We start from the raw sequence: 120,393 nt of genomic DNA on the forward strand, positions 1-120,393 counted from the left end.
AATGCAACTAATAACTATTTTGGCATAAGATCGAAAAACATAGCTGGAGCTTACACTCAGTGGGCACTTTAAGTATATCTGTACAATCTAATTACATCCAGAACAACAGCTCTACCATGAGTTCTACTTTTACAAAAGATGACAATTCTTCTTGTTTGTTATTGAGCATATGCATGTGCATTATATTCAAAGGTCTTTCTAGCTTAAAATAAAAGTAAAATTCATGACAGGGTTGTTGTTGCATTGGGTTGTGCAGGTGTACCTAACAAAGTGGCCCTTTGTTAAGTAGTTCACTTCTTTTATGGAGGCTGTAGTTTGAGAATGTTTCAATATTGTAAGATGTTTTTAAAACATAATAACCTGATATCTTCAGCTAAAAAACAATAAACATGCACCTTATGTGAGACACTCTTTGTGTGGCTTAGGAGAGGGGGATGGGTGCATAAAGGAAGTAAAGAGGGGAAAATATATACATATAAATGTGTAATTTTACTGTAGAAATAAAAATAGTAAAATATTTGCTTGCAAATGTTTTTGCATAGCCCCGTTTTGTACTGTTTGTTCTTTTTGTCAAAGCACTGACAGATTATGAGACACAGTCACTTCTCCCATTGGGGATGCAAAGGAAGACCTATCAAAATTTGCCAAGAAGCTTCCCACGCCTAAAACAACGCTAGTTTCATAAAGCATCTGCTTCACCAGTGACGAAAACCCAAACTCGTTTTCTCCTGCACTAAGTCCGTCTGACGTCACTGATTCTGTCCCAAAGTCTGCGACTGCATCCCTACAGGTCACGTGCTAAATGAGTCGTTAACAAAATATACTTTATAATTATAGTAAATAATAATAATAATAGACACATTATAGTGCTCGTTAAATAAAACAAGCAGCACACATGATGCAGAAATACATATGAATATGATATATTAAGTTAAAAGTCTAAAAAGGTCAAATGATTCTTAACAATGCCATGCTTTCATCAAATGGTGTGCTCCGTGTGGATTTTTTGTTTTATTAGACTAAAGTCTATTGGTTGCTATTGAACATACAAAAACACCTTGAAACCAGAGATGAAACTGTTCATTAAACGTGTAAAAACTATGTGACGTAAAACACCGACGTAGACAAAACATATAGGCTACATTTTGAGTGGCAGATCGCAGACAATGGTTCTCTTAAGATACTGTTAAAGACATATACTGGAGAAGTGTTGGAGATGTCATGCAAACACTAATTGTGCTTTTATTCCTTCACAGACGCTTTGCCATTGAATACGTCCTTTGTCCCTGTCCCCTGTTGAAAATGAAGTTTATTACAGACAGTGCAAAGCATCGAGCCTGGCGTCGTTTTCAGAGAAGCATTTTGTCGTAATTGTACATTGCATCAATCAAAGACATGGCTCAGACAGGATTTTAATATCCAACCAAGCCTAACCAAGCCAAAAGCCAAGCTGCAAGGCACAGCACACATCTGGTGGCGCACATTTGTTTTGCTCTTCAAAGTTGACAAAGGTAAACTTATAGCGTCGCATTGGCTTCTCAACCAATAGCAGTCGTTTCCAGCTCTGACAGGCTTGTTAGGCACCTTAATGCAGCTTATGCTCCACAGGAAGCCAGTAGTCTAACAATATATTAAACAACAGACGTGAATGATGAAATAGAGATACTATATAAAACTTAAAAAGTAAGTTGTTTTTTATTTCTTGGTCTTTACGTTATGTCCACTATTAAGGTGGATATAGGGGTTAAAGATGCCCCAGCTACAGGCGAGGTTATTTGACAGGCAGGAGAGGCGGCTCGTTGGCGGGTTTTTTGAATATTAGATTTCTGATTGAGGGGGATCCATTGTGCTGCCATATCAGGGGCACGAGAACAGCACGAGCCAGCCAAACAAAGGCACCAGATGGCTTTCCTGCTCCGATAAATTATGTTGAAGTTACAGAGACCATTAAGAGTTGTCCAGGGGGGAAATTAAAGAGTGGGAGGTTAATCACTAAAATACATTTACATTAAGATATTCTATGTTGCAGCAATGTCAAATATAAAGTTAAAATCACTCAAAGTGGTCTACGAATGATAAAGCAGATGTATTATACGTTACAAAAAGTATTACCTGTCATGGCTGTAACGGCTCATGACAATAGAATAAAATAAGATAAAATGGTTCACATTTGGCCAAATACAAAATATTGGTGGTCAAATATTCTAAACGTAGCCTATTCATTGTTGCTGTAAGATAATTATGGCATGTATCCCTATCTCCGCATTTCTTTTTTTTGGATCATTTACACAAGAAATGTATGGTTTGTTTTACAATTTAAATTCAAAATGAACCTGGTAAATAAGCAAGTGAATTGTTTTTCTTTTGGTCTAATTACCCTTTCAGTGCGACGCAGTCTTGCAAATAGGCTATAGACATAAAACGGATTATAAAAAAAGAAAACAATGAACATTTTAAATCTTGACATTTTGCATAGTCTATATTTGTGGTTGTTGCATGGTCCTGCAGTCCTTCAGGAGTGCATCTGAACCAAGCCATGGGAGGGCGTGGCCTGCACGAGGTGTCCGCCCACAGAGAAAACACGTCTCTGTCATTTGGCCCCAAACCTCGTGTTGTAAAAGGGCGCTCAATACAACTACAGTCTTCAACCAGCAACGACCTGCACGCACCGCGACATGCGCTTTAAATGACGAGCAGAGGGGCAAGGAAGTCACACCCTGGTATGTTATTTTTCCTATTTTAAAAACGGAATATTATATGTATACCTGTTGTGTTTCGGACATTTTGCTTAGGCCTATGTGTAGTATATAGGACTTAATTGAATCTCAAGACACCGTGATTTACATTTAGTCTCAGCCACTTATCTTCACCTGTCTCAATTTGCTGTTTTAATATGACACATCATTTATGGATGTAGACGTGAAATATTTTGTGTAACGCTGTCTGAACTTTAATAATGAGATTTGTCCAACAAGAAAATGACACCTATAATCTGTTTTAACTGTAACACGTGACTGTGAATGTTTGGATTAGATGTCATATTATGGAGACAGGTGAAGATAATCTGCTTTTATATCTTTATTCTTCACTTACTTGTATGGGGTATGAGCTATTCTGACTCCACTGTATGATGTACAATTAGGTTACAGTTAGTGTATGCTACAGTCAAATAACTGGAACCTTATATAAAATAAACTGAGACACAGAGAGACTATTTAAACTTCACCACATTTCCAGTCAATGATATCACACTGGTCGAAAACTTTCTTGACTTTTCACTGTAGACCCTGCATTGTTAAAACGCTGTCTTGTCAACTCACTTGTCCTGTTTCTGTGAGTCTGAAAGTCTGACTGTAGATATTCTCTCTGCAGCTCACGGATGATGGGTCCCTGTGGGAGAGACATCACACCTGCATGGTGAGTTCAAGGGGACAGAAGACATCTCATTTAAGTTGAGAAGTAACAAGATTCTTCCAATTCACCTGTAGCATGTTAATTCCTGCTTTTGTTATAATGCTGTTGGATATTTCTAGAAGTTTGCATGCACTAAATGTTCCAGGAATCATCATAAGGGAAACATACACAAAATATAAATTACGATAACTATAAGTTATACAGAAAATGTGCATATTTTGATATGGGTTTACACCAGTCTGGATGATATTTATATGTAAACGATTTATGTCCATCTAAAAACTGCCTCCAATTCAGCACATATACAATCTTTGTACATAAAAAAATGCAAACTCAGTTCAGACAGTATATAAAGAGTAGTACGCTAAATGTCAACATTTCAGAAAGTATATTTAAGTACTGACTACAGTACAGCTGGAGTGTTCATTATTATTTATAACCACCATTCATGAAGAATTTGACTTGAAATTAGCCTAGTTTCTGTCCTTAAAATGTAAAACACAAATGTATTATAAATTTAAATATCAAATGTATTAAATTTATAATTAGATTGACATATGTATAGGTATAGTATAAACTACTTTATGTAGAGAATACTTCACAAGGCATTTAGGCCTACTTTAAGATGTGTTCCTCATAAATGAATTGCAGATCCAGCTAGAGTATATTACAGTCCGAAAGAAAGAAAGAAAGAAAGAAAGAAAGAAAGAAAGAAAGAAAGAAAGAAAGAAAAAAGAAAGAAAGAAAGATAAAAAAGATGAAAAGATTCAACCTTAGTTTGGGGATGGAAGGATGGAAAAGGATAAATAAAGTAATTTACTTTCTTTGTGTGTTGGTCTTTTTTCTCTGCTGCTTAATAAAGATGATTTTGTCTGGTCTTTTTTTATAAACAGTATCTTGTTATAGATTATGAGGAACAACTGCTTGTAAATGTTATTCTTTGTGTTGTATTAAGATAATATGTAGCTGTTATATTACCATTATTAGTATTTTAGATCGTATATTAAGGTAAAGACACGCATCTCTCTGTGGTTCAACATAGACTGAAGGCATCCTCCCTGCACGCGCCCAGGTTTACTCAAGCGAAAGCAATTACTGTAGAGCACGCGCCAGCCAGCTGGGCCGTTGCAGATCGGCGCGAGGAGCTCCTCTATACTATACAACTACAGACATAAAGCCTACTATAATTTTTTCAGTTGTAAAGCTTATTTTAAAACTGTGATGTCTGACATGATAAATGGAGAAAGAAAAACAAGAGTATAGTCTTATTATTATTATTATTATTTCCTGTGACAGACATGGCACGCTTTGAACAGTTTCAGCCGTAAATTCTTCACTTTTATCGGTGAATTTTGTGTTTTTTGGGTAGTAGCAGTTACTGTGTTAATGTTTTTGGGGCAATGTTGGCTACCATTGCAAACAGGCAGCGGGTTACTGGTAAAGCAGCATGAATTTGAGGAGAAAATGTCCTAATTTGAATGTTCCCGCTCAACAGCAGATGTGACCATACAATAGATGAGGCCCACGCCTGAATAATTGAGTTCAATTTAAATAACTGTCGCATGTCTGACGCGTGCAAGAAATCTCCCAGCTTTCCCAGGCTTTGAGGGAAACCGTTGGCAGCCCTTTCCAGTTCAATAGGGATTGAGCCTCTCATTGCTTGAAGTTGTGGGAAAGTCTTTAACGAACCCTGGGAAAAACACTCCCGATCACCCACACATGATTACATCCTGTGTTAACCCTTCATTACAAAGCTGCCGCTGTTGGGCTGCAGCTGCACCAAAGCCCCTTTCTACTCTTTATGTCTGGACCTCAATTACCATCCTGGCAAACAAATAAGACAAAATAAACGGTGGATAAATAAACATACTTTCACAAAGACAGTATTGTCTAGCCGTTAAGTAATCAATACCCCATTTTAATCAAAAATAGACCTTTCAAATATCAGATTTTGTGAAGACCTATCAATTTGTGCCATTGCATTTTTTAACTGGGTCATCTTATTTTAAATAAAAGCTAAACGCAAAATCACTGATAACTCCATATCCATTTACTATATTAATGATACATGCAGTTGTATCACTGCTTTCCAGGGAGTACTGCCTGGGTAAATATATTGAAAACAAACAAACAATAAAGTATGTCTACATAAACACCAATAAATATAGCTTATTCCAACAAACAGGAAGCCTAATATTATGTTATTGTTCAAATAAGCCTTCTCCTATAGGCCTGCACATCTTTTTTATTTGCAAGTACGCCCATCATTCCTGTAATAAGATACGTATTGTAAGCTACACGGGCATTGATGTCGAGCCCCCCTGAATCGTGTTAAGGAGTTATTATTGTCCATAGCCTTTAGGGAATTGTACCATTAGTCAGACCGCTCGTGGGAATTTCCCCTCTCCTCCCCCAAATCGGCGCGTGGTGTCTATGACAGTTGGACCCGTGCAACAGATGGACCGGAGAGGCACGCGCCAAGCACGAGACTTGCCCCCCGCCCCTGCCCCTACCCCCCGCCCCCCTACTCCGCAGCCAACCCACCCACATCAAGCAGAAACCGCTTAAGCGCAAAAATCAATCAACCTAATCTGACAGTGAAGAGGCAGAAAGTGCAGAACCTGGTGTGAGGCTGCAACCTTTCATATTATGAAGTGAGCGCCCCAATCCTCCCGCGAAAATATAAGAACACGTCAAATAGATATGAATTTATAAACAGGACTGAACACGAGTAAACTATACTTGCATTTAAATAGCCCTCTTACACAGTGTATACAATGAAGCACTCAAAGCAGTTAAATTGGGCCATTGTTTTGATAAAAGTGTATGTTACTCTAATGTATTATTAGTCGTTATTCGGATATGTGTAATGTCCTAACGTGTGTGAGATACCTACAGTGATTTGGAGAAGCCAATAGAAAATGATGACATGACACCTGAACACCTCTGCAGGTGGAGCTTTACCTTTGAGAACATGAAGCTTTCCTGCCATCGTTTGGTGACTAAAAGTATTACAGTTCGTCAGGCTCATGGGCATTTACTATATCCATATACTATTTCACTATATCCATCAAGCAAGGTCAGAGTCAAAGCAAACTAAGATCATAATGTGTGTGGTTTATGTTAACAGCATGCATGTATTTACTGCAAGGGGAAGTATGCCTAAAAGCTGCGCAGGGGAACGTAGTTAACTGGGTAAACTTGAGGGCTTTGGATGAGTTTGACTGGTGAGAAAGTGTCTGGTAAAAACACATCCAGTGGTGGGAGGCATATTCTTTTACTTAAGAAAATGTATCAATACCACAGTGCACATCTACTCTGTTACAAGTAAAGTCCTGCATTCAAAATTATACACGAGCATCAGTAACTAAATGTTGTCATGTACTTAAAGTATCAAAACATAAAAACTGTCCTATTCAGTGTTATATCCTACTATATACTGTATTATATTATTGAATTACTGTAATGGATCCATTAACATGTAAAAAGCATTTTCCTGTTGGTGGTGGTGGAGCTAATTCAAACTACTTCAAATTCCGTCTATAATAAACCATCATATTTAGATCATGTGTGTTGCACATGAAATCTAAATCTGTAACTACTAACGCCAGATTAATGTAGTGGAGTAAAAGTCTTTCTTTAGAGTGGAGTGTAAAGTTAAGTAAAATGAAAAAACTAAAGTACGAGGTTGTACCTCAAAAGTAAACGTAGTTACAGTAGCCACATCAATAAATGAAATGTAGGATATGTATGCATCAATGTGTTCATTAGTGCGCACACAGCTATAGATAACAATTAGAGGTTCTTTGTGACTACAACAATATTTAATTTAGCAGATTAACAGACATTAAACCTCTACTAATAGTAAAATAAATAGTAAATACGTATTATTTTGTGATATAATGCATCAGTAGCGATAAAAAGAAAACAATATCCGTGTTTATGGGACTACTAAACAGACAAATTCCTAAACACAAGCGCAACAATTTCAGAAGCTGTTTTACAAAAGGCCACCGGGTGGACCATACTGTGTACAAACTGTGCGTGTCCAGAGATGCTGATTTCACTGCCATGTAAAATTCATACCCGTGGGCATGCAAACAAGGCTGGGCAGGTGCTCAAAGGGTCCTTTGTATGTCACTTTGTATTTAGCCTTGGGTCTATATTTGACTGACAGCCACCACCATAGTTGAATAACTTTCTCCGTTGGCCTTTATTCAGTTTTAAGTAGTATTTTCGTACTGCCCCTTTAACTTCTGAGCCGATTTCCAGAAAGCTACAACCTGTAACAGGCTCAGCGATCCTCCCCCTGATGGATTATTTAACAGGCGCTGAGTCCATGTCGCCATCTGCTATAGGGAGAAAAACACTGCGGACTACTCTCCGAGGCACATGATACACCTTAGTACACAAGGAATATAAACAATCTAAACAAAAAATAGTTTTCTGGAACATATAAACCAAACTTGTGCAACAGGTGTTCAGCATCCTGCGGGCGTCAGAGAGGGAAGGAGCGGATAACTGAGCCACATCGTCGGGCAAAATATAAAAAGCAGGTTAGTTTATAGCTCAGATAAAGAATAATGGACTAAGTTTTATTTCAACATGTAAAAAACGGATCTTGCTTTTGACAATTTGGCTCTGGGAGGATGTGGAGCGATAGCTGAGTTTCCCCACAAAACCTTCCGGGTGACTAGGATGATCTGAAGCTCTGTAAATACGATGCTGACCCCATTAGCACGGTGAACTGATCGGTCTGAACGCAGGCAACCAAAGGAACGAGTGCAATCTGCTGCAGCGATGGTGGTGGAGGGGGACCGGACGCTGCTCGCCGCGAGGCAAGGGGACGTGCAGACTCTGAAAGTGCAATTAGCGCAAAAAGCCGTCACCGGCGACGTCAAGGATGGGCTGGGGGCTTCACCGGTCCACCACGCAGCCCGGGCCGGGAAACTAACCTGCCTGCGATTCCTGGTGGAGGAGGCAGGGCTGCCGGGTAACTGCCTGGCTAACAACGGGGCAAGCCCGGCGCATGACGCAGCAGCCACCGGCAACCTGGCCTGCTTACAGTGGCTGCTGACCCAGGGTGGATGTCGGCCAGAGGTGAGTGACTTGAGCTTTCGTTATAAACAGCAGAAAGTCTCTCTTTCCTCTGACCTGGCTGTCATTGCTCAGCTGTGTAGCCTGCCTGCCTGCCTGATGATCTGTGGTAGCCTGAATTCATGCGTAAAACTTCCACATCATGTTCGATGTTCTCTAACAGACTTTGCATTTCGAAATAAAATAGTTTCTAAAACAACTTTACACCATCTCGAGACACCAAACACTTACTAATAAAATTCATAAGGTATAGCAGCCCGTCAAGGCAGGATGACATCTGCTGTTTAGAGGAAACCCAGAGATACATTACAGTCCATTACATTGGGGATTAAGTTAAGTGACTAATTAACATGTTCCAACTAAAAAGTACAGATTCTGGGTTTCAAATCGGCACTTCCACAAGGAGTCAGCTGGTCATAAGGCCAATAAGTATGGTTTAAAGGGGAACTACGCCCATTCATGACAGAAGCCATGCATGTAATTCCTATGGTCCAAGACAATCCAAAAATATAAGTAAACATGAACAACTCTTTCCCGAATCCAAAAACTAGAGTACTAAAACTCAAATGTGGGATGTCATCAAGTATAAAGTTGGGAATTGCTCTATAGACATTGAATTAGGGAAAGATTGTATAGATGACATATGATATACGAGTAGATTTATATGATTTATACAATAGAACGAAGCTCATTTGTGTATAAAAAAGAAAGAAAGGACATTCTGTGTGTCCACAATATCAGTTCATTGTCTATGGAGCAGCTGCAGACTTTATACATGATGACGTCACAAGTTTGAGACTTCTCTGTTTCTGGCTTTGAGCTCATGATCACAAATATTGATTGAACTTCCCGATGGACATTCCCCTTTAAAACTAATTATGGCACTATTAATTTACTCATATCCCCAATGTTTTTTAAAACCTGAATAAATTGTATATTGAGTGGTGATCAGTTTGTTGATGACAAAAGATTAACTTCATCCAAGATGGCAACTGCCTGCAACAATTCACCAATGACAGATTTAGCTTCAAGACTTTAAGAGACATCAGAGCAGAGTGACTTTACAGAAGTCTGGCTGAAAAACACACACTAGAGCCTGAAAGCTTGTTTGGTACTGTTGTGATGACATATCAAAAGGCAGCATATGTTACCATTCTGAGGAATAGAAAATAAAGAAGTCAAATTAAACTCACACATGTAAAATACTGCCCTGTGGTAGGTACAGGAACATTTTGTGTTGTGTCTTTGCTGTAGTTACAGCCTCATGTTCCCATGTTAATGAAGTATGCAAAACTGGATTTGCAAAAGTAATATCATTTATATAGCACATACAGTAACTCACAAAGGAAACATTTACAAATACATAATGATAGTGTAGCTTGATATGAGTGGGGAAGATATTTGGTAAAGAGTATAGTAAAACTTCATGTTCAAACCTTATGCAACCTTCCCACTCAAACAGCTCATTTCCATGTCCCTGCTGTAAGATGTACAACGTATTCATATCAGGGAAGGTATGCAGCAGGCATTTGGAAGGAGTCTTAGTTAAAGATGTAATACTGTTGTGCTTTAGTGTTCTCTGAAGTAAACACCTTTATCTTTATATATATATATATATATATATATATATATATATATATATATATATATATATATATATATATATATATTTACCAGTACCATTATAGTCTGGTGTGCCTCTAACTCTAGTATTGTATATGATGCTTGTATGCTTATATACATATTTATAATTATATGATGATTATAATGTTTTACTACAAAGACACAACTTTCTTTGTAGTAAAACATTATAATCTATTCATTTTCTACACCTGCTTATAATATGCAGGGTATGTTGCAATCTTACTTAGTAAGTGAGGTACTTTCAATTTCCTGCATCTTTATACTTCTACTCCACGATAATTCAGAGGCAAATATTGTACTTTTTAATACACTACATTTATTTGATCATGTTAGTTGCTTTGAATTTTTAGATTGAGATTAATTATACAAAAAAATAATGAAATAATGTATCATGTATTTTTATAGGCTAAGATAAACGTTATTGATCCCTTGGTGAAATTCACAAGCTGTTACGACTCGGACACAGGGAAGGAAGACTCAATTGCACGACTCCAGACACAAAGGTAGTGTAGAACAAACAAAACTGTACTTCCATAAATCAAAACAACAACTGAAAACTCTCACTTGGAGGAAATACAAAACTATCAGATAAGCACACTTCGTGGATCGCTGGTACGGGCACAGGCTCTTACAAGGATATGACCAGACAAACTGGCACACGACAAGGGGAGACAATTTATACAAGAGGTGAGTGGGAACAGGTGGAAACAATCAGGGGCGAGGCAGACGCTGACGATGGAGGGACATCACACCAGGACAGGAAGTAAAGGGATCTGGGTTGAGAAACAAGAGGTAGGTACAAAATAAAACAGGAAGTGACAAGACAACATGAACAACTCAACACATTTGACGATACATGACACAAGCTACAGGCAGTTTGTGAAGCAGGAGTGCTCGTCCTTTACTAGCTGGTGGTGAACACATTAATGCATCATTAATTATAATCCAATAATACAACATATTATTGGGTCGTTAAGCGGAATGAGTACTTTTATTTTTGGTACTTTACGTTTATTTTGTTGCTAATACTTATGTATCTTTAACTTAAGTAACATTTTTGAATGCAAGGCCAGGTACTCTGTGGTCAAGTAACACAACATTCAGAATTACCTTTCCATCCAAACCTGCACACACGTAGAAATCAAACGTCACACAGACATGATCCAGCCTGCAAGATCAGACTCATCTCCTAGACCTTCCTGGTCCGAGGCGGCACTGCTAATAACTAATCCACCAAGAGGCTCTCGACTCAACACAAACAGAAGTACCAAAAGTGAGTTAATCTGGCACTCGATCTAACCTCCAGTAATCTGTTATTCTAAATTTGAAACGCAGTAATAAGAGTTAGAATATCCAGGTACTGTCTCCATTACTTCTGCTACCGGACAGAAGAGCAACAAAGAATTCCCCACGCCACCAACTAGCTGATAAGATACTTGGCTGACATTTAGTAAAAGCTATCAATTACCACGAACAATACGATCTACTTGATGGGTTATCAATGCTAGCTTTCACGTTTCACCATTGGGTATTTTGCTGTGTGTTACTGCACTCTGATCCTGATTTTATCTGATGGTAACGATGTTCATTCGAGGCACTCCACTTCTTTCCTTGTTGATAAGACTGAAGTATTAATACACTTCTGTCCACAGAGTATGCAAATACAATTGTCTATTGTCTGTGTTAGCTGTTGTTCCATCTCTTGACACAAAGAATACAAGTGACCGGTAAACACAAGTTTTAGGAAGATGGACGCCGCAAATGTATGTTTTTTGAGTCCGGGTTGGATGAGAAGGTTAAAAAAAACTAGGATATGTGTGTCTGTAAGGTAATAAAAAAAATGTAAATAACCAAAGTCATAACAGGTATTTGGCTTTAATATCTTTCAGGTTCTCTTTTATAAGTTTAACTACAATTGTAAGTCTGTGCTGCTTAGAAATGCAGCGTTTGAAGTTCAAGTTTTTCTCATGAAGAATATTGCGTGTGTGGATTAATTTCATAAACAAGGTAAGCGTTTATACACGAGCTAAGCAAGGACTTATTTCTTTGTTAAAAAATGCCTGCTACTAAATCACAGCAGAAAAAGGATTGAACGAAATCAACAAGCAGAATCGTTCAAACCTACTATGGGTAACAAAACATTAAACACTAAAATATAGCAACAAATAGTAATATACAAATAGTTTTCATTTATTCCTAAATGAACTGTGATAAATAGACGGTCTCTCACTGGTGTCTGGATGCCAACCAGCACAAGTTTGCCTTTAATAGGTCTGAAATTGGCTGGTGGGAACTGCTTTCTCAAAAAAATGTGTGATTAAATATCTGTAATGATTTAGATTATTACCTTTTCAATAAAACATTTAATTTGGAAATGCAATCTCATACCCCCATATATGAACTCTATTCCTCTTTTGTTTGACTGACAGGACAGGGACAGTTCTGGTGCCACCGTTCTCCACCTCGCATCCCGCTTCAGTCACCACGAGATCACTGACTGGCTGCTGAAGAGTAGCGAGGTGGACCCTGGGGCGTCCACCGATACAGGCGCCGTACCTGTTCACTATGCTGCTGCCAAGGGAGACATGCCCTCTCTCCGACTGTTACTGGGGCACAGCCCAAAGTAAGAGCAACGCGGTTTTGTCTTTGCAGCGATCTGTGTTCAACATCTGATCCGTCAGTGTGATTTATAAGTTGTTTACTTGTTCTCACTATTGTCTAATAGAGATTTAATCTGGCAACTCGTAGGATTTAAGGATCCTTTGTGCAGGGAATGTAAATGTCTTTGTTTAGAACAGAATCTCCAAAAGCAGATATTATTGATATACAGTACACAAACTATACAAGATTTTATCAAAATATATATTTTTCAAACATTATGTGACATTAAGAAATAAACTAGAACAATGGTAAAGTCACTTCCCCATGGTCCCATCAATGCTGAAATGTGCTCTAAAAGTTATCTTCGATCCTCACCTTTCTATTACGCCCATCCTCTGTGCTCAGTGATTGTCCCACCTATTCAAAGACGGCAGTAAAACAGCAGTTAAGAGGACAGTCATGACATGTTTTAACAGATATGACAATGTTAGGATAAACAACCAATATAGAAGTACTTTACCAGCGTTATTTATATTAAATACACAGTAGAATATAAAGCTAAACTCTCGTGCGTAATCCGCCACTCGTCTTCTCCTTTTCTCTCTCTTTATTTGGCCTGGTGCCATTAAACACCTCCTTCCCCTGTGAACTGCGGCGCACATTTGATTTTAAAAGTTCCCTTTAGGCTTTGGCAACTCGTATTATTGTAGGCTCTAGTCAGTTTCCCCCTAATGTTTGTAGCTGAAACAGGTTGCAGTAGATCCCCGTTCAGATTCAGATTTCATAAACGGTGGGAGTTTTGTTCGTTCGATCAGCTTTGGGCTCATACTGCACGTAGTATTTACAGCACCAACTGGCACGGGTAGAAAACAACATGGACTTTGCTCTTTTGATACCCATGGAACAATCAAAATACTTAATGTTCAAATCCCAATTAGAAAAAATCCTCTTAGCGGTTAAATGTTCACAAAATGCGGCACACGTCAATAACCCTGTGTGCTTGACACAAGTCTGTATAACAGCCATGTCAACAATCAAAGTGTCTGTGATCAAATATGTGGTACCAACCTGCGCTGTCGATTGCTAAATGAGGTCCAATTGTAGCAAATTATTTTCTAGATTGATAATAATAATAAAATTGATAATAAATTATTGCTATAAAAAATCAGAAATGGATCGTCCTGGCAGCTCGACTGGTAGAGCGGGGGCCTTGTGTACTAAGACTGAGTCCTTAGCGCAGCTTCCCGGGTTTGAATCCAACCTGCAGCCCTTTGCTGCATGTCCTCCCCTCGTTCTCCCCCCTTCCTGTCTATTGTCAACTCTACTAAGGCCAATAACAACAAAAATCAGAAAAAAATGAAATCACAGTATCCTAAAGCACAAGATGACATTATTAAATGTCATGTTTTTTCCAAATCCCAAAAATATTCAAATAACTTAGACCACGAAACCAAGAAAAGCACCAAATTCCCACATTTGAGAAGCTGAACCATCATCAAAGTCATTCTCCAAGCAGAACGATTAAAGGATTATCAAAACTGAGTAGTAGTAGTTTCTAGTAAGAAGTGTTTGTGTGTGCGCGTGTGATTATCCCCTGATGAATATCATCCCTAATCAGTTCAGGGTCAGACCCACCAGTGCCTGGAGAGATAACACCCTCCTATATGGACCATTACAACTACACGGACGAGGCACGGTCACCGCACTCCTAGTTCAGTCAGCTGCGTAGGTTTCTCTACAGCAAACACCAGAGATTCATTTTTTACTATAATAAGATGTGTGATCATGATGCAGCAATTTAAGTGCATGTTTGGCAGCATCAACACCCCAGTATTCAAATTGCACGACTTTGACCAAATGTCTGAAATGAGCATAACTGTATCAAGTGTATTGAGAGAAAAAGAACATTAAAAAAGCTCCTCTGTGAGATTCAGTACACACCTCCCTGGGGATAATTGCAGTTTTGATGTATAGTGTGTTAGCAAAGTATTCTCAGGGATTTGTGTCCGACATTGCCAAGTAGGCGAGTGGGATTATTATCTGTTAATTAAAGCCACACTAACACAGTTACAGTCACTAGAGTAAACACTGTGAGGGAAGGTGTTAGCTGCTTCTCCTCTAAGAAACAGCTGATTGTCTGATTGTGTTTGTTTGATATTCTTTATATGGCTGCATTGCAGCACTACATACGAATGCATTAAACCGACACGTACAGTAAATGAGCAGGTAGGGTCCAGTGACTTGCTCAGTAGTATAGATTCTGATTGATTCCTCCTACAAAGGGTGGAAATCTATTAATGCTTTTTAAACCTCAATTAGAGTTGTTTCTATTTGAGTGATATTAAGGTGAATTCAGGACACCAGTACGTCCCTCTGGTTTATGCAATGCGGGAAAGACTGTTGGCCTTGTTTGGTTTGTTTTCAGTTTAGCATGTTTGATAGCAACAGCTGTCTGGTTATAAAATAACAAAAAAGGGAAACATGGTGATGACAGTTGAGCTGATGGATGTACATCTGCTGGAGTGCCACTAACTAAATGATCACTAACTGCTGCCATAAAGAAATAGAAACGTAATTAATTTACAGGTAAAGTTGTCTGCTGAATTGCTTTGACATGGATGACCTGAGCAGGATGAGCAGCTTGTCCAGGCACTAACCTGCATCTCCAATATTGTGTGGTTGCACCACAGACAGGTGCATATCAGCTGAAACTTTAATGAGCCCCAGGGACATGGTAGCTCCCTGATAGCTGGGCCCCATTCACTCTTCTCCACCACCACTCACACGGTTACTGTTTACCACCATCTCCACGGCGACACACAGCAGCGCCAACCGGCGATAAGATAATGAGGAAAACAAATCCGTTTGAATAGACGGGCCGCTTTCTAGTAGCTAGCCTCAGGCATTGTTCAGAATTTAAATTTGCAGAGAAGAGATAGCATTGTTGTCTCAGGGTTTATTACAAGCTGCACATTAGTATCAGCTGGTTTGAAGAGGTAACTGGACGGCTCAGAGGTTTTTCTGCTTGAAAGATCACAAGGACAACAAGACCCCCTCTGTTACATCATCACTTTAGTAACTGGCAGCCTGTTGATGGTACAACATGATGAGAGTGTTGCTGCACGGAGGTAGTAGTACACACACTTGACAGTAAACAAACTCTAACTACATTTAGCAGTATTACACTAAAACAATGGTTTTACATTTTATTTTTCATTCCTCCAAGACCATCTATTTAAAGACCTCATACATTGACCTCAGCTTCGACCAATATAGATTTTTAAAGGCTGGTGGGCTGGTTTGATGATTAAGGCTTGATAATTAATAATTATATTAGATCTTTATATAGACAGGAAATGCAAGAAGAAGAAAAAAGCATTTGGAGCAAATAGAACTTCTATAACATTTGAAACTCACAAGTAAACTACAACCACCACATCTATTCATTGGTTGTGTACATATATATACAAAAGGTTTAAGGTAAATATAGTACAAGTGAAACACAACAAATGTGTTTTCTTTTGAAGGACATGTGCACAAGTCAGAAGTCCCCTGTTAAGTATGAACAAGCACTCAGGGGAGAGGTCTTACCATAAGATGGCTGCAGTATTCAGCTGTCTGCAATGCTACTCGTTAAGCAATCACAGTCTTTTTGTGCTACAACTGGCACAGCACAGATGTGGCTTTGTTTCCCTGTGATTTTAGTGTTTGTTAGATTTCTAAGCTACATCTGAACTGGTAGCTCGTTCCCCTGTCCATCCCAGAGAACCAAAACCAACAGGCTCATGTGCTGTGCCTCTGCTGATAGCCTCAGTACACAAAAGAGTGAACGAGATAGAGACAGACAGAGAGGCTATAGACAGGTTATGCAATCAATTAGTGTAGATTAAGATCTTTAGCCAAGCCATAATTCCAAGATGCAGTTGAGAAGGGTAGACTTCTGCATTAGGATATTCTAGAAAGTTAGCTGTAGAAACTACAACGGTGTATCGAGGCCATTGCAGGTAAACATAATAATCACAGAGCCGGGGGAGGGGATTCATATTGCGAGAAACTGCATCGCTGACTTTGCAAGGTTGGATAAACCTCATCACAACAGAGACCCGCTGATTGTCGTGTATCATACCTGCAGTGGATGACCTAATCAAATTATGCTATCGGATTTAGGAAATACTCTATACTCTAGTTTGTATCCCAGACTCCCCACATTATTGTAAACATCCAGACCAATTTGATGATCGGTCGTATTGTATCCTGCTGTGACACGAATCCTATTTGAGTTGCCCATAGATGTAACCAGCAATATCCTTGCATCTGTCAATTGTGTCATAGTTCCTAACGTACAAAAAGCACCTCATCCTAATCAGTGTTAGCCCGACTGCCCAAAACGGCAATGTCTCTTCAAAGTTTGTTCTCTATAATAGAGCTTTTTTTTTTACCTACAATTGCGAATTAGGGAGAAAACATAATAACATCTTCTAATTTATATATACACTTATTTAGTCTTACACTTCTCTTGCTTACATAATATTTACTGAACAGGAGCATGTACTGTATAAAAGCATTAACTTCCTCAACCTCTAAAGAAAAGATATTGTTCCAAAATGAGGCAGTTTATTCTGTATCCAAGTATCTGATGTAGTATCAAGTCAAAGCTTCAATGCTAGATAAGGAAAGGAAACATTATTAATAAAGTTGACAAAATAAAGTGAATAAGATGTCTGTATTGGAGTATTGTCTAAGGATATGCAAAAGCTCATCTGTGTTGGTAAGGTTAGAAGCAATTGTGTACAAGTCTGATGCTTGGTGTGAAGTCCAATTAGTGCTCTTTCAAGCTTTGAGTTGTCAGTGCTCACGTCAGGTGGCGTTCAGCATCAAGTCTACACATGGAGAGTAAAGGGTAAATAGATAAGGAGAGTTAACTCAACCAGCTGAGCTGATTTTTCTTCAGCACTAAGCTCCTTAACAACGTCTTGGTACAAGTTGGACAAAAAACCCTTTCTGTTCTCTTTTATAACAAGAGGTTTAACGTGAGGAAATGCAATGTAGCGTGCCCGTTTGAGATCCTTTCAGGCAAAGGGCCCACAGTATTACAGTTGTACACTTTGTTATCAAGATAAAACATTAGACATGCAATCTTTAAAGTGAAGGATTACATGCTCCTCTACAGGTTTATAAACTCACTAGATAAACTGGCAATATGCATAGGTATTGAGCTGAACGCACGACTAGTTCTGATTATGTGTAGCATCAGTGGGAAATATACCCTAAACCTCTGACATGCTAACTCATAGGACCACATCAAATGTCCCCGTGTGTCCTACATGTTTGTTCCTCTTGTGTTGACTTCCTGCACTTTTGGGCTCCGTCAACAGTTGTAGCCTCTAAAAGAGCATAAAGATAAGAGCTGCATATTGTGTAATCAGTTAGTTTCCATGTAGGAATATGTCAAATCTTTAAAAATTGCATCCAAAATCAACTTCGATCGGATAGCTAAATAAAGTTCCTGAATTCTCACCACAACATTCTTCATTATTTAGACAGGAAAAGCAAATGAGAAGCTAACAAGCCTCAGTCAGGCAAGAAAACCATTAGCGTGACATCAATTACTCTGCTAGTAATGAAGATAACCTTGCTCTTTGTTACAGTGTACATAGGGGGGAAGGGAGGGGACAGTGAACAGACGATTACTGGGGTAAATTACTCATCGGAGCCGAACTGGAAATATATCGTATGTCCGCTACTTTAAAGTGAATTTTTTTTTTTTTTCTCCTTTGACTGACAAAGTGACCAACGAGGTAGCACCCCTTGTGCCACTTGTGAGCTCTGTCGTCACACAAGGCTAGCCTCTTTCTTAGCCCTTTGAAATCTACACCTGTTCTCCAAAAGCACTTCTTTAGTGGAGTGTTCAAGCCTCTTCCCTTCGGAGAGTTGCGACAAAGGCAGCGTGTGCTTTGTTAGAATCGTATCTGTCTTACCTCGAAAACACTCAACTTTGTCACTCTCTCAAAGTTAGTGGTTAGGAGTAACGATAAGTGTAAACTTCTGTCCTATACAGACCCCTGTGAGCATAGTCAGCCCACTTTGGTTACACTTATTAATAATTAACCCGTTTGCCCACTTCCTGATGACATAACTGTAGATTAATTCATTCTTATTTTGAAATATTTAAAGTGTGCTTGTTTTCACACAGACTGACCTGAAATACTAGCCTGTTCCTCAAACTGACTTCATTTATTTGGTATAACCTACAATTTCCATAGAAGATGGATATTCTTCTGGCTCAGAATACGACCCGTGTTAAGATTTGGACCAGGACGTGTGGTCATCCAAGTGTTATTTTAATGCTTGGTCTTTAGTCACCAGAGGTTTGGCCTTGAGCCACATCCTTTCAAGGGAAAGTTTGTCAGGGTCATGTTTGTGTCTACAAGATCCACCCGTCTTAAGCCCTGCCTCCCATTTCCTCACCTCCTCCTCACTTACTCAGTCCACTGGCAACCTTTCGTTAAGCACAAAGTCGGGCAAAGCCAGTAGAGTGATAATCCTCTTAGGAGACTCATTGCTCATTTGTCAGGGTCCAAATAAAGCACGCCCTTAAGGGACTAAGTAGGGAATCGCTCATTCAGTCCATGACCTCCCACTGTGACTGAAAGATCTGGGATGAAGTGATATACAGGGTATTGGATAGGCTTTTGCATGGAGGCGGGGCCAAGGGCTTTTGGAAAAAGGGGAGGGGGATTTGTCTCGGCATCACTGCTGTCTGCTATGAAAATAGCCGTTTGTTTACATCGACTAAGGGATGTTTCCTGTCACAGTTACCTGTTGCCTTCAGACTACATTTACACATCCAACCTTTCAGATGTGTTTCTGTCATCGGATAGGTAACATACTATAAACAATGATTTGATTGCAATGTCTGAAGAGCACACAGTTTGTGTATGGGATCATTTTAGGACATATATTTAATGAATGAATCACTAGAAAACCTCCCTACAGCGCTGTAATGTGTGTAAAGGTTTTCACTTTTAAGCGCTTTTTGCACTTTTTCGCTTCTTCCCAGGGCATTTTGAAAAAATAAATATATTTCAATTTCAATATGATTCAAGATATGGGAAGGAATGATCATATCTTATTATGATTTGTAGACCAGGTCATCTCTGCAGAACCGCAATATTCAATTCAGGAGGGTGTTTTTACACATCTTTTGCCTTTAACAAATATTGCACCTCCTGCAATTTGGATATTACACAAGCCCATATTGTTATATCATTTCGATACAATTTTCAGCCCTACCCAGCAGATCATGTGCAACGGTTATATCTTGAAAATATGAATCTCAAATAAACATATAGGTTGCAGTCTTTATTTTAAAAGTCCCTATTTTAACTTAAACTTTTCAACCACATTGAGTCGAGCAGATGTCTTTCTGAGCTGTGATTATCAGCTGCTTTGAAAACAAACTTTGTGGGGAAAAACTAAAAGTAAATTCTGCAAGAACGCTCCATGGACTACATTTTACTTTCCTAGATCTCCATTATTATTAAATCCTCATGCTTCCACTACATCCCATGAATTCTAGATAAAATTAAGAATTTAAGGAATTAAATGGGCAATTTTCACAGCAAGCACAAATAGTGAATGGGTCCGTCTCTAGGACAACAACAGAGGCGAAATGGTGTTTTCTTTTGTTTGTTTTCACAGGCTCTGTATAATGGTTTTGCATTCAATTCAAATGATGCATTGTCATTTGGAACCCAAGCTTGCTTTAGTTTATTTGGCCTGAAAAGAAGATTGCTACAAACAACCCATTCATCCATTAATTCCACATAAATATATATACTCGATGTACAAATTACATTATTGCAGGTTTTTACCTCATTTGCTTCTGTGTTATAAGCCTTTTGACATATAGTCATGAATGAAGTAAAACCTTCATCCAGTCACTCACGTTTGTAGCACGATATTATAAAGCTGAATGCATCACACAACTGAAATTCCATGAGTTGCATTTCATATCCACAATTATAAGTATTTATTTCTGCGTGTCCGTAGATTCTATGGATGCAGACTCGTATTATACTTAAGCAATAGCTCACTTCAGACCGTGATATATGCTCATTATATCACAGTTAAGGGCCGTGGTTCGGCCCGATGCAAAGTGGAGGGTCGACAACAGAGCTAGCGCGGTGTTCTGTTCGTTTCGTTTTTTTTCCATTTGGTCTACCTGCTCTACATGTCGTCTTTTAGGGGCTTTTTTCTCTGGAGATAGGCACTGATCAATCCACTCCTCCAGAGTAGAGAACATTGTACTATACTAAATGGACGGTCCCTTGTATTGGCGCATGCGCGACCGGAACCCGGGACCAGATTGAACTGTAAACACGTCTGTGTTTCAGCCTGTTTAGTACGTGTTTGATTATTGTCATTTTACGCTGATATTATTTATAATAAAAGCAACCGAACGAATGGAACTCTGTTCTTATTTACATAGTAAATCTTTGTAAGTTTGTTTCTTAACGGACGTAATTTAACAGCTGTAACGGTTGTAGCTTTTTCTCAGATGCGGAGGGATACTGACTTGTTGTGAAAAGTAACTACAATTCAACCCGTGATATACGCTCATTATATCACGGCTAAGAACCAATCAGATTGCTTGATTTAACATGTCCGTTTTATAATCGTTAGTAACTCTAGCTGTAAGTAACTCTTCTTTTGTTTCTGTATAACCATTTGATTTCAGTGATGACAGACTGCGACATACAACTTCCATCATAGATATCTGGTCTCCAAGTGTCTCTTTGTTTGATTTCCCTACAGCGTTGTCAATTCCCAAACTAAGAATGGTGCCACTCCACTCTACCTGGCCTGCCAGGAGGGTCATCTGGAGGTCGTCCAATACCTGGTCAAGGATTGCGGGGCAGATCCGAACATCAGAGCCAATGACGGGATGACACCTCTGCATGCTGCTGCCCAGATGGGCCACAACACTGTCATCGTCTGGCTAGTATGTTGGGATGTCAGTCTAAATATCAAATCTTGTGAACAAATAGAATACATTGATTTAGTCCTTGATCCTCAATCAGTGAAAATGTGAATAATGAAATCACAGATGTGATATCAGTCAAATTAATGCTGGATAAATAATTGTTTTTAACATTTTGGATTGATACTCAAGCACAAAGTTTTAATCCAAGTCCACTAAGCATTTCATATCCAAAATGACTGTTAACACCAGAAAACCTTTGTTGCAAAAAAAGTTGTTTGCTATTGGAATAGAAAGGCAAATATTTCTCTAACTTTTCCCCCAAAAGCAGCTTTAATTGATTCCTAATGTTTTAGACGATGACTTTAACTTGTATTGTTATCCTCCCTCCTTTAGATGAGTTTCACAGAGATCAGCCTGACAGACAGGGATAATGACGGGGCCACGGCCATGCACTTTGCAGCCAGTCGGGGCCATGCAAAGGTGCTCAGCTGGCTGCTGCTGCACGGCGGAGAGATTGTCACTGACAACTGGGGAGGGACCCCGCTTCACGACGCGGCAGAGAACGGCGAACTGGAGGTTTGTGTTTTTGTTTTCTTCTCACTTCTAAACGCTTTCTTAATAAAAGGGTTAGGTGCTTGACGAGTAAATGTTTTATTAGACTGTGTATTGACTTTGTGTAGAGTGTTGACTGTCCTGATCCTTTTTAATAGTAACGGCAACACAAGTGATAGCAGAAAAGATGTAGCCTAAAATACCATACCGAGTTCCACACTTAAACCATCTGTTTTGAATTGATGGCTTCTCGCTTACCACCACTCGGACCTTCTTCTTTGACGTAGAAGATCAGAGTAATGTTTTGTTGTATCCAAGTCTTCACAGAGAAAATTAAAAAAATGTGTATGATTTTTACACTGCTGTTAGAATTTCTGTCAACACTCAGTTTTACACAGTTTCCGCAGAACTGACCATCTGCCAGGTTTTTGTGTAAGTTAGATTTATTCTAACTAGTTGAAGCTGATTTTAAGCGCAGCTTTGACTTTAACTTTGACTTACACCGTCATGTTTCTCCATCTTATTCATATCTGACTTCTACCACTTTCTCCGTCTCTCGCATGTCACTCTTCAGTGCTGTCAGATCCTTGTGGTCAATGGGGTAGACCTGGGCATCAGGGACCAGGACGGCTTCACAGGAGCAGACCTGGCTGAGTACAACGGCCACTCCCAGTGTGCCAAATATCTGCGCACTGTGGAGAACATGGTAAGACTCACAGCTGTGTATCCTGACGTACTCTAACCTCCCTGAGGACACGGCCAGACCTAGAGGGGATCAAAGTGTTTTAATTTACACAAACTTTGAATCTTGTCTAAGAAATAAATAAGTAAGAAAATAATTGTGTAGTCTATTCTTTATTCAATGGATGGGTTATTATTCCTTAAATACTTTTATATCGATAATATTAGAAACAATTCAACATTTAATTATTTCTATATCATGAACAATATCTCAAACTCCTATGATTGGATTTTCCAAATATATTACAGAATTATGTGCTACTTTAGGTCAGTGGTTCCCAACCTGAGGGCTGGGACCCTAAAAGGCGGTCCAGGACAAAATTTGAGGAGCCACAAAATGTTTAAAGAGAATAGGATATTTTTTAAATTATTTTTGTGAAATCTGGATATTTTCATTTTTGTTAGACCTGTAAGAAATCTCCAAATTAAACTATCCAAGAAGGCTCTCATCAAACTTGGCGACATACGTCTTACCGATGTGTTTTTTTGCATATTCCAACACTAATTGGTCTAATGGGAACTCTACTCCAAACTAGAAACATACAGTATTTGTTCTAGACAGAGAACATTCATGAAGCACATCATGTGAACTGTTGCACAAATGTCCAACTTCCACTTCATCCCACTCTGCATGAAATTATAATGAGTTATCATGTCAGCTATAGTGACTACTTGTTACATTATCAAACTGTAGTCCAAATAATGGGTAATAAAACATTTGATCTGAAATACTTGAATAATAATAAATACTTCAAATTATTTCTTAATGATCCTCCAGTGCCAAAATGCAACCATGGAAAACACAAGACAACAAAAAAAAGCTGTCACTGAGCCAACATGTCCCTCGACTGGCATCAGACCTTCTCTGCCAACTGCCAGAGCTATTAACTCTTTATCTACAGTGGACTCCACGGCTTCAACCCACAGATATCCCCAAGTGGTCAGAGGAATAATAAATCCTCCACACTGATCTCTCTTTGGTGTGTGGGAAAAATATTTTCCCCCTCTTGTACTCTTCCCATGAGGGACATTCAGCCAATTGAGTCCTGCGCTGTGGGAAAGCGGAGGACCCCAGAGCCTTTTTGATCAGCTGTGAGATGTTTCATTAGTGTGCAGTAATTAAACTCATAAAGCTGTTCTCCTCATGCACGTCATCAGGGACTGAGAGGTAGTGCGATTTAAGAACTGATGAATGAACAAGTAGATCCTGCATGTATCTTTTTGTGTAATGACACTGTATCCTTTTACATAAAATAAAATGAACCAGACAGGTTTGAATAATGAGGAATTACTTAAGAATTTATTGATTAATGGTTTTGTTGTTTTTACTACTGTTGAAATGATATCCGCATCTTAGTTAAACAAATATAATATCATATATAACCAATATAATGACCCTTGTATTCATGAACTGCATCTTCTGACAGAGTGTGGAGCATCGCGTTTTGTCTCGGGACCCCTCAATGGACCTCGAGTACAAGCAGCCGGACTCGGGCCTCTCGTCCCCAAATACCACCATGCCCCCTGCCAGCCAGGCGGCACACTTTGACATCAGTTCACCATCCAGCTCCCTGTCCAACTACGACTCAGCCAACTCCAGCCAGTCCAGCACTGGGGAGAAAAGGAGCAGCTTAACAACGTCACGCGGCCCGCCCGCTCAGCTGAACACAGTCGCACACACAGGTCCGCAATGCTCGTAGTAGAAATATTAAACTTTTTACACTTTTAAAGTTTGTTTTCTAAGGTGAACCAACAAGGTGATTGTAAATGTTTAGATATTACACCATTCTACTTCTAAAGTGAAATATCAAATGACGATGAACTCAACAGTAAAAAAGCTTCATTAGTTGATCAGAGGAAAAAATATTTCTAACTGTTTTGATAAACGATTAATCGTTAAACTCATTTTTCATGCAGGAATGGCAAAGAAATGCTGTTTTCAATCTCAAATATATAAATCATATTAAACTGAATATCTTTGGGGTTTGGACTGACACAGCAAGACATTTAAAGACATCATCTTGGACTTGGAAGTTCCAATTGCTGTTCATTTTCCGTGCCAAACGTAGCATCTGAACAAAGGAGAGCAAAAGTAGAGCAAACAGCATTCCTTTTGGTTTATGTCACAGGTGCGTGGTATACTGCTGCTGCACCCTAGTGGTCTGAGTGCAGATGGTTTGTTTTGGATGGAGGGGTGGACCATCATTAGAGTAACTCATGTTTCACATTCATGTTTGAATGAAGCAAATAGTAAATGTTGAAATGCTTTGTTTTGTTAATTGGACCATGTCTTTGTCACAGGTGCATCAGAGTCAGCCATTTCAGACATGCAGGCATATATGGACATGCTAAACCCAGACATTGGCTCTGACATGCCCAAGAAGAATGAGATACCTGCTGATGCCACCTCCAAGCCCCCGCCACCACCAACCTATCCACCACCGCCTCCCCCACAGTCTCCCCCGTTGCCCCCTCCACCCCCAGGCTATCAAGCACCACAGCCCCCTCAGGAGCCGACGTCAGCGGAGTTCCTGAAGGTGAAAAGCAACCTGCGACACGTGGGAAGCAACAGCAGCAAGACGGAGGTAAGGACAGAAGTCAAAAGTTCAATCTGATGTAAGTCGAGCCTCAGAGCTGTGCAAACATTTTCTCATCTAGGAGGGAAATCTCAAAAGAGTTGTATTATGTTTTATTGGATCATTGTAAGTACGGTGTCACACTTTGCCTTATTCCAAGTATAAAGACAAGCAAACTGACAGTGTATCAATTCCTGGTGTTTTTTTGTTTCTAAATGGGATGTTGCAGGGCACATAGCAAAATATTATATACAATAGATTAGGTAATTGTTGCTTAAACATGCATAAATATCCCAAATTAGTGTTAGGAAAAATATTTTAAAATGTTTGCTGAGACTGTGACATGATGAGTGACATAGAACAATCCTGAAGAAGCAGAAGGACCGGGATGTTTGGGATTAATTGCCCATGAGCTGCCATTTTCCCTTGTGTCTAATCAGTTGGGCTATTGCTCTTGTGCAACAATGTGCCACGTCTCGGTGCCTACAATGATGTTATTGTGTTAGCAATGCTAACGAGGCTAACAAAGATGCTCATTACCGTGGCAGGCCTGACACACACAATGGTTGTTGTGATGGGTTTGATCTTAATTCCAGTAATTAATCTGGCGACAGATCACTCAAAAAAGAGCTGACAGGGAGCAGCAATTAAAATTGGCATCAATGTTAGTTTCAGTGCTGCTTCTGGTGGTTCAGTGCTGCTGTTTTATTCTTATCGAGTTAACAGAGAGTTAACACTGTAACTACGACAAAGATAACCAATCTGACATAACTTCCACCGCATGAAGAATGTCTCATCTGATTGTTGCCATGACTTCCAGCATGATGACAGCAAGTACAGAGTCTCTGTGCCGTCGTATGAACAAAGCAGCTGTAGTTTCAACCAAACACCACAAACATGAAATATATATATTTGCTATTTTTCAAATAATTATTATGCCTAATCAGCCTAATTTAAGGTCGTCAGTGGTGTAACGTTTCATCTAAAGGCAGTTTACAGTTTAAAGTCAGGGAGCAGCAGAATCAGCAGAAGTTTAGACAGAAAGACGGAGGCTGCGGGTAAAGAGCTGTTATGCAAGACAGTTGTTGCTATTTGTTATAAAGTCCACAGGTAGCGATAGTGTCCTGTCTCCAGGGTGAGCTCTCAGCCATATAGGGGAGGGCTTTTAATTAGTGCCACCTCCTCTCCTCCCTGTACCCAGGTGACCAGCCCGGGGCTCGCCCTCATTAACAATTTAACAAAAGCCAGTGCTCAGATCACATGCACGCATGCGTTCACACACACAGACACGATCAAGATCAGTGTCTACTATATACATTGGGAAAAACAATCTACCTTGGGCGCCATAGTAACAGGGACCAGTAACTTCATCTAGGGACGCAGCCGATCAGATAGAGCAATCTCACAACGTGTAGATGTATTGAAGCGTGGGGTGTAGAAAACTTATTTAAAAAACTAGGGATTCATGATATATTATTCCGATGATGAAATTCTTGCAGATAAATTACTGGCTAATTATACAAAGCTAAAAAGTCAAATATCGGTATCAGCCATGTTTTGAGCATGTTCAAAATTACCGGACGTAACCGACGTGTGCTTCATAAGATATGCAGACATTACACATAAGTTACATGACGTTAGACATACGTGAATACGGAACACGTACGTGAATACTTAACTACGTAAATATAGTATGTGAATACGTTAGAGGAACGTTAGATATAGGCTACGTCGGCCAACTTATTGATAACGAGTGGATAACCTATTCGTAACCTATGTTAAGCTTATCCCTGACGACGGAGTAACTTATTAAACGTGTTTCTACAGTACAGCTAGCGCTCAGCTAGCGTTTTGGGAGCTTATTGGGTTTGAATATAGTACATAGGGTCCCTGTGAGTAGCTCATCCTCACTTCTTCACAGCATGTCTTGATGAATACATCAACCAGATGGCACTTTTCCAGCTCCGTTGTCCAGACGCTCTGATACGTTTTGTATAAGTAAGTGATACGCTATCAATGTTTGACATACGTATAATAATTCGTTATGTATTCGTTATGTATACGTCAGCTACAACATTGCTGTGGAAAAGTTGGACGTATTTGGACTCTGACACATTTTGAGCTACTTTTCATATACGCCGTCATACGTTTCTGCCGTACGGAACTGTGTGACAGGGCCGTATGTCTGGCGTGTTCGGCGTATCGTCTGCGTCCTTCAAACGATCACAACTTACCCTTAATTTATATCAACGTATTGCCGATATTTCATATCCGCCGGCATACGTTTCTGCCATACGGATATGTGTGACAGGACCTTTACCTCATTTGTATGTATTTGCATTGACTGAAGTCAAATGTTTCGTGTGAAGCCGGCAAACAAATGACTGCTTTGCCTCATGTTTTTTATACTTTCTATTGTCCCTCCAGGACTTTCAGATCTCACCCGTGATTAGTATATTTTCTGCCACTAATTCAGGCTAGAATATTCTAATAATCCTGTGGGCAGCGCCTGGGTCTTTGTGTTTTGCATAAGAGCCACGGGGGCAGGGTTGGGGAGTGGTTAGGCTGCGGGCTGGAGGTGACATCATTGCCTCTGCTGTGGCCGGCCCGATAGGTTATTGATGAGGCCGGTGGGTAAAGTGAGAGGGCAGGTAGAGTGACAGACGTAGCACTGTGCAGAGAGGAGGTGACACTCTGGATTTGGTGACAGCTACTCTCTTTGCTCTGTTTGGCTTTGTGGATGATCCTCTGTCCAGACTGGAAGAGAACTGCAGGACAGGATTCTTAACGCTAAGGTAAGGTGTTAGGGAGTAAGAGGGTTTTGGCAAAGGTGAGGTCATGAAGAAGTTCGGGCTGCAGATACAGAAAATATATTACAAGTTGCTTTGTGTGTTTTGGCTAATCTTCAGGTGCTGAAGTTGTTGGAGCTGCTATATGGTTGAACAATGAATGTGTTGCATCTTGTCATGTTTTAATTGTGTACTTTCCTCTTTGTGCAACTAACGTACACATTTCAAAAGGGCACAAACAGTCACATATCTACAATACATGCAAATACATTACGCTGTAAAAACAACAAATATATAACAATGACTTTATGCTGACAGTTCCATATAATGGGGAGAAAGGCGTTCTGTCAGTGTTTGTACGTCTATGTGGGGATGGGGGGGGGGGGGGGGGGGCAGCTAAAATGCTTTGTACATTTGCTTGTTAGCCCACTTCCCTGGAGGATGACAATCAAACCATCTGTTGTACTCCCCTGCTCACATTACCCTCCCACCTGATGAGTGCTCAGGGACCATTTCTTTGACAGCAGACATGAGTCAACAACATTAAAACAGGCTTACAAGAACTCACCACATGACACCACAAAAGGAGGAGAGGTCAGAGGTCAGCTGTCAATTATTTCTGCTTACATCAACATTGGACATCTGCTTGACGTCTGAGGGTCTTGTCTGCATTTTGTGAGAGGTCATGGCTTCTGTTAGCATTAAAATGTAAATGAACGCAAGTATAATGCTGATCCTTGATTTGAAAGTCAAAAGGACATTTTGCTTTGAGGATGACTCGGGTATGATTGTAGTTGACAGCTTTCAATGTTAATTCTTGGAAATATACAGTGAAAAGGGGCTTCCTTTATCACATTTGCACACCATGTTTGTGATGCACTGTTGGAAAAAAGTAATACCTAGGAAATGATTTAATGCCTTTTTGAGCCTAACAATAAATGCAAATGCAAGGCTCTTTGCATTATGGAAAATGTATCCACTGATTGACCTGAAGGCTTCTTCATGTTAGTTATTACGGCTGCTCAAAATACAAGGTGAGCTTCTCTACTGCTAATGTCTGGTTACATACAGCCTGACACACATACTTTAATATATAATATATATAATAGCATACAGTGAAAACTCTCAGATTGACCTGAGTTTGATATCCTGCCTTTCTAGGTCCAGTTGCTTGAGATAGATGTGAGGTGGAAAGTGAGAGTGCTCAACTGAAAGGGCCAAGTTGACCTCTCACCTGCTCTGCAGGGGTCTGTCTTGTATTGGTTCAAACGTGAACTCTTATGTTGAGTGGCCCTGCAGTCTAAACATGAAATAATGCAAATGTTTAACTAGAACTGAACTAAAGCCTTGTTATGTTATACGGGCTGCTTTGGTCACACCAGAGAGCTTATCTGGCATCCAAAGCTACTTGGTATGTCTTACAGTATGTTGGCTCTCCAATGACAAAAGCACAGTTTTTACTTTTCTATTTCCTGTAATGATAAAGAAACTTACTACGTTGTAATTTGTAGCTAATTTAACAGTGGGTTGAAAATAAGGATTATTTTCATTACTGATTAATGTGCAGATTTTGTTTGTTTGTTACTTTATTTATTTATTTATTAAAAAGATGATGTTTTGTACGACCAACAGTCCAAAACCCAAATATATTCAGTTTAATATCACCTGAGAAAATAAATAAAATCCTCGAGTTTAAGACGCTGGAATCGGGGAGGGTTTGAGTTAACAACAAAGCATTCAACAATTTTAACTCAATCGACTCATCAATTGAGCTCAAATGATAATTTCACACAAACATTCAAAGGTGATGAAAACAAAAATGACAATGGGACACACGTTTCTTTCCCGTGTAACTGGCTGAAGTTTAATGTGTCATATCTGGGCTAATAACAACTCGTGTTTGTCTCTCTTAAGCAGCTGACTCCTGGAGATAAACACGACAAACTGCGACGTGTGGATTCAAACAGGAAGTCAAGGAGCTTCAGCAAGCAGCCTAGCACTGGGGACTACTACAAGACCCTGGGCAGCGACACAGCCGAGCCCCGAGAGAGCAAAGGCATGGCGCCCAATGAGGAGGTAAACCAGATCGCTGCTGTTTGACATAAATATGTTTGTTATATTAAGGGGTTCCACCACCATCTTGTGCTCGTCTAATATTTTGGCAAATGTTTAAACCTTTTTCTCTTTGACTTGCGATACTGTAAATGCTGTGTGTGGAAAGGTTACCACATCAGAGGGTCTGTATTGCTCTGTATCCACATTCATTTCCATAAACTAACAAGCATTGACCTGATAACTAAAAGGAAAATGCCACCTTTCTTTAAAACACAAGAAATCACAAGAAATGTTGGTGAAGTAAAATTGTGTTTACTGCCAGTCATCGTCAACTACTGGGAAATAATCTCTCAAAACTAGGTCACCTCACAAACTGAATTGTTAAATGTATTTTTGATGTTGTGCAGCTTTATTCAGTAGGGCAGCAGCTCATTTCAAACAAGGTTTGATAGTTAAGTGTTTTTCAATGATTACATGTTGCAATCTCTAAAGTACGACAAACTATTGCTATGTAATTTAGCATGCACTGCAAAGTTACAACACAATAGTATATTGGCTGTAACCGTCATGGATACTAGTGTAGAGTTTGTCAATGGTTGGTATACTTGTGGCCTGGTTGTACTGTTTAGGGTTGTGTGGGCTCCTTTTAAGGTCCTGTTCAGGGTGAGGTTTAGCTGAGTGGTGGTGTGTTGGCATTAGGTTACCACAATGACTGCACTATTTGCCTGTGCATTATGCTACTCAGCATGTTGCATTGTCTTGTGTCCTCCTGGGCTTTTGTTTGCCACCTGATGCAAACTTCTCCCTCATTTCCATTGCCTCTTGAGTCTCCACCCTGTTGTGTAAACTGTCTAAGAACATGCAATATAACAAACTCAGGACTTAGCAGGAAGTCACCAAATACCAAAGGTCAATACCACTGAATCTCATATTGTAACTTTAATTGTTTATATGGCCAATAATCTGTTGTATGTATTATCTTATTTTAGCTGACAGCTTGTGATAACGGTGTGCTTTGTTTGTATTCGTATTAATGAATCCTAGTTATTTTCCATTTTTAAGGAACTTAACCTACAAACAAGTCTGTGAGAACACATTAAACATAAATGTGTCAGAATGTAAAAGGTTAATTTAACCTCGACATTCATTTACATTCACATTTTCTGATCAACAAAGATACTGTGATTAACTGTTTCCTATGATTCAAATTTCAAAACATAAAATATAATGTCATTTTTATTTGGAATCATTTTGATGACGTGTGTATTACGGATTACTTTGGGTGTTTTGCTTCAAATAGTTCAAAAAGCCACACAGTCCAACAGAATGCTGCTCATAAAGCACCTGTTGCTGCCACGTACCAGCACAGGCAGCTGAATGAACAGTCTGTTAGCCTGTCATCAAAGTCCCTGGAGAGGTGTTTTTATAATCTCATGGGTATCAGTGGTGGGGGATGGTCTGGGTGATACGGAGCACAATCCACATTGAGCCAATTAAGGTCTCAGTGGGGCCCCTCCTGGTCTCAGAGGCACCCTAGCAGATGGACCGGCTAATCAACAGGAGCAGCGGCACGTGCTACCAAGATCCATCTGGACAAAGCTCTCCCCCCAACTCTCTGGGGGGATTAAAAAGTAAAGGGGGGGACAATGATGAGCACGCGTCTGAAGAACTAAGGAGGGGCGGGGTTGAATTAAATGTCACGGTCCATTAACTTACTTCCTGCTGAGTTATGGCACACTTTCAGAGCGTGTCAGACACGCGTGTGTGCTGGGGGGCGCAGGGGTTAAAGCACTATCACTTGCAGTGACAGATGGCTTCTTCCCACTGTTTTCCCTCACAGTTTCCCCTAGAGATTAGGTCTTATTGACTCTGTTATTAGCAACAGGGTATTATGTCTTTATGAGTTGATTAAAGACGGCAGGAAGCAGAGGGAGGGCACTTCTAATAGAGCAGCATACATCTGTCACTTACGACACTCTCTATGAAAGAATGTAATGCTTGCTCACAGCTCAACTTCACCGTCACTGTTTCGTGTTTAATTGATTATTTTTTATAAATTAATAAATAATATTTTTAGTTTGTTTTTCATAAAACAACAAAGTTATAATGTGAGAAAAGCATACGTGTTGTCTGTGATTTAATACAATGTTTTTTTTATTTTTGTAAGAATATAACAGCCAACAAATGGAACGCAAAAATCTCACTGATTACCGGAGACAAAGAAAAGTTTTTATATCAACGTTCAAGTGGTTTTAAATCTGAGTGGAATATGACTTCATGGGCCACCTGTCACATCCCTGTTATCTGTGGCCAAATATTGGATAAAAGAGTAATACAACTACGTGGTTGCTTGGAGAAAATTAATGGGTTTAAAATATGATGGACTAATTCTGCTGTGTCCCTCCCTCTTCTCTGATCAGGGCTCCGTGTTATTGGAGGAGCCTACAGACAGCCCTGCTCACAGCTCAGAGAATGGCACCACAGAGGAATCCGCTGCACCCCCTCCTCCTCCTCCTCCACCTCCGCCTCCTCTTCCCCCAAGCAACCCCACGCCAACACCCCCTCCACCTCCTCCACTGCCCCCGGAGACGACAACCGCCCAGCATCACTCTGCCAGTAGCACCTTCACCAACCAGCGACGCCTATCTTCCTCATCAGGAAGTGAGTTTCCCTTAACTTGGTTTTTCTCTCTCCATCCTCTTTTCTTTTGTTTCTCCTTATTTCTTACTTTCCTTCTGGCATTACACATCTGTTAGACTTCTTTTTAAGGAGAAAGGCAATACATTTATACAAAACAATGAAGTTTATGCTCATTATTGTACAAGTATTCCCAGAAAGCAGAGTCCCTGGTATTAATGTGCACAATGTAATCTCACTGGGTAAAGATGAATGGAGTCTGACCCTAGCATCCTAAATAACAGATTATAAATTAATGATGTAGGGCTACCATTACCCTGAGAACTGGTTTAGTGTTCATCCATTTCCTTAAGTGCCCCACGCTGCTCTGGATGCAGCCGTCTTGCCTGCCGTGGTCGATCCTCACTGCTGCCCTGTCAAGGCAGCGACGTGTCTATTTCTCAGGCAGAGGGAAGAGTACAAAGACTGATGAAGAGTAAGTACAGTCTGCGAACCAGTCTCTCAACTAAATCAGTTCACTCGAACACAAGTCCAATTGCGGGTTCAGAATAGACCTTCACAATTTACTCTTATCATTTAAATATCAGAAACTTGAGTTTATCATCTAAACATTTTTCATGTCACCGGCTGTGTCAGAGTTGACCAGCGAAGTTCTCTGCATCTTGTGAAAACACATTACCGGTAGAAAGTCAGAGAAAGATATCAACAACCATCTGATTCCTCAAAAAGAGTGAGTGGCCTGTTTTTCTTCGATCACAATAGAAAGACTTTACAGTGGATCACCGCTAAATGTTTATGCAATTAATTAAAATAAACAACGATTAGGCTGTTTATTCTCATCTTAACACAGTGAAGAGAAATCAATATGTTTCACATAAACTATGCTTATGAGAATATACTCTAAAATCAACAGCATTTAAGGCAATATACACTACAGTTGTTTTTATAAACCAGTAATAAAACAGCAACGTCAATTAAGCTGTAAACTATTAATTGCTCCATTTAGGCACCTTTTTACAATCTATGCATTTGATCTTCACGCTTTGTTCACCAAATATCCAATTGTCTCATCTATGTATGCTCCACCTGCTGCCTAATGGTGGGATACCAATAAAATACTTAAAGCTAAAGAGCAGTGTGTGCTTGCTAATGGCATGATTTGTGCTTCAGTGTTAATCTGGTAATAAACCAGCGGTCAGGTGGTCATAAAATTAAAAGCCATCAACACATCTGAGAGCACAAGATGACTTTACTGCTCAGATGCTTGTTGAGACGACAACAAACCAGGTGGCGGATTGAAAGTGCTGCTGCAACAATGTAGATGGTTATACGTTCCCTATTGTTTTCTACTGATCAAAAGGAAGAGGATTGTACTTTTTATATTGTACAGGACACATCTGTATCTGAAGTGCTAAGGAGCAGTGGGTGCTCCCTAATGATAGGATTTGTTCTACGGTGTTAAATCAGGTAATAAACAGGCAGTTAGTGGGTCATAAAAATTCAAAGCCTCCAACGCTTCAGAGAGCTCAAGATGAATTTACAGCTCAGGTATCTGTTGAGACGACGGCAACAAACCAGATGGATGATTGAAAGTGCTGCTGTAACATTGTAGAAGGTTAGAAGTTCCCCATTGTTTTCTATTGATTAACAATTATACTTTTTATTTTACAGGACACATCTGTATTTGAAGTGCTTTGCGACAGCGCAGCTTTTAACAGACGGACTTTACATTTCTAAACCAGAACAGAAAAGCTTTTGTGCTGCGATGTCCATCATAAAAGGCCATTTGTCAAATGTTCTCTACCTGTCACAGCTCCACCCTCCTTTACACTCACTCTGCCAGACCTGAGTCCACACCCCTGAGCCTACACACACACAACCTCTGACTCAAAAACACACAAATACTACTGGTGTATTCAAACCCATACAAGTGCACCAACTTCAGTCCAGTGTCATTGTATATCCTTTAAACACATCTGATTGTGGATGAATGAAGATTTGTCAGGGGAAATGGATCAAGGTAGGTAGGCTGCGAACTCATTAAAAAGTGAATGCTGCAGCAAGGATTGGTCTCGTAGGGTGGACTAACAAACTGGGGATTGAAGGGTGTGTGCGTGTGGGTGTGTGTGTGTGTGTGTGTGTGTGTGTGTGTGTGTGTGTGTGTGCGCATGCTTGTTAATTCCTGGCCGGCTTGCCAATGGCTCGCTGTCACTTCTAGTTACTGATGATTCCTTTAGACTTCCCCCAACTGTGATGATGGGTCTTTAATAGAGAGCTGCTTTCTCCTCCCCAAGAGAGAGAGACGGGGAGAGTGAGAGCAAGGGAGAGTGAGAAGGGTGGCAGGCTAGCAAGGCTTTGTGTCCAGCTAGACCATTGTGGTCGCCTCAACAGGGAACATTTTTACGGGAGGATTTTTTCCATTCTCCAAGTAGAAAATGAGTGATCAATGACGGACTGAGGATCATTGGAGGTTTAGATTCACTAAAACAGGTGAGGTAGCTGTTGGCTCTTGGTTTGAATGGGACAATATATGTGGAATGTAAATGTTTAAAAATAATGTGTAGCTGCGATAAAAGTTGCTTGTACATTATCACGTTTGATCAGAGCATTTTCCAGCCACATATTAAAAATGTGCTGCATAAATAAAACCTTTTTTTTGTTCCATGTTTTGGTACTTTCCCCATTAACACGGGAGTTTACTGTACAACATATATTTGCATTTACTTATACATGTGGTAATGTGTTTTGAAATGTTGATGTATTGAAAAACTTTAACTTAAAATCAGCAAGTGTACATAAATGTGGCCTTGCATGTTCGCTACTTTGTTTTGCCGATTGAAACCTGAATTTGTCTGTCCTTAAAAAGTGAACACAAAGTTCTTTTGTAATCTCATTACCAATAGAGGTTGTATTTGAAGTCTGTCAGAATTTGTCACATTGTTAACTATAAGATGATCCATGGAAGTTGGATGTATGCATTTTACCGTAAAACGTTCAGCAGTAGCCTAGCTGTGTATACATCAGGTGACACTGAAAGAGATTGTGTGCCTCCTCTCTTTGGGTTCACTGTAGTGAAATCATTTTGAATTGCTCCTCCTTATCTAATCCCGGCTCACTGCAACTGATGATTGATGCAACAGTTGCCTAATGTGCTGAATTGTTATTTGTGTATTTGCAATGTCTTTTTAATGTTTTCAACATAGTTTGGTAGCTGGGAAGCCATTTGATTAATCCAAATTCTGTTCCAGAGAGATTTGTCTTATGCGAGAAGAAAAAAAACATATTAAGCTTATCCATGAGAGACAGTGGCTCAGTACTCCATAATGACCTCCCATCACTGTGCAACATGCTCCAGGTCAGCTTTGTTACCTGCCTGATCGGATGAAATATTTAACACTGAAATGCCACCCAACACTTCTCTCTCCCCCTCTTCTTCAGTGTATCTCTCACTCTCTCCGTTTCTCTCTCCCTCTATTCTGTCTTTCTTTCTACCCGGTTTCACTTTTCTGCTCTATCCTTTTGTCTGCAGGCACAAAATCTTTCAACATGATGTCCCCCACTGGCGACAACTCAGAGCTGCTGGCAGAGATCAAAGCAGGGAAGAACCTCAAGCCAACACCTCACAGTAAAGGCTACACCACTGTCTTTACCAACAGCGGACCCACAGGCAACAATGTAGGTCCACAGCCTTCCAGCACTACTAATGATACATTTATGTCACTGACAAATACAGAAATACTTATATGCGGCTATTGGCATCGGCCAGAAAATTTAAAAATTCTCCGATATGACGCTTAAGCGTATGAGACGCAAACCGCTGATGAAGCGGGTGTGAAAAGATATATTTGTCTAAGGGACATCATCATCCAAGCCGGTTAAAGTAGGAGGAATCGTTTTGTTCGAACATGTTTTACATGTGACCTAAGTTGAAGTAGTTTTATTATTATGTCAAGTGATTATGTACATTTTGAAAAGCATTGCATTTTATGTCTGCATCTGCCAGTGGGTCATCACGATAACATAATGTTCATTCCACTACAGGAGAGGGGGGCACCCTGGTAGTGTGCTGTATGTCATCCCGTCGCCCTTTCCCCTGCCTTTCCTGTCACTATCGAAATAAAGCAGAAATTGCAAAAAAGTATAATTTAAAAAAAGATTCCACTTCTGGAGACTCGATGTCCTCTGCAGTTAGTGTTGCCAATCAAATCGATCCAAAATGTGTTGGAAAGTGTCAAATACAGACACAATCCTAATATCAGAGTATGCATCCCTAAGTCAGAGTCAACATGGCGGTACACCGTACAGTTAAACTTGACCTACTGTTAGCAAAGCCTAACAAGAAGAATATGTCAGAATCTGGACAAACGCTGCCTTCTAGCTGAATGTTTCTGAGGATGTAATTAGGAGAGTTGTTTGAAAAATCCAATGGTTATCAGCTTTGTCATGCCCCATGTTCACCTGTTCATTGATGTCTTTATTTGTATCCAGGAAAACACCACATCTCCGCCAGAGACCCGCACATCTAGCCCAGTAGCCAAGTCCCCATCCCCTCCTCCATCCAATAAGTCTGTCACCTCCCCACCAAACACCCCTAGTCCCAGCCCCAGTCCCACTGGCTCCGGATCTGCCAGGATGATGTCGTCATCTGCAAGTTACGAGCAATTGTCCTCCAACTCTGTGATCAATGGGAACAATGACGGCACGGCAGGAGCAGAGTCGGGCCGGAAGATGAGCCTTGCGGATGTGGAGGCGCTGGTGCCCACTCATGACGAACAGGGGAAAGCAATCCCTGAATGGAAGCGGCAGGTGATGGTGCGAAAGCTTCAGGTCAAGATGCAAGATGAGGAGGAGCACAAGCGCAAGGTAGGCATAATGTTGCAAGGCTGTAGAAAGACCTAGAAGTGTTATCGTGTCTAAGCTATCCCATTTGTGGTCTGGTCAATTTAAAATGTTTATGATTATATTAGTCTTCAGTTTGAAATGAATTATATGAATAATTACCAACACAAAGGGGATAGCTGTTGCTTGGGTTTGAGAGTGGACTTTTGTGATTTTGAACAATGAGGTTGTATGAATGTATTTTCAGGATTCATGCATGACATACGTTTTGCTGTCTTTTTGACTTGTCGGTCAAACAGTTAGTGCGGGTAAAACATCGAATGGGACTCAAGACTACAAGTTAATTTAGCATCTATGCTTTCTTCATAGCTGAAGGAGAGTCTGTATGTAAACAAGCTTTGTTTCTAATTGTGATTCATTGGCTTCAGAATCCATGACATCTACTAATGTAATCATAGTCACTGCTAATATTATGTGTATTTAGACAAGGTATTGATTAGTAATTCATACTGTAGCAATCTAAACACTTGTTAGTACTAAGTAAAACAAGAAGGACAATATGCAATATGTGATTTAATGTATTACATTTGACTGATTAATAGTGTATTGTTATCAAGGATTGCAATCTTATACTCTTAAATGATCTAGATAATGTGTAAATAATGTGTAAATAATGTGTCTCCAATGTCCTTTAGTGATGGTGACAAGGAGTGTTTTGTTTATTTGTTGAGATATAGTGGCATCAGTAGAATGTCTAACTGGCTGCCGAGCCTAAAAGTAATAAACTAAACTGAACATAAAAGTATTTCCCCTGTAAAAAAACACACTGAATGATAAACTTGTAGTAATTGCATGAAATGGCATTGGGCCTAACTAGCTCTAAATATAGACGTACATGTGCTGACTCATTTCTTTTTGAAGTCTTTGTTTCTTTATTCATCTCTATGCATGTTTCTTTTTTCATATTTACAGTCTTTATTATTAGCAAAAGACTCTTTGGGGTGCAGTGGCTTGAATACTTGGCTACAATTCCCATCACAACATTAACACACTTGACTAATGGATTCTCAGTGTGAGCTGGTGTTTGATGATGGAGTTTGGTGGCTCCAAGTTGTTACATGCTGATTCAGTGGTGTGATGCCAAGCCCATTCACACTACAGCTCAACCAGTAATAGTAACAAAAATACTCTATACTGTTTTTTTTGTTTTGTTTTTTCTGAAGGGAGATCATGATACATTAAAGAGTAACTCCAAGCCAAGTCCCTTAATCAGAAAAAAACATTGTTGCACTGACCTCTTTGGGTTGACAGTTTCAACTTTGCTGCACCTCTAACCACACCCAGTGCGGTTTCCTATCACTGTTGGGTGTGGACTGAAGTGTGTCTATATGTTGCACTGGTGCCAGTAACCAACAACAATGTAACATTTTACCATAGAGCAGTGTTACATCATATTTGGGATGCAGACAGCAGAACAGAATATTCAGTGTTTGTGTAGTTACTCTTTAAACTAACCAAGACCATAAAAACCTGAACATGAGAGAAACTGTTAAAGAGGGATAGATTTAAAAGATCCGCAGTGTCAAGTGCCGAAAACATACAGACATGTTAGACATGTTGTAACTATGTAAAACCTAAAAAAGGACAAAGCTGTCTCTTTTGGTTTGACTCTAAATAATATAAATAAAAGTAGAGCATGTTGTGCTTGTAATGAGGCAGTGCCATTGCACCACTAAATCCATGTAAATCCTGTGTGTCAAGATGGATTTGCACTGAAGCGTGTGTTCACACCAGGAACTTCCAGCTGAAGGAATCCCATCCTCCTTCCCTTTGTTCTTCTCTTTTGGTCTCCTTTGACCTCTGATTTAGTTTGCGGCAAGTGGACACTACCAGCCTCAGGAATGGCACTACTCCTACGTCCACAATGCCATTTTGGGCCCATTTGGAGAACTGATGACAGAGGATGACCTAAAGCGTATTGAGAAGCAAATAGAGAACCTGCAGGTCATGCACAAGGTCTCAGAAGTCGAGAAGGAGCTGGAAGAACTGGAACGGGAGCTTCACCAGCTTCTACCAGTTTCTGCTGCCCTCAATCAAGGGCACTTCTCAGTCAATCCAAAGCAGGTACATGGCCAAGCTGAAGATCTTCCGGGCTGGTGCAGCAAGATTTCGACCCTGCTCAAGAGTATGGCCATTCTTCTTGCCACCCTGGGAGGAAAAGAAATTGACATCTTGGATCTAATATGTCCGGGATATTCTCAAGAAGAGGCAAGGAATGTGAGCACTGGTCAGTCTGAACCAGAAGGATCTGTTGGCACTGGCGTTATTGGACGATCTCAGTCCTTCTCAACAAGAGAGGATGTGGAGAACGAAATAAAGCAGTGTGGAGTTTCAGTGAAGAACCTCAAGGCCAATTATGAAATTCAGAGTCAGCAGTCTGCAGATAACAATGCAAATAGGGTGTACAAACGCAAGAGGTCACTCCCTGTGGTAAGTAAATCTAGTTACCAGACTCCAGAGACAATTTGTGAAAATGATGTCCCTTGTTCCTCTGCTCAGGTCCTTCAGTCCCACACCAATGGAGATTTACCTTCATTGGAGAAATCTGTCTTACCACTTGTTGAAGAGCCAGTTATAATCGCATCTCATGCTCCTCAGACGTATGCACCCTCTGAGGTAATGGCTCCAACTAACATTGAACAGTTCAATCAGGTTCTTTCTGCAGACCCCATTTTAAATAATGATCATCTAACAAGAAGCTTAGAGGTGCAGACAGATCTAAGCTACGTCCAGGAATGCATTGAAATGAGGAAAGAAAGAATTGTCTTCCTGTTCCTTGAACACTGGCGGAAGTACACCATCTCTGAATCTTTTCGGACTAAAATTACTGGCAGGAGAGGAAATCATTTAGACGTGGGCTGGGAGGACTATGACCAATTTAGTGCACAGATTAGTGGGGAGACGCAGAGCGAAGACGACAAACTCTTCCTTTTCATGAAGTCAAAGCAGGTAGTGGGGAATCTCATTGGCCACTGGAGGACAATCATGAGTCAAGTGCCCACACGGCAGATCCGCAGGCTGAGTCGTGCCCAGATGATCTACTGGCCAGAGCACTTCTTGCCACACATTAATGGGTCTCCTGTGAGCTACGAAAGCCTAACCCTTGACCTCTTCATGCTTGGATACTTTCAGTTGCTGGAAATGAACATGTCTCGCAGTGAGCGCAAATTCCGGCACCTCTTGTGCTATGAGATGTTTGACCGTCTTGGCAGCCATAAATGGGAGGTCATAAGACAGTTTCACAAGGAGGTAATGGAGGAAATTGAGAAAGGGAAGCGAGACTGGGCAGATGGTTTTGAAGACATAAAACTCAAATATTTTGGAGACTCAAATGATGGGGGAGGTGTGATGACGGCTTCTCTACATTCCATGTCTTCTGATGTGCCCATTATGCAGGAGTCACTCCCTCCCCCACCTCCTCATCCTCCACCTCCTCCACCATCTTCTCATCCTGCACCCCTACCTCCAAATGCTGCTCCACCTGCACCACCAGGTTCACAATCAAATGTTTCTCCTGTTGCATCCCAGGATGCAATATCTGACAATGGCCAGTGTATGGAGCAGGGAACCCTGAAGAACTCATTGGAGAAAAACATTCAGGGGGATGTCAAAAACAGTGAGCAGACGTCATCAAATGAGGCAGTGGTTTCTAATGGGAAAAGTTCAGAGCAGAACGATATGCAAAGTTTGACAACTGAAACTGCACAACACATTAATGCAACAGCTGAGAAACTGCAGGAAACAACACAAAGCTCAGATCCAGTGAAAGATGTTCCTCCAGTTACTGTTAAAACCATAGAGGAACCTCATGTTGACAAACCTCCACCCAGGGGGGAACATAGTGAAGACTCAATTAAAGTGATCTATGAGCTAAAAGAGTTCAGCAATGAGGAGATCATTAGATACATTGACCGAAGCTTTGCTTTTTGGAAAGAGAAGGAAGCTGAGCTTTTTGATATCTAACAACTGTTTGGAATATGGGTCCTTTAAAAGCCCAGTTCACCTGCACAACCAGAGAGGAAAGATCAGGGAAACAAACCTGCAAAGTGGAGTATGCTGAAACTAATCTGGTGTGTTACCTTTTAGGCCATGTCACATAAGGGACTTAACTGCAGTAAAGCAAAGAGCATCCACTAAGCTGTAATGACTTTACCATATGCATATGCTGAAGTGGACGAAAAGAAAGCCTGTGATTTTAAAAGACACACAAATTTGCTACAACTATTTAATGTCAAATTGTGTTGAACCAAGAGCTTTTGTGAATCTAGTATGATTGATTGCCACGGCACACTACTTCTAGGAAAACAAGTTTTTAAAGAAAAAGCCATAAAAGTCATGTAGTGTGTTTGTTCAGGTCATCTTTGTAATAGAGGACATAACTGATACAACTCTGCACACTGCGTTTATATTCTCAGTGATTCACTATTCCAGAAAGACAAAGAGTATCTGGTTCGACAGTCACTAGGAATAAAATACTGACAGTTTGATAAGACGTACCTTTCATTCTTGATGCCCAGTGAGGGGGGGGAACATTACAATCATTTCAAAGGATGTTGTTTGTAATCGAAAGGCAAAAGAAAGAAGGTCTTCAGTGGGTTTGCAAGAGATCAAGGTTACTTTGTGGTTCACGATTGACCCTCGTCTTTAAGCCCGTGACCGCATGGTTTTTGTTTAAAGAATGTGTGCCTTTCAGTATAGATTACAAAGATTAACTAGTATGGTAAATGCACGGCCTGGAGAAAAAGATCAGAGCTTTTTCATTCGTAGCCTAATTCAGACCTCAAAATGTGCTTATTTCTGTCAGCAAATTAAAGCATTCACAAAGTTATTATCCAAATGAAACATCAAATAGAGGATTTTTAATTGTTCCATGAAGTCTTTTCCGTCTTTTTGTTACTCTATTTATAATTTGAGTGTTTGAGAGATTTGTTAAAACTTTCCATAATTAAAATTTGTGTTCCTTTATTACTTGCTTTCTACATTGCCGTTAGAAATAAAGCTTGACATTTTGGTGATTACAAAGAAATTGTGTAGTTCTTTCCTAAAACATTCAATTTTACTCAAATGACACAAATGGCCAACAGAATATTAAAATGATCTGAATTAAGATCAGGCCAAAATCATTGTAAATAATCACACTAATAAACGTAGCAATGAAAGAGTGTAACACCAAGCTCTGCTGCAACACCTGTAGCAGTGAAGAGCCACACTATTCTCATTGCGTCTCTCCTCCAGCATCAAGATTACCTTCAAATAACCCTCTTAGCACCACCCGCTGTCATGCTATCCGTGGCTTACGGTAGCCATAAGGAGGTTACAGTGAATCTTGACCAACTCGCAGCCTGAAAGGGGAGGCAGTCAGCTGGTAAACTTAACGGCATATATTTAGATTTGTATTCATGTGCAGTATTTCATTTGGTGAATGTGAAAAGTAATAAGGTCATGTTTTTTAAACATACATTGAAGTTACACAGTGTCATGTACAGAGCTATAAATTCTTTCACTTTTAATCACAAGGTCAAATATTTGTATTTGCAGCACATATGCAGTTGACTGTAAAGTCAATATTTAGTCCAGACAATAGAGAGCATTAGCAAATAGCAACAAATAACAAAGACTGTTGGGTTTGTTAAATTGATATTGTCATTCGATGCTCAATTCCACAGAACGTGTCCGGAGGTTTATGAATTACATGTCTAGGAAACCATATGGAAAGATTTTACTTGATATAAATCTGACTGTTTACAGTTGACATGAAATAGACACCCCAGTCCAGCCCGTATCAATCCAACTCGTACTGCCAATTTTACGATCCACTGCGACCCACAAGCACAGAATACAAGTAGCCAATAAGATATTGGAGTTTGCTCGATTCAGTGCTGTAGTTACCTCTCAAAGACAGTTGTGTGGACGGAGGATTGTGCTAAAGATCTTAATGTTAATGTAAGTGATGCAAGTTAAATGGGCAGCTCATAACTATAACATTGCTACGCTTAGGGGTTCAAGAAGTCGCTGATAAAACTACAAGTTTGGAGAACTCAACACTACAATACTACATAATGTAATATCTGTGTACGTTACTTACTGTTCGTACTGAATGGCGTAATCAGCTGATTTAATCTTCCAAATTCTAAAATACACAACAGGGTGTAAAACCAGGTACAATTCATCAGGAGATTACAATACTATGATATGTTGTAATCAAGTCACTTCCAAAGTACTTTGAGTTTACAATGTCAGGGAGACATTTCTACTTCCGTCACCTGAAACATTAACATTTTTGCCATGATGACCCTTTTTAAAGTACCAAACACATTAAACCTAAACCTAAATTTCACCATGGGAATGAGTTACCAATGCACATTTGCACTTCAGCCTTTCATAGCAAATCCATCAGCTAATTATTTTTTTGCTTTTTTTTTTTCACGCTCTGTTATTCCCAGGGGATTCATAAAAAATTCACTATGTAGATAATCTTACCTGGAATAATGTTTGGCAAGTGAAATGCTTGAGTCAGATGAATGTAAAAAGGGTAATTTATCTTCCCAGGAGAAGATGAGAAATCCAAGATGGCTGCCCTCTTTCTCTCCCCTGCTCCACCTCCGATTACAGCCTGAAAGAGAGAAAAGGATCCAGTTACCATTTGTGTGCGCTGTCTGCGAGAGCCTGCTGTAAAACAGTGTCCTGACTATTTAAAAGGCTTCATTTTATTTGAAAGAAATTAGAGAAGAGTAGCTATTGTGTGTGTGTGTGTGCTGTATTTGCTTTAGTAGTGACATCAGTGGTTGATAGTAGTTTTCAAACCCCTTGGCACCACCAAGTGTTACAACCACCTAGAAACTACAGTTTCAGTAAACAGGTTTTTTGAGTGAATAACTTTGCAGAGTAAGACGCTGGAAATGCCAAAAAAAACTGCTAAACAAATTGATGTAAGTATTTTAAAACTAACTTTGTTTTACACATGTGAAGTGTTTCGTGCCAGGGACAGTTTATTGCATTGAACATCAAATAAATTGTGTTTCATGTGATTTGCATACATGTTGTTCCAATAACTTCCGCTGCATCTCCCAGCCCCAACTGACACTAGAAGGGACTTGAATGTTTCCCCACAAATACGTATATATGGCCCTACTAGATGGATAGGATTGATGATGATTTAACTTGTAACTTTACAGGACACTGATCATTACTCTAACTACATGCTCATGATGGCATGCTGCAACAATACTGTGTACCGTATGTCAGTAGAGGAGAAGGGTTACAGAGACGTGATGCAGGTTAAATATTAAGTATAGTTAGATCCCTAGAACCTTCGGTCCTTTTTTCATTCCTTACCCTCACCAATTATACATTAAACAATTCTTGTTTGAAATACGACTTAAATGTTGAGGGTGATCGCTTCACCAGGGGATGAGGTCAAAGCAGGATAGGAGAACTGCTGTTCCAGTTTAAATCAATGTATTGACTGTCTGGGCCCCCATCTCTGTCTCTCCCCTGACCCCTCTGTCCCTCCACAGGATGATGAGGAGACTGCACGCCTGGCGTCGATGCCGGCCTGGAGGAGAGACATGATGAAGAAGAAAATGGACGAAGAGAAGTGAGTAACGAAGCTGTGTAGCTCTACACGTTTGTTTTTTATCCAATGTTATAATATATGCATTATATGCAGGGCCAGCAGGGGGAGATTGTGCTGACTGTGTTTGGTCGTCTCTTCACCAAGATAACCTTGGAAATAAGGACGGGAGGTTCTTGCTCAAATTGACGATACATTGTACCATCATTTGTTTTTTTCAATTTTGTGGTCTGGGGCCACTTTAGTAGGTAGACTAAGCCGAGGTACCGTAGCAGAGAGGGTTCTCTCTCGTCTGAAGTTGAGCCTGAATCTTTCAGAGAAATGTTTTAACAAAAGGCTGGAAATGATCCAGAGATTTTAGTCTGCGCTGACGCAATAGCATCACACAGTATCTGCTGAGTTGTATTAATGTTGCCTCGTTCAAGGGTTGAGATCTGAAGGCTGTACATGATGCTGAGGTTAACCTAATAGGGCTGAGACGATACATAATAAGATACAAGAACAAAAACATGATGGCACAGTATTTTGATAAAGGTATCTAAGCGGCACACAGACTGCAGCAGCAGGACAGACTGATTGCATTTAAATGGAGGGAATCTAAATCGCCTATCGAAGTTTGTATTCTCTGTTCGACACATGCAAGGAGTCAGAAGAGATACTGTCAGCGAGTCTGAGCTCGCACTGGTTGAGTTGCTTGAAAGGAGTGTGACACAGGTTAACCAATAATCTTATACACATTTGGATTTGATTATGTATTTAAGTTTCAAAGAGAGTTTAGTAGCTTTGACTGACGCATGAGGACAGAATGTTGGAGACATCTTCTTGTTTTTAATGTTTTCCTGGAAGATGAAAATGTTGTTGTTACAACCTTCAATGAAATTCATCTTAATCTATGTTTACAGTGTTGCATTAAACATTTTGTTGATCTGTTTAATAAGATATTTATTATTTATTATATATCTATATAATTGTTCAACTACAGTCAATTCCACTTAAAGGTTCAATGTGTAATTCCAAGCTACCTGGGGGGGGGGCAGTATTTCACCTCTACTACTGGGACCATACACTCTAAATTCATGAATATATATATATATATATATATATATATATATATATATATATATATATATATATATATATATATATATTATATATATATATATATATACATATATATATAATATATATATTATATATATATATACGTATATATATATATATATATATATATATTATATATACAGTTCACCTCCTGCCTTGGCGTGGTGCCCTTGAGCAAGGCACCGGACATATATATATATCAGCCATATATCAGTCAGTAGGGGCTTCAACTGTGAGCCTAGGGTTGTTGGTTCAAGTCACCGACCAGACCTAAAAAATGGAGTGTGACTGCTACTTGAGCAAGGCATCGGACATCCCCCTTCCCCCCTCACTCCCATTTCTCCCCGGGCGCTGTCCTATGAACTGCCCACTGCTCCTGGTACTAGACTCCTGGTACTAGGATGAGTTAAAAGCAGATAATATATATATATATATATATATATATATATATATATATAGCCTCATTCATTCATTCACTGCCCAACAACCTGCTCATCAATGTTCCCTCAGAGTTGCTTTTGGGTCAACACAAAACAACATTTAGTGATGGAGGGGCTGTCAAGCAGTGCATGAGTGCAGTAGCTGAAACCTTACTTGAGGGAAAACAAAAATTAAGCACTTTATTTTAAGATGTACAATTTTTCCAAAGCTATTTTACTTACTTTCTCTATTTTATTTTTAAATGCCGCCTGAGAAGAACATTATACATATCTACAGTATTATATATATCTGTATAGTTCAATGTTAAGTGACAATAAATATTGTCTAAATGTTTTTGAATTGTACTTTCTTGATTAGATTTGACAGTCAGCTGTTGATGACGTGCAGACTTTGATACAGCTACTCGGCTACTTCAATATATATATAGTTAGCGCGCTAATTTCAGTAGATCTCTCTGCAACACAACACATAGTCGTCTTTGACGTAACGTCAACACTGTTACCTCTTCACATTCTGGTGATAATGTTAGTTCATTGTTTTAATGTTTTAGTTTGAATTCTGGCATCTTACACAGTTAATCTTTAATGTTGATTATACAACATCCTCTTTCATCTTTGACAAGCATTAATCATGCATTACTTGCTTTGAATTATTGAATAACTGTGTTGTTGCCGTTTAAGATATTTACCCATTTTCTTTGTGCTTATGTCCTCCTGATGTGACAGGGAACAAAAAAGGTAAGAAAACATTATTTATTCCACATAATAATGTTAAGAATAACATTGAACTTCTTGTAAAATGTGTTAAATGATTAGACAAAATGTTCATAATTATACTTGAGACTATGAATTTGAGATTAAGGCTTCCATCTAGTGGCCAACAATGGTCAAATGATGGTGATAAAGCTTTACAGTTAACACACAGGGTTATGAAGATGAAACAATGCTGACACAGGGGGAAACAACAGAAACAACTCTTGGTCATATGTTTTATAATTATTGCCTTATCTATAGTAACAGCTTCTCGTAACACTAGAAATTATCCAAAGCTGTGTTAAAACTGAAAGGGAAACATAAAAGAGCACAGAGTGTTTTAGTCATAACGCGCACAGACATCAGCTATTGCACGCCGTGTGCTAACGCCATAAATGAGCTATAATGACTAAAATGACTGTATTCCATATGAATGTGTTGGCATTGTGCATGCTGCCTCACTGGTATGGCCTACTGACCTCAGCTCCACCACCACTACTGGCCTGGCTTTATCATTCAACAGCAGTGCCTCACCATCATGCTGTTGTGGTTGAATGGGAGCAAATCCTTGCAGCATATTAGCATCATGATGTTGGTGTCCACACACACACTTTTCGCCATGTAGTGTAAAAATAGAGAAAAAGACTCATGACAGTGTGACACATTCAAGAATCTAACTAAGTATTAACTGTATCTATATCATAACTAACCTTTTGTGTATATTGTTTTATATTATATCAACTGGTTTAATGTGACATTGTTTTATTAGAAGGCTTATTAACAAATTCCCTTTGAAGAACAATTTATTAAAGCTTCCTGTACAATTAATTCTAATTGCTCATTTGTTTCTGGCCCTTTGTCCACCTTTCCTCATGGATGCATCTAGAAAAGTGGAGCAGCAGGCCAAACAGGTCAAGGAGATGGAGGAGAAGACGGAGCAGGAGCGACTACGGAACCTGGGCTACGACGAGACCAAGCTGGCCCCCTGGCAGCGACAAATCATTCTGAAGAAAGGGGATATAGCCAAACAGTGAACTGGACCGTCTCCTCTTCCTCTGCCCCGCAGCACTCCCTCCTCCTTCACACACCAACCCCAAGGCCTTCACTGAACACCTCCCCATCCCAGATCCTCCGTCCTGCACTGTACACTGGACAGTGGGGAGGAGCTTGTCTCCTCTGAACCCTGTCCCACTCTTCGACCTGCAGAAACAAGTCCATGTCGTGGTTGCTGCTGTCCACGCCTGCTTTGAGACTCAGCTTGGGGGGCATTACCTGCCACCTCCCATTGAAAGTCTCATGGACACAAACTTTTGGTCTTTTAGTGCTAACAATAGCTGTGACATGCACTGATTCTCCTCACTTAAGACATTTGCTATAAACGCATATGTCCTTAACTAAATTGAGATTTTGTGTAGTATTTATCTAATTGCTTTCCTGCAAATCTATAGAAACTATTTCACATAGAAGATACTCAGAGAATGAGGTTAGTGATAGAGGGAACGGGGCTACTCGTGAGCATTCATGTATATTTTACCTTTATTAAACACACTCACCGTTATGTAATAAATGGAAAAGTAACTCCAAAACAGTTGTGTCATGTGAAGATGGCATGGACATACTCAGCAAAGGCTTATTAAACCCTGAAGCAGCTAATGCGTTCTGTATGTAGACAATATCCCATCGTTGTCATATTATATACTTAGTCATAAGATTTTTGTATCAAGCTCATAGAAGCTCTTTCTAAATGGCTTCATTTTACTGCCAGAGAGGTAACCCTAACACTGCTCAAACTAATCTCTTTCTTTAGATAAGCTTGTTGTCATTTCTCTGTGCATTTGAAATATTGATATATATCATATTTTAAATAATGTAAAGATTACGTAGCTGTGCAAATTGAATTTGACTAATTATCACTGGAAAAAAGTTTCGATGTTCCAAATTAATTTTCTATATGTGACCTAAATGTTAAACTGTTGTGATCATGAATGTGAAATGTTGCGTGCATGTGTTGCATAATGTGTATCGAGCATAATGTGATGTATTATGATGCCCATTTGACCCCAGGACCCTGGAATTGTAGTGGGAAAAAAAACTAAAGACACACAATGTGAGTACAATCCTGCTACGTTTCTATTTGAACATGGCTTTTTCTTCATAAAACATGCACATGTGAATCGCAGCATCTTACACCAGACGTCTCATCTGATCACTGAATATTGCAAAAGTAGAGAAAAGACATCGGTTTGTCCTGCATCCTGTTCCGGCCTTCGTCCCACTAACCTGGAGGATAAATCTTTGATGAGCAGATCTGCTTACTGAATACAGAGTGCTCTCTGTCTGCCACAAACAGCAGTAACATCACAAATCTAATCTATAATCTGTAGACGCTAGTGTAAAGATTCTAGTTTCAATGTCTTCAGCTCAAACATCTGATTATGATTTATACAATGTACTGTATAATTCACATTCAGGCAAATACTTTTCAGAACTGACACAAATGCCAGGTTGATAATTATACCATTTATTTTATTCAGTTTCTTTTAGTTCCAGGTGTTCAAGCATTCCTAGGATTCACACATTTGTTGGACATGGGTTTATCAATTTGGGGATAAATATGGAAATGTGGGAAAACTGTGTTGAATGTTTTTGGCAGATCTGAGGAGACACATTTGAAATGTGAGCAAAGCATAAATCTGACATTTAAGAGCAACTGAATGTCACTATCATGCCGGATGTCTCTTGCTGAGCGTGACACACAAGTGTTCCCACACAATGGAAAATATTCTCTATGTTTACTACATTTATGTTGGATGTACATTTTTGCAGGTTTAGGATTTGGAGCGTACGCGTCATGAAAGACATGGTCCTGGTCGGGGAATCATTTGGAACTATTCTAATTCACTTTCATCGGATGCCATATGATGTTGAAATTGAAAAATGATGTTAACGTCATTGCCATTTGATTTTCTATATATATTTAAACTCTGTATATAGTGACCCTCTCAGATTTTTGTTGTTTCATTGTTTCCATATTGCATTATATTACATGTCTCAGCCTTGCTTGAATAGAATGTTGGCTAATGCATGTATAATTATATTTTCAGACTGTTGAAGACAATAAATCTTTAATCACCAAACAACATTCAGTGTGTGCTTGTGTTGCCTCTAACAGAAACAAATGTACAATAAAATCCAATAGACGAATGCAACCATAACATTTTTAAATGAAACTTGAATAAATGCTACGTGAAGCTTATAATGTTCAGATGTTATTGAGATTGATTCACTTGGGTAAGTTTGAACTCTAATATCAGGAACATACTGCTTGAACACAAAGGCAGGGGAGTTGCATATCAGAATAAAATTAATACAATAAATACGAACAAAATACAACCAATGACAAAATTATTGTAATAATAATAAGGTTTAAAAAACACTGGAAATATGCAATATAAACCAATAAATAAACCAACAAGAAGTGCTACAGACTTTGTTACATGTTTCAAATAATCCTTATAATAAGAACATTTAAACCAAAAATCTCTGAAATGTGGGTAAGATGTAGAATTCTTACATGTGTGTATGTGGACACCAGGTATTCTCTAAATAAGGTGTAAACTAGAGGTCATCTTGCGATAGTATCACACCAGGGGAATAAAGTTGGGGGGCAATGGCCCCTTCCCCACCTCTACCCCCTACTTCAGGCGACCTAGCTCGGACCACACCCATCTTCAAACGCTACCTTCATTTCGATTCCAACTACTTATCTGTAAAGTTTGGTGGCTGCATCTTGTACAGCTGTGACGCTTCTGCAACAATCTGTCCACAGACAGACAGAAATATAAACACGTGGCAAATTACTATAAACAGCTCTGTGCTGGTTCCCGCTTACCAGAGGTGTCTCTTTAGCAGGATGACACACTTGTTGACTCACAAGGTGAAAACAATACCAGAGTCGCTGTAGTCCAGGGGTGTCCAAACCTTTTTCACTGAGGGCCACATACAGAACAATATATGAAGAATATACTCACTCGAGGTGAGGTATATTGCCTTAAAAGAAATCTATTAAATGTAGGTAGCTTAAGCATGTTAAACAAATAAGTTAGTTAGAAAGTGTTATCAACTTTAATTGACTGAATGTATTAAAAATTGACCTTACATAAATACTGTGTACTATATGTTTTATCTCTCTATAATGGGAACAGCGTTGCACTCAGTGGGAGCAGTGATGCTGCGCTTTGGACTGAAGGATGCTGCAGGTCAGGAGTGAGTTTGGTGTTTGAGATACGAAGGACATCACAGAGATGCTGTCGCTCATTTTGGTTCACAATCTGCTTTTGTTAACAGAGAAAATGTTTGCTCACATATATGAGCCGAACAGACTCATCATTCTTTGTGCGTGGCTTTTCCAAGCTCCGGTAGAAGTCGGGGAGGGAGAGAAGCTGATGTTGATTCTTCTGGGAATTATCGTATATAATTATTATTATTATATAAGTTCTAGTTGCAGACTCTCTTAAACCTATTCTGCATTCATCAGCTCGATTTCTTTCTCAATTATACAAAATTCCTGGAAGTGCTGACTGAATTCTGTCATGAGACGTGACATGAGATGAGAGACGTGACATGAGATGAGAGACGTGACATGAGATGAGAGACGTGATCACAGACACATATTTCCCTTGTTATCAGAAAGGTTGGCCTTTGGAAAAGCACATTTGATGCAACATTGAAGTTGTGTCTCAAAGAGACGGTCACACAGAATACTTTCATGTGTGCAGTCGGCTCTTGTTCAGTGTTGAGATGACCAGTAAGATCAACTAAAAATGCCAGGTCTGCCAAACATGGAGGGTCACTCAGCTCATGAAGAGGTCACTCCTTCTCTTTCAAAAACAGATCGATTTATGATCTCAGGGAATAAAATCGCTGCAGCACGGAGTCGCGACTCAGCCAGCGCACATCAGAATTCAGCATCGACATCAGACAGGAAAGCTTTAAATTCTCTGTGGTAAAGTCCTCGTGCTCGAATTATGTTGTGCCCTTTAGACTCCTAAGACCAAGCAGCTCTTCCGTAATGCAAAAGTTATCATCAACTCCCCGCAAAAAACAATGAACAGCTGTGCGGTGTCTGTTTCATCTGTGCTCTCATCACATGCAATCAGTAAAGATCTAAAGCACAAACTTTATCTGATACTTGATGTTTTAAGTTAGCTGACAAGTCAAAACCGTGTTTCTGTGTTAGAACTAAGAAGTACAAAACATTCAAGCACAAGTTTCTATCTGGGCCATATTCCATTATACTTTTAGTGGACCACGGGCCGCAGTTGGCCCACGGGCCGTAGTTTGGACACCCCTGCTGTAGTCAGTGGTCAGTGCGGATGTAGTGGTCACCAGAGGGCGCCAACGGGCTGTTTGTTGCCAATCAGGCAGATACAATGATCAACAAACATCATAAAGAAAGAAACTTTGATGAAAGTAAAAAAAAAGAAAAAAGGGAAAGTATTACCTTAGTGAATTTGCGAAATAATTATTTATAATTTATAAATGACATCCAACTCAACTCTTCCTGACATTTGAATGCATTTGATCGAAAGTTGGCTTTTTTGTGTGGCCAAGCCGGATTGTAAAGTAGTCCAGCATCACTTAATCCAAATATTAAAGCTGCTTTTCTGTGAAAAGCCCAAGTCTGCTTAGAGCAAAATTGGCACTTTTCGATGATTGATTGACACTCACCTGTGGTGACGTAGGCAGCGCAGTTTAATGGGCCCCTGCAAACAGAGGAGGAAGTGAGTGAGTAAGAAGAAATAGTGACTGAGTGGAGCGGAGGACTACATCTGCTGCTAAAGCTGCACTTCTCCACGCACCGGACTGCAGCCCTCTGAGAACGGACTGACTTGTGATAGAATTTAACAGGAAGGCTGCTGTTGGCCAGGTCACCTCTCACAGGTAAGACCGCTGTTCACAATCTCAGTGTTTGCTGAACTGCATTTCACCTCGCTGTTATGAACCATGGGAATGTGAGGCAGACATTTTTTTCTTCCACCCTAATCCGTCTTTCAGGCAGCGAAGTTATTGGAAACAGAGTGCGACTGAACAGACGAATAAGCAAGTTGTTTATTTTGCTGTAGGTGTAAAATTATTTATTTCGAAACGGCATTTAAAGCGTATTTGTGTCTGTTGTGAATGTAATATTGACACTGTCACTATAATGACATGTTTATAAGAGCTCGGTCTGAATAATAACATGTCTGCACTTGCCAGATATTATTTGCACATAGCAGTTCAGGAGTATTTCTCAGAGAAACAGTGTGAATTAGTTTTCTTGTAGTTTCCGTGGCGCACAGATTGGCTGGAGCAGGTCTCTCTGTGGGTGTTTGTGTGGGCAAGTGCATTGTAGAAGTGAGCGCTTAGTCACGGGTTGAGTCCATGGTTGAGTCCGTTGATATGAGTCTGAGGATTGAGACTGACTGACTGACTGACTGTGAGTGGGGAATTTGATCACGGGTTCCTTTCTTCAATGGGAAGAGATCTGGGAGCCCCACTGTAGGTCACTGGTGGTATTTCAGGGTCATACAGACAAGAGATACTTAAATTACTCCTGAGGTTTTCCCATGTTTCCATCTAAGGTGCTACTTTATACATGTTCCCTGCCTGAAGTTTCAACTTCTCCTTCTGTGATTTTCCCCTCCTCTTCAGACTCCTTTAATGTTGTAGGTGCTGAAGAGCTCAGCAGACTGGGCCGAGGTGACCGCAGGAGGACGCCATGTCCCACAGCCAGTCAGACAGCTGCATGGGCGACCAGGCCCATGTAATTCTGGAGAGCCGCTTTTCCACAGAACTCCACATATCTGAGCCCGGCGATGAATGCTCTCCGTCACAAAGCACCCCCACACCCCAACCTGAAACATCCAAACCACAGGAAGATGTAGTAGACAGGCTGACGGTGCCTCAACAGCGGGTTTTGAGCACCCGGAGTCCTGCAGTGTGGAAGATTGGCACCCACCAGCTCATCCCCAAGAATTTAACAAGCCGGCCTAGAAACCGCCACCACACCACCGTGGTGACGTTCCCAGTGGGACTGGAGAACTCCAGCACTGCGACCCGGAGCCGTCACTCAACCCAGGGGCCAGATTTGTCCTGGGAGGATTATGACAGTGATGGAGATGGCTTTTCTTTGAGGAGCAACCGCAGGAACAAGTCATACAGAGCAGCTGTGACCAGCCTGGACATTGAGGCCATGGCGTCGGGACTCGGAGCTGCAGCCACGCTGAAACCTGTCAAAGAAGACAGAGCAGATAGTCCCGGTCCAGCTCGCAGCCCTGGACGCAAGGTACACAGCCAGAGAGTATTTTATCCACTTATCTGTCGGATATCATGAGTGTTTTGTAATTAAGGACTATCAGAAGCAACTGGCTCATTGAAAGTGTGAATTTGGATGGCAGTTATGGTAATCAGTTAAAGACAGAGCCCCGCTGATACCGTTTTGTTCTTCTAATAGCCTCATGGGTCCTCTGTCAAATTCTCCTTTAGTCATAGTGATGATGCCGTGTTTCCACAACTGTTTCCTATCTTCCAGACCAGTACCAGTGTGGAGGAAGTCCCCATAGGGTTTTACCAGAGTACACTTAAAAATGCTACATTTAAGGATTAAAGTGCTGAAGAGAGAATGAGATGTTGGGAGTAAAGAAGATCTGATATAAACCGAGTGTTATTGAGGCGCATGTATTCCACAGTGTTAAACTCTGCACTGCTGTCTCCTCTCTAGCGAACCCTGGGGAGAAAGAGGAACCAGAACAAACGTGGGTCCTTCAAAGACGGTATGTTCACTAATGTGTCACTCTGTCCACTTCTCTAAATATGGCTACAAGAATACAAATAACAAGTAGATTGGTGTTTGTTTGTTTTTTTATTGGACTGCAAAGCAATTTTGTGTTGAAGAATTTCTCAAGTAAAAACTGAACTTGAAATGTGGAAGCAATAGAGTCTGTGTCATAGCTTAGAAAAGATCCCTTGAGGCAACAGCAGAGGACAGAACAGGAAATATTTCACTGAATGCTCTCAGCATGCTGAGTGTCAGAAGGCTGAGACACTTCTCCTGTTTTCATTTGAGTATTTTTTCCTTTCACTTACCTAATAGGGTCTTTATCATTCTAGCAACAACAAACAACAAACTGCAGGAAGAAACCTCCATTTAAATCAGCTTTTAGCAAATAGATTTTTACCTCCCAGGCTTTCATTCTCAGAGTGTCCATGTTATTATCACTTAACAAAATACAGACAGTTCACTTTTTTGAATACATCTAACATATTTAGGGGTGAATAACATCGGAAACCTTCATGCATGAGCCCATTGTGAGAATATTTAGAAGATATACAGGTATTTTCACCTAATAAACTGTGATTTCTAGGAATTTGCAGGGTGTTTTTCCTGCTTCTATAGTCATGAAAAACACTCTCTGTGTGACTCCAAATTCCAAAATAATGCCTGCTCAGACTGAATTGAAACTAAAGTAGTGTTTGGTTATCTTGATGCAATCCTCAGCTACACCGCGCCTCTACCAGGAGATCCGTGAGCGAGGGCTGCACTCGACCAACCAGGACGAGCTGCTGGACGACTTTGTGGTGGTGGAGCCTCCCGTGGAGGACCAGGGCATCGTGGTGAAGAGCTACCGGCCGATACAGCTCACATGGAGCCAGCTGCCACAGGTAAACCTCTAACTGCACTGACAAACAAAAAAGTGAGAAGTTGACTTCTGCAAATAAAAAAACCTAATTTACAAATGCATTAGTATATAGTCCATTTCTGTCATCACTGACACTGAACTCTGAGAGCCATGTGTTTGTCTTCTGATAAAATGTCCTTATTCATCTTTACCTTCAGCTGAATTTTTCATTTCTTGTAAAAGGGCGCAATATAAAAGCTCTACGTGTCAGAACATCGACAGGCTAGAGTTGTAGACATTTAATTTTTACCATTTTCAAAACAAGCTCTTTCTCAAATGTACATCAGAATGCTTAACAATCTTCTTCTTTTTTATCTCTTACAAAGGTGAGGGACACGGGTATCCTGACAAGGATCTCACCTCAGGAGAGAAAAAGACAAGAGGTAAGTGTGCGCGTGTGCGTGAGTGACATGCATGCCAAGTATGCCTACAGAAATGTCCTAGAAGGGATTTAATGTGCCACAGGAAGCAGGACATCTCTGATGCAGCTCAATGATGGACCATGTTCCAGTACTATAACAAATGTGTAGTTTAAGAAAGCCAAGCTTTTCCACAGCAGTGTTCAGTTTCTGTTTCAATTACATTTGTTGTTTCTCTATTTCTGCCACTAAGTTAGAGAGAAAAACAGCCATAACAGGCGGTTACTGGAATAATTCAAATTAATAGTATTTACTAAAGATTTACTCCTGCGATTTAGTGTTGCACTTCCATAAAGTCGGAGACAGATTAAAAAAAGAAGACGCAGCACAGGCCAAGATATCCGGGTTTCCATGCTACAGGTCAAGCTCCAAAAACACACACCTATATTTCCCATGATGCATCTCGGAAGCATCTTTTATTATACCTCCCCTGCTTTATCAATGCCCACTTATTTCAAACCAGTTTGTAATGCAGGTTTCCTTTTCTTATTTTTAAGTGTGTCTTAAAAATGTAAACGTATACTTTACAGTCATATTGGTTTTCTTCCCACACCTGCCAACATTGTCTGGCAACAAACTCATTCTCAGATTTGTGTCAAAAGGCTTTCTAGGAAATGAAGGAACTCACTGAGCAGAAGTGGATAAAACAGGTTGAGGTAGTTTGCGTATAACAAGCAAGTTGCATTTCATTACAAACTACAAGAAATCAGTTTAACATCACCGGTACCATCTGTGACACTGAGCATGGATTTCCCCTTCACCAGCAGTCTAACAACAGATGTGTCAATATCAAGGTCCACCCTGTGTGCACTGCAGTCCTTGAATAAAGCCGCACCCTGCCAGTGTGATCACCCTCAGTCTGTCTGCTGAGCAGGTGCTCATGTTTAGTTTTATTGCTTGAGCAGTGAGCTCTAGATTTGCAGCCACCTATGGAAACTTTAACGCTACTTTTCAGGGACATGAAAGCATTTTGTTGATGTTTGGGGTTAACTGAAATATCAGGAAGATGAGAGCAGGGAAATAAGTGTCCTTACTATAGTCCAGACCGAGCAGAGTTTAACCAGGTCCACCAGACAGACTCTCATTTCCTACTCTTGTGTGACATTTTGAGCTCTTAGACTGAAACATCAATGTAGGTGTGAACTTTTAAGGAAACAGTGTTCTTGATTTAGCTCCGCTAATACCCTTTGGTCCTGTCTGAGGACACTTCGCCTTTACAGGAGGTGATGTGTAAGATGTGTCATCACCACATGATGGCTCACCTAAGATCCTGACCACAAACAGCAGATGTTAACTAAGCCCTCCATTTCAAAAGATTCATACAGTTTTACAGATAAAGACTTTGATTACTGCTACGAATCTGCCACTGCTGATACATTCTTCTGATGCTTCATGCTTTATGTGGATTATCCCGTTTCAGTGGAGACTAAAACATCACCAGTAAATATTGGATTTTGATGTAGCTCTGTATCAAATCCTAGATTCAATAAAAAGACCAGAATGCATTGCAGCCACAGCATATGTTTTATTTTGTGTCATGTGTGTTACACTTTCTTGATAAAAGTGCTTTGCTCTGTTTATCTATGAGTGAAACCCACATTTGAATGCAGAAAGTAGAGGCCATTTCTTTGGATGTTGTTCAAATGAATTCTGGGAAATGTAGGAATGTGGACTGCCAATCTAAAGTAAGTTAGACCCAATTAGACCTGGGATCTAACAATAAGAGCATCACATGGTGGTGTTTTCCTTTTTTAAAGGTGAAATTAAAGCTGCTCCTTCACACGCACACTTATTTGGGTATGTGTGCTCTTTTGACAGGCTATTTTTGAGATCATCACATCGGAGCATTCCTACCTGCACAGTCTTGGCATCCTGGTGCGTCACTTCAAGAGTAGTGAAGCGCTGAAGAAAACGATGACGGCCACAGAGCACCATCACCTCTTCTCCAACATCTCTGTCATTCAAAACGTCAGCAAGCGGTGGGCACAACATAGTCGTGTGTGTGTGTGTGTGTGTGTGTGTGTGTGTGTGTGTGTGTGTGTGTGTGTGAGGTTCGCCGCCTCGTTAAAGAAAAGAAAAAGGATCTGATGATGTTATCAGCGTGTGAAGAAGTAGACTGATTATCTGCTTACAGTTTCAGGCAGAGTATTTTCCCTTAGCGTGCCTTTAGTATCCTGTAGGCTCCATCAACATGTTAAAACACGCTGGACAAACTGGTTCTACTGCCTTGCTGCTCTTCCCGGGCTTTAAGATGTTAATGTGTTTGCTACATTATTTTGAATGAAAATAAATCCAGTTTTAGCAGCAAGGAAAGTGCCCTTTGAGCCTCTTGTTCTCTGTTTCCAAGTAAAACAGGATCTGTGAAACTAGAAGGCAGAAAGCGTCTCAGTAGCTGCTGTATGATCTGACTTCCAGTATCTGTGTGTGAATGTGTGTCCTGTGCTTGCTTCCTGGGTTGGGCTGTTTTCCAGGTGTCACTTTACTCTTTTTTGTTAAAAGGGCTCTTAGCAAGGGTTGGGCTGAAAGTCATTTATCCTGCTATAATAATGTGGATAATAGAAAGCCTTTACAATGCTTTGGCGTAAGGGGTCACCTAGATCCTGTAGTAGAAAGTTACATCTTACATAGTGGATCATTTCAAGCACTAAAATACTAAACCTGAGTTAAATAAAGAAGACGTATACAAACATTACTTCACATTACAACGAATAGGGTTGAGCAATTTATCGATATTGTGATATTAGACTAGATATCGTCTTCGATGTTGGATATTGTAATATGACATGCATGTCTTCCTGGTTTTAAAGCCTGCATTACAGTCAAGTAATGTGGTTTTCAGAACTTACCAGACTGTTCTATAATTGGCCTTTACCCAATTAGTAATTATATCCACATTACACATGATTATTCATCAGAAGTCTCACTGTTAATATTTTCTGAAAGCACCAACAGTCATCCCTACAATATCATTGCAATGTCAATATTGAGGTCATTGACCAAAAACATTGTGATATTTGATTTTCTCCATATCTCCCTGCCCTAACAACAAACATTACGTTTGCCAGGGACACCACCATGTAAATGGTCTCTAGTACAATATGTATACATAACAACAAAGTCCTATAGAGCCTCACGACCCCAAGGTGACAAGGTGATTTGTAACTTCATATTAGACTGTTATACCTGTATACCTGTGTCGTTATACTCATTACGCTGATAACCTGAAATGTAAAACCTAGATGTCGGCACATTCAGTTCCGCCCTCACACAGCCGTGTGGGTCCTGCTCAGGTAATCCTTTCACTTCTTCACTAACCTCCCCCTCTCTCCATTTTCAGGTTTTTTGAGGACCTTGAGCGTCGTCACTATGACGACGCAGTGATCCGAGACATTAGCGATATTGTTCAGAACCACGCTGCCCACCACTTTGAGCCCTACATCGTCTACTGCTCCAACGAAACCTTCCAGCAGAGGACGCTGCAGAAGCTGCTGTGAGTGGCAGGACAAACTGTAACAAATGGAGGTTCTGCAGCGACAATGAACTGAACTTCCCTCTTTCTTTCCTTCATCAGGACCAGTAACACTGCGTTCAAAGAGACCCTGAAGCAGATTGAAGGGAGCAGTGACTGCGGAGGCCTGCCGATGATTTCTTTCCTCATCCTTCCCATGCAGCGAGTCACCAGGCTGCCGCTGCTGCTAGATGTCAGTTTATACATTAGTTTTGTTATGAGTGACACATTGAAAGACACACAATAGGAGCCTGAGAGAAACTACATCTATCGTTCCTCCCTTTAAGTATTAATTCACCACAGTATCTCCGTGTTCTTCAATTGTTTGTCAGTCTTTGTCGGGTGGTACTCCCATCCAAATCAAAAGACATTTTTTGGGGTAATGTTAGAAAAATAAGTAAAAGAATCATATGTATATCCACACAGCTATAACTTTGCATATTATGTATGTACAATAGAGTTAATATTACATGATTGATGATTTAGGAACTCCAGTTTCAGCTTCATGGCATGCACAGTGGTGCAGAAGGTTGTTTTGCCTACAGAAGTAAATAACTGTACTTTGAAAGTTTCATTCCTTTGGTCTCTCCTCACAGACGATCTGCCAGAAAACTCCAGACAATACAGCAGAGCACTTCGCTGCTGTTTGGGCGCTGCACGCCATCAGCAAGGTAGAGATGTCGAGAAAGCGCTCTTTATCCCTACATCTCGCATTTGAGGGTGGACTATGAAGCCGATGTGTTTTTAAGGTCGTGTTTGTCATTATTTGGCGATTGTTATTTCAACAGTTGGTCACTAGCTGCAATGACGGAGCTCAGCGAATGGAGAGGACAGAGCAGATGTACACCATGCAGAAACTGATGGATTTTGGTAAAATAAAGGTAAGTTGTGTTTCTGCACAAACACCTTTAAGAAAAGTGAATATAGAGTTCACAGGGTTTGACGTAATGAGTCAAATGATGGCCATGGATGTAAATATAAAAAGCAAGGGACATAGTGGAACTTGGATAACGCTTTGGATTGATTGCACTCATGCAGGTATGATGCAGATTCAGTTTGCTAACCTGGACTGATAACTCGTGTCCTCCTCACAGCCATTTCCTCTGGTGTCGTCGTCGCGGTGGCTGAAGAAGCGCGGTGAACTGGCCATCTACACAGACGAGCTCAGCATCTGGAGGGCTTTCAGCAACAAGAGCTACTACCTGTTTCTCTTCAACGACGTACTGATAGTCACCAAGAAGAAGAGGTCAGTGAAAGTCTAAAATAATATTTGTGGGGAATCTTTTCTTTTTTTTCTTTTTACAAAATTGTGACACATTTTCAGATTAATTCATGTAAATGTCGTCAAATATTCCCCAGCAGGCCTGTCAGGATAACCATTTTTGTTGGACGATATATTGTCCCAGAAATAATTGCGATAAATTATATTATTGTCATTTTATGCCACCGATACAAAGTTAATATAATAGCATAATAATGCAACCCTTTCAAAAAGCAATTCACAGAATATTGAAAACATTGGAATTGGATCTTTTTTCTTATGTCCTAAATAAATAAAACATAAATAAAATTAAACCACGCAACCAAAATAATATATAAAATGGACTCTCGGCTCTGTTAACAAAAATTGTACTAAAATACATATTCAACATTTGGCAAAGGTGAATAGAGAGTCATTCCTTAACAGGCAATATACTAGACTTTTATTTACAAAAAGTGCAAAGTGACAACATATTGGCCATAAATAGATATAAGTAACAACACTGGAGGTGTGGATAATAAGTCAATAATGTAATTATCATGAGGCCTATTCTCCAGTATGTCAATAAAATCACAATAACCACGATTAAATCTAAAAGGATTACTTAAGAATTATTCAGCCTCCTGTAATAAAGCAGGAAGTTAATGTGTGTAACCTCTGGGCATGATGCATCGTCAATTTCAAAATGTAAAGCTTCTTTCACAGTCCAATTTGCTCTCATTTTAGATAATAAAAGAGCCTAGTTGTGCATCTGCTCAAATGCTAAAGAAGACAAACGTCAGAACCACAGCCAGATTTTGAAGCGTTTCATGAGCTTTGTGCGTTTTTCCTGGTGACTCCTGTGAACACTGAGTACGTCCAGCTGCTGGCAGGCAGGGAACATGAGGCGCCGAGTGAAATGAGAGGAAGGGGACAGAGAAAAGAGAGAACATAGATGTGGTGCGTGCATACTTGAGATTCTTCAATCTTGCATGTCAGCTCGACAGACTACGGCTCTCTGTTTTGAGTTAGGGAGAAACAAAACAATGTCAGCACAGAGGAAGGAGCTTCCCACAACACTGGAGTCATTTTTAGGGTTAAGTGGACACTGCGAGCCCGTCTTCAGGTGATAATATCTAGGAAATGCTATGAGCAGATAGACAAAGAATGTAGTTTGAACGTGTTAATACTACACACATACACAGTAAAACAGTGGCTGGGTTTAGCTACACTACAATGTGCAAACATGGTCATTTAAAATCACATTATTTATGTGAATGTTCTTGCACAATTTATAAGTTATCCTGTAAATGGAAATATGAGTAAAAACATTTTGTCTATCCAGTGAGGAGAGCTTTGTGGTGATGGACTACGCCACTCTGGAGAACATGGAGGTGGAGGTTGGGGAGGATGCAGAAGGACGGATGTCCCCGCCTGCCAAGAACAGCTCCAGCTACTATCTGTCTTTCAAGCTGCTGATGAGCAAGAACAGCGAGGGGAGAGCGGAGCAGATCTCCCTGGTGGCAGAGTCCAGGTACGGCCGCTCTCAGCTCCCATCAGCCACGAACTGTACATAATACGTACAGTTGATATCCCTCAAGTGGGGATTATAGTTGAAAACAAAAGGTTTCAGTATTATAAGTATATAAAGGTATTATTACAGTAATTTCATCTGGAGGGAGGGACACTAAACATCTTTCTGTCACATACTTGAAACACAAACCACAGTAAGAGCATTTCACCTGCAGCCCTTTTCAGCCCACTAGCTGTTACGCTGATGATGACTTCTTCACAATAAAAGCATCCTGCCGGGTCACCAGTGGAAAGCTTTTAATGTAAATTAATTTTGGTTTGCACCAGCAGTATCTTAACAAAGATCCAATGCGGCTTAAAGCGACCAGTAAAAAGTGATATAAGGCCGATTGCATGCTTTACATATCAGCTATCCCCTCCTGTGAAGCTGTGTAGTGGAACTGCATGCAGTCATGGCTCATGGAAAAACCCGACTGCAAACCAAATCTGAAGTTTTGTGTCTGGCTCCCTCTAATGGCAAAACGTTTAATGGCAACCTAAAATGCTCCTGTTCATTGAGTCCCACGCATAAGAAACAGAATTGTTTGTGTGGTCACGTGAACAATACCCAACACAGCACTGGCTTTGGAGTATTATTTAACAATGTTTTATTTTTTGTCTCTGTTGCCAAGGGTGGACCGGGCTCGTTGGATAATTGCTCTTACAGAACACAAGCAGGCAGGAGTCGTCACTTGTAAAGGTGGTAAGTCAGCAGGCTTTATTTACCAAAGGAGGCATTCTTTTGAAATACACTTTGAGTTCCCTCTGAGCGTGACCACCTTTCAGTGTGTAAATGTATTCTTTAAAAGCGGTAATTAATGTGTCATTTATTAATTGGTTCATAGAAGGTTCGCATTCATTTTCCATTTCTAATGAGTGTGCGACTATTTGAAATGTGATCCTTGGGCTTTCAGATTCAAAGTGTCCTTTTGGTCTATAAGCAAAATATCATCATTCTGACAAAGAAAAAAACAACTAAAAACATAACCTCTGTGTAATAGAAGTACAAGCCCTGATAACAAATGGCAAGAGTTTTAAGAGTGGAAGTATCTGTTTGATATCTGATATCGTTATCAAAGGGTGTGCCTTTCCAGGGTGAATGACGTCATCCAGGATATACTGTAAATATACAGTACCAACAGGGTTCCTAAATAAATACTTCACCGACAAAAGTAAACGAATTACTCGCCACGTTTTCTTTCTCCGCGGTGAACGAAGAATCAAAAAACAAAGTAAAGTGTTGCTGATTTGAAGTGGTGGGCGGCGTTTGAAAACCTCCGTTTACAAACTCTCTCACAACTCGTGCAGTATAATCCAAGTCTCTTTTATCATTTAACACGCATATTCGCTAAAACGTTACTACTTTAAACACTTTGGACTCGCCTATGCAAGCGGGAGACTGTTTATGCTGTTTTAAGTAGTATGGTTTTAGTGAAAATGAATGTTTTTGGGAATTGGTGAGCATATGACTGATAAATGAGATATGGATTATACCGCACGAGTTGTCTGATTTAAACGTGGCACCCATTTACCTCAATTCATCACGAATTGTCTCCATTTTTTATTCTTCCTTTAACATGGAGGCTTTCTTCAAGAGTTCAAGGTAACACAGGGCGAGTAATTTATATACAAATGGTCGTTTTGAGGGTGAACCACGTACAAAGTGCTTAAAAACAGAAACTTGAAAATATGTTGAAAATAACATAGCAGCTTTGGTTTTATGAATCACATTGCATTATGGGAATGTGTTTCAGGTCTGCCACAGTATGAGGCCAACAAAGCCTACATGCCAAAGGAGCTAGATGAGTTGGGGTTGAAACAGGCTGAGCTTGTCATCTTGCTGCAGAAAGAGGAAGGTGAGTGTGCACATACTCGCAGAGTTGTAATACAACATCAAATCTAGACCTCCATGCTCAATGAGCCGCCTTAGAATGCATATAATAGTGTGCAAGAGTGCTTAAAAGTTAACTGTCTGCTCTTCCTAGCTTGGTGCTATGGGGAGAGAATGCGAGACGGAGAGAGAGGCTGGTTTCCTGCTACCTGCGCCACAGAGATCACCAGCCCCAAGGCCATTGAAAACAATGTGCAACGCATGAAGCGCCTGCGCAAAGAGACCAATGTTTGAGGGACTCTGAGGTGGACAAAATAACAGAAACACCTTCCAGTAGATTGGTGACTAACAATGTTCAGTTTTTGTTGAAACTGCATTGCTTGTGTATCATGCTGAACACAGTGGTCAGGAAGTCAGTTAACACACTGAAAGACACTTATCAGGATATGAAAAGCTTAAACGACCATTTATGTTGTCATGGTAGCACAGTAGAGGTTCCTGGGTTGAATCCAACCAGTGTTCATGTTTCAAGTTACCCTTTACAGTCACCGTCCAAACCAATTATTTTAAAGCATGACCGTCAGGTCGATTTAACCGTTAAATCTCAACCAAAGACTTATGTACAAAGGTGTTTTTGTCCACCTTCTTTTATGTGCAGCCAATAAAGAAAGGTCATTTACAATAGCAGGACTTACTGGCCAACAGCGGACATCTTTACTTGTGCAGCACGACCCTGTTATTTCCTTGTTGGTGTGAATGAAAATGTAGAACTTACTTGCTGTATAAACAATGAGCCTCAGATGTAGTCTATGATTTTATATTCGAAATCGAAGATCTACAAAATGTAATTCTATTCTCCACATTCACTATAGTATGAGTTTGCATGCTAAACATTCAAGTGTGTTACCTAGTCATCTAACCTCAAGACGAGGAACTTGATGTAGTGCTAAATGTAGGTTGCATTTCTTTTATCACATTGTGTTGGTGTCATTTCATGATGTACAGGGTTTCTTTGTCATCCTACTGTAAATGTTTTGGCTTAACATTGACCTGTTAAATGCAGTTTATGACCTACTGCGTTAACTTGGTTGCTTAATAAAATATTTTTAAAAAACACTGCATGATAGCATATTTGTCTAAATATATTTGAAATAAACACTAACTGAAAGAAAATAAGTGTCATTGACAGCCCATATACTTGAAATATAAAAATAAAGCCAACACTCGAGACAATTGTCCTGGTTTCTGGACTTTTATTTGAGCTTGCATTTTGTTAAAATGTTTGAATACATAAAAAGTTATTTAAAAATGTCAAACTGACCAGATATCAAATTCCATTTTTTCTTTAAAAACCATTTGGTGTAAAAACTTAGGACAGATTTAGAAAAACATTTGCTGTTTCCCCAAAACTTTTTGTAGCTGTCACATAAAAATAATGGAAAAAAAAACAAGTCTGCATAGATTCTGCAGGCAATCGGTGGTAATCTGGTCAAATGCATGGTGCAAGCTTGTGACGATCGTCAAGTCAAATCTTTATTGCTCAGATCTTGTTTGATGTTTCATCTTGTTGTTGACAAAAAAACTGCAAAACAATAAAAATAGCAAATTAGTCAATTGTTCACCTGTATGCTCATTTTCAAATCATTTGAGTTAAGTCATGCTTCACCATGAATTGCCTGAAAATGTGCATCATCACCAGATAGCAGAAAAAGAATCCAAAGCCTAAAGCTGCTGCTCTTATGTAGAAGAGACAATAGCGAGGGCTCTATGGTGCCAGACAGTTTGCTTTATCAAATCCACTGCATTACATCATACTTTGGATCATCCACTACAGAGCCAGAAGTGCAAATGACAACCTAGCCAGCCTTATTTTAGCTAGCTCAGCTATTCCATTTTTATGTTTCCTAATTTACAGTCATTATCCTTTACTGCCGGCTCTGTCTGAATACAGATATTTGGGAAGCTCAAGCTAATCATGAGACTATAGACTCACCCGGACGATGGTAAAAGATGGTAGGTGCCGGTGGGCAGGTTGTTTCCTACTCAGCCCCACCCTGCTGGGCCTCGGGAGCGGACGTTTTCTCTGCAGATGGGTCACCTCCTGTCTTGGCCTCCTTGGTTTCCGGACCGGGTTTGTCACCAGCCTGTGGGCGTCTGCGGCGGTAGTTGAAGTTACGGCGGTAGCGCCGCTGGCGGGGCTGTTGGTTCTGACCACCTTCGACGGCCTGATTCTCCTTGTCCTCCTCGCCATCCCGCACCGGTCTGGGACGGGGTGGACCCCTGGAGTGAACAAGCAAAAATCAAGGGGCCATGACCAATCATGAATCATACACTAACTACTAAGAAGTGACATGAAAAGAATAAATCATTCACTGAGACGGAATGCAAGACAATTGCTAAATTTGAGGTTAGGCTTCAATAATAGGAGAGCTTTCTGGCCCAAACAGGTGGCATTTAAAATTTGGGGGTTTGTTTTAAGAGGAAAATTTAATTTGGTGGATTCTAATTCAGACAGCAAATCTGTCTGAATTAGAATTGACCAAATACATTTTTTTTTTACTTTACCCTCCCATTGTTGCAGCAATTAAGCAAACACACAAACCTTGGTCGGAAGCCTCTGTAGTAGCTCTGCCTCGCTGGTTTGTTGGCCTGATCAGGACCTCCCTGGCTCTCGTCACCCTCGCCTCCCTGAAAGCAAATAGATCAAAGAACTGACATGCAGCTTTTTTTAAAGCCAACACGTACACAAACAAACAGTATAATATTTGCCATGTAGTGTACAGGCCTTTGTAATGAAACTGGCCAGCTCTCCATTTATGTTGAGGGTGATGGAAGTTCAACATCAGGTAGCTCCAACATTGTTGAGAGGGGCCTATTTGAGTCAATTTGCAAGATATTGGCCAGACCCCCGATACACCAAGATTTGCTCACAACCACGTGAATGTTGAAATGAGAGGGTGTTGTGTATGACATCAACATATCAAGGGTCCCAAGTGGGACTGCTAGGTGCCTGCTTCAGGATGAAGCCCTGTGACGGCATACCTCAAGCATTTCTCCACGTGGTGCGTTGGTATACGGGGGCCGGTGGCCGTAGCGTCTACGTACAAAGTATGGTGGGTAGCGCCGTCTGCCAGGGTAAGCGGGTCTGCGCTGCTGTGGCTGCGAGTCTCCTTCAGGGGCGCTCTCTCCCCCATCTCGGCTGCTTTTCTCACGACCTCCGTTGCTTGGCGGCTCACCCTCTCCGTCACTCTGGTAGTTATCTGGATACTCTCCACGAGGGCCCCTTCTTCTGGGATAGCGCCTGAAGCGGCTTCTGTCAGCAGCATACTTACTTCCCTGGACTGCACTGCCCTCTGGGCCGGTGACATTTGCCGCCTCTGCCCCCTTTTTAAAAAATTAATGAATTACCCAAATTAATAATCTAGGAAACATTTCTAAAAAAAATATTTACTAGCCAACTAAAATCAGAACTTTGAAATTAGCCACAAAACAGACAGAATTACCAACCAAACCACAGCTTACCTTCTCTCCCTCAACTACATCAAACTCCACAGTTTCTCCATCTCCAACACTGCGAAGGTATTTCCTCGGGTTGTTCTTTTTGATGGCCGTCTAAAATCATGAAGAGTTCAGATGTGAGATTTTATATTCATGATCATTTAATTTTTTTAAAGAAAACATCACTACCTACAACATACCTGGTGTACAAAAACATCCTCCTTTGTATCATTCCTAAAAGAAAAGAAAAAAAACACTCAGTTACTTGTTGCTAGACACAGAATGCAACAATGTATCTGCAGACAGATTGCAACTAAACCAGGGAGTGTACGTATAAGTACTGTGCGTAACAACGGCATGAAGACCAACAGATAAATAGTCTGGTCAGCTTCGTAAGCAAATCAAAGCCATAATAGGATTGGGACTGGTCCTTCACACACGGATGATAGGGTCAGGGTCTTAAAGGAAGCAGACAAGGGGGGTTTACTTACCTATTGATAAAACCATATCCATTCCTGACGTTGAACCATTTGACTGTACCCAAGACTTTTGTTGCTGCAATAAGACACAATAAAACAAAATTAGTAATCAAGCTGAAGTCATTTATTTTACAATGTTAACAAACTGCAAGTGTGGGTGAAATGCATTCAGCCAGCTTGTTTATGATTCACAGGACTTCTGATGAGAAATAGTAAGGGAATCAAATAACGATAGATGACGAAGAATTAAAGGCAAGATAATGTGGAAGTTATATTTAACTCCCAACTGTCACCCTTTTTATAGACTATGATGCTTAGGGGTGCTCTGTGGCAGCTGCACATGGTGTCAGTTGTGAGAGCATTATGACCCCGTAATGACTGCCATTTCTCATAAGGAACTAAAAATGCTTTTACATCCTAATTTCAATGCCTCAGTTTAGAGCTGCTGTAGTATGGCATATCAAAGATGGATGCAGCAATAATACGTTTAGGTCCATGGCAAGTTCAACTACTACAGACCTACTACCCCATTTTAAACCGCAATGCTCAGTATGAGAGCGTTCACACGTGGTAGAGTCGCGCCCGGATACGTTAGCACACAGCGAGCCCAGCTGGCTTGTTAGCATAGTTGCTAATAGGGTCTCAACCATGTGCTTGGATAAAAGCCAGCAAGCGGAAACTATCGTAGCACATCATATACCATCTATGGATACAAACGTTTACGTAATTATAAAGATAAATATTGCGGAGTTCGGTTATATAATAGTTTCCATCGCACAGACAACGAAATGACGAAATAAATCCGTGGAATCATACGGCGGACATTTTGGTTTGCCTCTTCAGCCATGTAAATAGCTAATGTAGCTTCGTTAGCCAACGAGCTAACGTTGTCATCGCTGTTAAGTAGCTAACGTTAGGCCCTTAAAAGTGTAGCACAATTCGACAACCGTTGGCAGGTGTATTTCAAGTCATTTATAAAAACAGGCTTGTTATTATCGTTGCACCAAGCAGTGTTGGGCACAAGTGTGTTGCGACTATTTTTCGGAGAAAATACTACAAAAGACGGAACCAGCCCTTTCGTGTGAACAAAGGGACGGCCAGCAGCTAACGTTAGCTTGCTTTCGACGACAGTAGTCGTGGCCGGCAAAGTGAGCATCATGAAATAACTTCGTGCTCCACCACGATGTACGATATAAATTATAGCTAACGTTCTAACGTTTCGACGTCAACTGCTATGGCCTGGTTTCTTTGTTAGAGTGGCACTAACGCTAGCATAGAGACACGAGTCCTTACACAATCTCAACGATCGTGCCGTTGATGGCAAGTCGGTAACATGGTATTCTGTGGCGGCTATTTGACGTTAGAAGGCCGCTGAGAAATTAGTCGTTTGGAGAAACGGTTCATGATTTACAACTGATATCTACCAGTTTACCAATCAGTGGTTATATACAGCTAGCTTTATTAAAGAAAGACGTATAATCCAATAGACATTTAAATGTGTTCCAAGCCAACGGCAGGAGTAACGTTTCTCGTTTCTTGACGGCAAAAGGTACATTTATTTTACCTAGCGTTAGATACACAATTCATAATAGTCAACACCTAAATTTGAATTAAACACTGACGGTACTTTAACAGACATCTCACACGTTATAAATAATAGGTAGAAATGTAAGCGGTACAGATCAGCCAAATTAATCTTTATTTTGTCCGCCAATGTCCACTATTTCATGAGAGGTAACGGCAATATGAGATTTGTAGCCTAGTTATTCAACGGTTATTTGAGCCGGTGATCGTAAAGTGAATGTTTGCAACTGCAGCTTTTGCGCATTGCCTCTACGTCGTCCCACACCACGCTAGCTAACTAGCTCATATCCAGTCTTACCGATGACCTTCTTATCCGCCGCGGAAGCTGCGGCTGCCGGGCTGGATGGGCTCTCCACATCGGCAGCGGCATCAGGCGGCTGTTGTGTCTCGGCCTCGCTGCTCATGGTTACTACTGGTTGGTAATGGCTTCTGCCGGCGGCGGCTCTCTGCTATGTTTCCCGGTGCTAGATGGTAACCTGGGCCGGCGGTGGTGGGGGCTACTGCCTTCGGGCTCTCTGCTTTCCTCTTTCCGCTCCCGTTGCCGATCGAACTGGGCAGAATGAAATGGTGTGCTGGGGAATGTTCCTGGTCGGGATCCGCCCAACTAGTCTTCGAATTGGTTGGAATCGGCAACGGAAATCAAAACGCGTTCCTATTGACTGAAGCAACTGTCAATTACGGTTGAGGCGAGTGTGATTGGCTAAAGGAGAATGTACCTGTGCCTTCTCAACGCCCCTCAGTGATGTCAAAGCCAGACAAGTCAGACAGATAACCGTGACACTTTTGGAGTGTCTGCTTGCTTGCAAGTCTTTTTAACGGATTTTAACAGAATGTACAAATACGGCAAACCTTGATGACTAGAATTATTATCATCATGCCTTAATTGCCAAAAATATCGTCATAAAATAGGCATCACTGACCTAATTTAAGGGAATGATAACCTAAATATTTTATTTACTAATCATGATAGAAATATTATATTTATCATTTTACTGCATTGTCACATTTGCCGTGGTGATACCTCTCTTGGTGGTGAAGGTTTAGGAAGATAACTCACATCTTGGTGTGCTGCAAAGGACATTAAGTTCCCACCAGCCTTTACCCAGCCTGTCAATGTCGATAGGTATATACTGTAACAGAACAGAATGCACGATTCCATATCACAGGACATTTTTGCAACTAACCGTATTATTACAGTTAAAATGTTTCATTATTTTGTAAGAGATTAACAGTTTTGAATACAGGTCATTTCAGGACACGACACCCACGATGAACAATAACCATAATGTTCCTTCATAATTTAAATACCAAACATGATATTTATTTGTCTTGCAATTATTCAGGATTCACAAGGACATTTAAACGGTTGTCCATCCTACTGTAAATTCTTTCTAAGATGATTACATTTCTTAAATGTTCACAAAAGCTCAAATAGTGGCATCCTGATGTAATAACAGATTTGCTACTTTTCTCATTGCCCTGCCCAATAAACTGGTGAAATGCAGTCATTATCCCAACTTCACTTCCAGTAGGGTAGAACAGACGGACCCAGGCTGAATGTGAGACAACCCCACCGCAGCCCCCCCACCCATTGTCATGTTAATGCTCCACTGGCACTGTTTATGAGCACTGGCTGATGTGTGAAGAGCTCGCTGTTAATGGTTAAACTCCGTTCTCCCACACAAAGATGGGCTTTAGCATTGAACCAGAGCCTCTCCACGAAGACACCACCCTCCTCCAAAAAAAAAAGCCTTCTTCCTGCCTCCATAAGAACAGAGTCTCCATCTGAAAGGATTCTTTTGTGCCAAAGGAACGAGGTCCAAGGCAGAAGAGGGAGAGCGTGGATGGGGGAGGGGGTCTGGTGGCTTGGATTTGTATGGATGGCTGGGATGAAGAGGTAGCCATAAGTTCAGCAGAGGATTGCTTGGCACTGAAGTGTGTGTGCCTTGGAGGACTCTTTTATTCTTATTTAAAATAAATTGCCTGATAGACTAATAATATAATAATTTCAGTTTTTGTTACATGCAGTTGTCCTCTATGGCTACCGTTAATATTGTGATACATATATATATATTTTGTGAAGCTGGTAACAATTAAAATTCCTTGTTACTACTTGGGGTTGAGAGAACAATAAAAAAAAAAAGTATGATGCCATTTACAGATGTAAACAGCTTTTTTCAAACAAACAAGATCTCCTCCAAAGGTTTATCAAAATGTAAAAACAATTTATTGTTCAGAATTGAAACACAGCGTGACTAAAATAAGAATTTGAATGTTTCGCATCAAAAAAAGAAAATCGCATTTTCTATCCAAAACCCACCTGCCATGTGAATAATCTGATCTGGGTTTGGATGCAGAAGTTATCCTGGAATTAGCTATACAAAACAGAAATGACCATAATGACATACTGCTGAACTTTATACTGTCCTTCAATGTGCACTATGGGCGAATGTATCGACACAGGAAAAAATGTGGCGTTTTTGTTTGCTGAGGAGTATCAAGTGACTATGAGACACTACTTCATGTGTACAGAGGTTGTGTAGTTCTCGCTGGATCACATCTCTCCACACTGTGCAATGAGGATGGGGAGCTTGGGCTTGTTGTTGGGTCCTGTAGTAACATTCTGTTGGCATGAAGAAGCACAAGTAGTCATGTAAACATTACACTCTAAAATGACCCTTATGGATTTAGTCACAAAATCAAGTCTGATTACTTAGACATGATGCAGTTAGGGCTGCACAATATATCATTCTTCTTTATTGTCATCGCCATGTCAATTATGTGATAAACAGACACTTTAAAATCTAAATGTTATTTATTTGATTGGTTCCTTTTGTGTTCAGTTCAATTTGCTCAATGAAATAATATTTTAAATAATTTCCTTAAATGTTTTTGAATCAACAAGCAATTTGTTGTATTTTAGCAGCATACTAAAAGCAGCAGAAAGACTTTAATATCTGTTTATTTATCGCATCTTTTCCTCATATCCACCCGTCATGCAGTACAAGATTATTGTAATTATTGAAATATTTAGGTCTGAAGTTTTAAACATCACTGTTGAGATGAGAATGTTCAAGACAAAAGTGTTGAAGATATTCTGAAATGCGTACATAGTTCTCTTCAAGATGGATTTGATTTGAGAGATGGGGGAAGTCATGGGTCAGTACACAAAGTAGCATAGCGTGTTTTAAACATGTTGCACAATTGTAGTGACACCATTATGACTGTCTCCGTCCTCTCACAATTCTAGCCATTGACACCAATATATTAATATTATTATGTGTTTTTACCTCAATTTTTCTCATGATCAGCAAACCATCAACCACTTTTCCTGAAACGGTAAACATGACAAGTTTAACTCTGGCACAGAAACAAATCGAAATACCGCTCTAAATAATTAGTAGACCTACTCACCAAAAACAACATGCTTCCCATCTAACCAGTCACATTTAGTGCAGGTGATGAAAAACTGACATCCATTTGTCCCTGGCCCACTGTTTGCCTGAGTAAAACACACATTATTTAGAAAGAATGGCCGTTTGAAAACTTTGTCTGTGTTGCTCAGGGTTAATTCACTTTGAATGAATCAATTAAATACTATAATCTATGGGAGGTTGGGGTCTTGAATCTTAATTCACTTGTTGTTATTTTATACAGTATAATAGAGGATATACAGTATATCTCAAAAGTGAGTACACCCTTTAGATTTTTGCAAATATTCTGTTATATCCTTTCAGGGGATAACATTATCCTACTGAAACTTTGATATAACTTAAAGTAGTCAGTGTGCTGCTTGAATAACAGTATAGATTTATTGTCCTTTGAAAATTACTCAGTACACAGCTGTTAATGTCTAAACAGCTGGCAACAAAAGTGAGTACACCCCATAGTGAACATGTCTAAATTGTGCCCAAAGTGTCAATATTTTGTGTGACCACCATTGTTATCTAGCACTGCTTTAACCCTCCTGGGCATGGAATTCACCAGAGCTGCACAGGTTGCTTCTGGAATCTTCTTCCACGACGACATCACGGAGCGCACGGATGTTGGACACCTTGCACTCCTCCACCTTCCTCTTGAGGATCCCCCACATGTGCTCAATTGGGTTTAGGTCTGGAGACATACTTGGCCAGTCCATCACCTTAACCTTCAGCTTCTTCAGCAAGGCCGTTGTCATCTTGGAGGTGTGTTTAGGGTCATTATCATGTTGGAAAACTGCCCTACGGCCCAGTTTCCGAAGAGAGGGGATCATGCTCTGCTGCAGGATGTCACAGTATATATTGGAATTCATGTGTCCCTCAATGAAATGCAGCTCCCCAGTGCCGGCAGCACTCATGCAGCCCCAGACCATGATGCTGCCACCACCATGCTTGACTGTAGGCAAAACACATTTGTCTTGGTACTCCTCACCAGGGTGCCGCCACACACGCCGGACACTATCTGACCCAAACAGGTTTATTTTGGTCTCATCAGACCACAGGACATGGTTCCAGTAACTCATGTTCTTGGATTCATTGTCTTCAGCAAACTGTTTGCGGGCTTTCTTATGCATCGGTTTCAGAAGGGGCTTCTGTCTGGGGCGATGGCCATACAAACCGATTTGATGCAGTGTGCGGCGTATGGTCTGGGCACTGACAGGCTGACATCCCACTTCTGCAACCTCTGCAGCAATGCTGGAAGCACTCGCACGTCTATTTTTGGAAACCAACCTCTGGATATGACGCTGAGCACGTGGACTCAACTTCTTTGGTCGACCCTGGCGAGGCCTGTTCCGAGTGGAACCTGTCCTGGAAAACCGCTGTATGATCTTAGCCACTGTGCTGCAACTCATTTTCATGGTGTTGGCAATCTTCTTATAGCCAAGGCCATCTTTGTGAAGCGCAATAATCCTTTTTTTCAGCCGCTCAGAGAGTTCCTTGCCATGAGGTGCCATGTTGTCCAGCATTCAGAGAGAATTGTGCCCAAAACACCAAATTTAACAGCCCTGCTTATCATTTACACCTGAATCCTTGTAACACTAACGAGTCACATGACACCAGGGCGGGAAAACAACATCATTGGGCACAATTAGGACATGTTCACTATGGGGTGTACTCACTTTTGTTGCCAGCTGTTTAGACATTAACAGCTGTGTACTGAGTAATTTTCAAAGGACAATAAATCTATACTGTTATTCAAGCAGCACACTGACTACTTTAAGTTATATCAAAGTTTCAGTAGGATAATGTTATCCCCTGAAAGGATATAACAGAATATTTGCAAAAATCTAAAGGGTGTACTCACTTTTGAGATATACTGTACAACATGTTTGCAGGAAACACAACATCTTTCTATGGATGAAGTTAAAGTAAAGACACCCTTTCCTGATTCGACGGTGTTACATCTGATCATTAATCTATATGCATACCATGGACAGAAGACCAGGCGCACAGTGCTTCATTCGGAAGTTTTCATCTGAAAATGGACCTCTGTAGATGCTGCAGATGCCAGTTCCATCACCCTTCACAAAAGGACAAAAAAACGGCACGTAAGATACGGCTCACAGAGTAGAAAGAAAAAGCTATGAAAGTTTAGATGTGCGTAACACTAAATATTCTCCTGCTCAACTCAAAATTCAAAATGCAGTTTGACAAACACACTTTATTTATTTAATAAAGACAAGACAAGGTTGATAGAATTAAAAGAAAAAGGACTGTTTGTTTCCATACTTCTCCTTTAAAATGCATGCTTTTTTATCCGATCAGGTTAGGTTTAGCACTCACAGCAAGCAAAAACGTATTCACTGAAAAGATTATCCTCAATATACTGTGAATCTATTTGTGTTGTAAGAATAAGAATATTCATTGTTGCAAGATAAATGAGCATCTGAATTTACTGTAGGCTTAATCCCAGCCATAAATGCAAACAATGACTGATCCAAAACATTAAACTGTCATCGTAAAAATGGAATAAGAGCACCGACCAGAGAAGAAGAGTGCATGTACTTACATTTACAAAATCCCCTCCTTGTATCATGAAGTCTTTGATCACCCTGTCAATGAACAATGAAAACATATCAGTAGTCAGATTTGCTGAGACAAGGAGGCGCTATACGCTGCGGACACAGAGCCTGTAAAAAGTATTCACATAACATTTTTCTGCTGATGTGACTCTACTGTGTTACATGTTATAGAACAAAAAAGGTTTTATTAACACTGTAGTTCTCATAAAACATTAATACAGGAGCTTTCTTTTTTTTTTAAACATACATTTAATTTTGAATGTTCTAAATTATTAATTTGAATAAAGAAAGAGTAAATAAACGTAGAAGAAGAAGAACTATAAATATGAATAAAAACAGGGACAGGGACAGCCAGTGCTGGCAGTGGATACCCAGAAGGCTGTTTCAGGAAACGACCAGGTGAAATAATAACCACTCTGAAGGCCAGCAGACGCTGTTGCTGTTGGCTTATATAATATAAGCTATACAAATGAAGCCGCCATGTTGTGTACCTGTGGAAGGTGCAAGCCTTGAACCCAATAGGAACTCCGTCCTTCCTGTAGGACAGAAGTTTGAAAACAAAATTGAGTTAGCAGTACAGACAATCACGCTGTACAATCTACTACTTCTCACAAAGTTGTTCATGCATGTGATTTGGCTTTTCACAGTAAATGGGCAATCACATATGGGACACCATGAAAGAACAGTGTTGGTTGCATAAACAGTGTCTTAGAACAGCTGCCAGTAACCGTGCAGACCCACTAACATTGTAATAGCTGGCACCACACTTTGTGGATTAAAAGATGAAATTGGATACATGTACTGTGACCATAGTTAGTTAAACTAGTTTTTTGGATGTTTTTATCCCTAATCAAGTCGGATTTTACAAAAACTACTATTGTGTTGCACAAATCTTCTGTTAATTGATGATAATAAAGAAAGAAATACATTGAATAATAAAAACTGGCTCAATAGGTGTCGTTTGGGATGATAATTGGCACGTTTAGTGTTAGCTACATATGACACATCAGCTTGAAAGAATCTGCAGAGCATCAGGACAGTGAGGGGACCGAGGATAGCACATCGTCTTTCTTACTGCACATATGCGTTAGATACAGATAGTGTAAAACAACTAATCTTGACTAAATTTCATTATTTTGGATACAAGGAAGCCCAGCTCCGAGTAATGAGGTTTCCTTTCATGATGCTGCACTCCTGCCACAGCCCTGCTGTCCCTGTCGTGGCCTTTGGTCATGCACAAGCAACACATATGAATACCCTTCTGAGACCTTAAGCATACATGTGGACAAATAATCAGGTTACTCCTTATCCCATAATCTGATAAGGGGAAACATGCTTCTCATTGTCCCGTTTCAAAAATACGGTTGCGGCCAAAAGCTCGGACAAATCAGATTTCTTTTAAGTGGATGTTAAGACAATGTGTGCAGTATGGTGAAGTTGTGTGTGTGTACCATCAGAGCACAGCTCCTCACTGCTTTACCTGAACTCTCCAGTGCAGAACTGCCTGTAAGAGATGATGGAAAGTGTAAGTAACATCCAAGAAAAATCAGAAATATCTTAATTTGTGTTAACATATACAGTAAACCCAGGGCATTTGCAATATATATACATATAAAAAATAAATACAACTGAAATATTGCTATATTAAAAATACACAAATGATAATATCAGGATGTCAGGCCTTGTGTATTTTTTTTTTTTTATCCGTTCCTCTGGTTGTCTTTTCACTGTACATTAGTGTAACTTATTCTTTATGTGACACAATAAACAAAGTTAAAGATGAATTTGACTGATAACATTTTATTTTTTCTATAGCTATCGTAATACTATAGTATCTGGAATTGATTTGACCACAACATAAAGTGTGTAGTAAAAATATGATATTGTGACAGCCCTACATGCGATATCTCTCTTCTCTCAAACAGACCACGGGATGCAGGCTTTCTCCTTACCGGAAATTCTCCGCCGTCTTTGGAACCACGTCAGCAAACAGCTCGATCTTCATCCGTCCGACATCCTGACAAATAAATTGCGAAAACAAAACAATGGGATAAACTATAGAGACAGAAACACCCACACATGATGCAAACAGTTTACGCCTCAAACAAAACTACATAGAATGTAAATAAACTGGTTGTTCTTGTTACGTCTCATCTGGACGAACCAGTTACACCCGACAGACTCCGAAAGAGCACCTTAAACCAATCTACTAAATAACTGCTTTCTTCTACTTCTGGCATTGAATACATTGAAACATTTGCCTTTTCCTTGCTGAAAACATCAAGTAGACTCTGCTTCATCTCAACAATACAATCTATTCTCAGTTCTTCTGATTCCCAGTGGTCAAGGCAGACGTTACAGAAAGATGTAAATGAGAAGATAATCTTAATGCAACACATTAAATCCTCTATAAGCTTTGTGTGTGTGCGTGGCAGCGAGGGTGTCTATCCACCCAGGCCTTCCCACATCCCTGAGGGACACGCAAGTGGCCGACTGCTACTAACAATGTCTCTGTGTGTGTGTGTGTGTGTATCTGTATGTGAGAACAAACATTGTGCTGTTGTAAAACGAGCAGACAACTCTGCCTTCAGTCCATGCCTTCAGCGACCCACAGCAAACGACCAGCCATTGGTTCTCCCGTCTTTGACATTTACATTGGCAATATAGTAAGATTTTAGTTTCCAGGCAATGACATGAAATACAGAAGCCAAGTGTTGGTACGGAACAAACATCAACCACAGAACATTTTCTCCGGCTAGAGTCTGACACGTCTAACAGGTCTAACAGGTAAGACAGTTTATAATGTATAAAAAGAAAAAGAACAAAAATTCTTATCAGATAATAACGCAGGTTAAAGGGTCGATCGTGGTACATCGTGAATGTATATTGTTGAACTACTTTTATTGTGATTGTATAACTGATTCACAAGGCCAAGTGTTTCGCCTATAGTTGTCTTCAAGAGTACAAACTCCACAAACACTATCATCTACCACAACTGCTTTAAGGCCCATGCAGCTACTTTGTACCTGAATGTACATTCACGTAGTCACACAGAGAGCAAACAATAGCAGAGTGAACCGGTCACAGACTGAAATAAAGTATTAAATCACCCTTTTTGTATTTGACAGATAATCTTCTCCAAACTAGCTGCAAGTGCAAGTTCGACCATGACAAATCATTTAGAGTTTTGTGACTATATGTAATAAAATAAAAATTTTAGGTGACTGTTCTGAGCTATTTTTGTACAGCTATTTTATATTGTTGAAATACATAATTGAATTCTGATTAAATGTGAAAAATGAGATGCTTTTACTCATTGAGGAAGTGTTACAAATTGTACTCCTAAGCTACTTACTGCATTGAAATTGCATTTCTGCATGCGTACTTAACACTGTAGCCAGAAGAAAAGAATAGCTGTTCAAAACCACTGACTGAGCACTTCATAAAAATAAAGGTATAACATCTGTTTTGAAGCAACCTTTAGCCTCCTATATTCCACCTTTGAAACTGTTTCCTTCTACACAAACTAGTGTAATTGTAGAGGGATCAGGTACACTGAAACAAATCCAGTCACATGGTGTCGTTTCATCTAACATGTACCTTTTAGTAAAAACCTGCGTTTTCCGGGTTACAGAACATGCAACATAACAAGAGGCAGTCACCTCCTATAGTACGCTTTATTAAGGACAGCGAAGGCGTGTCTCATCAGTTGTTTGCATGCATAATAATAAGGTGGAGCGGTAAAGAGCTGCATCAAAAAGGGAGCAGTTCCACCTGGCAACAGTCATACACCTCAACAAAAAGCCTTGATGAAAGCGTGACAGGATTCTTCTAAAATTCATCGGAGAACCCTCAACACGGAGGAACCAATCACTTCAGGTCACTTTTTTTAAATTATTTTTTTACTTGTTGAGTAAATTATACGCGCTTCAAATGGCAGAACTGGCTTCTCTTGTGTGAGTGCTGCTGGAAGATGTTGCAAATCTTTACTGTATAGTTGTCAGTGTACGGACCAGTACAGTGACAGGGAAGGACACTGGAATCAGTGCTTGTCTGGTTTGTTTTTTCCTCAGAAATGTGGAAAACAGATATGATGGGGTATTTCTGATAACGGCTCTGCACTGGTGACACAGGTTGTTTATCTGCATAAAGCGTGGGGTGGGATAATAAACGGGACTATTAGGTTTCAACTACACCATATCAGGTGATAATTTAAATGTATATTTGGCAAGCATTTACCAATCCAATGCAATCTCTCACTGATCAACCTGCTTAACTTTGGCCTATACTCCAATTTCCTTACTTTAGTTTTATTTTATTAACACATTACATGCAATTTAATGTATTTAAATGTTAATTAATTTGTAACTTTAAAAAAGGAAAAATGCATATGTTTTTACTATTGTGCAAGAGCGGAGTTTAAGGAGTAAACACAGTCACATTTTATACATCGATCTTATGGTGGAGTCTTGAATGTGTCTCAGGTACTGGTACTGTCCACTGTCAGGGTCTCCCAGAGTTTATTGTTGGTGAGACACCTCACTGCTGCTGCTCATCTTTAAAAAATCAATACACTTTCAAGAAATGCAACATTAAGCCTCAGGGCAAAAGACCAGAGGCACTATTTCATGCAGCAAAAACATAATTAGTATGACTGTTATGAAGGCCGGCATCTACTTACTGAATAGATTAATCTGGGATCTGGGTGGTATTCAAACTCCTGGTAGCTACTCTACCATCTCTATTTATCTCATTTTAAATTGCAGTCCATCATTTGTACAGCCAAAAGTTCCTAACTAATATTATCTTGTCTTCCACAGCCTTTACCGGAGCATCTTGAGACTGAACTGAGGACACTTGCGATAACATAAATGCTGCACTGGTCTATGGAAACGACCGGAATCGTCCAAATGCTGGCTGTTATAAAGCAACGAGATATGGTGTCTGGCCGTCTTACAGACAACATTGACAGCTTTCTGCTACTTATGCTTTTTAAATTTGGATTGGATGTAGGGGTCCTTTTTTTATGTAGCCAGAAGCAGAAAACCTCCTTCTTTAGCCTGTGCAGCCTGTCCATCATCTTGGCTGACTTCGTCACTGTGTTTTTAATAGCAATCATGTTGTTTCTCGGGCCTGAAACGTATCTTGAGTTAATCTGCTTCCTCTTGGCTAATGCCTCTGCGATATATGGAGCACTGCCGCTGCCCATGATGTGTCTGGGTTTACTGGACTACTGTTTAGAAGATACCTACCTCGGCAAGCAGAGCTCCTTCCGCAAATTCCTAAGGAACGCCGTCTCGACATTGCTGGTGTGGATTCTAGCTGCCATTTACTCATTTAGCTATGTCGACTTTGATCTAAAGGTACAGGATTCTGAGACAGGGATAAAGGCTCTAGTGTGTGAAGTAGAAGAGTCTAAACTGACTACCTTCCTTTTGGGGATTTTCTCAGCATTAATTTTGGTATTGCTGCCCTATTGGTCAAAAATTCCCAAGTGGGTGAAACAGTCTGAGAGGTTATTTGAAGCGAGGAAAGAACCAGAGAACCAGACCAGCGACTTGTTGTTCATGTCAACAAACTGTCTGGAGAAAAAAAGCATTGAGCAGAATTATCTGGAGGAGACCACCTATCCACCGCCTCTGTGGCTCAGCCTAACACTGGGCTTTGCTATATTTTGGATGCCTTATCTCGCTCTGTCTGTGGCCTGTCAGTTCTTGGGCTTTGCAATACCTTCCTACATTAGTGTTAACCTTCTGTGGTTGGAGTGCACCAACAGTTTACTGCTGGGTGTGGTGTTCTGGGTAAAAAGCAACACGCAAGGGCCATACAGCCAACTCCCAGAAAACGTGTGCATGTGGCACATTTACTGGCATTTGAACAAAGGAACACAACAGCAGCAACTCCCAGTAGCCGTGTTGAACCCATCAGACAAGAAGATACACATTCTCCTCTGTGTGCAGTAGAAAAAGAAGTCAACAATAAACCGGTTACATTAAATACCTGACATCCAACAGCAAATGAAAACCATGATACGAGAAAGTAAATAAAGACTCAAGCTATAGCTTCTATGTAGCTTCACCTGTGTAAATGATGAGTTAGATGCTTAAACTGAAGCCTTGATGCAGACGAGCATCTTTCACCTCTTCATCATTGCATGCAGAAGAGCTTTTGAGCAAAGAATTAAACTGCAAAATGTTTGATTTGGCAAGAGACTGTGACTGGACTTCAAAATGTAATTCTTTAAAGAGTTGAGGAGTAAAGTTTTGTCATACATGATGCTGAATAACAGTATGAAAGGTACTTATTATTATATTATACCGGCCAAAGATAATTCTGGACTTGAGGGAAATACTATGTGGACTATAAATGCTTCTCAATAAATATATTTAATTGTATTTTTTCTGCCCTTTCCTTAAACACTTAATGTGTATTAATCTATTTGAGAGGTTCAAAATGTATTCTTGACCTTAATGATGATCATGAAATATGATGTTAAGCTTATGTATTCTTGTGATAAGATTTCTTTCCCAGCTGCTGTTTCCAAGGTCAAGAATGAACGTTAAACCTCCATTTTTAATCCAGCATGGATGAGAAATGTAAGAAGTGATCTCAATTTTGAACATCAACTGTTACATAACAACTGGGCAAACACCAGCTGATGAAGATCAAGTGATTGACATTTTTGGAAGATGCACTGTGTGAAATTGTAAGAAGTTATTAATATGTGTTAGCTTCTTAACTTTGAATAACTCTAGGAAAGGGGAAAGTGTAGTTAACATTAGTTCTTCTATGTGTGTTGGTGTACTGTCAGTAGTCAATAGAAACTGGCTAGCTACAGAACAGCTAACGTTTGTTCACTATGGAAAACAAGTGTAAGCAGGAATGTATGAATAGCTATTCTAACTATCACAATCTGCCAATGTTCATTGATCAGATGGATATACAGGACTGTCTCAGAAAATTAGAATATTGTGATAAAGTTCTTTATTTTCTGTAATGCAATTAAAAAAACAAAAATGTCATGCATTCTGGATTCATTACAAATCAACTGAAATATTGCAAGCCTTTTATTATTTTAATATTGCTGATTATGGCTTACAGCTTAAGAAAACTCAAAAATCCTATCTCAAAAAATTAGAATAGTTCCTCAGACCAAGTAAAAAAAAAAGATTTATAACAGCAAAACAAAATCAAACATTTGAAAATGTCCATTAATGCACTCAGTACTTGGTTGGGAATCCTTTTGCACGGATTACTGCATCAATGCGGCGTGGCATGGAGGCAATCAGCCTGTGGCATTGCTGAGGTGTTATGGATGCCCAGGATGCTTCAATAGCGGCCTTTAGCTCATTAGCATTGTTGGGTCTGGTGTCTTTCAGCTTCTTCTTCACAATACCCCACATATTCTCTATGGGGTTCAGGTCAGGGGAATTGGCAGGCCAATCGAGGACAGTAATGCCATGGTCAGTACACCAGTTACTGGTGGTTTTGGCACTGTGGGCAGGTGCCAGATCATGCTGGAAAATGAATTCCTCATCTCCATAGAGCTTTTCAGCAGACGGAAGCATGTAGTGCTCTAAAATCTCTTGGTACACAGCTGCATTTACTCTGGGCTTGATGAAACACAGTGGACCAACACCAGCAGCTGACATGGCTCCCCAAACCATCGCTGACTGTGGGAACTTCACACTGGATTTCAAGCAACTTGGATTTTGCTCCTCTCCAGCCTTTCTCCAGACTCTGGCGCCTTGACTTCCAAATGAAATACAAAACTTGCTTTCGTCTGAAAAGAGGACTTTGGACCACTCTGCAACTGTCCAGTGCTTCTTTTCCATAGCCCAAGTCAGACGCTTCTTCCGTTGTCTTGAGTTCAGAAGTGGCTTGACCATGGGAAAACGGCTATTGTAGCCCATTTCCCGGACACGTCTGTGAACAGTGGCTTTTGATACCTGGACTCCAGCTTCAGTCCACTGTCTTTGAAGCTCCCCCAAATTCTGGAAGCGACTCTTCTTCACAATGCTGTTAAGGCTGCGGTCATCTCTTTTGGTTGTGCAGCGTTTCCTGCCACATTTCCCCCTTCCAACAGACTTTTTGTGGATGTGCTTTGAAACTGCACTCTGTGAACAGCTTGCTCTTTGAGACATTTCTTTTTGTGTCTTACCCTCCTGATGGAGGGTGTCAATGATGGTCCTCTGGACAGCAGTCAGATCAGCAGTCTTCCCCATACTTGTGATTTAGTTTACTGAACCAAGCTGAGTGTTTTTCAAGGCTCAGGAAACCCTTGCAGGTGTTTCGAGTTAATTAGACGATTCAAGTGATTCGTTGAACACCCTACTAGTATACTTTTTCATGATATTCTAATATTTAGAGATAGGATATTTGAGTTTTCTTAAGCTGTATGCCATAATCAGCAATATTAAAATAATAAAAGGCTTGCAATATTTCAGTTGATTTGTAATGAATCCAGAATGTATGACATTTTTGTTTTTTTAATTGCATTACAGAAAATAAAGAACTTTATCACAATATTCTAATTTTCTGAGACAGTCCTGTAAGAAGAGTCCTAAGGAAAGGTGCAGCTCTGCCACAGGGAAGCAGCAGCAAAGAACAAGTGATTCTGGAGCCAACAGTGTGATGGTTAGTTCAGGTTGAGGAGTAAATTAGCAATTCTTGGATTAAATTCCTGTAATAGGCCACAGTACTAGCTAAATAAATCACTAATGAAAATACATAGCCCGAAGTTCCAGAGAATAATGCATTTGTTTAGCACACATGACGGTGAACACACTTACTTTAGTGTCTCGATCAGTTAATAAATCATTGTTTAAACATATTTTAAAGGGTCATGCAGAAGAAGAGGCAGATATATTTTTGATATTAGTGTTGAGAGTTGTGCCCCCTCCCCTTACCAAGACCACAAAGTTCTATTAGATCTAGCATCTTCATTTCGCTTTCAAAGTGCACCAGATGCATACAATTCACTTTAAAATGTTAAAAACAATTCTGCCCGGGGGAGCATTGCCCCCGGACCCCCCTAGAGAAAGTGAAGTCCACCCTACTGCTAAGACAGGTCAACATGACTAAGACCAGGTGACATGGACCTGGTTATCATGACTAAGATATTGACACGCAACCACCACAAAACACTATGGGTGTGTAGTGCCTTTGCTCAGTGCAGAACTCCCAGACCTACTTCTCCATCATCATACCATCCGAGTTCCTTTAATGGTAATTGTACTACCATGCAGGTGCACACAGCTCCACCTCACCTCTGGCCTGTATTAAATAGGCCCTGAACAGTATCTCAGCTCTTCTCACTAGTTTGAAATGCACAGGCCTTAGTTGAAAAACACGTGTCATCTCAAAAGTAAATTTAAAAAGGTTAAATCTGTTGATAGTTGTGGGGTTGTTTGCATTTTCGGTTTTGCAATTAAACCACACCCAAACTGTCTGATGAAGCAGATGAGCTATATGTATATAAATGTATTTACTTTAATACACTTAAGAAGCAGTACCTAAGGATCTCAAAATGTTTACTTTGTTTATTGATTTAGTCATGAATATTTCACATTATAGATAAGTACTTTAACCGTAGTAATTGCAATTACTGGTAATTAGTATTAGTTCAAAGGTAAGATTAATGTATAAGGCTATACTTCCACGCGCTGAACGACATCTTGAATATCACAATTATACCGTAGCATAATATATTAGTCACGTTTTTCTTCTTACAGTATTTAACAATGTAAACTTTGCCAGGTGAGCTATCATTTTACAGACTACAACCCTGAGTTAATTATTCTTATTTGTAATAAACTGGTATCATTTAAACCACAGACCACCATCTTGATACTTATACCGTAATTCGCTACAAGAAGCTCACAACAATATAAACCGCGCGAGAAGTGTAGAATCTGCACATTGTTGTGTGTATCAGATACATGTTTTAAAAGGCGGACATCTAAATACCACCGACGTAGTTAACTGGATCACAACTTTTAACCAAAACACGAGATTATGGTGAGTTATGGTAACGTTGAATTAACGTTAGTTAGCTGGAAAGTAAAGTCGATGTTAGCTAACAGCTAATCTCTTTCTTCTACTCACCTGCCCTCCGATGGTTATGTCGAAGAAGACAATCGGGTTGTTGGAATTTGTTATTTGGACAGACATTTTGACACTTTCCTGGCTCTTTAAGACTAAATAAAAAATGGTATTTTGCGAGATAACACGCGAAGAATTTGAATGAACAGCATATGCGCTGTTCGGATCTACGGTGGCCCAGGAGAGACATGTTACGGCTCGCAGTTGGGGACAAAATACTGCCATGGCGAGAAAGCGCGATAGTAAAAGGCTTGGATAAATCCACCAGGGTGCCGTGTGGTGGTCACCTAACTTTAATTGTTTAGATGTAGAAAAACAACAAACATTTACTGTAATAATTAGGTTATTTCGTGAGAACTTGTGATGTTATACTCAATTTATGAAGCCAGTAATTTATTTATTTTGTAGTAAAGGAGAATTAGAAGTACATTATGAATCCCTCCTAGGTAAATTCAATTAGAAGCAGAATTAAACATATAATTAAGAATAAATACATATGTCCATAAGGACCATTCAAAAACGTGTACTCCTGTTTACATGACAGTCAATCAGCAAAATTATTAAGTGGCTTTACATTATTCTATAGCAATAGCAATCTTTTATTTATTTTAATTCTTTAAACAACCTTTACAATATTCCTTTCTAATATGTAATCAATGTTTACAGAGTATATTTTGAAGAAGCTGCATTTTCTAGTGACTTGGAGTGACTTTATACGTGTGCCATTTGCAGGTCTGTCATAGTATTGAAACACCTTACTGACCAGTCTTTAAACATATAGTGTTTTGTTTTATTACTTTTATTCACTGCTGTATTTCGGATTGTATGTCAACATCTCTTTGTTCAAATAATACTAAATATTTGATCACAAAAAAGGGGCTCCATTCGATTAAATGTCAGAAAATGTATAGCACACCTACTTGTGTTAGACAGATGTAACATCAAGGTTTTTGGTAAGGGTTTTAGTTTCACAATAAAACGTAATTATACAATTTAACATAATGCAAACGTGGCTCCACAAAATGTAACAAATGGCAAAGTGACAACAAAGATTTGTCAAAGCTGTACTAAAGCACCATGATAAAAAAAAATAAAATAAAAAAAAACATTTTAATAAAGGTGTTGACAGACTCTAGTGGGTCAGCAGGGAGCTAAAACTAGCAAAATCAAAAAGCCTCAAAAGAAAGAAAGAAAGGAAGTTCTATGTAAAGTAATATGGTTTCTTGACATTGACGCCATATTCTGTGAGGGCAGGAGTCAGGTCTTCCATAGTCAGAGTGTACTTCTTATCCTATATATAGAGAAGAAGAAAAAATACAAAACCATTAACTATCAGGAACAACACGATCAGAGCACTTACAGGTAAAAGGTTGACAACTTCCTCTGTCACCATTTTCTTACAAAACATTTCTTCTCACATACAGCACATTTAAAATATTGTATGGAGGTATTACATATAAAGCAGAGGTTGAAAGTAAAACACTGACCTTTGTCTTACTCCTCGAGCTTCCTGAGGCTGTGCCCTTCATTTTACAGTACTGCAGCGCATCATTGGCAATGTCTGAGATAAACTTCTGAGAAGCAAGCGAGATCAGACGGATTCTAAAGAAATGACAAAGAAAATCAGTGTTGTGGTTTTCCAGCATCTGTTCGTCTATCTATCATGGGGGGAAAAACAACTAATAAGTCAGATCAAATAGTTCCTCTGATCTCATTTTCACTTTAAAAAAATCATTACAGCCACTATCATAAAAGGTGAAAAGGAATGGTCGACTGGGCTAAAGAGTCTGTACTTTATGCTCATACATGCCAATAAAGATAAAAGTGAGGATTGGTAGCAGTACTGGTGTATATCTGTATACAACAGCTCCTGGGCAGACATGGCAGTCAATCTTAACATCAAATCAGTTTTTCTTAGTTTGTAAGAGAAGTTAACGTTAGCATTATCACTCAGAAAAATCAAATAATCTTATCAAGTATGTTACCTGACTGAAAGCTGCTGAACAACATTCAGACAACATTGTGTTTAATATGAGCAGTAAATAAAACAATTCATCCACAAATTCCACACTTCATTATAAGCATATGGAACAGTTTGTCCCAGGTTATTGATTAAACACACAGTAACGAGTTACATCATCTTTCTTAAGAATCTATTCATGCACTGCCTGTTCGCTTACAAATTATGTTTCTGATTTATGATCAAAAACATTATCTAAGATTAAAACTTCTTAGATCTTTAAACTCCAAACAAGTAAATTAAATAAACTGAACTGCTTTCATATAGTGTTTTTGATCAAAGGGCTTTACAATGAGCCTCTTATTCATACAGTCTACATTCTTCACACTCCACCTGCAGCTGCTCAAATATAAGTTTTGTACCTGCACTGCAAGTCAAATAACAGCCCTGTTATTTCTGTCATGTTATTGGAATCCAGAAGAACCAGTCACACTGAAATTCATAGAAAGTCATTGTTGCACTTACATTCGTGGATCAGAAGCCTCAAAGCCAGCCCTGTTGAGGTAGTAACCTGTAACTGCATCAGGAATCTGAAAAACAAGAATAATAAGAAGGAAAAAAAGTGGAGTTTAGCTTGTGGTCAAGATTCACGTAGCCCACTTTGCTGCGACTGATACTTATTTGTGAAGAACATTATTACTGTATGTCTGTCATTCAGTGATGATTAGACAAATGAAGTGTAGCTAGAACAGCCTCTGGCCACTGAAGAAACGAATGCGTTTGGTTGTGCATGTGCTTTTGTGTGTGCGTGTGTATATCCATCTGCAGCTGAACACTGACATCCATTGAAAGTTTGGTCTCAATTTAAACCGGCGCATCTGCAGATTAATTGCATACCTGATATGTTATGATTATGAAAAGTAATGCACAATACAAGATAAATGAATCCCCATTTTAGGTATCTTTTCCTCCATATTGAGAGTAAAGGAGCGGGGAACGGCTTCCAAATACAACATCAGGGTGAGTTCAATACCAGGGCTGCCCCCATTGTGCCCCTGAGCAAGGTACTTAACCCCGAGTTGCTGCAGGGAGACTGTCCCTGTCGTTAGTTCACTGTAAGTCGCTCTGGATAAGAGCGTCTACTAAATTACCTGTAATGTAATGGAGGGACAATTGAGTGAGATTTAACTCTTCTTCATTTAGCAGGGTAGAGGGAGAAGTAACTGGTGGAGATCTGCACTCTTCTTAGTGCGCTTTACTTGTTATACTGACACAAATGATTATTGCTTTTTGGAAATATATGGTTTACATGATTTTTGCATCAATGTGATCGAATGTATTGACTAGATAATATATATATTATAATATAAATAATTGTTTCACCTGAATCTTAAAAAGATTGGGCGACGGTGATCAGTTAATGTAGCTGGTAGCTGACAACCCTTGTATCAAAATTAGCCAGAATCCAGCTGTCAATAACTCGAAAATATGCAGTGTTTTGAAACGCTGGCCTTTCAAACACCTTATCATTGCTCTCCGTGAATGCAGCTGACTGACAATGACAAAACTTGACTTACTGTGGGAGTATACTCTTCCAGCTGCATGAGGAAGTCTGCCAGGGGCATGGTGGGGAGAGCAGGCTTTACATCTCCGTTGGTGATGCCTCCAGGAACGTAGACGCCGTTGGAGACCGATGAGTCCGCTGACGGTGTCACCATGGCCGCTGAGGACGAAGCTGTAATAGACGTGTTTGGGATAGTTTTATTTTTGAATTAAAGGAACACAATTGTATATATACCTCGTGCATTTCACAAATACTGAGATGTTACAGTCTTTACTTCTAGGACAAGGTGTTTAGCAGTATTGCCTAAAGAAAGGTTGCGCAAAGTCCAAACTGTGAAAACAAGTGCTGCAAAAAAATCCAACTCCACACAACACGAGTCATGAAGCATGCATGACGTCTTTGCATATAAATTGTAAAAGGCAAATAAATCATCAATCTTCAGTAAAAAATAAATAAACCAGCTATCCTACCTTGAACTAACTTAAGTGTGGAGTACAACAACATGAACAATACTATTAGGCTAGTAAAAGTCACATAACGTTACCATTACTCGTGACCGAAGGGATGCTGCTGAGGTTGGTTGTTGCATTATCATTTGCAATACAATTACTTGAAGTTGAAGAAGTCGTGGATGACACTCCAGTTGTGACAGACTGATTAACGTTGTCAATATTCATGTTGCTGTTACCGTTAGCTAACGCGCTAACCTTGGCTAGCTAACGCAGATAAAATGTCCAAATATGCTCAAAAGCGCGACCCCGTGCTATATAGCTCTAAGACAAGTCTTCTAAAGAGTACTTTGTGGTGAAATAAAGCTACTTATGTAACTCAGAGAATACAAAAATCACTAAACCAGGTGCTCGCTAGCATAAGAAATGTTTGTGGCTACAGAGCAGCAGAAAGCTGAGCTCATGCTGGCTGCAGAGCTAATCGCGTCATGTGACCCGGATCTGACGAAAGTAGCCGAAGATTCCCGAAAGCTCTCTAAAATTACATTTGATATCGCTTGGTGAATATCATAGACTGTTTATGGTGAATGTTCAAAGTCTCGTTTGTTTGATTGTGGACTTCCTTGAATTATTTGTGTCAGCAGCTAACTAGGCAATATTTTTTTTAACTTGTGTTTTGTTTGAAGATATTTGTATGGCTTAAGCATGATAGGATAGGATAGGCTAAAATAAGATATAAGATATCAATATGAATATGTATGTGCAAGTGCACCACAGTTCAAAGTAAGAACAAACAATGTAGGTCAAAGATCTTTAGAAGTTTTTATGTGGGGACAAGCCTTGGTTGTGGAGTCTGATGGCTTCAGTCACAAAGGACTGACCAATGCGTTTTGTGGTGTGGGATGAGTCTGTGGTATAATACAATTATTATTATAATAACAATGATAACAATAATAATAATAATAATAATAATAATAATAATAATAATAATAATAATAATAATAATAATGCTATAAACTATATACAATAAAACAAATAAAGAAGTAAATGGGAGACCTAATACATATGACGATAAGACATTATTAAATACAAGATACAAAATACGTAACATACTCTGAAGATGTAGCTCAATGTTGCCTTCAGGTGCTGTCGGAAATATTAGTTGCAATACCCATAGGGCGAAGTGTTGAGCGGTGATCTATGACGATCCATTGGTTTAGCCTGCAGATCAGTTTTTGGACAGTGAAGACCGATTGTTTAGAGACGTGGAGCACGTAACACCGCCACGCTTTAATGGACGACTGTCATATGACGTGTCTCCACCTAAATAAAGGTGAAGCGTATTTTAAACAACAACTCCAGCTGCCTTCATTTTAATCTTTAACATCGCAACAATGTCACGATTCTCAAACAAGGAAATGACAGTTTACGAGGAGCAGTGAATGCAGCAGAAGGGGCTCAAGCACACAGTAGGGACCGTTGCCTTACTTTGTGGCTGCTTCGTGGTCGTGCTGTTTTGTCAGAAGAAGTGACACACTGCTGTTGTAGTCAAACGCTGACTGCACTCCGATGTTTTTGTAGTCGTGTATTTTGACAAAATTGGACCAACGTGGAAACAGACAGAAGGTGTTGACAGCTGTATGGGACAGAACAGGTACCGAGCCAAACAGCAATATCATAAACTGAGAAAGAAACACTGTTTTAATGAGCTAGCTACCTACTTGCATATATGTAAGTGTCAGATGTGTTTAAATTGTTACTTTCGTCAACCTTCAAGTGATGGCTGATCTATATCTATATCTATTCAGTTGTGTTAAAGTTCTCAGGGTGCCAGAATGACATCCCCTGTCCGTGTCATCGTGGTGGGAGCTGGAAGTCGAGGGGAGATTTACTCCAGTTTTGCCTCCATTCACCCTGAACGACTTAAGGTCAGGAGATGTCGCCCTGCAGCCTGATCTGGTCATTTTTGTGGCTCGTGTCCTTAATTGATTGGATTGATAAAAACATATTGTGGAACCATAAAATCTCTGTGAGCCACATAATTCAGGATGATATCATTAACTATATATTAATGAAAGAAACATGTAAAGTATAATAGAAAAATGTATGTCACGGTATAAGTAGATCCTAAAAGATATGTTTCCTGTAATTAAAGGCTCTCATATTCTTCCCTACTGTATTGCTGCTTTACTTAAAAAAGATTTGAATATTTTCTTTTCACCTCTGCCCAAGTATTACGTTGTAATGTCTAACTTGTTATATCCAGGTCATTAACTCAACTTCACCATTTCAGGTTGTTGGAGTAGCTGATCCGAGGAAATTTGCTCGCACTAAACTTCAACGGCAACACAAAATTGCAGATGAAAACATATTTGAAGGTGAGCATCAAATATATATATATATAAAATGATCTGCCTCATGCTAAATTATTGAATGCTTTTTTTTATTTCAGACTGGCACAGTATAGTGGAAAGAGAAAAGTTTGCAGATGCGGTGTTAATTTGTACTCCAGACCGCCTTCATAAGGTAAAAGTACAATATCAATTCTGTATATGTGTGTAACGCTCAACTGTGCACACATCTTGTTATTGATCTGAATTATGTGGAAACCTCATCATCTTACTAGTCTTTCTATTAAATTAGTTTGTGTTTCACAGGAACCCATGGTGGCCTTTGCAAAGAAGGGCTACCATGTTCTGCTGGAGAAACCAATGGCAGTGAGTGTTTGTAAATAAATGTAAAGCATAACTTTAACCTTGTGTGTTGGTGTAATGATCCTACGGATTGATTTTTACAGTGAGTTTTTTCATGTTAGTTTTAATCATGTATATTAATTTAAAATGGCCCTTTTAGAAAAACATGCTTCCATAATGCATACTGTATTTGTTCATAACATGTCAGAACACAATTCTTTCAAGCACGTAGCCAACTTTGGAAAATATACTATTCCTTTTCTTAGACAACTGCAGAAGACTGCACAGCGATTGTGGAGGCTTGCAGTCAGAGTGGCGTGATGCTATCGGTGGGTCACGTTCTCCGGTATGATCCCGTCATCCACAAGATAAAGGTGAACATTTCCTGTCACACTTTCGGTTTATGAAAACATTTTATAGTTTTCTCCACCGGGCATGGGTCACAGTTTTGGGTTCAAAGACGTCTATTTGGTTATCTTAAAAAGAAAACCTGTAATAGAGTTTTAATAAGATTTTTTAGTAAGGAGAGCGAAGCATGCTTTGACTTTTTCAATTACAAAACACAGAAACTTTGGTGGTGATAGAAATCACAATATCCAAATTAGGATTTTATCTTATTTGCTTTTGTTTTTAGGAGCTAATAGATGCTGGAGTCATAGGGGATGTGATGCACATTCAGCACCTTGAGCCGGTAAGAATGCAAATAGAATAGAAATAAAGACAATAATACTGCAAATCCTCAAGCTTCCTCATTAAACCCATTCATTAAACAGTAACAGTATTCCTGCTTTTAAAACATGGTTTAAAAAACTGTTACAAATGAGTCTTGTCAACCTCTTGTTCCAGGTCGGGTTTTATCACTTTGCTCACTCATTTGTCCGGGGGAACTGGAGGAATGAAGCAGAGAGCTCTTTTGCTCTTTTGGCTAAATCGTGCCATGACATTGACCTAATACATCACTGGGCAGGAGCACGCAGGTAAATCAAACAGCTATCAATGATCAACTCCAAGCTCATCTGATGTTCAGAAGTAAGGTGCAGTAACACTTTTGTTGAACCACAGTCTCTGTGTTTTCAGAGGGACGAGGTTGTTTTCTTTGAGTTCAACGTGAATCATTAACCTTGCTGTTTGTACCTTGCAGTTGTGTGAAAGTGTCATCATTTGGATCTGTCAGCCACTTTGGAAAAGAAAACAAGGTCTGTGGTCTCTTCACAGTATGTGGCCTAATACAAAGAAATCATCACAATCACTAAGGAAACCAGTAGCCACTGCAGATTTTCCTTTCCTTTTTATTGTAGATCTATAAATGTATATAAATTTACTAAAACCACTTCAATTATTTTCAATGTTGCTGAGCTGTGGTTTTGTGTAATTAAGATGTATTACATCCATGACAGTTCTCTGCATTATTGCAAACAGAAATGTTTATACAATGCATGAATATAAAATGTGACCTTGCTTGTTTTTTGTTAGCCATCGGGTGCTGGAAATCGCTGCCTGGATTGTTCAATAGAAGGAGACTGTCCATACTCGGCACGAAAAATCTACCTGGATAGAGTGAAACAGGTTTCAACCAAATTATTTTCACTAGTTATGTATCATACTTTACCATCTGTGCACATAATACTTTACTTGCTAAACAAGATTTCATATGTACTGTGTGTGTGTGTGTGTGTGTGTGTGTGTGTGTGTGTGTGTGTGTGTGTGTGTGTGTGTGTGTGTGTGTGTGTGTGTGTGTTAGGGTCACACTGGATGGCCTGTATCAGTCATATGTCCGAGCTCGTTCCCAGACATGGAGTCAGTAACTGAGGCCCTGAGGACTGGGCCGTATGGCCGCTGTGTCTACGAGTGTGACAATAATGTCTGCAGTAACCAGGTGAGAAAACACTCAAGACTCACTCTTAATCTGCATGGCATCAAATCAAATATATTTATATAGCCCAATATCACAAATCTGTCTCAGTGTGCTTTACAGACTGTACAGGTTACGACACCCTCTGTCCTTAGACCCTCGCATCGCACAAGGAAAAACTTTCTAAAAGAAACCCCAAAATTAAAGGGGGAAAAATGGAAGAAACCTCAGGGAGAGCAACTGAGGAGGGATCCCTCTCCCAGGACGGACAGACGTGCAATTGATGTCATGTGTACAGGATAAACAACATAGTACAAATACAACATTTGACAGAAATTATGTTGTGATCAAAAAAGATAAAGTTTGGATTTATGCAAACCTGAGCCAGCCCTGACTATAAGCTTTATCAAAAAGGAAAGTCTTTAGCCTGCTCTTAAATGTGGAGAGGGTGTCTGCCTCCCGAACACAAACTGGAAGCTGGTTCCACTGGAGAGGAGCTTGATAGCTGAAGGCTCTGGCTCCCATTGTACTCTTAGAGACTCTAGGAACCACAAGTAACCCTGCAGTCTGGGAGCGCAATGCTCTAGTTGGTGAGTGAACCTGTTAATGGTACTATAAGATCTTTAAGATATGCTGGAGCCTGACCATTAATTGCTTTGTAAGTCAGGAGAAGGATTTTGAATTCTATTCTGTATTTTATCGGGAGCCAGTGCAGAGCAGCTAATACAGGAGTAATATGATCCCGTTTCCTAGTTCTTGTCAAGACACGTGCCGCTGCATTTATAATAATACACCACATACTTTATTATCCCTCTCTAACCCATTAAGCTTTATTGCTGCTTAAATAAAACGTTGTGGTATCAACAGGGTTCGTACAAAGTCTTAAAAGTTTGGAAAAATAATTCATTTTTTATACTTGATTTTGAATATACTCCTTGAAAAACTGCTTGATTATGTGAAATGAAACAATCCTCTCGTCATATTTCTTTGTTGTGTCCTGGCGTCTCACACCAGACATGTAGCTAAGCATTAAATAATCATCATCAAAACAAAGTTAATATGAAAAGCCGGTAAAATAATCCAAGTGACAATATGCATTAGTTGCTGTGGGTATTAAGGAATTCTGTAAACTTTATCTTTTGCAATTGCATTTATAGTAACAATTTAGACAAGATGATAACGGCTCAGAGAGTCTAGGTACCTTGAAAGTGCTTGAATTTTACTCTTAAAACGCTGTATGAACACTGTATCAAACACAACCTTAAAATAAACTATAGTATCAGATCATTTCAGATAATCTTTTCAGACTGCTGCTTATTCCCTAGTGTCTCATCTTGTTTATCTGTTCTGTCTGCCCAGGTTGTAAACATGGAGTTTGAAGGGGGTCTGACCGCAGCCTTTTCCATGGTGGCGTTCACTGAGGAGATTTGCAAGCGCAAAACAACCATCTATGGCAGCAGGGTAGGGCTGGAAGGAATGTGCATTGAAGAAAAGGAGATGCTACAAAAAAAGGAAGCCAGCGGGAAAAAGATAGATCAGCTACTGGCTCACAGAAGTCAAGGTCATTCTACCTAACAAAAAGTATTTATACTTTGTTAAAAGAAGAGGGTGATCATGAAAAATAAATCAAATATCACTGATACGCCACATACTAGATGGCCAAAAGTACACGGACACCCAAACGTTATACTCATATGGTTGTTGAAGATTTACAAAATCCCTGCTTTAACAAACAAGCCTCAACTCGTCAGGGAAGGCTTTCCACAATATTAGGAAATCTAATAAACGCAATTCTAATCCAAACATGTGTGCAGGCCAGACAATTTCTTCCACACCAAATTAGAAAAAACGTTGTATTTTGATAGTGCCCCCTCCAAACTGTTAGAAGCACATTATTGTCTAAAATATGATGTGCGCCGCAGCATTAAGTGCTCTCTTTAATAGAACTAAGGATCCTTGCCCAAACCATGAAACACAGCCCTAGACCTCAAGCTCACATAGTATGTGGGGTGTCCTACTTTTGGCCATACACTGTACCTTGTCTCGTGTACAAATGTAAGTTACTGTATATGGTATCATGGTATGACCAAACAGAAGTCGTATATACAGTATGTGATATGTTGCTGAGCTCTTACTCTGCTTCTAGGATGGATGCATCAGTTAAATACTATCTACAGTATATAATGAACTGTCTTCACAGGGGGAGCTGTCATGTGACGGCCATGAGGTACGCGTGTTTGACTTTCTGACCCAAAGATCCACAAAGCACACGGCAAAAAGTGGCGCCCCCAGGGACTTCGTGTCCATGAGTGGACATGGCGAAGCAGACTACCACCTTATGGATGCCTTTGTTTCTGCTGTGGCAGTGAGTGCTTATTTCAGTATATGAACAGTGTTGATTTGAATCTTTGAACCTTAAAGATTGCAGTTCTTTGGCCAGATTAAGAATGTTGCTGTATTTCCATTGTTGCTGTTGAGGAGGCACTAACACTGAATGCATGTATTGGACTTGGAAACAGTGACTGTGGTGGTTGATTAGCTGTGTGTGTGTTTTTTTTTCTGTGAGTGCAGAACAATGATCCATCCCTGATCCGCTCGGGTCCTGAGGAGACGCTGCTGAGCCATTTGCTGGTGTTTGAAGCTGAGCGTTCACGTCTGGAGAGCAGGGTGGTGTACTGTGGTGACATTGGCCAGAGATAGACGACTGAAAAACACTTTGACATGAAACTGATCTCATCTTAAAAATCAAACTCTATAATGAAGCTCAGCGACTCTTTATACTCGCCGTGTCTCTTGCTTATACTCAGCTCAGCAGACAATGGGCGTTCACTCTTTAAGTTAAACAAATCAACTGAACTAATGGCCAAATCGTGTACGAGTGTAATGGCTGATTTTAATACTGTTTGTGTGAGTGAATGAGTGAACCTGTTAAGTCTTTTAATTATCAGTACTATGCCAAAAAACTTGGTTGTTTGTTTCTCATCATGTCACATTGTTAGATTTTTTTGATTACGTAGTGTTCATGTATTCTTATACTTTCTAGAAACAACTTGGAAGTCTGTGCAATAGAAATTGTCTTTGAATCATCGTTTCCTCTAAATGTCATCATCCACACAATATGACCTTTCCCGCCTGTGTCAGTGTGCACAATATATATCGGGATATTAATGAATGCTGACCTATTTGTCGCCAGTTTATCTTTCATTCTGAACAGCTTGTTGAAATGCTCTGGGCTTAAATGTAAAAACTACCTCTGAGAAAAGGACAAAAAACATTATATGATACAATAAAATAATACATTTATTGAATTCATAAGTACTACTGACTGAAGAAATTCACATTAATATACATAAATATGCCACTAACTCTCATACTTCTTTTAAATCAAGCAGGTTTATTCCCTGTTAAATAACTGATATATTGGAGCTTCACGTCATATTATGTCCATTTAAACAGCATACATTATAATATAGCTTTTAGAGAATATAAAAGCTCAGCAGAGTTGTTTCCACTGGCTCAGCGTGCAGTATCTTAAGGCAGCTGCAAGGAGCAGCATCGACTGTAAACATCAGTCAGTCCGTCGTCTTCTTCTTCCTCTGAATCTGAAGGATAGAAAAGTAAAAACCAAATCAACATATAAGAAAACTAATGAAATAAGCTACTGGATAAGAGCTTGTATTTTTACATAGACATAGAAGAGTAACATTATGATAATAATAATCTACACGCGAGTCTACAAATCTTGAATTGTAACATTTGGAAGAAATGGAGAAATATTTTCAGTTTTACTCACCCTCTTATTGATCAGTGTCGAGATCATCTCTCCTCACTGGCTCCTTCACCTCCAGCAGCACTGACTCCACCACGTTGGGGTTGCTGCTGAGATTATAAATTCATATGTGCTGTTTTTTTTAAAGCGGACATCAAAGCTAACAAGAGGTTGATATCTGATTATGGTATTGCTATTTGTCTGCCTGTGACTGATTATTCTATATCATTGGTCTTTCAGCTTGATGTCTGATACCTGCACACTCATCAAGATAAAAACAACACCTACACAGGTGCAGGGGTCGCAGCAGCAGTGGTGAGGTTGACAGCTTGGGGGGTCTTTCCCAGGAGCTGTCCAGCAACGGTACTGAGACTGTCAATGTCCTGGAGGTGAAATGTTAGCAACAGGCATTTCCATCAGTTTCTAGACTCCCATGTTCCATGTTACATTTCTTTTCACAAATTTGACTTTGCCAAAAGACCCCCCATGGCCTTTAACATTTCAGAAATCTACAGCAGAGCACGGCAGTGTGGGAATATGTAAGTGACAGTTACAAAGGATAAATGGATGGGCAAAAAAATTATATTAATAATACATTTAATTTATATAGCACTTTTCTAGATGCACAACAGAACATAAGAGCTGGATTATAGCTGGATGAAAGCTCTCAATACACAGAGGCCAGAAACTTCATCAAGTTTCGATTGACTGTTGTGACAGTATCACGACTCTCTCCTGACAAGGGGCTTCATGTCCACTTACCCACTTGCTATTAAGAGTTTCCTTGAAATGAAGAAAGGCCTGCACGGACTCTGTTCTCCACCTTTCCCCAGAACTCAATTATGTTTTTATCCTGGACTCCATCACAGGAGCCCAACTGGTCAAAGATCACAGAGCTGTCACCGCTGATCTGAAGCAATGATTCAACACCGAGTAAAAGTAGATTTAATAAAAAGTACAATATTTCTACAAGACATGTTATAATCTATTAACTGTACTTACTGCCCATTTATTTAGCTTTTTCCCCACTGTTTGAACATCCTTTCACCACACAATGTCGGTGTCCAAATCCCATAACTAGAAGAGCGATGATTACACACTAAAAACTAGCTAAATACAATGTAAACACGTAGAGAAGAAATCCAATATGGCGGCCCTTGTAGAGTTGGTGCTCACTTTTCTAGGCTAGGCCACACCAGCATGCATTGGGATTCCACCGGAAGACCGAAACTCCGATTCCGTCTATAAGAGGAAGTAGCAACATGAGCAGGGGGGGGGGGGCTGCCCATTAGGGTGGCGGCATTCGGGAAAGGGGTTAAAGGTTCACAGGGTTGGATGTGGTTTGGAACATCTGTGTTATGTTTCTTAATGTTTTTTAAATGTATTTTTTATTTTTATGTACATGTGGGTAACCTAATCTGTGTCAAAGGTCATGTCGCCAATAATGATTATCCAAAGTTTTTCAGGGACCTGTTTTATACGCTTTCAACATTTACTGGTAATTACATCATAGCAGGGGATTTTAATTGTGTATTGGATCCAACAAAGGATCAGGGAACATAGATAAATCACACACCAAAAGCCGGGAAGTATTACTTAATATTAAGATTTCAATTTGAAGGACATCTGGAGAGAATTAAAGCCTGATGCTATAGAGTATTCTTGCTATTCTTATATACATATACTACACTTATGATGGAATCCTTATTTCAGACCATGCACTAAACTCACTGCTTTATGTCGACTCAAGGCTGACGAGAGATCCTCCTAAATGGCGATTCCAACAAAAATGGTTGCAAGACTCTTAAGTCTTAAGCTCTTACAATATAACTGTCTAATGCGTACATATATTACTCCAGAAAAGCTAAACACATTTAATGGTAATATCCCAGACTTATGTTTTAAATGTGGACAATCCAAAGGAACGTTCTTCCATTGTGTTTGGGAGTGTACCAAGATAAAAACGTTTTGGGAGGAGGTTAAATGTATGATAGAATAGATTTATCATTGCAGTTAAGCATGGAGCCCAGGCTTTTGTTGTTAGGGTGTTACCCAAAAGAACATAACATAAGGAAGAACAATTCTTTTTAAATCTATGTCTGCTACAAGCAAAAAGTATTATAGCACTTTCATGGAAAAATGTAAACAGTCCAAGTATTGGTAACTGGCTAAAAGAACTGTCTGCATGTGTCTCATTAGAGAAAATAATCTATTCAATTAAAGGAAAACAAGAACTATTTTAAAAAGTATGGGGCCCGTTCCTTAACTATCTGGAACATGCGGATCTAGAGGGCACTCTGGGTCAGCAATTTGGAGCTGATTAATGTTCCTATGCTGGGAGAAGGATTGAAGCCTTTTATATCTGCCTACATGTTTGTATATCTCCTTACATAGCCTACCCACATGTTAATGTTAATGTAATTATGTTATTTGTGCGACTGTTAATGTACTTCATTTTGTTATGTCTTGGATGTGGAAGTTTGTGTACTGTCTTATGTACTGTCTATATATGTTAAAAAACAATTTAAAAAAGTGTTAAAATAAAAAAAGATCTTCTCTTATCGTCCTCGAGGTCAGGCATCTGAGTCAAGCAGTTACACATTTTGAACACAAGGTGTCACTAGTTCATTTGATTAGAAGTCAACACAGTTGGTTTGAAAAAAACTGTCCTGCAGTGACAGTGCTCTGTTGTGTTAAAAAGAATGTGATTTAGCACTAAACTAAATCTCAACATGCTATGGAATATCATAGCTATAATGACGAAGCATATAATGACGTAATGTGTGAAAAACGAAGGCAAGAACTGTCCACAACATTGCCAAGTAGCTTTGGCATCGCAGCCTTTGATAGAGTGTCACACTTTATGGGAACAGCAGGATGATAGAGCTTTGTACACTCAGATTGCCGAAACTAAGATATTTATTAAATAATATTTCAGATAAGGTGCTGTACCGATTTTTAATTGTGAATTTGGGCAAAACTAAGGTTTCTTTTAAGGTATTTTTTCTTTTCTTTTTTTCTTTAGATTCCTCTCTATTGCTCATGACCATGATGATGAAGTGTGTGTTGGCTAATGTGTGCGTGTTTGTTGTATGAATAATATTTTTGTTTTAAAAAATGTAATATTTCGATCCCTTCAAATGTATGACATAGTTTGGTCACAAGATAGAACATTTTTTATACTAATTTTGTGTTCAAAGCACAAGATTTATAGTCACCTTTTGCGACAGATGTCCTGGTTGTTACGTGCAATATTCTTTATTCCTAGGAAAATCTCAAAGTTGCAGTAATGAGACATTTCTCGTCCAGCTTGCTCCTCTCTTTGGTGAACTTAGCAACATTCTGGTCCATCAGCATTCTTTTTCTTTCCTGGATGTTCACACTAAGTAGCCATAAATTGGAAAGTTAGTGGAAGTACTCTACCTTCATGAATCTAAGATGTTGGCAACGGGAGAAAAAAAAACATGTATGTATATATTAGTAAAATGTGAGCAGACATGCAAGTGTGCCTCAACTGTATAATTTTAGCAAATGATGTCTGCTCTCAGGCATTTCTTGTTCCCTCTATTAGATATTAAGACATTTAAGGACATTTAAGGCTCATATGAATGAGAGTACAACCTTTGTAAGTATGTTAGTCACCGTCAAAATAAATACATATTCTTTCCTCTACCTGATGAGTAAAATGATCTAACATTTGTGCACCGCGTGATTCAAGAAATACAACAAGATTTAAAATGGATAAATGCTGCAGAATGGTTTACCTGGCATTGAAGGCTTCAGTGCATTTATCCATCAGGTTACAAATATCATTGCGAATTGCAAGCAGCTCCTGGATGACACAATATAGAGTTAACTGTCTACATTCTCAAAATATTACTCCTTAAATATTCATCCTACATTAAAACATCACCACTATCAACAGCCAAGTCTTGTCTGGCACTATTCCCCAAACTCTCCAGCTTTGGGGATGGTGTTTATTCTTCTGTGGTGAAGTAATTCAATCAACAACAAAAAATGTGATTTCAAGATAATCTACAAGTAAGGTGCCATCATTCTGGCACATCCTCCTTGGTATTCCCCCAGTTGCTACATATTGGCAGGATGTATCAGCAGAATTAATTTTAATTTAAGAACTGACTGGTGTTAAGGAAATGTACCTTTTCCAGCCGAGATTGAACATGTAGGAAGTGTTTCTTCTCAACATTCAGTGTCTTCAGCTCATCACTCAACTCTCCATTCCTGGTCATCATTGTATTAAAGCATTTGCGAGCCTAGATTAGATAAATACATTGATTAATGTTTGTGTTTACTAGTAACAGGTGTCATGATAGAGTAAGACTAACAACAAAAATCAAACAGAAGCTGTAAGTATGAAGGTCAGCTGACAAACCTTTTTTTTTTTTAAGGAAGTGGGTGAAAATATTATTTTAATTTATGGTCAAGTGAATTTTCTGTGTAACACTAACCCTGTGCAGTTTGTTTTCTATTAAGCAGGTATTTTTTGTACTTCCCCCACCAGTCTTTTCTCCTGACAACTTCCTCTACCATTTTAAAATCTGAAAACAAATCAAACAACTAGGGTCAATTGTTGTAAAAAAAGTCAAGAGAAATTTGCTGTGTCACCTGGTCTTTTAAAAATGCCACTTTGCATTTTTCTGCTTCCAGCTCCTCGTCTATTTTGTCCCCAGAGACCAACATGTCAGTGAGGTCTTGAACAACACCAGAATCACGGTTTAAACTACTCTGAGAGACTCTGAGACTGCGTAAAAGCTCTTCACGTTCATCCTGGAGTCTCTGGATCGCTTGTCTGATCGCACATAATTATACACAATGTTTGGGCAAAATGTGAAATTTACAGAGAAAAGCTGCTAACCTCAAGGCAAACATGAAAACATAGAACTAATGCCTTAAAAAGCTACATAGGTCTAATTATTTTGAGTATTAGTTGTTTTTACTTCATACTCCTACTACTTATGATCTACAAGGTATCCTAGGGTGGACTCACATAGTTTGCCCAAAATGTTCATTCCTTGGGTATCAATCAGACCCAGAACCTTTGTACATGCCTTCCCCTTTTATCCAATCTGTATGATTAACTGTTTATTCAAATACTAAAAACACACTGAATAGAAAGATGATTGTAGTAAGCATGGACTCTAAACATAATTGAATCTCTGTAAAATGTCTGGCAAGAATTGGTAGAAAAAAAGGACACCACGTACTTGTCTCTGAAGATGAGGACCTGTGTTTTCTCGATTTGTCACCTGCTGTAGGTTGTTCGGGTTTGTTTCCGCTGAATCAAAAATATACCGTAGCTATGACCCATTTCATAACTCTAATCAATTAACTATAGGCCTATTGCAAAAATGCAGCTACGTGTGTCATTGATTCAGACTGGAAATTGACTGGAAACTGAAGACTGGAAAATTGTCTCGGGTCAGACCCGAGACAGCTTTCCAGACATCTGACTCTGATGTAGCAATTTGGGAAACAGTCACAAGATGCGTAGCATAACTTACAAAATTCCACAAGTGTTTGACATCTGACAGCAGATGATCGCCAACTCATGTTGAACTAACGTTATTGTCCGCCTTGAGTCTGAAAAATAAAATAATGTTAAACTTTACTAGACTGCTAACTTCTTGAACACAATAGCATAACGCTAATTTATTTTAGATGGGTTAGTTAACTAGTTAGCTAGCATTACATACATACATACATACATACATTAGTTAAAATAATATAACTAGCTTTAGAATATAAGATCAACTACTTGTGATACTAGTGTTAAGATGGTAAACAATACAAAACTAGCGTTAGCTAATCTAAGATTACTAACTAACTAACTAGCATTAACTGAATTAGCTTTAGCATTATTCGGCTCCTTATCTTTGCCCTGTAGTGGCAGTTAGCTAAGTTAACTAACGTTAGCTAAAGATAGGTAAATGTATCTTATCTACTCTTGTTTCCTCCCAAGTTCGAGCGATTTGGATTGCGAATTTAAGTTTCGTCAAGGATGCTCTGAATTTGTTACGGCAGACAGTATTGGGAAAAGGAACCTTTCTCTGTATGAGATTCAGCTGTTGGCACGCATTTGGAGACTGGATTGCAGGTCTGAACTGGCTGACTCTGATGATGCCTGCAGGTATCTTTTCCAGAAGCAACTGTTGGTCATTGTTTTTATTTTCTTAACAATCATCCCTTTGATTTATACCAAATGTAAACATAATTAGTGTTCACACAGTCTTTTAAATAGAGTATTACTCACTATGCATCACACAGCTCAACAATTTTATCAGGAAATCACATTCCATCATGGAGGGAGGTGTCCTTCCTAATTACCCTCTGAACACAATAATGTCAACAACAGCACACCATTCTTGGACCTTGCAACACTGATGACTAATTCTGGAGTACGTCCCAGAGTCCATACTCCCAGATGGATCACGTTGTGTTGATGGTTGGACTGACACAGTTATACTGTGGCAAGAAGGGTGTGTAAAGAAAACTGAAGAAATGACGAAACGATTGAATCACAGAAAAACTTTGACCTGCTTCCAGGCTGGGATTACAGCATTGGTGTGCATAGGCACTCCTTCAGGCAAAGCTTCATTTTCCATTTGATGTAATTTGCCTGGTAATTCTTTGAGCGGTTTCCTAACAAACCCCAAGAATGTCGTTTATGATACAATGATACCTAAATAAATAATGTTAACTTCTGTCTAAATGTTCCTCTTTTTCAGAGTAATAAAGATCAACCTCGAGGAGTTTCCTTATCCTGTCTCTATGAAGACAGGTTAGGTCCTCACAAGTATAGTCAAACAAACACACACACACACACACAATATGCCAGAGAGACTGGCGATGTGCCCTTGGAGACAAGTTTGCAAACTGAGTCAGCAGCAGCATTTTTAAATGACTCAACTAGTCCACCACAGAGCCCTTTCGTTTCTGAGAGCCCTGCCCTCAACCCTCCCTCACACACAGCCACGGTCTGCCTACATTTACGTGCAGCCTTACCCACAGCATCACTTCCTCCCGTTTTAATAGGATACGGCTGCAAATAGCCAATAGCAATATAGAGATATTTTACAACTCTCAGTGGTCAATAGTATTGGAAAGGTTATATAAAGATTCAGTTTGTTTTTTTTATTCATTGATTCTTTTTTTTTTCTTTCATTTAACTTTTTAGCTTGAAGCTCTATATATTCCAATAATGACATAAACTAATGACATGGCGTGGCAAGTTTTATGGTTTATTTTCTGCAGAGTTAATAATCCGATGATCCTCAGAGTCATTTACTGGATGAATCAGTCATGCTGCCAGGAAGAGACTCCTACGTCTGCTTTGACTTTTCGTGGACACTACTTGCTTTTAAAATCTGCTGGAGGGCTATTATATGTCACACTGCGTTATTCTCCCTTACAAGACAGGGATCTGTGAACAAGGAAGTGGAGGAGGAGAGCAAGGAGGGGAGCAGTTAACTGTAAAACATGATGCAGTCTGGCTCTGTTGGTGACTCAACAGGAAATGATGGAGCGGGAGTAAGTAAGGTGAGAGAAGGAAAGGGAGGAGGGTGGGCGTGAGAGGAGAGATTGAGTGAGGAAAAAAGGCAGATTGACTTTGTCATGCCTCAGGACTTTGAGCTATGTTCTGGGGAAAGGCACACAATGGGCATCATACCATAGTTTTCTGAGGAGATTTGTAGGCCGTAAAAACACAGATGGCCCCATCATTCCTCAAAGTCCCCCCCCCCCCCCCCCGCTACTCTACACAATAAAGTCATGACGTGCATGCACACACTGTAAATAATCAGCAGTCGAACAACAATAATACCAAACTTCACTATTTTCCGTTGCCCTCCTGAAAGGTGGCCTTGTATGTCATGTGGTGATTCAAAAAGACTTTGACCTCAGAACAAGTTGTGAAGACAAGCAAATATTGACTGTCGACCTGTGACATCTGTCTACCCGAAATAAACAAAAACACTCACCCATGTCCTGATTACCAACCTTTTGTTGTTTTACTCAAGAGTTGCTACTGAGGAACGAATGTAAGTAAAATCCATTGCCCATATACAGTTTCTTCGTATTGAAGTAAAAAGCCTTTTCTTTATCCCTTCTACATTCACTACTTTCAACTGAAACTCTTAATGAACTGGAGATTAACTTCACAGGGCTGCGGAAGGCCTCCCGCTGGGCCTGCAGACCCTCTGCCCACTCTGAGAAGGGAAGGGGAAGCTGCCTGGGCCTGCAGTGCTGCATCCTGGGTAAAGAATCGCTCTTTTCATGCTTGTGTCTCTGCCGTTCATTGAAGCTGTCACCATGAAATCAGATGTCACAGGGTTTAAATCACTTTAATCCTTGCAACTTCCTCTCACTTCTTTGCCCACTGACTCCGTTTTGTTTTTCTCTGTTGGAACCCTTGGAGAAAAAAAAGTATTTTGCTTTGTTGTCTTTTATAGGGATAGCACCACTGCACATAAAGCTGTGTTTGTGTATATGTGTGTGTTTGTGTGTTTTCCTCCTCTGACCCATTGATTTCCTAGTGGCTACATTTTATTCACAGGACACATTAACAGCCTAAAATGCTATTTGTTTCAATCAATTTAACATCAGAATGGATTTCACAGAAAGTCTTTTGTTTTGGCCCTCTGTGCAGTCCCATCAAAGGCAGCACGGACATCTTTCTTCAGCCCGTTCTCTTCTTCCTCCCGGTGGCTGTTGGTTCTTTGATAACTGAGCTGTCTCCTCACGGGATGAGGTCAAAGACCGTGGTGCAAAGCCCACTCAGACATTTGAGGAGCCTGATTCCTCCCTGACCCTCCAACTTGTCAGACCCAATGAATTAAAAAAGATTAAATGAAGGGTGTGTTTTTCAAATCACACCTAACTCTGCAGACAGCAGCGATAAAGTCTGAATGAATGGTAGTGATTCAGAAGTTAATCATACCTTTTCTAAACCTATTCCTTATTTCTGAAACTAATTCATAAACAAATATGTTAAGATTATACCCTCTGTTTGGCCGTCTACTTTGAAGTAAAAATGTCAAACATGACCTCTCCATGTCAGGCTGAATGAAGTGGTGTGTAGTAACAAAGAAGTGCAATTACTATTTTTCTCAAGAATTTCTCTGGTTTTACGCAATGACTGCAACGGATGAGGATGCCCCTTGTTTCAACTGTGGTGCCATATTACAGAGTTTACTGAATGGATGCCAATTTTACCTTCTTATACACGTAGCAGCTATAACTGAGGCATTGTTAACTAATCATCCATTTAAATGTTTTACATCTAATAAACATAACTGTGATACAAATATTTTTACTTGTTACAACCTCTAACATTGATTCACAGGAACGATGATAAAAAGGAATGTGAAGCTCAAACAGCAGCAGGCTCATCTATCTGCAGTCTAACGGGGCTCTAATTACTATTACATGTTTGTACACAGCTGGTTCCTCCATAAGAGAATTCCCTGTGACACCATGTCAGCACATCAACCTACACAAATGTGTTTACCATAGAACACGTATGTTAACACCTACTTACTTCATTTCCTATTCCAGCTAGAGACGTTGTACGAGTGGTGGGCAGACATTTAGCTTTTGAGATATTTCTCATGTCAGGGGTTATCTGCTGTTCACGGCATGTTGAATCAGACAAATCTAGCTTGATATTTCAGGCATTATTCCTGTTTGTTATCAACTTTTACTCAACTTTCAGCTCATAAAAAATCAAACAGAAGGCCTTGATTTTGGTCCAGCTTTGATCATCCTTTAATTTTGCAGCAGCATGAGAGAGTTCCTTTAGAGCAATTCATCACATCTTTGAAAAAGGCAAGAAGAAGGGGGGGGGGGGGGGGGGTTACAGATGTGGGAGGTGGGCTTCTGACTGCACTGACAGCTGTGAGGGACGGAGGTCTCTCAGAGCAGGAAATGACTTGACCTCCCCTGTGGGAGACTGGCCCACCCGACAACAGCCCCCACAGCTTTAAGCATCCTGGGTCACCACAAGCGCCCACAGAGGCCGCGGAGCAACAGCAGAACAGAAAGTCTGCTGGTCCAGGCGGCAAAAAGTTGACATTTGGATGGTGCTGTCACCTCTGCTCAACAAAATGGAACAAATCAAGAGTATTAAGATGTGAGTTGTACCATTATTCCTCAAAGACAAAGCCTTACATCTGTTGAGTGCAGCGTAACAGCAGTTTCACCTCTTTATGCCACACTGGAATCACATGTGATACCAGTCACTTCATTGCACAACAGGAAGTTGATCAAACAGCTTATTTGCTAAAGAGTATTGCAGCAATAGAAACACATCATATGTGGTGTATTTATTTAGTGGGTTTGTGATTTACAAAAGGTATATATGTGTAAGGCACTCCTTAATCCATATATGACCCTATAAGGATTTTATTAGAGCATTAAAACAGTGGAACATTTCAACACCAGGACAGAAGGAGGGGAGGTCACAGGGTCATTTTGCATCTCTCTTACACTTTTATGAGGTGGTTATTTTATTCAGCACTCAATATATAACGTGTGTATTTGCCTGAGGATTTATTTGGATTGTTACCACAGTAAAAACATTGTTTGGCAGTCTGGAGGAAGACTATAGGCTCAGTATAGTCTGGACTCTGTTGTAAAAACTAGAATGACCTGCACTCACTTCCCTGTTATTTTCTAGTAAATGGCCTCCTGTATTGTCCTTCTGCCTCTCAGCGTGGGTGAAGACAAACACAGACAGTGAACTCCTCTGTGACATTCAGGCTTCAAAACAAGTCCTCATCCTCCATAACCGGACTGCCAATCTTGTACTTGTTCTTCTCTATCAGTCGTACATTGTACTCGCGCCAAAAGCCACCCACACACTCGCTGACTCCCACACAGGTCACATCAAAATTGTTTACTGCCTTATGTAGGGCAATTTCCCATACAGTCATCATACAAGGCAGATAAAATGATTATTATTCTAAATCTGGACATCTCTGGGCATTGTTGCTAATTGACCTACAGTAACTTTGTGTAGGGGAAGCATTTTTTGCAAAACTGGAAATCTGGCTGTCTGATTTATGAACATTAACATAAATTATCTCTAAATAAATTAAACTAAGAGTACTCAATAATGTATGTTTTAGAGTTAGAGCCTTGAAGTAGTCACATGTCTTTCATTGATTTCCATAATTTTCCTAGTTCACTGCGAGTGAGGACACGTGAGTGAGGACACACATGATTACAGCTGCACCTGGAGTGAGTTTCTGTGAGTGTGGGTTTATTTGCCCTATTTTGAACTGAAAATCCACCAGGCTGACAAATACTCCCTCACTAGTAAACATTCTAGATGTAAGTAAAAGTAGGCCTCCAGAAATAGTAGTAGCAAATTCAGATTAAGTATCAAAAGTAAAATGATCCTGAATGACAGTGTTATTGGATTACTATTACTGATGTCTTAATGTACAAGCAGCATTTGAGTGTGTGTGTGTGTGTGTGTGTGTGTGTGTGTGTGTGTGTGTGTGTGTGTGTGTGTGTGTGTGTATGTATATGTATATATATATATATATATATATATATATATATATGTATGTGTGCATACTGTATACTGTATATCATTATCATCGATGTTTCTTTTGGTGTCATTTTTAATACATACCTTTTAGTTTATTTGTACCTGCTGTCTATTTATACTTGCTGTGTATGTGTGTTCAGTCTTGATTTATTTATTTGTTTGCATTTTTTGTGAATATTTATCTGCAAAACGCATTGGACTGCTTTTTGGATGTCTGCGAAGGAAATAAATTAATCATCATTGAAAAAAGAGCTGATTTGAACTTTGTATATAGGCTACTGTAAGACCAAAACATAATTTACACTATCATGTGATTTGTTTGTTGAATTTAAATCTGCAAAGTAACTAGTTGTCTGTTAAAAATAGTGGAATAAATACAAATGGACAATATTTCCCTCTGAATATAAGTTTAATTAATGTGCATATTAGCCTAAAGTCCAAAAACCCCACAAATGTAGTTATTTTCCACCACTGCCGGTTTAAAAGCCATAAACTACTTTTCCTAATGGTGTTTAGTTTTTCCTAATGGTGTTTAGTTTTTCCTAATGGCTTTTAGCTTTTATGGGTATTTTGTTCCCTTTAAGACGGACTTGGGTGGAGTTACAGTAATGCGCTTGGGGTGGTGGGTGCATTTATAAGGAGATGTGGAAATGCGCGTCACGCTGACAAAAAACGGTTTCACCTCCCAGTGTTGTTGTCAGAGGAGGGATGTTGCACATGGTTCAGTTTTGACGGTGAGAGAGACCGGCTCGTAGCCTACTACACACGTATATTGGCTCACATTGGACAGGAACAGGGCGACGGACCCGGCTTTACGTGATGGACAAGTGCTCTGCGTAGTCATGGTGAGACTTCCTTTCATTTAGCTATTACAATAAGAAGTTATTTGATAAAGTTTTAAATCCACTAAAACTTAGCGATCAGGGGCAATGTTTGATGTGAGTGTCTTCTTATTTAAAATATTCTTAATGACGGTAAAGCTAATTTGGGTTGTGGTCCTCGCGCGGAACTTTACGTTAAATGTAAAAAGAAATTACCGGGAGACGCAGCGGCCGTTGGTCCAAAGTTACCGTAACGTTAGTTGTTTCTTCGCAAAGACCCTTTTGGTTAAATTGTGTGTTGACTGATTCAGCTCTTCTAGCTCTGTTATTAGTAGCGGGGCAGGCTGCTCTGTTGACCCGCTGCTCGGTTTCTTGATGTCCGCCTAACGTAGTCCCATCGAGGCGGGATGGGTGAGTCTGCCCGGCGCCTCCCCGGTCAGCCGCTAGTGGGCGCTGCAGCCAGTGTCAAATTAATGTGGAGTGTGGTCCAATTTAATGTAAATACACATAATGTAATGTATTGTATTGTATTGTTGTTTAAAAGTCTATCTATATGTACTGTGTCTATGTCTGTAGATAGCTACGTGTTGCCTAGGATATCGACATATTGAGCCATATAAAGAAACTACAACATATGTAGTCTATTTTAATCTGTAACAATATGATTTCAAATGCACTGAACAATGTTGCTAGCCAAGTATAATTTAAATAAACAAAATCGTATAGACTTGTTAACAGTATTGAATTGAATTTTTTTCTTAGCTTCACCAGATTGTTGCCTAATCATTACATTCATGGCTCTCTCAGTTTACTCGGGTCGTTTTTATTTTTATTACAGGTAATCACAAATCAAAGCTGGATATGAACTTTCTATATATACACTTGGTTAGCTGTAAACCTTTTCTCCCGGTTTTGCTCTTTTCTACCCTTTATAGAGATGTTGGACTAAAGGCATTGTAATATTAACTTAATATTAACAGTATTAATGCAGATGTGTGATTTATTTAATGTAAAGCATAACTAAGTCAAAATTACAGTCTAAGCTGTCACTCACTAACCCACGAAGTGGAAAACTTTCCACAGCCACAGTAACTTCACTTCCACACCTGCAGACTGAGCAAATAAGAATCAGCTCAGCTGTCATTTTTGTCTTTTCTACCACCAACAGCTAAGTGTGGCTCTTAATAATCTGAACAATATTGAAATTATTAATATCATAAACAACATTATTATTATTATTATTATTATTATTATTATTATTATTATTATTATTATTGTGTAAACTACAGTTTAGTTAATAAATGAAATGGGCTAATCCCAAAGATATGACTCACCAGTGTCCTTCCCACAATCTGTTTTAAATCTAGATTCAAAGATTCAGATTCAAATGTTTTATTTTTCACCTGCTCATACAATAAAGTGCAGTGAAAGGTATGGTGGCATAGTCATAAGGATGTGCTAACAAAGCTAGTGGGCAAAATATAAATTCAAAAAATACAAAAACTTGTAATATATGTTATATAGTTACTAAAGTGTATATTGTGTAAGTGAATTCCTGCACACTGTTTCTCAGCACTAAGTTTAGATGCAACATTTTGTTCATGGACCTAGAATATAAAGTATTATTTCATAGCTGACGGCTGTAAAGCAAACAAACTATACAATACAAAATATTTATGTTCTAGTCAGATTGTTCAACTCACAAACTCGTGTCACTTTTCTCCCATCATGCTTTATGCAATATGATCAGGTGAAGTGAATGATTTAAACAGGCCTCACACATCTGACCCATTAAGAACCAAAAGGCTACAATCTGCTACAGGTGTGGTTTGTTAGTAAACTATAAAACCACACTATACTATCATTTTGTGAAAGCCGCAGTCACATCTTTTAGATATATTTCCATTAAGGAAACCAACTACAGTTTCTAATTTTAGATTATTTGGTTAAAGAAACTTTCATCTAGGCAGCAAATACATGTGTTGAGTAATTTAAGCCTCACACTGCTGCATTTGTTTTAGCATTGTGGCCTGCTAATGTTGTGGTGAAAACATTTACAATGAAGCCATTTGGTAAGATTCCTGTCCGGCCTGCTAAACTGTGAGTGTTACTTGGCCAACAGCAAGTTGTAATCAGGTGATGTAAAGCACATACTTTATGCCAGCGCCATAATTAAATCATCTGTAAAGGTCCAGTCCGTGAATGGCCTATTGCCTCAAAAAAGTGAGACGGGCACAGCCAAGGACAACACATCAAGGCTCCTGCGTCTGATAAACAAACAGTTTTTCAGCCTCTGGCTTCTCTTTTAGCAGTGCCCAGTATGCACAATACTGCTTGTGGCACAGGCTCATACCTTGGCCATGTCTGCTTGTCTCCATGGCGTATCTTCAGTCCTAACCTCATGGGAGAGTTCGCTTGTATTTTCAGGCTTGCTTCACTGCGCACCAAAGTGACACAAAGCCCCATTCATGCCTGAGAGTGGCTCCATTCATGGACACTGAGTACTTGCCGGTAGAATTCATAATTGTTCAGCGTCTTCCATCTCCGAGGATCACTGGCGGAAATGACGCCACAGTCGGTTGTTTTAAGGATGACATAAATATTCAAATAGACGCATGGGTCACTGTTTTGTTTGTGGTGGGTTTTGTGTTGCATTATGCATGCTCTGCATTGTTTGCTTCCCACATCCACTATAGGCCTGTTAGTGACATGAAACAAAGCAGGACTTTGAAGAAAAGATTTCAGTGTGATAGTAAAATCGACACCTTGCGCTGCCCTCCGGGTGAGTAGGAGGGGTGGGTTACTAATTAGTGGCTTGCAGGTGAATGTCTGCCTGGTTCAATTAGACAGAAATGTAAAACAGTGTTTACATCGTACTTTGAAGTGCAGCTGTTTACTGTATGTGATTACGGGCCTGGGAACCGTATTATTATAAGATCATGAAGCATCCATCAAGTATTCACAAAGTAGTTCATTTGACTGCATTTGCATAATAAATATAGCTAGACGAGGCACATTCAAGTTTGAATAATAATGTGGGTAATTCACTGTCAAATGAAAGCTACCCAGAGTTATTTATACGTAAGAGTCAGGGCCGCAGAGTACAGAGCAGCGTCCCGGCTGGAAGGGAATGAGTAATTAACTTGTGGAGGAACATCACTCGGTTATAAACTCCTTCAGTTGTCAAATGGTCTGTTTGACATAATCTTTGACCTTCCACTTTGTGAGTAAAGCAATGGAAGCAAAGGTAATGTGTCACCTTTCACATAAAAGCAGCATGACTAGGGATCTATATATACGTATGTGTGTGTTTTATATATATATATATATATATATATATATATATATATATATATATATATATATATATATTACTGGTCGATAAGTAACTAAATTAAATTCAATGACTGTTATTGTTCTTCGATATTTGTGCATCTCTAAGGAGGACCATCACCTGACCCAGAATACCTGTGTTCATCTCCACATAGAAGTGATATTAGTTGGTATTCATGTCATATTAGGAGGCAGGAAGGAAGCAGCCGTCATGTACTGTAGATCATAGGTCTTCAACAGGGGGTCCGCGACCCCTAGGGAGTCCGCACAGGTACTGCAAGGGGGTCACGATATTGTTTGTAGATAAAGCAATTAGTTTTTTTTATTGTCACACAGACCTCCTCAAGCCTCTTGTGTACAATATATACAGTAGGGGGTCCCTGCACCACGCTACACCAGTTTGGGGGTCCTTGGCCCGAAAAACGTTGAAGACCCCTGCTGTAGATGGTTAAATGTTAGAATGCCGAACATCTGAATCAAGCAACGCTGAGGCGTTTGTGTGTAGATAAACATAAAAGAAACTATGTCACATGTCTTTCCTTTACTCATATACTTCTAAAACTGAATACATATTGAATAGTGATAGTTATTTTTCTTTTTTTGGTCACAAGCTGACCATATTATTATTATTATTACACGTGTGTCTCGTGGTGAAGTTTGTCAGGCAGCATCACAGGAATGCTGCACAATTAGCCCCTGTTGTAGGGGCGGATACTGCAGGGTTTCATGGCCACAGAGAGGAAGGAGGGCGAGGAGCGCTGCTGCCCTCCCACATCTGACCCAGAGGTTGTGCAATAGCCCGCTCATCACAAAGAGATACGCATGGCAGCTGCCAGAGCAGACTGAAGTCATTTACTGGGCTTTTGTGGTGACTGTCGCTCACCTAAAATGACCACAAAATGCTTTTTATTTACTCGGTTATCTTTTTCTTTTGTCTTTTTCGGAGAGAGTAATGTCCGACAGAATAATATAGGTGTGTAATGATAGTCGTGCTGTATGAATATTATAAAAGATTTAGCCATAGATAGTATATGTGTTTGTGTTTCCAGCCTCTAAGCATTTGTTCTAGAGTTTGCGTCCTGACCTTTGACCTGCCTGGTAGGGTGAGTGCGTGCAGCTGGTTGTGCTGGATGGGGTTGTGCTCCAGATGTGCTCTGTTTATAAGCTCTAGCTTTTTATGGACATTTCACACTGACAAAGGTGTGACCAGAATAAATTAAAGGAGTGATGTAATGCAAAAGCCAAATGTAGAAGACATTTTGTTTTTGTTTAAAGTCTTTTCTGACACACCTGCTCCACCAAGGTGTGAATGTATTCCTGTTACTCAGTTGAAAATAGCTAAATCCCCAAACACTCAGTTTTCTGGTTGTCTCCCACAGCTTCCTGCTGACTATAATGAAGCCGTGATGGGTTTGATGGATACCAAACAGACCTTTGTGCTTTTTAAGAACACAATTTCTTCAACAACATGGCCAGGAGTCAGAACTACTGGGGAAAACATGACCTGAATAGGTACGCAAACACCTCTCGAATACTGAGAGAAACTAAATGTAAAGAAGGATCAGTTATTGTTACATGGAGAGACAATACAAACACTACTTTAACTTTCATCATGCAATTTCAGAAGTACAATTCTGGCACTATTTAAATGAAATACTCATTAAATACCCCCAAACTACCAACAATGGACTTTTATTATTTTTCTATTAATTGGTCTTATGTACTAATAAAAATGAGTACAGCGCTTCACGTTTGCATGCAAATATTTAATTTAATTTAAATAGCCAAAAATCGCAAATGAACCTTTTACAATCTTTACCAAATACAACGATGATGATGTCCTCTAACATTTGACCCTCGACATTGGATAAGGAAAGACTGGAAAAATATTTAACAGGGAAAAATGTCCGCAAAAACTACAGAGGCTACAGATCCCTCTTCCTGCATGAAAAGACATGCACTATATGTTGTACGTACAGAGTGCAAAGTATTAGCAATAGTTAAAGATAGGTAGGTAAAGGTAGATTAAGTAAATAAAGTTCAAACGTGAAGAATACGGCTCAGAGAAGACGTCGAGCAACCTGCAATAGTGTTACATAATGTAAATACATAAAGGAGAACAGGACATATGTTCTGTTTAAGCAAATGTCATGCTTGTTATTTCACATGTATAATGACTTACTCATGACAGGTTATGTGTGCGAATGATTTACACACATGCACACCTCTGTATTGATTTCTCAACCTCCTTTGCTTTGCAGAGAGGGCTTTGGCCTGAGTGCTGACATGGAACAAAACCTGACGGAGCTTCAACAGCAAATGGCCAAGGAATTAAACTGTGAGTCTTTAATGTATACTTTTGTTTTTTTAACATACAAATTATTATTCAATGATTTTACTACAAAGAAAACTACAGATTGAAAGCGGTTTAAAGCTAGCACAGGTTCAGTTAACTTGGATGTGACACGTGTAAAGGCTTTGTGAATGTGATAATATTATAATGTTAATATTCATCTGTAGCTGTTGATAATCGCTGGAATGGTTTTTGAAAAATAATTTCTACTATAACCTCTTTTAGATTGAGGTGAGCTACATTAGAATGAACTGTTAAACCTTGAGGTAGAAAGTAACATTTGTTCAAACATTAGGGACACATGATTCATGGTTATTTGGGAAATTAAATACAATAAACCAAACAAAAGAATTCTAACATTTTACAGCCACAGACATTTTTTAAAACAAATTGTCAGAAATATTTCCAATACATCTTATACATGCTATCCAATACCATATCTATATTCTGAAGTCCGTCTTGACTTGCCAAACGAGAGTTTAAACCCTGTTTGACTAATAAAACAGTGTGTAGACAGGGTTTAGGTGAGTTTATCATCACCGCACTGAGCTGTGTAGCAGAAGAGAGCGGGCTAAAGGAGGAGGGGAAGCTATTGCTCCCTGGTCACCAGCTGTTCCTGCAGTCTGGGGCACGTCGGATGTTTCCACAGAGAAGGTTATGGGAAGCTCCGTTAAGATTATGGCCTGCCCCACAGATAATGATGATTCCTGTGTTAATCAGGGTGTTGTGGCTGATGTTTGACGAAGAGGGTGATAGGTTAAGCGGTTGTTTTCGACATGTTTTTACTCCCGTTTCCTGTACGATACCTTCAGCAAAACAGGAGTCGAGTGGGCAGCCCACTCTCCCTGGTATTTTCTCCCTCCCACAGCATCACTACACTCTAGTTCAAGTCTCTCATTGGAAGTTGTTTTCCATGTTTCTTCCTCTGAGAATTATTTCTGCACTGAAGGAAACAACAGTGAAAGCAAAACCTTGTAAATCAAAGCAGTGGTTTATAGGTGTACAGTTAAATTTAGGATTTCATAAAGACAGGAGTTTAATACATGATTGTTTTTCCCTTTCCCAGGCAACATCTCACTCTCCCAGTCTCCTTTCTACTCCGATACGTACCGCCTCGCGTCTAATAACATACTGCGGCCCCATGACGGAGACCAGGTGGTCCCTTCTTCCCAGAGACGGACAGTGTTTGGGGGCCACCAGAGAGAAGCCAAACCCCTGCCGCCTCTGCCTGACCCTGAGGAGCTCATGTCTGATGAGGCAGCCGATAGTGAGGTGGAGTTTTTTACCAGTGACCGACGGCGTCTTTTGCCCAAAAGCTGCCCCAAGGCCATGTGCAGGGGCACGAACAGAGACTGTGGCCAAGTGAATTACTGCCTTCCAGGAGTCTGGCTCCATGGCTTTCTCTTGGCCAGGCCGAGAGGACAGACCAACAGGTAGAGGGAGCGGGTTTTGGGCACTCGCTCTCCAGAGGGAAGACCACCAGCAGGTGGTGTCAGCAGTCGGGGATACTTTGTGTAGCAAACAGCCGGATCAATGTCAATCATCCAGACTCCGGTTTTCCTGTTCAGGCGCTGCTTGCCTGCCTCTCCACAGCAGCACCACAACCTTCCCCACTGACAAGCCACAAATCCCTCCTCGTATCCCCATCCCGCCAAAACCTCCCGCTCTCTCAAAGACCAACGAGGATGACAAACCTCCCAAAATTCCTCCAAGGGTCCCCTTAGTCCCACCCTGCCCACCACGTACCCCGAGCCCCAAAAGCCTTCCGATTTATATCAACGGTGTGATGCCTGCCACACAGAGTTTTGCTGCTAACCCGAAATATGTGAGTAAGGCATTACAGAGACAGCAGAGGGAAAGGGCGCCACCTGCAGCTCAGTTTTCTCCCTGCATTGTTCCCATTTTGAAGGATGGCAGACAGGCCAGCGCCACACACTACATCCTCCTGCCGCCCGGCCGCCCGCCGTACTCGGATAGACGAGAAAGACTCATGAGCGAACCGGCCAGGACGGGAAACGGCAGCGTCTGGCAGAACAGATAAAAAGCTTTGCTTATGTCACCGACTGAAACTTCATGAGTACAAAACTGTGACTGACTCATTAATAACCATGTGATACACTATTGTGTGCAAACAGTCACATGTCTAATGTCATATTGGTGTTATTTTCAATGACTGATGTATTTCAAGACTACAACACTGTGAGGTATTTGTCTGTTTTTAACTGAACATTTTACCGGTCAGTATTTTAGCAATGTGGAAAACATCATAACATTCCAGTATTTTATAGTACAGTAGTGGAGGAATATTTATGTAACCATTTTCAATTGGGGTTTTCTGTGATGCTGCAGTTTCCTCACAGAGACCATGTCTCATCATTAATTCTGACAACCATTTGCTCATATCACTAATACTATTTTTCTTACAAGAGAACAAATAATTACTGTATGTACAAGCTGGGCTTGTATCAAACTGTTCATCACATGTGTGTTTGTTTATGACAATGCTGCTTGAAATCTTAAGTAGGATGTATTGATAGATTTAAGGTTTTGCTGAATCATTCTCGGGTTGATATTTATGTTAAATTTAACAATGAAAAATGTGGACGATAATAGAACGACAACACAATGAACCAAAACATGTTTTGAACTGCAGTGAAACCAAACGAGTCAGCAGATAAAACTCTCAAACTTCTACTTCAGTGCTAATGTTGTGCAAGCGCACTTAATTTTGTCTACACAGATTTCACAATTAAAAATCAGATTTGTTTTTATTTCAAAGTTACACCCTGCTACGTCACACCTGCAAAATACTCAACATTCTCATTTGAGCATCGACTCGTGCGTCATATTCTTTAAAGTTTTAAAAAGGTAAATTCTGTGAGCCGACTGCAAACCAGCGCAGCCGCACCACCAGAACACACGACTGAAACCTGCGGCCACCCTCAAAATGATGATTTAGCTCGAGTAATGTATGTATGGTCAAAAAGAAAAGTACAGATTGTGCTTTTTAATGATTCTTCATTTGTGTGTGGGCATGGAAATCATGTTACGTTTACACTGTTGAGGTTTACAGCCTTTGTTACGTCAACAGGTTGGAAGTTCTCATGAAGATTCTGTGTCAGATTTGGCCCAAGCAAAGGCTGTTTGTACGTTCATATTTGTGTCATGTGTCAAGTAAATCATTGTAAAGTTGTGTTTTTAATCTATTTATAG

The 120,393-nt window shown here is 39.8% G+C and overlaps 7 protein-coding genes and 1 pseudogene across 11 annotated transcripts; 4 read left to right on the top strand and 4 right to left on the bottom strand.

Annotated features, from left to right (window-relative positions):
• Positions 1–8,113: 8,113 nt before the first annotated feature.
• Positions 8,114–50,987, top strand: espn (espin). The gene is made up of 14 exons (XM_029434920.1): positions 8,114–8,514; positions 12,585–12,778; positions 21,574–21,760; positions 22,136–22,318; positions 22,869–23,000; positions 24,463–24,718; positions 25,337–25,620; positions 30,315–30,476; positions 32,876–33,116; positions 36,622–36,767; positions 37,581–37,955; positions 45,509–45,588; positions 47,832–47,843; positions 48,745–50,987. Exons 1-14 carry the CDS (start codon positions 8,215–8,217, stop codon positions 48,890–48,892), a joined length of 2,700 nt encoding a protein of 899 aa, XP_029290780.1. The 5' UTR covers positions 8,114–8,214; the 3' UTR covers positions 48,893–50,987.
• Positions 50,988–53,726: 2,739 nt separating this feature from the next.
• On the top strand, positions 53,727–66,155 carry arhgef16 (Rho guanine nucleotide exchange factor (GEF) 16). The gene is made up of 15 exons (XM_029436219.1): positions 53,727–53,801; positions 54,552–55,185; positions 55,621–55,672; positions 56,398–56,561; positions 56,905–56,961; positions 58,816–58,976; positions 60,335–60,487; positions 60,569–60,698; positions 61,102–61,176; positions 61,294–61,386; positions 61,600–61,751; positions 63,091–63,279; positions 63,950–64,020; positions 65,072–65,173; positions 65,303–66,155. Exons 2-15 carry the CDS (start codon positions 54,619–54,621, stop codon positions 65,440–65,442), a joined length of 2,106 nt encoding a protein of 701 aa, XP_029292079.1. The 5' UTR covers positions 53,727–53,801; positions 54,552–54,618; the 3' UTR covers positions 65,443–66,155.
• A 226-nt stretch (positions 66,156–66,381) lies between these two features.
• ybx1 (Y box binding protein 1) lies at positions 66,382–71,287 on the bottom strand. Of its 2 annotated transcripts, none has more exons than XM_029436335.1 (8): positions 71,008–71,287; positions 69,138–69,201; positions 68,847–68,880; positions 68,671–68,760; positions 68,191–68,532; positions 67,751–67,836; positions 67,142–67,428; positions 66,382–66,730 (listed from the first exon to the last, which is right to left on the bottom strand). In XM_029436335.1, the coding sequence occupies exons 1-7, from the start codon at positions 71,111–71,113 to the stop codon at positions 67,188–67,190; spliced, it is 963 nt and encodes a 320-aa protein (XP_029292195.1). In that variant the 5' UTR covers positions 71,114–71,287; the 3' UTR covers positions 66,382–66,730; positions 67,142–67,187. The 2 variants fall into 2 exon arrangements, with proteins under 2 accessions (XP_029292195.1, XP_029292196.1); XM_029436336.1 differs by having other exon boundaries at positions 68,254–68,532; positions 71,008–71,286.
• Positions 71,288–72,912: 1,625 nt separating this feature from the next.
• On the bottom strand, positions 72,913–87,057 carry ppih (peptidylprolyl isomerase H (cyclophilin H)). The gene is made up of 9 exons (XM_029435061.1): positions 86,818–87,057; positions 78,663–78,727; positions 78,191–78,214; positions 77,202–77,246; positions 76,698–76,740; positions 76,117–76,209; positions 74,124–74,211; positions 74,000–74,040; positions 72,913–73,332 (listed from the first exon to the last, which is right to left on the bottom strand). The coding sequence occupies exons 1-9, from the start codon at positions 87,037–87,039 to the stop codon at positions 73,264–73,266; spliced, it is 690 nt and encodes a 229-aa protein (XP_029290921.1). The 5' UTR covers positions 87,040–87,057; the 3' UTR covers positions 72,913–73,263.
• On the top strand, positions 81,618–83,207 carry LOC115010488 (probable G-protein coupled receptor 160). The gene has a single exon (XM_029435060.1). The coding sequence runs from the start codon at positions 81,621–81,623 to the stop codon at positions 82,671–82,673; it is 1,053 nt and encodes a 350-aa protein (XP_029290920.1). The 5' UTR covers positions 81,618–81,620; the 3' UTR covers positions 82,674–83,207.
• Positions 87,058–87,190: 133 nt separating the features above from the next.
• On the bottom strand, positions 87,191–91,302 carry taf10 (TAF10 RNA polymerase II, TATA box binding protein (TBP)-associated factor). Its single transcript, XM_029435062.1, has 5 exons — positions 90,883–91,302; positions 90,352–90,509; positions 89,300–89,364; positions 88,302–88,416; positions 87,191–88,105 (listed from the first exon to the last, which is right to left on the bottom strand). The coding sequence occupies exons 1-5, from the start codon at positions 91,013–91,015 to the stop codon at positions 88,016–88,018; spliced, it is 561 nt and encodes a 186-aa protein (XP_029290922.1). The 5' UTR covers positions 91,016–91,302; the 3' UTR covers positions 87,191–88,015.
• Positions 91,303–91,954: 652 nt separating this feature from the next.
• Positions 91,955–100,217, top strand: LOC115010486 (uncharacterized oxidoreductase YjhC). 4 transcript variants are annotated; one of them, XM_029435056.1, is made up of 14 exons: positions 91,960–92,441; positions 92,607–92,715; positions 93,081–93,165; positions 93,240–93,313; positions 93,445–93,504; positions 93,747–93,854; positions 94,115–94,171; positions 94,327–94,457; positions 94,622–94,676; positions 94,954–95,046; positions 95,222–95,356; positions 96,692–96,793; positions 97,533–97,697; positions 97,904–100,217. In XM_029435056.1, exons 1-14 carry the CDS (start codon positions 92,428–92,430, stop codon positions 98,030–98,032), a joined length of 1,317 nt encoding a protein of 438 aa, XP_029290916.1. In that variant the 5' UTR covers positions 91,960–92,427; the 3' UTR covers positions 98,033–100,217. The 4 variants fall into 4 exon arrangements, with proteins under 4 accessions (XP_029290918.1, XP_029290919.1, XP_029290916.1 ...); XM_029435057.1 differs by having other exon boundaries at positions 91,961–92,441; positions 92,596–92,715; XM_029435058.1 differs by lacking the exon at positions 97,904–100,217 and having other exon boundaries at positions 91,955–92,441; positions 96,692–96,893; positions 97,533–97,691.
• On the bottom strand, positions 98,804–107,369 carry LOC115011005 (uncharacterized; annotated as a pseudogene).
• Positions 107,370–120,393: the final 13,024 nt, after the last annotated feature.

The sequence above is a fragment of the Cottoperca gobio genome, chromosome 7 (genome assembly GCF_900634415.1).
Source record: "Cottoperca gobio chromosome 7, fCotGob3.1, whole genome shotgun sequence".
Lineage (NCBI taxonomy): Eukaryota > Metazoa > Chordata > Actinopteri > Perciformes > Bovichtidae > Cottoperca > Cottoperca gobio.

Excerpts from the sequence above, each read along its gene's own strand:
- arhgef16 (XM_029436219.1), top strand. The coding sequence starts at position 54,619 with ATGTCCCACAGCCAGTCAGACAGCTGCATGGGCGACCAGGCCCATGTA. Across the intron at positions 55,673-56,397 it reads ACGTGGGTCCTTCAAAGACG|CTACACCGCGCCTCTACCAG; the intron begins GTATGTTCACTA and ends TGCAATCCTCAG. Across the intron at positions 56,962-58,815 it reads AGGAGAGAAAAAGACAAGAG|GCTATTTTTGAGATCATCAC; the intron begins GTAAGTGTGCGC and ends CTCTTTTGACAG.
- ybx1 (XM_029436335.1), bottom strand. The coding sequence starts at position 71,113 with ATGAGCAGCGAGGCCGAGACACAACAGCCGCCTGATGCCGCTGCCGAT. Across the intron at positions 69,202-71,007 it reads GGCGGATAAGAAGGTCATCG|CAACAAAAGTCTTGGGTACA; the intron begins GTAAGACTGGAT and ends GTCTTATTGCAG. Across the intron at positions 68,761-68,846 it reads AGGATGTTTTTGTACACCAG|ACGGCCATCAAAAAGAACAA; the intron begins GTATGTTGTAGG and ends TCATGATTTTAG.
- taf10 (XM_029435062.1), bottom strand. The coding sequence starts at position 91,015 with ATGAATATTGACAACGTTAATCAGTCTGTCACAACTGGAGTGTCATCC. Across the intron at positions 90,510-90,882 it reads CCCTTCGGTCACGAGTAATG|CTTCGTCCTCAGCGGCCATG; the intron begins GTAACGTTATGT and ends CGTCTATTACAG. Across the intron at positions 88,106-88,301 it reads GCTCGAGGAGTAAGACAAAG|GATAAGAAGTACACTCTGAC; the intron begins GTCAGTGTTTTA and ends CTCTATATATAG.
- espn (XM_029434920.1), top strand. The coding sequence starts at position 8,215 with ATGGTGGTGGAGGGGGACCGGACGCTGCTCGCCGCGAGGCAAGGGGAC. Across the intron at positions 12,779-21,573 it reads TTACTGGGGCACAGCCCAAA|CGTTGTCAATTCCCAAACTA; the intron begins GTAAGAGCAACG and ends ATTTCCCTACAG. Across the intron at positions 25,621-30,314 it reads GCAACAGCAGCAAGACGGAG|CAGCTGACTCCTGGAGATAA; the intron begins GTAAGGACAGAA and ends GTCTCTCTTAAG.
- LOC115010488 (XM_029435060.1), top strand. The coding sequence starts at position 81,621 with ATGCTGGCTGTTATAAAGCAACGAGATATGGTGTCTGGCCGTCTTACA.
- LOC115010486 (XM_029435056.1), top strand. Across the intron at positions 93,314-93,444 it reads CTCCAGACCGCCTTCATAAG|GAACCCATGGTGGCCTTTGC; the intron begins GTAAAAGTACAA and ends TGTGTTTCACAG. Across the intron at positions 97,698-97,903 it reads CCTTTGTTTCTGCTGTGGCA|AACAATGATCCATCCCTGAT; the intron begins GTGAGTGCTTAT and ends CTGTGAGTGCAG.
- ppih (XM_029435061.1), bottom strand. The coding sequence starts at position 87,039 with ATGGCAGTATTTTGTCCCCAACTGCGAGCCGTAACATGTCTCTCCTGG. Across the intron at positions 78,728-86,817 it reads ACATAACCATCGGAGGGCAG|GATGTCGGACGGATGAAGAT; the intron begins GTGAGTAGAAGA and ends TTTATTTGTCAG. Across the intron at positions 77,247-78,190 it reads TTCTGCACTGGAGAGTTCAG|GAAGGACGGAGTTCCTATTG; the intron begins GTAAAGCAGTGA and ends TCTGTCCTACAG.